This window comes from Bos javanicus, chromosome 22 (assembly GCF_032452875.1).
Source record: "Bos javanicus breed banteng chromosome 22, ARS-OSU_banteng_1.0, whole genome shotgun sequence".
NCBI classification, from domain to species: domain Eukaryota; kingdom Metazoa; phylum Chordata; class Mammalia; order Artiodactyla; family Bovidae; genus Bos; species Bos javanicus.
In genome coordinates, this window is record NC_083889.1 from 58,231,754 (window position 1) to 58,373,163 (window position 141,410).

Consider the following 141,410-nt stretch of genomic DNA (forward strand, 5'->3'; position numbering starts at 1 on the left):
CCTGGAGGCTGAGAGCTGTGGACAGAGAGCAGGACAATGAGGAATTTCAGCGCATCCCCTTTCCTATCGTAGAAACAAAAGTTCCCAACCAGGGGTCTACGCCAAGTTTCTTTCACTTGGGGGAAAATAATAAAGCCCAGAGTTGGGCAGCCTGAGCTGCAATGGCAGCTCGACCACGTCCCCGGATCCTTCTTGTTTTCCAGTCTGCCACCTTTCTCAAGATGGTGGCCAGAGGTCAGCAAAGAAGGGGGAACCCAAGGGACCAGGAGCCTGGAGACTTGCACCTGAGTCTCCCTGGCCAGAACAGAGTTCTGCGGACAATGCTGGGAAATGTAGCTTTTTAAGTCAAAAGACAGAAGCTTCATCTTCAATGGTAACTTGTGTTTCTTCATCACCTTTTAATCTATAGTCACAACAGCCTCATCATTTACTCACAGATGTTTGAAGTGCCAGCTGTGGGTCAGGCACAGACTTGTTGGATGTTTAGTGGTGACTGGATAAGGGTCCATCCTCACAGGGTCACTTGAGTGCTTCCTAAGTGCCAAGCAGCTGGTAGGAATCACTCCCTTTAACTCTCCTACCAGCACTGGGAAAGAAAGTGAAGTCGCTTAGTCCTGTCCGACTCTTTGCGACCGCATGAACTGTAGCCTACAATGCTCCTCCGTCCATGGAATTTTCCAGGCAAGAGCACTGGAGTGGGTTGCCATTTCCTTCTCCAGAGGATCTTCCCAACCCAGGGATCGAACCTGGGTCTCCCGCATTGTAGGCAGATGCTTTACCATCTGAGCCACCAGGGAAGTCCTTGATGACTTCACTGGGAAGTGAGTACTATTTTCCCATCTGATGGACAAGTCAACGGAGTTTCTAAGAGGCTAATGATCTATTCAAGGCACCGTCATTATATAACAGAGCCAGAATTCAAACCCATGTTGGTCTGCTTTAAAGCTTTGGCAATTCACCATTTTTTCCATCCTTCACTGTGTTCAGTGCCTGGGACCTACCCCTCAGAAATGCTGATTTACTGCTTGGAGGTAGAACCTGGGCATCAGTGTACCTGTATTACCTTCTTTAGTCTCACAGCAACTGGAGATGGTATTTTCTATTTAAAATTGGGGAAGCTAAGATCGGAGAGGTAGACTCGCTTGCCTAAAGTCACAGAGCAAGTTCTCCGTGGAGCTGGGAGGTGTGTGCCCATCTCCTGACCTTCTCCAAAGAGCTGTCCTTGGCTCCAGAAAAAGATCGCTTCCACAAACTTGGGGGGAAGCTTCCACACTGGCCAAGCCCTCTGCCCCAGCCAGGCCGGAAGCCGCCCTGGAGATGTGTGTGCCCGAGGGGTAGGGTACCACGTGGCAGCCGGGTGATAAAGGGCCAGGCTGGGCCAGGATGTGCGGCGGAAGCCCAGCCCACTGAAGGCAGAGGCGTGGCTGGACCAGGGTGGGGGCCAGACATAGGAATGCACTTTTTCCCCAGCACAACACGCTGCGGGTTTCCTCCACCCTGACTGAGCCCTGCCTAATATGTCAGGCCCAAAATGGGTCCCCAGCCAGGGACTGGAGGACTGGCTGGCGGGCAGGGGCCCATGGCCAGTCCCCGGAGGAAGTCACATGGTGTGTGGGGGGGTCACAGGCCTGACCCAGGAATGGTGGAGGGAGGGAGATATTTCAGGCCCAAGAGGAAGGACCCAGCCCATGAGATGAATCACCAGGGACAGATTATCCTGAGGAAGACCTTGGGGGCGGAATTGTGATAAGCACCTTGCTCCCAAGGTGACCAGAAGCCCACGTGAGCTGCCAGCAGTCCTTGAGGCCCGTGCGGCTGGAGCACTCAGATGTGTGTTTAAGAATAGCTTCAGGTGCTTTCCAAAAGGGGCTTCTCAGGGACCTTACGGCAGAAGGATGAGCGCCTGTGGCAGGAAGAGGAGAAAACAGAGTCTTGGGGATGAGTTGCTCGTTCAAGGTCACACGGGCAGAAATGGGCTCTGAAGGGGGACTTGGCCTCTTCATCTGTTGCCACCAGCTCCTCGTGTTCCTGGTACTCTGGCCTGGACATGAAGTCTCACAGATAAAACCACTGGCTGCAGACTCCTCATGGCAAACAGGTGTCCGGTCCTATACGTGCCTCTGGAAGATGCACTAGACTTGCCCAAGCTGCTCAGCGTACAGACGGGAAGGATGGAGTCCAGAAGTGACAAACAGGATTCCGGTACCACCAAGCTCCAAGCTCCCCATCCCCTCCCACACACTATAGTTAGTGTACAATGGCCTTGTAATGACTTTAACCCCAAGGTCAGTGGAAAATCCCATGTGAGGCTCCACCTATGGGCTCACAAACCATGACAGTCCTCGGAAACAATCATGGACAGTGCTTCTTGAGCTTGAGGAGGCTGTCTGTGTGTTCCTCCCCTCCACCAAATGTTCACTTGACCAATTTTTGTTACAGGCATGCCTCGCTGTAGTGGTTCAAAGATTTTTTTATTTTTATTTTTTACAAATTGAAGGTTTGTGGCAACCCTGTGTTCAGTAAATCTATCAACGCCCATTTTCCAATGGCATTTGCTCGCTTTGGGTCTCTGTGCTACATTCTGGTAATGCTCGAAATATTTCAACTTTTTCAACGTTATTCTATTTGTTAAGGTGATCTCTGATGGGTGGGCATTATGTTACTGTTGCAAAAAGGCCACAGCTCACTGAAGGGTCATATGATGGTTAGCGTTTTTTAGCAACAGAGTATTTTTAAAGTGTGTACTTTTTTTGGACATAATGCTATTGCACACGTAACGGACTATCGTATAGTAAAGTATAAACATAGCTTTATATGCACTGGGAAACCAAGAAATTCTTGTGACTTGCTTTATTGAGATATTTGCATTACTGTCTGGATCATTGGTGGTCTGGAACCAAACCCACGATAACTCAGAGGTCTGCCTGTATTACATTGTTTAGTATATACTATCATAAAACTAAGTATAGGCTCTTCTAAAGTCAGCAAGTTACAGATTAAATATAGTCAATGGCAGTCAACACAGAGATAAACTCAAGCAGGGCAGTCAGTGGAGGGTGGCCTTCAGTCAGAAAGCTGTCATCCCCAGTCGTCCAAGATCTGTGGATGTTCTATTCACGTTGCACTGAAATAAGACAATTTTAAAATTCTCACTCTTGGACCCTTGAGCTTGTCTCTGGAAAACTAAGTGTCTGCAGAAGTTCCTTTGGGGGAGATGCACATATAGGGCAGCCAGCCGTGTCTGAGCTGGAGACATCAAGGCCCAGAAACAGTGGAGACCTGCTCTTCCCCTACCTGAATCGAAGTGAGCTCCAAGCTCCCCATCCCCTCCCACACACTATAGTTAGTGTACAATGGCCTTGTAATGTAATTTGTGAGTGTGTAATGTAATTTGTTGGAGAAGGCAATGGCACCCCACTCCAGTACTCTTGCCTGGAAAATCCCATGGACGGAGGAGCCTGGTAGGCTGCAGTCCATGGGGTCGCTAAGAGTCAGACACAACTGAGCGACTTCACTTTCCCTTTTCACTTTCATGCATTGGAGAAGGAAATGGCAACCCACTCCAGTGTTCTTGCCTGGAGAATCCCAGGGATGGTGGAGCCTGGTGGCTGCCGTCTATGGGGTCGCACAGAGTCGGACACGACCGATGCGACTTAGCAGCAGCAGCAGTGGTGTAATTTGTCATTCGTGAGCGCTCTGGGCACAGTGGCCGCCACTCAGCCAAGACAGGTCCAAAGGGGGCTGGGGTCTGCGTGAGGCCTGGACTCCAGTGAAGCCAGACTTGGCCGGTACCTTGGGAGCTGGTTATAAGCAGAGAAGCGATGCCCACCTCCACCAGGAAATCCAGGAGAGGACCTGGGCACTTTTTTTTTTTTTTTTTTTTTTGTAACCAAGTCATTCTGTTGCACCTGGAAGTTTGAAAAACACTGATCTAGACGACCTTTAAGATTCCTGAAGGTCCTAAAGGGCTGGATCCCAATATACAATATTATCACGGAAATCATCTTCATCAGCATCAAATAGCTATCACATGCTGAGTGCATGGTATCTACCAGACGCTCTGCTAAATGCTCACATACATGACTGCATATAATTCGTGAGGTAGCGTTATCATCCTCACCCCAGTTTACAGAGGAGGAGACATGCAGTGACTTCCTCGGAGCCAGGCAGAGTAGCGACCAAGGAGAATGTCACTCTCCGGGCTCCCACGTGAGCTCCCTGCCCCATGCCCCACGGCTCTGTGTTGCTCGTGCTGGAAAGGCCCTGACTTTCACCACAGGCTGCCCCAGGCAGCAGGTCACCGGGAGCCTGGCTCTTGGGAATCTCCATGCCCTCCAAATACTTTAGTGATGAAAGCTTCACCTCTGGTTTGCGTTGCTGACATTTTTCTCGTAAGCACAAATGAAGGCAGAGACTGTCTTACACACAATGTCCTTTCCTGATCAGTGGTGTCGCCGAGTGACATCTGTGGCCACCCCCATTGATTTAACATCCCAAATGCGTGCACGGCCCTTTCTGTGCTCCAGGCCGCCTTCTGAGCCCTTTATGTGAGTGTCTCAAACCTCACGATGCTCAGAGGTAGAACCTGTTACCACCCCCAGTTTACAGGAGTGCCAAGGAGAGCTGTGAGGACCCGCCCCAAGGTCACAGAGACAAACGTGGAGCCAGGCTTTGACCTGTTCTAAGAGCCCACACTTAAGAGTTGGTCTGGCAACCACTCCACCAGGGGTGTTAGGACCCATTACTGCAACCCTTGGGAATCAAGCAGCCTCTCTCTGACTCCAGCAGGGGGCGCCAAAGCCCCCTGCCCCAGCCCTGCCCCAGGTGCGCTGCAGGTGGCTCAAGAGGGGTCTCTAAATGCCAAATGCCCTCGCCTCCCTGGCAGGGTCTGACCCTGCAGGCTCCTTGCTCCTTCCTGGCTCTCTCAGTGACTCCCAAGCCGCTCCTGCTGCTCCTGCCCCTAGCTGGTTCTCTCCATCATACTCAGCCTTTCTTCCATCATACTCAGCTTCCCCTGTGGCTCAGATGGTAAGGAATCTGCCTGCAACGCAGGAGACCCGAGTTCAATCGCTGGGTTGGGGACCCTGGAGCAGGGCATGGCAACCCACTCCAGTATTCTTGCCTGGAGAATCCCATGGACAGAGGAGCCTGTTCAGGCTACAGTCCACCAGATGGCAAAGGGTTGGACTAACACTTTCACACTTTCAGCCTCTCTGCCTCCCAAGGCAGTATCCCATCCCTGCCTTGGCTTAACCAACTGCTGGCTGCGGAGACCTCAGTCACCCTCAGAAGCCCACACCCTCTCTCCCGGCACACACATTCACCTGTCCAATCAGTGACCTACAGGCACATCAAACTCGGTACCTCCAAAACCAAGTTCATGGGCCTCAGACCAGCTTCTCCTGCCCGGCTCCGTGTTGTCCTCATCAACCACCCTGCCTCCTAGGGCAGAAGCCTGTTTTGGGGCCTCTTCACCCCATCTCCCTGCCTTCAGACTGTCTGCATCCACTGGTCTCCTTGCGTCTTCACCAACCTGAGCCCTCTCTCCCAACAACCTCCCACCTCATGTCCTGCCTCCCTCTACTGGTCCCATAATAGCCGCCATGTGCCTTCTGAAGCACAAACCAGAGCCTGTCACACCCCACTTGTCTTTCGGAGAAGGCCCATACTTATTCACTTTCCTTGTTGTGCAGTCGCTGAGCTGTTCTGACTCGTTCAAACCCCACTGAGGCACCCCAGGCTTCCCTGTCCCTCACCATCTCCCAGAGCTTGTACCCTGAATGTATCCCCAGGCCTCCTCTTGGGCCTCACCTCTGCAGCCCTCCCCACCCCATTCCCTCCAGCACTCCGTTCATATTAGCAAGAAGAGTAACACCGATCTCATCGTATCGTGAGAGGACTGAGTTAATCTGCTGATGTTCTTGATGACAGCGCCCGGCATGCAGCACGTTCTACCTATGTGACGGTTAAACTGGCCCTCAAACTACTTGCCTCTGGACGGCAGACACTGAATGATTTATTTGATCCACCTGCCCCAACGTCCTGGTCGTGAACCAGTCCCTGGTTCTGAATGTTCCCTAATATTTGTGACCTGAGTGTGTCATTGGTCTAAGACTGATGGTGCGTGTAGAGAAGAAAGAGCACATTTGAGGGGCCTTCTGGAGGCCGGCTGCTCAGGGCTGGGAGAAACAGGCGGAGGATAGCTGCTCGCCTGCCATGGGGCTCCACGGGGTCCGCATGCCATCTCCCCGCTCCGGCCTCACTGGCCTTCCGTCTCTCTGCAGCACAGCCCTCATCCCCTCCTGGGGCTCCTGCCCACCTGTGAGCCTCTGTCCTGCCTTCCTGCTCTGCTGGACCTTTCATCCCTGCCCTTCAAGTCTCATGTCTAAAATCAACCCTCCAGCCCCAGCGCTGTCTCTCCCCATCACTCTGTCTTATCATCTGCACCTGCCCCTCTGACGTCTCCAATTATGCACTTGTTTACTTCGGGTCTGCCTCCCCCATCAGCTCGGAGAGAAGGATGTTATACTTATTCCTTAAAATATCCACGGCGCCCATCCTGGGGCATGGCACAGACATTTGTGCAACGGGAATGGACGCTAGAATAGTGGTTTTCATTGACCTTGTGTGATTTAGCAAAGCCATTCAGAAGTGATAACCCTGGGGAGCTGGGAGCTGTTCACTAGAGTCACGCACGCCTTGTTTGCAATCTAGCTCGGCCACTCCTCCAGCTGGTGTCTTTGGGAAAACACCTTCGCTGCCCTGAGCCTCGATTTCTTTCGTTGCAATCTGAGTCCCAAAGCCCCTAGCTCACTGGACTGGGCTGTGTATCACGGGAAGGGGTCAGGACCTCTGGCCAGCTCGGACGCTGTCCCCGCGAGCGAGCCAGGCCTACCTGCACCGCCCGCCAGGTGTCGCCGCGAGCGCGCGCTGAGCCGCCGGCTGCGCCCGGAGCCCTCAGGCGGCTCGGCCGCCCCGCGTCTGGGCTGCGAGCGGGGAGTCCAGGCCTCCGCCCGACTCCGACTGTCCTCCAGGAGCGGGATTCCAGCGGAGGCTGTCTCACCTGGGCACCCACCTGCCGCCCCGCCTCGAATAGACGGGGGTGAGGAGGAATACGCTGAGCCAAGTCATCCTCCTCCGCCACTAGCCCTGCTAAAGGGGGCGCCCTCCCCCAAAGCTGGGGAGACGGGGGGTGAGCTCTCCACGACCCCTACCCCCGCCCCCAGCTCCGAGCACTCAGAGGGACCGGGAGGCAGGCCCGGGCGCGAGCGAGGGTTCTCGGCTTAGCTCCGATTCCCCCCCAACCGGAGGGCTGTCCCTGCGCGTCCGTTCGCCCCGCAGTTGGCGAGTTGGAGCCGGAGTGGCGGCTCGTGAGGACTCCCATTGCCCCCCACCCGGCTGGGCGCCCCGGAGCCGGGAGGGGGCGCCGCGGGAGCGCGTGGGGCAAGCGCGAGCGCGCTCGGAGCAGGAGGCCCTGTCCCGCGGGCGCGGGGGCGCGGGGCGGGCGCTCCGGGGAGGCGGGCGGGGAGGGGGCGGGGGACGGTGGGAGGGGCGGGGGCGGGCGGCTGCAGCGCCCCCGCACGCCCCGCGCCTCGCACACTCGCCCCGGCCGCTTGCGCGCAGCCCGGCGTCGCCCCGCGCCGCGCTCGCTCCTCCCTCCTCCCCGGGGCTCGGTGGCTCCCGCGCTCCCGGCGAGGCTCAGGCGCCGAGCGCGCGGACGGGCGCACGACAGACGGCCTCGGGAAGCCTCGGCCCGCGCCTCCAGGGCGGGCTATGTGGATTGCCCCGCCAAGGCCGGCCCGCGGGATCAGCCCGGCCCGGCCCGCGGCCCCGGCGGCCAGCGGGGACTATGAACCGGAAAGCGCGGCGCTGCCTGGGCCACCTCTTTCTCAGCCTGGGCATGGTCTACCTCCGGATCGGGTAAGGGCCGCTCGCACCCCCTGCACGCGCGTCCCGGCAAAGTTGGCGTGTCTCGGGGAGGGGTTGAGCTGCCCGCGAGCCGCCGCCGGCCGCCAACTTCCTTGGCTCCGCAGATAGGCTGAGGGGGTGAGGTGCGGGAGCTGTGGGCGCACAGAGGGCCCCCGCAGGCGCGAGCCCTAGGGGCGCGCACAGCTCCAGAGACACGGCCGTCCTGGGAATGCCCGAGGGAGGAAGCCCCCCCACCCCAAGCTAAGGACAACCCAGCTTGGACGCTCCAGTGCGGAGGACTCTGAACAGGGTCCCCCGCTGCAAAGGGTCAGCGCCTCCCAGGGACACTCGGACCGGGGCATGGGACCACCAGCCAGGACCACAGCAGCTCCCAGGGAGCTCAGCCCCCCAGAGCCCGAGAGAAAGTGTCCACAGAGGGGCGGGCACAGCCGCTCCTAGAGCAGGGCAGTCCCCGGGTGGCAGGCGGGGCGGGTCTGAGAGCAGGGAACAGGTACCCGCAGGGAGGGACGTTCGCTGGGCCAAAGCACAGAAGCCTGGGCACCACGCGTTTCTAGGGACCCTCAGACCCCCGGGCCGAGGGGACAGCGCCAGCCACCCGAGCAGACGCACACAAGGGTAGAGCTGGAGATGGCCCGAGACACCCAGGGACGCAAGCTCGCGAGCCAGCGCTGGCGAGAGGCGGGGCAGCCCGCCCCCTAAAGCTGGGCACCCGAGGCGGCCGGCGCGTCCGCCGAGCGGCCCTCCCCACCTCACCCTGGCGTTTCTAGTAGGTGGGCCGGGGGGGTCGGGGGGCCGCTCGGGCTGGAAGGTGGGAGGGGGCGGCCCGGGACGCGTCTTGGAGCTGCGTTTGCAGGGCCAGTCACCCTTTGTACTTCGGAGATAGTGCGCGTGAAGCGTGGGGGCAGGGGCTCCAGGGATGGATGGGGGGTTCCGACGCGCCGGGGCCACCTTGGCAGGTTTCACACGAGCGGCGCCCCCAGCTCCGCTTGGGGAGGGAGCGGACTGCAGGCTCTGCGGCGAGGTGTGTATGTGTGTGTGTGTGTGTGATGGACCCTTTGTGTTTTGTCACTCGCTTCCCCCGCCTCCCCGCCCCGCGGCTCCGGCGATCTCGCAAGTTGACCGGCCGCGGCGGCCAGCAGGTGCGCACGAAGCGGACCAGGCGGCTGCCAGCCGTGACCGCGGGCCGGGAGGCGGCTGCGGGGCTCGCGCGCTGCCTGCCTGCGGCTGTTTTAAGTGTTATTGATTCGCCCGCGTCTGGGTGGCTTTGCTTTTTTTTCTCCCCCCTGCTTTAATCTTCATCTTGGCCCGCGCCCCACCGCCCCGCGCGCATCCAGGAAGCCGGTGGGGCTGATTGGCGCTGGCCGCGTGCGGCTTTATCTCCTTTTTAATTAGAAACGGGGCGGAGGGACCCGGGAGCCGAGAGAGAGAGAGGGAAAACAACAGAAAATAACCTCCCCTGGCCGCCCCACCCGCCCGACCTCCCGCCGCCGGCGCCGAGACCTCACGGTCCCCGCAGGGATCCAGCCGCCCAGAGGGACGGAGGGAGGGAGCACTGGAGCGCCCCCCTTCCGTCCTGCGGCCGCCCTTTGGGGTGGGGAGAGAGGGCCAGGTCAGGCGGGGAGTGGCAGGGTGGTTTGCGGCCAGGCCCTGCTGCCTTCTGCACCTCGGCTTATCCATCTGTAAAATGGGCATGAAGGGTGAAGTTTCACAGCTCTCTCCCAAGAGGCCTTCTGGTTCCGATGGATGGCAAGGCACCTGTGTATTCTTATCTGGATAGTTCCGGTGACTCAGGCACCAGCCTTTTGGAACAATCAGACCCAATAACAGTAACTACTATAGCAGCTCATTTATTGAGTGCTCCCTGTGTGCCTGACACCTTGGGAGCACTTCCCACGTTTAATTTTTCAGCCGCCCTTTGAGAGGAGGCCTAGTTAATACCCTCATTTTAGCAATGGGGAGACCTAAGCACAGAGAGGAGATGTAACTTGCCCAAGGTCGCACAGCTTCTAGGTGAAGGAAGCTTTGGTGGCACCCTAGGCCTGAGCGCTTAGCTTTGAGACTATTTGTGCCTCTGAATTTTATTTTTCCCCCAAATGTATAATTTCACTCTCTGCCGGTGGAGGGGGTTTCCTGGTGGTCAGCTAGGTGTTCAGAGGCATCTCCCGTCTTGTGGCCAGAGCATCTCTGCTTGACTTATTCTTCTTATGCTGTCTCTTCCTCAAATAGTGCACACCCTTCTAGCTCCATGTTTTAGAGGCTGAGACGAATGACCGAGAGCACTTGTCAGTCTCCAGGTCTCACCCTCTGTGAGCCTCGGCTTTCAGCTGTGCAGAGGGGACACGTGAAATGGACGTGACGGTCCCTGCCCAGGAGGGCTGTTCAGAGAGGCCTCGTGGTCCAGTGTGTGTGGCGGCACGGCCATGCTGCCTTTGCGTATAGTAGGCACCCTGCAAAGCTCACGGATGCGTCCGAGTTGGGGGTGCCTCTGTGTGGCAGGCACGCAGCCTGAGTGACGTTTCTGAGGCTCGTGATTGGGATGGAAAGTTAGGAGGGATGGAGTGGGAAGACAGGTTCCCTTAGGCGGGATGGTCAGGGAGGGGACCCTCAAGGTCACATGGCTGATGGCAAGAGGCCAAGCACGTGAAGCTTGGGGGGCGAGAGCTTCCCGGGAGAGGGACCGGCGAGGATCAAGGACCCGAGGCAGGAGGAGGAGGGCTGGTGTGTGGCAGGTGTGGTGGGAAAGAGGGCAAGGGTGGTCTGTTACACACTTAGAGAGCAGCAGGGGCCCCTCCCCTTGGTGAATCCCAATCCCAGATCAACTTCCCACAGCCCAGGATGGGCAGGAAGGATGAGGCACTTGGTCGGTGGGGCCACTGACCTTGGCCGTGTCAACAGGAGCTCATTACTACAACCTGACTGAGGTCTTCTCGTTCAGAGGATGCTCAATGACTTTTCAAGGATTACACACAACGGGAGCTCCAGACACGTGGGCCATGTTTGTGTAAGGAGAGGGCTGGCTCCATGGTCAGCGCTGGCATCGGAGCCTCTCTGGGGTTACCTTGATGCTAGGAAGTGGCCCCACACTCAAGCCAGACACCTGCAACTCACACGGTCGCCTCTCTTTTCCTGTGTCCTTGCCCGAGCCCTCCACGACGCTGGGTCACTTCATCTGCAGCCACCCCGCACCACTTCCACCAAGGCCAAGCCACAGCCACCTCTGGCCTGCCCACGCTCCCTGCCTCGTCCTGTCCCGCAGTGCTCTCCCGCCCGGGGCTGGAGGTGGGGGGACCCTGCCAGTGACCGGCTTCCAGCCCTCCCGTGCCTCGCCACACATGGAGAAAGTTCCTGCCGCCAGCCATCACCTCTCTCTGGGCTCTGCCCTTCCCTGAGCCCTGGTTCCCAGCTGGCTTTTGTAGCTTCTTTCTGTTCCTTGGCAATCCCAAGCTTGTCCCCCTCCCAGGACTTTGCATCTTCTGTTCCCGCCACACCCCCTCCCCCGCCCCCCTGGAATACTCTACCTCAGTCCTTCCCACGGCTGGTTCCCAACCCTTCAAGGCTCCACCGCACTGTCACCTCCTCCGGGAGGCCCTCCTTGACCACTCCAGCTGAAGCGGCCCCTCCCCTCCCCTCCCCCCCCTCCCCTCCCCTCCCCTCCCCTCCCCGCTCTTCCCCTCCCCTCTCCTCTCCTCCCCTCCCCTCCCAAGCCCACCCCTACTTGCTATCACAGCATCTTCATTATTTTCTCAGTAGTGGGCATCGCTGAATGGCCTGTTGTGTTTATCTGGTGCATGCATTGTGGCCTTTGGTGACCCCTCGAGGGCAGGGCCTCGCCTGTCTGAGCCTGGTGCCCTGACAGGTGTCTGGTATGGACCCGTGCAGCGAGTGAGTGAGCAAGACAGGAACCTCACTGCCAAGGTCGTGAGCGTGCTCTAGGCCACTCATGTTTGGAGTGGGATCCACATACTCCATGCACCTGCAGGAAGGAAAGACTGCAACTTTTATTCACAATTGCTTTTTAATTTTGCTTTATTTTTTCTATTTTTTCACATTAAAAATTTTTTTCTGTTTTTTTCTTGTTTATTTTTCTGTCTTTTTTGTTTTCTCTTTAGAGTTGCTTTTTAAAGATGTGTTTATAATGAAATGCGTACATCCATGATACATCTATAACACGTCTAAGTGTTTTTTCTTTAATATCTGTGCACCTGCTGCCCTATTAGAGGCAACTGCTTCGTGAAACTGAGGGGTTACCTTTGCAGTTTCATCCAAGATGAAACAGAGATGATCCCTAAACAGTTATCAGTTCCATTTTGCATGATTCTAAACTTCGTCTCAATTGAATCCTCCCAAAGATGCAAAGGCAGCTGGCTGAGTTCGTGTGGCAGTATGTTTGTTGCCGGCGTCATCTTTCTTTGTGTCTAAAAAGGGAATTACGCCTAATATTGAATATACACAAGTGCTGGGAATGACAAACGTGTGAACGTGGGCTGGGCGTGCAGTGTCAGAAGCTGAGAGGCCTGTGATGGGAGCGGTCGGGGGAGGCAGAGCTGGACACCCAGGCAGGGTCTGCAGGCTGTGCCCCGCCCGTCCACCTTGCTGGCCTAATGCTCCGTCTCTCTGTGTCCCCTGCTCCAGTGGCTTCTCCTCGGTGGTAGCTCTGGGCGCAAGCATCATCTGTAACAAGATCCCAGGCCTGGCTCCCAGACAGCGGGCGATCTGCCAGAGCCGGCCCGACGCCATCATCGTCATAGGAGAAGGCTCGCAAATGGGCCTGGACGAGTGTCAGTTTCAATTCCGCAACGGCCGCTGGAACTGCTCGGCACTGGGGGAGCGCACTGTCTTCGGCAAGGAGCTCAAAGTGGGTATGTGCTACCTGGGCGCCCCGAGTGGGGTCTGACAGGCCATGGGGAGACCAGGAGGCCTCGGGACTGCTCCAGGATCTCCTTCCCCTGCCCCAGGGTGGAACACCCCAGCTGTGGGATCCCGCAGGTGCAGAATTCAGGTCCGGTGAGGGGGTCAGCTCTCTGGTTTGCATCCACGCCACCATCTGTTCACGGCGGAGCTGCAGACCAGGGGCCCAGAGGCGAACTGGCTGATACAGCACTGGTGCTAGTCTGCAAGCTGATGCTCAAATTTTCAAGTTATCCGTTTCACCAAAAACATGAACTTCCGGCTGCTTTTGCAAAACTCGGAAGAGCTACTGATAGCTTATACCTGTGTCCGCTGAGCTAATGATGGGCTGCAGCTGAGAACACCGCACCCTGTCAATGGAGCCTGGGCAGCCCAGTCACGCCACAGGGCCCGCCCCTACATGTCCACCCGCTGCCCTGATACGGGCCACCTGGCCTCTGTGGGCATTCGGGTCTCCGGCCCCTGTCTTACGGGAATGGTGCCTTGTGCGGTAAAACACGCACAGCCACACACACGGTGCCAGGCCGCACATCCGGTCTCCAAGGCGATCATGAGGGAAGCCTGGTGGAAAGGGCATCGGAGGGGTGTTGGTGGCCGGGAGGCCCGCGCTGGGTGGGGAAGGCCGCGTTGTGTGTTTTCTCGCTTGTGTGCGTCTGGACCTGGTGGGGCCGGGAACCCTGCAAGCCCACTGCTGAGCTGAGAAGTGGGGCGATTCTTTGGAAGTGAGGTCAGCTTGGGGTCCCTGAGCCGCTGTGGTTCACCCCAGCCCTCTTGACTGCTCCAGGGGCATCCCTGGGTTCTCCATCTCCCGTGGCCCTGACAGCAGCAAATTGAGTTCGTGTCGGAAAGATCCAACTGGATCTGCCCACTGCCCCGTGTCCTCACCCCAGCCTTCGGGAGCACCTCAGGGCTCCCCGGGCACCCCGAGCCCCCTACCTGTCCCTGGCCGCCCTGAAGACCTCATGTCCCTTGTAAATGGAAACTGGAATCTGTCGTCTCCCGATTAGCCTCCTTGGGAGGCTCTCCCAGCCTTGGGATGAAATCCCACCTGCTTATCCATCTACCGCACCCCCGGTCCTCATCTGTTCTCACCTTCTCATCCTCCCGCCCACCCAGCCTCACCTTGTTCCCCGAGCACGCGACACCGAGGTACCGTGCATCCCTTGCACCTCGTCTCCTCTCCCGCCGTCTTCTGAGCCCTCGCTCGTGGTCCCTCATGCTTTTCTCACCTTTTCCTGCCCACGCCCCTACCCCCTGTTTCTGGGACCCACGCCCGGGCTCTGGCATTTTAGCTGGATCTTTGTTAACAAGTGAGGTGTTACGTATGGGGAAACTGAAGCTCAGGGGGACTTGCCCAAGGTCCGCAACAGCGAGTGGCACAGCCTCCTGGGGCTGGGCTGACCCCAGTCTCACTGGCAGTCTTGGAATAGCTGCCTGTTGGTGGCGTGGTGATAGTGCCAGGCATGGTGGCATCCATGTAATAGTGGGCCTCCAGCGCAGGGAGTCCCGGGATGAAGCTCCTCAGCTGCCCAGAGCTGCAAAATTGAGGGGTCTGCTGCAGGCTGAGGTGGGGGGCGGGGCGGATACCACCAGTCTGCACTTCTCATTTATACTACCAGTATATTCCCAGCAGGAGCAGAGGCCTGGGGCAAGGAGCATTCTTGCAGAGGAGGCTCCAGTAGGAGAGGTGGCCTCGGGGGTTTTAAGCAAACAGAGGCTCCAGGAATACCCCTGGGATTGCAGTTTTAGAGTGACAGGCCTGCGAGGGACCTGGGACTCAATCTGATCGAATCTGGGGCCTGACTCGGGAGCGTCCATCCATCCCAAACCATCACAGGGACCGTGGACAACAGGGCTGATGTTGTACGGGCCTGGGAGCCGCACTCCGACCATTTTCCCGGGAGGGGGGCAGCTCGGGCGGCCATACAAGCCAAGGGCCGCAGGCTGGGCAGCTCCCATGCACAGTCCTGGGGATGGGGTCTGTGATCAGGGCCCAGGCAGGGTCAGCTTCTTCTGAGGCCCGCCCCGTGCTTGGTGTGTAGATGGTCTCCATCTTCCTGTGTGCTCACTTGGTCTGCAGGTGCCCTGATGTCTCTGCCCTAATCTCCTCTTCTAAGGACACCAGTCAGGTTGGAAGATGGCTTAGCCTAGTGGCCTCATTGTAACTTAACCCCCTCTTTACAGGCTGTGCCTCCAAATACAGACACGTTCTGAGGCCCTGGGGGTTAGGGCTGAATGTATGAAGTTTGGGGGACACAGCTGAGCCCTTAACAAGCAACCAGACAGCAGGATGGTCTGCACTTTAGGGAGAAGCATATGAGGAGAGCTGGGTGCTCAGAGGTGAGACGCCCAGGTGGAAAGAGCAGACTGGACAGTGGAGATGGCTTTGCTCTGGGTCCTGAAGGGTGGGAGGAATTTCACTGGCCAGTGAATGGGATCCCAGGCGGAGGGAACCGCAGGGAAAAGACATGGGCGTGTGATTGCTAAGGGGAGGGGCAGCGGGGGTCTGCGGCCTCAGGGATCAGGAGCCTCAGGTGAGACCATAGGCCAGCTATCAAGGGCCTTACACACCAGGCATTCTGTGACCCCTCATCAGGCTCATCAACAGTGTGGCCCTGGGGGATCCAGGAAAGCATTCGGCCCCCACTCCAGGCTTTTCCTCTGCTGAAATAGAACGATGAACTCCCCCTAGAATCCACCAAGATGACAAGGAGAACCCTTGTGAGCATTTCTCAGGCAACTTCTGTCTCCGCCTCCCAAGCCACACTTTGTCTCTCCTGAATCTTGATGTCTGATTTATCCTACTGATAGATCCCCCTGAAGCACATTGTTTTGAGTTGTGTTTAATTTTACAGAGGAAAGGCATCACATAACATGCGGTCTTTTGGAATTTACTTTTTTTCCCATCGCCGCTAACAGAGCTGGTATGTGTCGTTCCTTGTAGCTCTTTTTTTAAAAACATATTTTTTATTTGGCTGTGTCGGGTCTCAGGTGCAGCATCGGGATCTTTCGTTGCCATACGTGACCTTCTACTTGTGGTGCTCGGGCTGCAGAGTGCTAGGGCTCAGTAGCTGTGGTGCGCAGGCTTAGCTGCTCTATGGCATGTGGGATCTTAGTTCCCGCCACCAGGGTTCGAACCTGCGTCCCCTGCATTGCAAGGCGGATTCTTAACTGCTGGGCCACCGGGGAAGTCCCCCTTGTGGCCGTGGTTGAATCATATCAGCCATGGTGAGTAGATCCCATCTGTGTGCCCACACACTGGCTGAGGGCCATCTGGGTTGTTACTAACAGGGCCCCTGCAGGCCTCCCTGTGCGCATGTCCCTGGGCCCCCGTCTGTGTCTCTGGCGTCTGTAGTGAGCCGCAGAATTGCTGGTGGCGGCGGGTGAGGACAGAGCTGCTTGCCCCAGTGACTGCGCACTTTCCGCTGCCCCAGCCCGCATTGCTGACCTGCGCCTGCTCCAGCACTAGGGATCGCCCAGAGGTCTTCCTCGTGGCCTGCGGGGCAATGTGAAATGCTTTCTCACCCTGATTTGCATGTCCTTGAAGTCAAGGGGTTGCAATCTCTTCCTGAATTTGCTGGCCGAGCAGGTTTAGTCTTGGGTGAGTTGCCCATTCATTCTTGTTGCCCATTTTCCATCAGGTTGTACGTGGTCGCGTCGTGCCATGGGTAGAGGGTGAGAGCTGCATCCCAGTCCCTGGGCAGGGCCCCAAGGAGGGTGGGTCACATGGGGCTTCACCCCCATCTTTCATCTTCTTATTGAGCCTTGATTGGGGGTGGGGGGCCCTTCCTCACCCATCACCGCGTTGGTCTCTCGCACCTGCATCTCAGCTCAGCACCAGGTGGAGGCTGACCATGTCACACGGAGGTTTTGTGTTGAGATTGAGATGGGTGCCGAGTTTCCTGTGGCTGCAGAAGTTCTTGTTCGTGTGGTCCTAACAGACATACGACTCCCGAGGCCGCCATGTATCCAACAGGCTGGTGGTAGCAGTGGGCCGTGGGCCATCCAAGTGAGCGCCCGTGTCCACCTCCCGCGGCCCACCTTGCCAGGAGGCAGGCAGCAGCACCCCCAGGACGTAAGGCCCTGGCACCCAGACGATGTGGGCCATCGGGGGCATCCCTTCACCCTTCCAGGAGGCCCCCGTGCCTCTCTGCTATGAAGACAAACTCAAGGAACTGGAGGTGCTCTGGACTTTATTCCTGGTTTTTCCAGGACAAGTAGAAGTGGAATAGAAAGGGGAGAGGCTGTCGTTCCCGTTTCTAACCTGAGCTCCTCATTTTGATTCTACAAAGCACATCGCCCAGTCTGTCCACTTCTCCCCAGCTCCATCATCACCTCCTGGTTGGAATCTCCATCTTCAGAGAGCTGTCGCCCAACTCCATCAGTCCCTAATACACTGCCCCCCAACCCCGCCAACCACACGGCCCCCAGCAAAGCCTGTCCTCTTGGTTGCTTGGACCATGGCGTTTCCCTTTGTAAAACCCTCCCTGTTGCTCTGAGAACAAGATGCTAACCGTCCCCTGGTCCTTTGCTGACCTCTGTAACGTGCATCCCGACCCCATCTCCCCCCCCACCCTCACGCGTGACAAGTCCTTCCCACCTCGGAGCCTTTGCCCTGGCTGGTCCCCAACCTGGACGCCCTCTGCTCCTTCCACCCTCGGCTCCCGTGCCCGCCGCTCACCAGGGCCTTCTGCGCAGCGTAGACTGCCCGTCCCTCGTTGCCCCTCCCCTTCCGTGGTTTTCTTCACGTCACTTGCTGCTCCAGGGCACGTTCTCTATTTGCTTGCTCGTGCAGCCCCGAGGGATGGTGCAGACCCCCCACCCCAGTTCCTTCTGGAACAGGGGTCAGAGCAGAAGGGCCGCAGGGCCAAGCTGCTGAGCGATGGTGGGGACCTTGCATAGCCCAGCGTCGTGCAGGCCTCCCCCTGGATGCCACCTCCTCCAGGAGGCCTTCTTTGACCACCTGGCCGTGACAGCCGCCCCACAGGTCACTCCGTCCTGTTGTCTTTACAGCACTTACCGCTTTCAGAAGTGACTGCGTGCTTTGGGAAGGCTGTGTGTGTCTGACATCAGTCCGCGGCCGTGGGGAAGTCCATGGAGCATGGGCCTGTCAACCGTCTTCTCTGTGTGACCTCAGGGCCCGGCGCACAGTAGGTGCTCAGGAAACACATGGAGACAAGCTTGCTTCCCGGGCAGGCCCGCCCCACTCTGCCCTCCGCGCCCAGCCGCTCTGAACCCTCCAGGGTCTTGGTTGTCTTCCGGCCCAGGTCTGGGCGCACCGCACATGGGGGATGTGCTCCGTCTTCTTTGAGCGAATGCTTTCTGTTTCTGACCCAAAATGCAACCCTGATGGTTCAGTCCTGCCTGCGGTCATTCTGACCTGTCTTAGCCCAGCTTTCTGTTAGCTCTCTTCCCACGTTTGCATTGCTTCAGGTAGAATGAGTGTTGTCTAGGTCACTGCCTCGGGGAAACCGCTCCCGCACCAAGGCGCGACTCAAGAGGACCTGTTACTCTGTCTGTTCTGGGGAACACAGGTCTCTAGCCCTCCCCACCCCCACCTGCCGCTCTGGGGTGAAAAGGAGGGCTCCCTGGATGATCAGTTTGGGACCTCAGCATGCTGTACTCCCTGCATTAGAGGCTCTGAGAAGTCCTGCAGACAAGAGAGCACCTTGAATAGGCTTCCCTGGGGGTCCCGTCTCCCCAGACCTCGGGCTCATTGACAGTCTGCTGGAACTGCTCTTCCAAGGCACCCACCCCAGGAAACGGTGCTCTGGGGACCCTCACAGATGGGCCATGCCCGTCCCACGGCTTTCGGACGGCCCAGGAACCACTGAAAGTGTGTCACCCGCCCCCAAGTCCAGCGTCCTTCCCCGAGGGCACAGCAGGGCCACGTCCCAGTGTCTGATGTGGACGTGGACTGTGAGGTCCAACCAGCGTCACTCTCCAAAGCCTTAAATCAGCCACAACATTCGGAATCCCTGCTTCTCTATACACGTACAGGAAACCATTCCTGTGCGCCTGTAACATACGTACAGCAGATAGAGTGAAGATGCGCTGTGTGCAAAGGATTCACGCAGTATTTTTTTCATATTTTTTTAAGATTCCACATAAAGTGAGATCATATAGTATTTGTCTTTCTCACAGTCCATCCAGAATGTTGCAGATGGCAGGAGTTCTTTCTTTTTTTTTTGTGGCTGAGTAATATTCTGTTGTATGTATACGTGTGTGTGTGTGTATATTTATATATGTATATATATATGGGCTTCCCTGGTGGCTCAGATAGTAAAGAATCTGCCTGCAGTGCAGGAGACTCGGGTTTGATCCCTGGGTTGGAAGATCCCATAGAGAAGAGAATGGCAACCCACTCCAGTATTCTTTCCTGAATTCCATGGACAGAGGAGCCTGGTGGGCTAGGTCCATAGGGTCGAAAAAGAGTCGGACACGACTAAGTGACAAACACCTTCACTTCTTTTCGTGTACACGCACACGCCTCTATGTACGTATGTATCACTTCCCTATCCATTCGTCTGTCAGTAGATCCTCAGGATACTTGCGTGTCTTGGCTAGTGTAAATAATGCTGTGATGAGCTTGAGGGTGCAAATATTTTTGAGTTACCACTTTCATTTTCTTTGGCTACATACCCAGAAGTAGAATTGCTATATGCTAGTCCTATTTTTAATTTTTTAAAAACACGTTCGTCTGTGTATCTGGCTGTGCCGGGCCTCACTTGGGGCACGATGCAGGGTCTCTAGCTGTGGCGTGTGAACACTTAGTTGCACCCCTTGGATCTGGTTCCCCGACCAGGGATGGAACCCAGGCCCTCTGTCTTGGGAGCACTGGGTCTTAGCTGCTGGACCACCAGGAAGTCCCTGTTTTTAGTTTCCCAAGGACTCTCCACACTCTTACACCAGGTTACAGCCCCATCCGTGCAGTATGTAACCTTTACTTCTGCTTTAGGTGCCTTTGGTTGAATTCATGGGACTTAAGTGCCCGTGGGACTCCCCCGCCCCATGTGTCCACCCCTCATTCATTCATTGGCCCCACAGATATTTACTGGAGTCTTCCGTGTGATAAGCAGCTGATGAATCAGCCACCGGTTCTGCCCTTGGGGTGCCCACCATCTGCTGGGGACAGACAGCGAAGTCGGGGCTGAAGTGTGTCCTGGGAGTCTGCTAGAAGAGGGCTGGGCGCCAGGCGGATGGCACCGGGCTGGAGTGTGGAAGGCTGCCCGCAGGGTCACCTAGAGTGGGCCGCCGCCACCCAGGAGAGGAAGGGCGTGGTAGGGAGGGGCAGTCACAGGCGGCCTGCAGGTGTGGCCCCGGCAGAGTGACCTGGGCACTGGCGGGATGCTGGGGGCCGGTGGGGCCAGAAAGGGGCTGGAGACAGGGGTGGGGAGGGATCCTTCCCATAGGGTCTGCCAGGGGACGGGGGTGGGGAGAGCTCTCTGAAGACCCTCTCTCCCTTGTGTCTGGGGAAGAGGCAGGATATGGGAACGATCAGATTCTTAGCACATATAGAAATCTGCTAGGAGTCCAGCATTATCGTCAACAGAGAAACGGTGATTTCCTGACATGCGCTCCTGGGGACGGCTGCATTCTTTTTCAAATACTCACGACCTCCTGTTTGGTACGCCCCTGCGGAATTTTTCCAGGGAAGGGCACCGGTGACCTAGGACTCAGGCGCTGGGGGCCACCCTCCTCTGCCTACAAGCAAGGCTACATGGATGCGTTTCTGGGCTTCTGCTCCCACCCCATTTCACTGCTTCTCCTCTCAAGTGGTCTAGAGCAGCTCGCCCCTCTCCCCGCGGTGGCCGGTTTGGGAATCCGCATGCCTTGCACAATGGCTCCGTCTTTCCCCCATCTCGGGCTGGGCGGGTGGATGGAGCCCATGTCTGGTGAGCGGATGACAGCTTGGAGGGGTGATCTGAAGACCTTCCCAGAGAGATACACAGAAGCAAGGGGCGGGCCAGCTCCACTTTCTCTCTGCCATTTCTTAACAAAACGCCATCTTGCCAGAGCAAAAGACCTATTCTTTCCCTATTCTTGTTTAGAACGCCGCTAACAAAGGACTTTTTGTCTTGTGTGCATTTTTTTTTTTTTTTTTGCAAGCCTCAGTTCATCCTGGGTTTTAGCTCTCCTGACACTATTCTTTGAGATGACTCTTTTGTTAAAACGTTCTCTTGCCAGCTTTCCTCTGGTCGACAGACACACTCTCACACTCTCGCACGCCTTCACACGCACGTTCATTCATTCAACTGCCGAGGCGTCGCAGATGAGTAGCCTGGGTCCTCTGTGTTGAACTGGTCTTTGAATTCAACACCGAATAAGGATGGTGAAGGTGCTGAGCCACAAGCCACAGAGAGGATGTCAGGAAGGCCCCTCGGAGGGGACCCTGAGCTGCGCCTTGAGGGAGACGGTGACCACAAACCCTCCTAGGAAGAGCCGCTGCTTACCCACCCCTTCCAGGCCTGCTCTTGATTTGGTGGCTGGTGCCTTGGCTTGTTTCATCTTCCTAACATCCTTAGGAGGCAGGTGCTTTATTATTCCCATTTCACAGAGGAGGAAACTGAGGCCTTGAGAGGTCAGACAACTCACCCCAGGCCCCACCCCCAGGAAGTGGAGCTGGGATGTCAACCCAGCTGGATCGGCACTCCCCTGCCCCGGGCCCTGCTCTGAGACCACTGGGTCACATGGCCTGTCACCAGGTCAGTGGGAGAGGAAGGGTATTTGCAGACTGAAGGCAGAAAGGCTTAGAGGAAGGAAGGAATGCCTTGAGCCTTTCTTCTTTTTTTGTAAATGTATTTGTAATTAAACCACAGGAAGATACAGTATGCATGTGTGTGTTAACTGCTCTGTCATATCCAACTCTGTGCGACCCCATGGACTGTAGCCCGCCAGGCTCTCCTGTCCATGGGATTCTCCAGGCAAGAATACTGGAGTGGGTTACCAATTCCTTCTCCAGGGGATCTTCCCAACCCGGGAATTCCTGCATTGCAGACAGATTCTTTACCATCTGAGTGAGTGTCAGTCAATTGTATGGCTATTTTGAATTAGATTCTGATACACCTATGGGCCAATGTACTGCACTGTACGAGTATTTTAAAAGAACCTCAGGTGTTTGAACAATCTTCTGCAGGTTTGTTGTTGACCCTTGACGAGCGGCAGCAGTGCGCTCCAGCCTTGCTCACTGGGTGGAGATGCTTGGTTGCAGTGGAGGCAGGAGAGAAGGGCGGACGCTGGGGACTGGAGATCAGCTCTGTGGGCCTGTCCCATCAGCCAGGCTCAGCCAAGACGCGAGCCCCTGAAGCCCCCACTCTTCCGTTCATCCAGGGGTACCCCAGTTCCTCGGCTTGGAGACAGCCAGGTGTGGCATTCTGAGCCCAGAGAGGGCTGTGAGTGCCACGCCACGGGGCTGGCAGAGGCCACCTTTTTCCATCTGTATGTTTTCCAAATCATCATATATTTCGGCCGGTGTCACTGCAGATTGCTCACTCTCTGACCCATCAGCTTTAAATAGCAAAAGAGAAAAAAAAATACAGTGCACTTTGTGGTTTCCAGTAAGATACCGTAAATACACCCAGATAATATTCCGGTGCAAACCATTTGCAGCGGCTGCGCAGGGCGGTGGAATGGAATCTTTCGGGCAGGCTCGGACACCAGTTCATTTCCTCTGTCCCCGCCGGGATCATTACGGAGCTGGAATGCGGGGAGGGCGTCAGCCGGGCTCCCCGGGTTCATCTCCCTGATAACTCCAGTCTTTACGAAGAACCTCCCAGGGAACTGGGCTTCTCTGAACACAGAGGTTTCGTTTCATCTTCAGAGCAGCTGGGTCATGTCCTCCGGGCGGTTCCCACTTCCTAGGCAGGGAAGCTGAGGCTGGGGAGCCGGAGTCCTTGCTGAGGGTCACCCCGCTGAGTAGGGAGCAGGTAGGAGGGACGAAGAGGCTCCATCATAGACAAGTTCGGAGCTGAGGCCACCCGGGCTTCTGGCTGGAAAATTACCTGCAGGTGCAGGTGGCCTAGTGGAGGATCCAGAGGCAGCAGTGAGGGCAGGACTCCTGCTGGTAGCCAGGAGACCCTGCTCCGAACCCTCAGGTCTCGCTGACTCACTGGTGACCCTGGGCAAGTCTCCCAGCCTCTGTGAAGCTCTGGGTCCAGGAGGAACCTTGGGCTTTATGTCTGTGGTGCTGGGTACTTTTCTCTGGTTCTGAAGACAGAGGGCCCTCTGCCCAGGCCAGGCGGTGGGGCTGGCAGGATCTCCTCCCATGCCTGCTCCCACCGCTGCCCATGCCAGGGCAGGGCTGCCTGACCCTGGTGGCCGGGAGCCCTCTCTCCCTGTGCAGAAGCCCCACCCCAGAGCTCCCTGCCCCTGTCATCTCCCTGTCCTACACTCTGCAGGGCCCTGGGCTGCCTGAGTGATGCGATCTTGCTGTCTGTCCCCCCAGAAGGCAAGGCTTCGCCCAGATCCCTCCCTCAGGTTCCTCAGCCCCCAGCGTAGTAACCCCCACCCAGGAGGTGCTCAGGAAATAGCTGTGGAGTGAAGGAACAGGGCACTTGGCTTGGTCAGGGGCCAAGGAGAGGCAGGGCGGATGGAGGCTCTTCCTCTGCTCAGGGACCGGAGGGACGCGGGGTGGTCAAGGCGAGAGGGGGCCGAGTCCGCCCCTGGAGGGCATGGTCAGCGATGGCCAAGCCCACTGGCCCCATGAGGAAGAGTCCGGAAAGAGCCTGGCCAGGGACTGGAGTGGGTGTCCTGACATCAAGGCAGGAGAGAGGGTCAGACTCTGGGGCCAGGCTGGCCGGGTTTGGGTCCTTGTCAGAGCACACCACCTCTCTGGGCCTCAGTGTTCACGTCTGTAAAATGGAGATAATGACACCACACACCTCAGGGGATACCAGAATGAGGCGAGTCGATCTGCACTGAGCGTTTAGGAAAGAGCCTGGTGCACAGGAAGCGTTTCACGACTTTGCTTCTCCTCTGATGAAGCGGGTGCCAGTGGGTTACCACCTCGTCCCGTTCCTGCAGCAGTAAAGCAGGCCCCCGGGGACACGTGTGTACGTGTGTCCAGGGAGACTCACGTACACAGCTTCGGGAAACCGCCCCACCGGAGGGCCTTCCCCAGGCCGAGAGAGGGGGGTCCCGGGAGCAAGCACGCATGTGGTCGGGGTCGGGGGAGTCCTTCGAGGCGACCCGTGACCTCCGGGTTGGCATCCTGGCTGTGCTCCCGAGCTCCGCTCCCCAAGCCCCCGTTTACCACAGACCCAGTCAGGAACTGCTGTTCGCCTGGGCGGGCGGAGGGCGTGGGCGGGCGGCGTGTAAGGTGGCCTCTCGCAGAGAGTCTGAGGGTTTAAGATTTTGGGACCCTTGTCTACCTTCTTTCTGCCGTCAGCTCTGTTCTCAGCAGCCCGTCCCATCTGAATGGGTCTTATAAGTGATTTATTGATGTTTTAACCGATAACCATTGAATGGCAGAAATAAAGGCATGTTGATTGGGGTCGATGCCTTATGCCAAAGGAACCTCTCTCAAGTGTGGGCTTTCCCACGCAGTGAGGAGCCAGGAAGGGAGGAGGGAGCCGGGACTGAGGAAGGACCCTGCCGACTGACCAGGGCCCGGAATCCCAGTCCAGGCTGGTTTGCTTCTCAGAGCCTCAGTCTCCTCCTCCTTGGTAACGTTGTGGAGAATGGTGGCCACCCGCAGGGCCGTTGGGAAACAGCCTCAAGTGTGGGTCTGGAACAGAGCAGTTGCTTCACCAAGGTCCCTTCTCTTCTAGCCTCTCCCTGCATCCCCAAAAGCCCCCAAACCCCAGGCCTCGGGCTGACTCTGTGCCGATGCCCTGAGTGGGGCGACGGCGAGGTCGTGCCAAACAGGCGCAGCCCATCCCTGCCCTGCACCTGCCAGGTCAGAGCCTCTCTGGACCCTGATCAGCTGGGTTCCTCGCCCACAGCTGAGCAGAGCTCTTCCCCAAAGCGCCGAGCCAGTAATAAGTGCTCAACAAAGCGCCCTCGGCTTTTGGCTCCTGTTGGGAGCCTGCCTTCATTCATTCACTAAACAGATGACGTACTGAGCACCCGCTCTGCAGCAGGCCCTCAGGACACGACACGGCACTGCCTTGCAAGGGGTGAGGCTCAGAGCCAGCGGGAGTGGTCGGTGCGGCATGAGCAACAGCCAGCAGACCAGTCTGACACGGCAGGAGGGCGATGGAGAACGCAGAGGCATGGAAGTTTCTCTCCGTTCTTCCCAGGAGGCCTGGGATTCCATCTGTTACAATTATCATAATTCTCGCCCCCGCTTATTCATGCGCCGGCCACGGGCCAGGTGGGTGAGACTCACAGATACAGAAATGGAGGTTCAGAGAGGCTCAGTGATGTGCCCAGGGTCACCCAGCTTCTGGCAGGGTGGAGTTGCTCATTCATTCAGCCCTCCCTCACGCGCTGTCATGGGGGCTGTCAACAGTTGGAGCCAAACAGGCCAGGAACCCCGAGTCTGGCCGGGCAGCCGGATGCTGGGTCATTCCCACACACCGGCCTCTGCATGAGGCAGCCGTGTCCTTCAGTCCTGGTGGACCAGTGGCTAAGACCCTGCCCTCCCAATGCAGGAGGCCCGGGTTCGATTCCTGGTCAGAGAACTAAGAGCCCACCGCAACTAAGAGTTTGCATGCCACAGCTAAAGTTTCCGCATGCTTCAGCTGAAAGCCAGCACAGCCAAATACGTATATTCTCTTAAGAAAGATCTTTAATAACAGTCACAGCAGCGGTATCAACTGTTTACGGGACAGTCACTCCGTGCCGGGCGCAGTGAGTCGGCCTCCTGCCGGCCCATGACTCACAGATGCTCTTACACCCATTTCACAGAGGGAGCAATAGAGGCCTCGACAGGTGAACAGGCTTGACAAGAGTTGCACAGCCAGCCCCCTGCCCAGGGGAGCTTCCCTGGTGGTCAGTGAGGAAGGGGAAGTAGTGGGGCTGGGCAGTCCTAGTCTCACACTAGGTCAAGGTCAATAGCAGGTCTAGGTCAAGGTCAATAGCAGGAGTCAGCAGCGGCCCTTCCGCATCTGGACCTGAGCAGCCGGTCCCTGGGTCCTGGGAGCTCGGAAGCTAAGAGTAATGGTCCCTTTGTTTCCCAGGGGCCGTGGGTGCAGACGTGAGGGCCAGCTTGGGGGCGGGGGGGAGAGGGGAGGCCATGACCCATGATAGACTTCACCCTGGTCAGGGAGTGACCTTGAACTCAGGGGAGCTGTGTGTGTGCAGGGGTAGCTGCCCTTCTCCCACCCATTTGGGATAGGCTGGGGGGATCCTGGTGGGAACAGAAGCCATCAGCATCGCTGTTGGGTTTGGGTAGGTGTCCTCCCTGAACGTCTGGGTGGCCACGTGTTACACAGGGGCCTCAGAGGCCCGGCACCCTGGGTGGGAGAGCCCCGCCCCTGTCCCAGCCCCGCCCACTGAGTGGGAGAGCCCCGCCCCTGTCCCCAGCCCTACCGTGCCCCAGGGATGAGCCTGGGGAGCAGGGCAGGTCTCAAGTGGCAGGCCAGGGCCCCACCCCTCCTCAAGTTGCTGCTCTGCTCTGGGGCGAATAAAGGAGACACAGTGTCCGCTCACCTGCCGAGGCCACCAGCCGGGCCTCCGAACTCTGCGGTCATCTGATCACCAGGGACAGTACCTGGTCTGCACAGCTCAGCACTGCCGCCCTACCAGTTGGGTGGCCTGAACGAGCCAGACTTTTCTCTCAGCCCCGGTTTCTTCAACAAATGAAGACTCCTTCTTACCTCACAGCCTTCTCCTAAGGGACTGTTAACTACCATCATCAGTAGGAATAGTAATCAATTTGATACCCGGGGTCAGTTTCTCACGCAGGGCTTCCCTGGTGGCGCAGATGGTAAAGGGTCTTACCTGCAATGCAGGAGAGCTGGGTTTGAACCCTGGGTTGGGAAGACCCCCTGGAGAAGGAAATGGGAACGCACTGCAGTATTCTTGCAGAGGAACCTGGTGGGCTGCAGTCCATGGGTCTCAAAGAGTCAAACGCAACTCACACACGCTTTCTTTCTCATGCCAGGCTCTTTGCTAAATTCTCTGTTAACTCTGCCAAGTCCTCTCAACCTCCCTAACAGAGTGGGTGGTCGTTCTCCTACTTTGTAGCGCAGGCACTGGAGCGCAGAGCAGTTCGGTGACCTGGCTGAGGCCACACAGCCAGAAAGTGGCGGAACGGGGCTCTCCTCCCCATCTCACTCTCTGTGTTCCCTCCACCTGGCGATTCTCTGCTGTCTGTGCGGCTCTGACTTTGCTGTCGTCTGTCTGCTCCCGTGGGTCGTTTCCTTGTGGGTCTGGTGTTCGGTGGTGTGAGCTAGAGCTTGAGCCTCAGGACGAGGAGGAACTTGTCTGCGTTGCAGTCACTGCACGGCCGAGCTGGGGTTTGGACTTGGGTGTTCGCGCTCTGGAGCCCCTGGGTGAGCAGAGCTGTCGTAGAATGCCAGGGTCTGGCCGTAGCACAGTGAAGCAGTGGGTCCGGCAGGTGGACAGGCCTACGTGTCTGCAGGGTTGGTGGAGCAGGGGCCGGCGGGGGAAGGTGGCTGGGGGGCAGGGTGCTCATGTCCTGGCAGCCTGGGTGGGGGGCTGTGCAGTGAAGGGCGGGGGGTGTGAGAAAAGGCCTGCCTGAGTCAGGTGACAGTGACCCGGGGCTTGAAGCATCTTGGGGGTCGCTGCCTCCTCTGCCTCCCCGGCCCCCGCTTCAGCCACCGTCACCCCCCTCCCAGACCCTGAAATGCTTCTCTGCCCGCAGAGCCTCTTCCTCCAGGGGCTTCCCTGACCCCCACCCATCCTGGCTCTGAGTGCCCACACCACACGCGGGGCCTGGGATCCTGTCCTTCCTGGTCAGACGGTGCTGCTCTCAGACCCAGAGGGGCCGGGAGGCTGTGTCACCAGCCCAAGTGACTCCCCGCTGGGTTCTGTCTCCTGCCCCCCAGCTATGCAGGACCCTTGCGCCCCGCTGACCACCCCAGCACCCTCCTGCTGGGCCCATGTACCTCCTTCCACGGGGCCTGCAGCCGCCCTCCCGGCCAGGCCCCGTCTCCACGTAGCTGGGAAAGCGTATGGGGAAGCGACCCCTCAGCGCTGGGTCTCGGCCTTCCCACTGTAAGGAGGGGACCCCACCACAGCGCCTTTCTCATGGGGACCCCAGGGAGCAAGAGGTCAGAGTTTAGAACAGTGTCTGAAGGTGGAGCCCACATGCTGCGCAATTGATTCAAGCCTGTGAGAGTGAACGGAGAGTGAGGACTCGATGCCACTTTGAGCGGGGTCCCCAGGACCCCGCTTCCCGATGCCGGTCTGTCCTCCCGTCCCTGCGGGCGGTCCCTCTCCCCTCCCCCAGCTCTGATATCTGTGTCAGACGGAGGCTGAGGATGCAGGTCCCAGCCTTGTCTGCACGTGCTCACAGTCTCGTGGGCTGGACCTCTGGACCGCAGGTGACCTGGGTGCAGCAGGAGCAAGAGCCCGAGCACAGGAGCTGCTGTTCAGGCAGGCGCCACGGGCCAGGTGGGCGCCCAGAGCTGCGGACAGACTCTCATCTCTCTCTCTTTTTAATCCTTACTTATCTTTTGACTGAAAATTTTGCTTTTATTATATTGGGAAGAGTTATTAAGTAGTTCTATTTAAACATTATTGTTCAAAAAATAACAATAAAATATATATTGAAGCGTAAGGATACATTTGCACACCGCATTTTGCAAAAGGTCCTTTCATTAGTTACCTGAAGGCTCAAAGTGGCAAAGAGCCGTCACTCTCCGTTCCCGTTCGTAGGCTTGACCCAGTTTCATAGCAGGTGTTCGCCACCATCAGACACCGGTGAAAAACTCTGATCTCCTATTCCCTGGGGTCCCCACTTTATGGGGGAGGCCGAGACCCAGGGGAGGGTGGCAGCGGCTGAAAGTACCAGAGGAGAGGCTGATGTTCTGTGGTTTCGGCCCAGGCCTGTGGCTCCAGAGCCTTTGCACGCTGCGGGTGTTCGGCGTGCTGCTTGACGGTCGCCAGGGCCTCGTGTGTGTGTGTGCGCGCCGTGAGCGCAGCCACGTCAGTGTGGAGCGTGGGTGGTAATCGGTATGCTGGGGGGCCCCTCCTCTGACGTCACAGGGGCCAGGCAACCAGGTGCCCCTCTCCTGCGCTGCCCCCGTCCACTCCCCAGGGCGTTCAGTGACTGGGGATTGAACTGGGGTGCACGTGATGGGGGGGCTCTGGGGGCCAGGGACGGGCACTGGGCTGGTCTTGGTGGACCCCAGCGGAGCTCAGCCTGCCTCCTCACCCCAGATGCCCGGACCTGAGCCCAGTGTTTCCGCTCTTGTCCCCGCAGGGAGCCGGGAGGCCGCCTTCACCTACGCCATCATCGCCGCGGGCGTGGCCCACGCCATCACGGCGGCCTGCACCCAGGGCAACCTGAGCGACTGCGGCTGCGACAAGGAGAAGCAGGGCCAGTACCACCGGGACGAGGGCTGGAAGTGGGGTGGCTGCTCTGCCGACATCCGCTACGGCATCGGCTTCGCCAAGGTCTTTGTGGATGCCCGGGAGATCAAACAGAACGCCCGGACTCTCATGAACTTACACAATAATGAGGCAGGCCGGAAGGTAGGTGGCCGGGGGGTGCCTGGCGCAGGTGCCGCGAGACGGCTTCTTCGTTAACGGCTGGGGTTGGGGGTCTGGCAATGGGGCACGGGGCTCTGCCCTTGCCTGGTTCGCCTGGAGTCCGTGGTCCATTCGCTGCTGGTCGGGTGTCCTGTGTGGTATGACGCTGGTCAGTTACCCACAAGGCTGAGTAATTGTGTCCCTGTTAGAACATTGTAACCCAGCAAGATGGGATGAGGTGTGGATATGAACTCTAGTCCTGGGATCCACAAAATCAGCTGTAAAAACTCAGACTGTGGGCCGGGGGGGCCTCGGGAGTTGAGATGAGTTCAGTAAAAGTCATCCCCCTGGGGTGCATGCCAGGGCTGCTAACACGTCCTTGGTCAGATTAACCAAGATCTGGAGCTGAAAAGGATGGAGGGGACCACCTCCTCTTCACTATCTCCTCACGCCCTCCAAGAGTCTGGGCTCAGCTTGGAAGACGGTCCGGGGTGTCCCAGAGTGGCTGCCGCCTCTGGCTTTAGACCCAGATTTTCATGCACAAGCACTTCATTTTTTCGCTGTTTGTTTTTAAAACTGGTCGTCACCAGTGACTCTTGAAAAATGTGCAAGAGGGAAAAGAGAAAGAAGGTTACTCCAGGGGCTCAAACACGTGTCCTGGCAACAGGGCCTGGCGCTGCCTGTTTGGCTGCCAGGGCTCCTTGCTTTGCTCGAGCGTGTCTGGGGGCCAGTGGTCTTCTCCCTTCGTCCTCATGGCATCCTTGTGAACGGGAGCACTGTTACCCCATTTTGCAGATTGAGAAATTGAGACACAGAGGGGTTGACTGACGTGCTATTCAGGGTTAAAGCCAGAATGTGAAGCCTGGAGTCTGGCTGGCGGGCTGGCCCTCTGCACAGCGTGGGCTGGAAGCGGGCCCCCTGGGTTCTGATCATGGCTCTTGCCGCTCTCCTCCTGGGAAGTAAGCAGGGCTGGCGGGAGTGTCCTCGGTCCAGGGCAAGGAGAGACGGGGAGGGGGCAGGGGAGCCCTTCCCAGGGCCTGGCACACGGCTGGCCCTCAGCACAGGGTGGGTGTGACCGCAGACGGTGCGTACGTGTGGCGTAGGAGGGAGCTGTCTGGTACCGATGTTGGGGGTGGCCTGCCCGTCTCAGAGGGGAGCCGGGCTCCCTGCAGGCGGACAAGGAAGAGGCACCAGCGGCCGTCTGTCCCTCCCGCTGTGTCAGAGCCTCCCGGCTGGCCATGGTGAATCACCGGGCAGGTGATGATGGTGGGACGGGGGGTTGGACTAAAGGCCCTGCCGGTCCAGCCCTGTGCCGGGAGTGCCTGCCCAGGGAAGTCTGTCCCACCCGCTTGCTATGGTCGGAGCACTCCTTAGGGCTGAGGTCACGGGCTCCCTCCTAACCTGGAAGCTCCCGTCCCTGGGAGTGGACAGCTCCACTCTGGTTTGAGAGGACACTTGAGGGTGGCCTCCTGGATGGCCATTCAGCCAGACTCTGTATTTTCCAGAGCAAAGAGGCTGAATCTGGGGCTCCCCAGTGCACACTGATCCACCCCCAGCGCAGCTGCTCTGTGGTTTGGGGGTGCAAGCAGAGGCCCGGAGCGGGTCCTGACTAGCCTTCAGCTACCCGGGGCAGTGGCCACACCACTCGGTCGGAGCACAGCAGGAAGGGGGTCTCCCTGCCTGGCTCCTCACCCACAGAACCGAGGCACCCCAAGTGACTGGACCCAGATCCCAGCGGCCAGGAGCAGGGCCTAGCCCCAGGCAGCCGAGGCTCAGCCTGGGCCCACCCCTTTGGGGGCCTCAGTGTCCTCATCTGTCACACGGGTGATGAGCCTCCGTTTGCTCCGGGGCTTGGCGGGGGCGCAGTTGGGGGATGCCCAGGACCCTGCAGCCTGTAGGCATGGGACCCCGCACCAGAAACTCTGCCCACCCCAGGCTTCTGTGGGCCCCAGGTGCAGTGGGGCTGGAGGTCTTGGTGAGCTGGAAGTCCTGCTGAGCGTCTTGGAAGGAGGCGCAGATGTGTTTATCGCCGGCTCCCTCCCCCTGCTGAGAGGAGACAAGACTCAACCTGACCACAGGACTCTGGGCTTGCTGGCAGCCGTACAAGAGAAAGGGGGGCGGGGGGCGGGGTGTGCGTCCCGGGGGCCGGGGTGGTGGCAGACCCCACGAGGGGTGGCCCTGGGGCTGCAGGGGCGCCCCCGACCCAGCTGACTGATGACGAATAACGCGCAGGGACCACCCTGTCTCCAGTTTGCTCCGGGGGGGCGCCGAGCCAGGCTTTCACCTGCAGATGTGTCCGAGGGGCTGCGCTGGGGGGGCAGTGGGCACCCCTGCAGCCATGACCTGCTGTCCCGAGCAATCGTGTGGTCAGCAGTGTTGAATCAGAGGGGTCAGGCGAGAAGACAGAGCCAGCAGATCCTTTGGAGATGTGATGTTCCAGTCAGAGTCGCTGTTGGAATTTTGTTGTTCAGTCGCCAAGTTGTGCCCAATACTCTGTGACCCCATGGACTGCAGCACGCCAGGCTTCCCTGTCCTTCACCATCTCCTGGAGCTTACTCAAACCCATGTCCATTGAGTTGGTGATGCCATCCAACCATCTCATCTTCTGTCGTCCCTTCTCTTGCCTTCAAGTTTTCCCAGCACCAGGACACATATTTTGGAATTTTAGGGTCACCGTATTTTGGGGTTGACATCGCAGACTGTTGAGGTTGGGGCTGTAGAATGTTAATGTTTACACTCTCACACTTTAGGTTTGAAATCAAGGTCTTTGGGAGGGAGCGAGGCGTCCAAAGCGGTGGGTTGGAATCCCTGGACGGTGTTGGGATCTTTGCGGCTTTGTGTCATCTCTTTCCCACCTTTGGGGCTGTGTGAGGGGATGAGCTCACCACTCCTTTTGCCCTCAAGGTGCTCAGTCTAGTGAGAGAGGTGGGTAGAGGAGCAAAAATGATAATTCGGGACTGAGCGTACAGGAGACACGCAGCTGTTCAGGAGGCTCATAGGGGCTCAGAGGTGGGAGCAGTTTCTTCTTGGACAAGTCCAGACACCTCTAGGGCAAAAAGGAGGGACCCTTGAGCAGGGCTTTGAAGGATACCTAGGAGTCCTCCACGTGGAAAAGGCAGGCGCGCGGGAGGGAGTTCGGGGAGAAGTCACGGCCGCTGTAAAAGCATCGTGTTGGTCGCTCAGTCGTGTCCAGCTCTTTGTGACCTCATGGACTGTAGCCCCCCAGGCTCTTCTGTCCGTGGAATTCTCCAGGCAAGAATACTGGAGTGGGTTGCCATGCCCTCCTCCAGGGGATCTTCCCAACCCAGGTATTGAACCTGGGTCTCCTGAGTTACAGGCAGATTCTTTACCATCCGAGCCGCCAGGAAAGCTCTACAGGGGCATGAAGTCCTACAAAAGCATGGGCCCTTGGGGCAGACTGCATATACGTGGGAGAGGGGCCCGCCGGTGACGGGGCCGCAGAGAGGCTGGGGTCAAGTGTAGGCCCAGGAGAAAGCATCCCCCTTGGGCTGGCGGTTCTTGCAGAGGCTTTGCAGGAGGGGTGCCGGGGGCAGGTCTCTGGGACCAGGTGGGAAGCAGAGTGCAGGGGGTGGGATGGCAGCGGGTGCCCCAGCCCTGCAAAGCCCACGGGTGGGCAGGGGGCACTGCCATTTAGGGGCCAGAATGGGCGGGAACCCAGCTCGGGTTGCATCTGGGGTGGATGGGTGGGAGCCCACCTCCCTGCAGTCAGGCCCTGGGGCGGGTGGAGACTGGACATGAGGGGTGATGGTTATAAGGGTGCACTTGGACTTGGGAGTGGGGGGCCCCACGAGCAGCAGGTGGGGAAGCCCAGGGACCACGCGTGCCTGGAGGGAGGTTCTGGTTGGAGCCACTTCTGGAAGCCACCAATGGGAGGTGAGAGCCGACGCCCTGGGGTATTAGCAGGACAGGCTAGCCTGAAGATTGTACTGGGAAGGCCCAGAGCCGGGCTCAGCCCTGGGGAAACAGGCACTGGGGCAGGAACGTATGGGCCGCAGAAGACAGGGAGGTGGGCCTTGTGGATGGTCCCTGATCGCTGCGCTTGGAGCCGGCTTTCTGCTGGGGGAATGGGGGTCAGTCTCTGTGCCTCCATGACGCTCCTGCACCGGGCTGGGCTTGCCTCCGAGCCCTCGCTGGACATTAAGCGCCATGCGTGCAGAGGAGCTCTGGAGGCCCTTCCTGGGCGCACGGTGCCTGAGCCCCGTGGAGGCAGCCCTGGGGATGGGGGCCCAGCTGGGATGGGGCTGGCCCCGCTGGAATGTGCCGCTTGCTCCAAGGAAGGTGAGCTCAGGGAGATGGAATTCCACCCGAATGGGAGTCACCTCCCAGTCCCTGCCCAGCCCCTGCCCGCCGAGGGTGCCGGTCTTGTCCCTTCCTGCCCTGCCCCGTCTGGTCTGGGTGCTCCCAGGAGCGGGCTTCCCACCCTGCCCTAAGGCCCGGGAGCCAGGGGATGGCAGGGCGCTGGCCTTGGGTGGCTGGGGCGGGGCCCAGATAAGGCTGCTTAGCTATGCTCCCCTCTGCTGTCCTGAGGGCCACTTGCATATTTGATCGGATGGAGTGGTCAGGTGGCACGCTGAGGGCCTGAGCCCAGCCAGGTCCCGCCTGCCCCGGAGCCGGCCGGCCGCCCAGGCTGAGCTCTGGGGAGGCCTCCGAGGGCCTCTGTGTCCTTCCCGGCTCCAGGTCTGGTGCCCCTGTGGGTTCTTCCCTTTCCAGATGTGACGGCTTCCAGCTGCAGCTTGAGGGAGGTGGACCAAGGGTTGCTGTAGGCAAACCCCGACCCTCCAGGGCTTCCATGTCCTCCACGGCGGGACCCTGAGTGTCAGAGGGTCTTCTAGTTCTGACGTGAGGGGATGGGAGGAGTGCAAGGTGCTTAGGACCGACTGGACACCGGCCGTGTCCCTGGCCGTATGCTCTGGGAGGCCACCGAGCTTGTGTTCCTGCCTCAGGGCCTTGGCACGTGCTGTTTCCCTGGTCTGGAATGCCCTTCCCTCAAACGTCTGCGTAGCTAATTCCTGCTGGTCTCTGCTCAGAGGTCCCCTTCCCTGGGAGTCTCTCCCTGACTTTCCACCCGTCTGTCCACCTCAGCTCTGTTCACTGTCCTGCTTTGTCACATTTACCGCCATGTGAAGTCATCTTATTCACACATCTCTTTATGTCTCTGCTCGCGGCTTCCCTGAATGGCTCAGCGGGTGAAGAATCTGCCTGCAATGCAGGAGACACAGGAGACGTGGGTTTGATCCCCTGGGTCAGGAAGATCCCCTGGAGGAGGAAATGGCAACCCACGCCAGTATTCTTGCCTGAAAAATCCTCTGGACAGAGGAGCCTGGCGGGCTGTGGTCCAGAGGTGTGCAAAGAGTCAGACACGACTGAGTGATGAAGCACACACTTAATGCGTCTGTCCCCCGTCTCCTCCCACTACAACATCAGCACCGCAAGGGCTGGGCGGCCTGAGTTTGCAGCTGTCTCCTCCGTGCCTAGAACGGGGCCTGGCACACAGTAAGTGCTCAGGCAGCGTGTGTGAACTGACAAGTGACGTGCCAGGCATCGCCTCTCACCTGGGGGGATTTCCCAGGCCTAGGGCTGCCAGATAAAGAACAGGCCTCCCAGTCCAGTTCGAGATACTGAAGGGTTTTTTAGTACGAATGTGTCTCCAGTGTTGTGTGGGGCATATTTAGAGCAAACATGTATTCATTGCGTATCTCACAGTAAAACTTCAATGGATTTCTTGCATTTTTACATTAAAATGTTTACGTTGAGATGTCAACCCACGTGCGGTTATAAGAATTCAGAAGGCTCCTGCATGCCCGTTGCTTGGTGTTCCCCGGCAGCTTGTAAAATTAACACGGCATCCCAGCCGGGTGTGGCTCGGCACGGTCAGGACACAGAACGTTCCGTGGTGAGGATTCCTGTGCTTCCCTTTGGCAGCCGGAGCTGCTTCCCTCCTTCCTTGTATCCTCCTCAGCCCTTGTTGTTCAGTCATGCCTCTGTCTTTACCTAAGTGGACTGCAGCACACCAGCCTCCCTGTCCTCCGCTGTCTTCCAGAGTTTGCTCAAGCTCATGTCCGTGGAGTCGATGATGCCATCCAGCCATCTCATCCTCTGTCTCCCTCTTCTCCTCCCACCTTCAATCTTTCTCAGCATCAGGGTCTTTTACAGTGAGTCAGCTCTTCGCATCAGGTGACCAGAGGATTAGAGCTTCAGCATCAGTCCTTCCAATGAACACCCAGGACTGATCTCCTTCAGAATGGACTGGTTGGATCTCCTTGCAGTCCAAGGGACTCTCAAGAGTCTTCTCCAACACCACAGTTCAAAAGCATCAATTCTTCGGCGCTCAGACTTCTTTATGGCCTTCCTAGCCTTTGGCAGCCACTAATCTCTTGTCCATTTCCACATTTTATCATTTCAAGGTTGTTATATAAGTGGAATCACACAGTAGGTAACCAGTTGGCATCGGCTTTTTTCGCTCAGCATAATCGCCTCATGATTCATTCAACTCGTTGCGTCGATGGAGAGTTTGTTCCTTTCTATGACGGAGTGTGGTTTCATGGTATGGAGCCCTTCCCCCATTCAGGGCTGTCTGGGTAGTTTCCGGGCAGGGGCTGTGGCATACGAGGCGGCTGTGAACGCTGGTGGACAGGTTTCGGTGTGAACACACGGTTCCAGGTCTCTGGGGTCGGTGCCGTGGCTGTGTGTTGAGCCTTGTGAGGAAGGCTGCGTGGTCTTAGGTGGCCGCCGGCGTGAGCGTGTTTGACTGCATCCTCTCCAGCACTGGGAGTTGTCACTGGCTTTCAGTTTTGCCGTTTGAGAGGTGGGTGCAGGTCCTCACTGTGGTTTCAACGACTGTTTCCCTCGTCGCTAGTGACGCGGACCGTCTTTCCACGTGTGTATTTGCCAGATGAGCATGCTCTCCCTGGGAATGTCTCTTCGTGCCTCATGCCCATTTCTGATTCGACTGTGTTTCTTGCTGCTGAGTTTTGAGAATTGCTTGTACGTGTTCTGGATGCTAGTCTGTCAGACGCACGGTTTGCGGTGCCCCCTGCTCTGGTTTATGCTTCTCCTTTCCTCCTTTTCGTAGATTCTTTTGCAGAGCAGATGTTTTTAATTTTAATAAGGTCTAATTTATCAGTTCTCCCTTCTACGAATAGTGCTTTTGTGCGGAGAACTCTCTGCTGAGCTCTCGGTCCCGAAAATTTTACCGTTTTTTTCCTCTAAAAGCTTTGTAGTTTTACATTTGAATCTGCCTTTTGTCGGGGGGGCCTTCCTTGGTGGGCTCAGATGGTGAAGAATCTGCCTTGCAGGAGACCCAGGTTCGATCCCTGGGTTGGGAAGACCACCTGGAGAAGGGAATGACTACCCTCTCCAGGTTTCTTGCCTGGGAAATCCCATGGACAGAGGAGCCTGGCGGGTTACAGTCCATGGGGTCGCAGAGAGTCAGACACGACTGAGCGACTTAACATACACACATAGCTTTAAATATTTTTATAACGTATCTGTTCCGAAGTAAAACTCAAAAACCGAAGCCCCTCCTCTGGTCCCCAGCCTCTACTGTCCTGGTCTCCAGACGGCGCTGAGAACTGTGCCATTTAATAAATGAGAGACCCATCACAGAGACCGTGCCGAGGCCACAGGCAGCGGGCGTGGGGGCAGGACGTGCACCCCGGCCCAGCTCAGCACCCGCTTGCTGTGTCGACCCCTCCCCACCCCGTGACCGGCCGAAGCAGGGGGTGGGCTGGACGGGGTGCTGCCGTGGGGCTGGGAGGTCCCCGGGGACAGCCCGCAGGCATGGCCAGGCCGGGACGTGCAGGCCCAGAGGAAGGAGTCAGGCAGGTCCAGAGCGGAAACCGCGAGGAGGGGCTGGAACGGAGCCCGCAGGGGCCTGGGGGGAGGATGCCCGGGAGGCCTGAGGGCTTTTTTCCAGTTCTCCGTGGTGACACAGCAAGGGCAGGGCACAGCCAGGTCCGGTGGGTGATGTTGCCGTGGCGATAGCAGTGGGAGGGGCAGGGAGGTGATGGGGGGCGGGGGCAGCCCCAGCCCTTCCCCGGAGAAGGGAGATGTCTCCGGGACCCCAGCTCCACGGGGCCTGGTCTTCAGCACCCCGCTTAGCCCTGGGTTGCTGAGACACCCCCTCCCAGCCCAGTCCGGGTAGGTAGAGGCAGGCCCAGAGGTCTTGGGAGGAGCTTAGGACCTCAGCCTGAGGCGGGTGACCTTGGGGAGGCTGTCACTGTCCCCCGGTTAGCGAGGGGCCCGGGGTGGGGGCGTGGGGAGGCAGGCGGCAGGACCAGGCAGAGGAGGCTGGGAGGCTGCCGGTTGCAGCTCTGATGATGGGATGAGCCAGAAGGCAGGTGCCTGGTTGCTGGGAGAAGGTGGGGGCCGGGTTCTGAATTCTCGCCAACTTCATCCCCACGGTCCTGTGAGGCTGCCATTCTCCGTTGTCGTCTCCATCTTACAAATGGGGAAACGGGGGCCCAGAGAGGTCAAGACACAACCCAGGCCACATAGCAGGCAGGCACTGCCTTGGCTCTGGATCCGGCTTTTAACCTCTCACGGCTTCTCCTGCCCCAGGACCTCTTGGACCTAGACACGTTTCTCCCCATTTCTTCCATCCCGTGGTTCCAAGACGTTATCCTGAGATTCTCCAGCACCCTGTTTGGGGCACCTCAGATGCTCTGGGGCCCCCACCCCACCAGAAGGCCCCAGTGTTTGAGGTTTGGGGCTCGTAGGTTATTTGGGCACCTCCTGTCCTCTCCTGTCCTGGCCGCTGCAGTGCTGGGGCAGCCTTGCCTTCGTCCTGGGAGAGGACTCTCCTGGGCCATGTGGAGAGGAAGTTGTGCCCATTGTCCGTCGCCAGCAGGAAAGGGGCCTGGGCCATCCTGGGGGTGCAGGACGAGGAGGTGCCAGGGGTACCCAGGCCCGTGCTGGGACTCGGCACACCTCCTGCCATCGTGGGACCTCTGGGATGGCTCAGCCTAGGGAAGCTGGCCAGGGACCCCCATCCTGTCCCCCTGCCAACTCCTCTCGTCTCTCTGGGCAGGCATGAGAACCACCTCAGCACCTCCCAGAGCCCATCCTGGAGGCCAGCGCCCAGTGGGTGCACTCTGCAAGGTGGGGCGACCTCAGTGTGATGCCCGCTGTCCAGAAGGGGTCCTGGAGGGCTCGGGGGTTGCAAGGGCCTGTCCCCTGCCTTCCTGCGCACAGCTGTGGAGCTGAGGGGCTGGGCTGAGGCTGGCTTGGCCTGCTGTGGGGACTGGGCTCTGGAGATGGTGCCCAGCTTTCCTGTTTCTCGGCTGTGTGACCTTGGGCGTCTTAATACGCCTCTCTGTGCCACAGCGTCTCCCTCTGCAAAACGGTGACGATCGCTTCGTATTATGAGGGTTGGAAGAGCAAAGGCATTGAAAGTGCTCCCAGCCCTGCTGTCCTGCATGGCTGCCACGGGCTCCGCGTGGCTGCTGAAGTTTGAATTCATTGCCAATGAGTAAGACAAAGCATGGCCCTCAGTCTGCGTTTCCAGGGCTAGGCAGCCACATGGCTTGTGACTCGGGCAGGAAGGCCCAATGGACAGGCTGGCTTGGGGTGGTGGGCACTGGGCTCATACCTCTGTGTCACTTCTCGGGGGACACAGAAAGGTCTGGCAGCGAGGGGCGCAATCGTGCTGCCTCTCTGGGCCCCAGCCAGCCCAGGACAGGGCCTTGCAGAGGGGCTGTGGGTGGCGGTTCCCTTGGAAGGCGTCCCCAGAGCGGCTGCGGGCCCTCCGGGGGCGGGGTGGGGGGGACACGCATTTGAAACTGGCCAAGGTGGGAGGGGGCGGCCTGGCGAGGCCCCATGAGGCCCCCCAGGCGGGGCGCAGCAGACGGGGCTCAGTTTCAGCGCGGCGAGACCAAGTCAGAAGGCGCCCACCAGGGCCAATTGCCACCTTTGTGCTCTGCAGGGGGAGTGGGACTCAGGGTGTTATCAAATCTGCCCAGGCCGGGGAGGGGGAGCCGAGTGGGGGCGCGGTGGAGGGCTTGGCACCCACGCAGCAGTGTCGCTTGCCCTGATTCTGACACTTGTGTGTCCCTTGAGGAGCAATCAAGGTGCTGTCGTGTCCCCCAAAAGGACCCCTGGGCTGACAAAGGGCTTCTTCAAGCACCCGCCCTGCAGCGCACCTTCGCAACGCGGGTCCTGTGCTCTGTCTACATGAGGACGTCCATTTCACCGGCCTGACCACCTTGGGCGGAGGTGGGGCGGTCCTCATGAGCTCCATTTCGCAGACAGGCAGCCGAAGCCCCGGCTCGAGGGCTGCTGCAGGTCGGGGGCTCACCTGACCTCAGGGCCACCCCGGGACATTGCGGGGAGGGGGCGGGCCAGGCAGCGCCCGCTGGGGGTGGACAGGGCCCACCCAGCCTCCCCTGCTCAGCGCGCCCCTCGCAGGGTCTGTCTCACCCTGTGTGTTGGCCTAGTACCACTGGTCTCCATAAATGAGCCCCTGGCCCCCCAGGGGAGGTGCTGTTGCTCCCATTTTACAGATGGGGAGAGTTGGAGGCACAGGTGGTTAAGGGGTGGACTGAGGTTGCCCAGGCAGAAGACGTGGAAGCAAGCTTCCCTCTCAGCCACCTGCCTGTGCAGCCCACACTCTGCCCGGCCTCTCTGGGTCTCTTCTTAGTGTGTTTGTGTGTGTGTATCTGTGTGAGTCTGTGTGAGTCTGTGTGTGTGTGTCTGTGTGTGTATTTTAGACCTGGAAGGATTGGTAGTAGTTTGAAATAATAATGATTCTAACAACGTTTGTAAAACACTTTATAATTTGCAAAGCCGCCTGGTGGCTCAGGCAGTAAAGAATCCCCCTGCAGTGCAGGAGACCCTGGTTGGATCCCTGGGTCGGGTAGATCCCCTGGAGAAGGAAATGGCAACCCACTCCAGTGTTCTTGTCTGGAGAATCCCAGGGACGGAGGAGCCTGGTGGGGCTGCCGTCTCTGGGGTCGCAGAGTCGGACACGACTGAAGCGACTTAGCAGCAGCAGCAGCAGCAGCTCTGAAGCTCCGTGTGTCCCATGGACCATTTGTGTGGCCCGCTGAGGACTTGGGGAGGAGGTGTGCGGGAACTCGTGGAGATTGGTCACTTCACTGGACAGAGGAGAGGGGGTCGCTAGGGGCAGAGCCCGCTGTGTGGGCCCTCCCTGCTCTGCGACAGGTGAGGTCCCCCTGGGCCTCTTGGGGGTGTCAGAGCAGCTCCCCCAGGAGAGAGCTCTGCCCCGGCCCTTCCCAGCCCGCCCAGAGGTACCCAGGCTCCGCCACAATCCTGGAGCTGCAGAGCTGTCTGTGGAGTCCACTCTCCTGTCCAGACGTCTGTCCAGACTCGAGCCTCAGCTGCCCCTACCCCGCTCCAGGGGGTCTGCTGGCCCGGAGCCCACCCAGCCCAGCCCTCACTGTGGCTGCTTCTCCCACAGACACGCCCCTGCCTCCACCCGCCCACCCACTCGGGGGGAGCAGCCCTGTCCTCCCCACCATCCGGGCCCCAGACCTGGGCTTGGTCCCGACCCCTGCCACTCCCTACATCCAGCACGTCGGGTTCTGCCTTCGTGCGTGGCGTTCGCTGTCCACACCCCATCCCCTCCTCCCTGGCGTAGTGCAGCAGCCACCTCCTAACGCGTCTCCCTGCTGCCAGTGTGCCCGGCAGCCTCTTCAAATGGAAGGTGTTTTTTTAAAATATTTATTGATTTATTTGGGGCTGTGCTGGGTCTCCATTGCTGCGTGTGGCCTTCCTCTAGTTGCAGAGAGCGGGGGCCACTCTCCAGTTGGGGTACGCAGGCTTCTCACTGCCGTGGCGTCTCTTGCTGCAGAGCGTGGGCTCCCGGCGCACGCGGGCCCCCGTCCTTGGGGCTCACGGGCTCTGGAGGGAGCGCTGAGCAGCTGTGGTGCACGGGTTTGGTTGCTCCGTGGCACGTGCAGTCTTCTTGAACCAGGGATTGAACCAAGGTCCCTGGCGTTGCAAGGTGCACTCTTAAACGACTGGACCACCAGGGGAGCCCTTCAAATGTAAGTTACCTTATCCACTCTCCACTCCCAGCCTTACATCAGCCCCCAACTCGCTCAGAGCAGAAGCTGAAGTCTTCACAAACACCAGTGAGGCTGTTCACGACCCGGACCCCGGGGACCCTCTGACCTCATCTCCTCCTTCCCTTTGCTCGCTCTGTTCTGCCTGTGTGAGTGCTTGTGTCTCCTAAGTCACTTCAGTCGTGTCCGCCTCTTGGAGACCCTATGGACTGTAGCCCGCCAGGTTCCTCTGTCCATGGGAGTCTCCGGGCAAGAATCCTGGAGCGGATTGCCATGCCCTCCTCCAGGGGATCTTCCCAGCCCAGGGATCAAACCCTCGTCTCCTGTATCTCTGCATTGGCAGGTGGGTTCTTTACCACTAGCGCCACCTGGGAAGCCCACCCTTATCTACTCCAGGCTCTGCTCTAAGTACCTGATGTATATTAAGTCATAAAAATCTCATAAGAGCCTAGTGAAGCACTATTTTTAAAAACACTGTAGTTGATTTACAATGCTGTGTTAATTTCAGCTGCATAGCAGAGTCATTAGCTTGCATATACACATAGTCTTTTTCGTATTCTTTTCCACTGTGGTTTGAGACATTGACATAGTTCCCCGGGTTACACAGTAGGGCCTTTTTTGTCTCTCCATCCTGTATATAACAGCCTGTGTCTGTTAATCCCAAACTCCCAACCCTTCCCTCCTCCGACCCTTAGCAGCCGCGGCCGTCCTCCGTCTACGAGTCCGTCTCCGCTTCGTGGACCGGTTCACGCGTGCCCTGTTTTAGATCGGACATATAGGTGATGTCATGCGGTGTTTGTCTCTCTCCTTCTGACTGAGGAAGGAAGTACTGTGATCTCCCTTTTACAAATGAGGACACCGAGACACAGAGAGGTTCATTAACTCACCCAAGGTCGTACGCTAAAAAAAAAAAATAGAGAGCCAGGATCTGCCTCGAGGCAGTATGGCTCCAGAATCTACTCTTGCCACAGCTCTTCTCTCCTGCACATTCACTGACTCATTCACTCAGCACAGGTAACACACCTGTTTGCGTCAGATGCGAGATTTTAGCAGCAGATGACTAGAAAATGGCCTTGGCCATCAGGGAGCTCACAGTCGAGTATGAAGTGCAAAACAAATAAATACAGGGAAAAGAAAAATCTGCTTATTCAGCGAACGTTCACTGGCATCTCCTACATGCCAGCCCTCTGTCAGGCGCTGGAGAGCAGAGGGAAGGCACAGCCTGTGCTTCCGAGGTGCTGATGTTCTAACAGCAGAGGGAACGAGTGATTGCCACGTGGAATCATGGCAGCATGAGCTGAACTCATTGAAGGAGGGTGGAGACTGTGGGTCCTGGCAGTAGGAGGTCCCAGCGTCTGGGAGCTGGTTTGTGTGGGCGGGAGACTGAGCAGTTGGGCAGGTCGATTATGTGGATCAGTTCAGGTCAGTCGCTCAGTTGTGTCTGGCCCTTTGCGAGCAACCCCATGGACTGCAGCACGCCACGCCTCCCTGTCCATCACCAACTCCCAGAGGTCAAACTCAAACTTACCAACTCAAACTCATGTCCATTGAGTCGGTGATGCCATCCAACCATCTCGTCCTCTGTCGTCCCCTTCTCCTCCTGCCCTCAATCTTTCCCAGCATCAGGGTCTTTTCCAGTGAGTCAGTTCTTCACATCAGGTGGCCAAGTATTGGAGTTTCAGCTTCAACATCAATGATTCCAATGAATACTCAGGACTGCTCTCCTTTAGGATGGACTGGTTGGATCTCGTTGCAGTCCAAGGGAGTCTCAAGAGTCTTCTCCAACACAGCAGTTCAAAAGCATCAATTCCATATGTGGATAGTTGGATGGATAAGTAGATGATAGGTTGTAGTTGGAAGGATGGTCAGATGAATGGTTAGATGGGTGGACGGATGTGTGATTAGATGGACAGATGTTAAAAGATGGTTAGGTGGATGGTTGAATGGTTGGTTGGATGGATGAATAATATAGACATGGCATGGATATAGACATGGATGAAAAATAACCATGGCACCCTGGCGTGGTTCACTTGCTCCCCAGTTCTATGTTTATGATTAGATGGGTAGATATGAGGAAATGGTTAGATGAATGGATACGTGGATGGATGGATAGATGTTTGGAAGGGTAGGTGGTGCTTGTGGTTTAGTCACTCAGTCGTGTCTGACTCTGCCACCCCGTGTAGCCCACCAGGCCCCTCTGTCCATGGGACTCTCCAGGCAAGAATGCTGGAGTGGGTTGCCATTTCCTTCTCCAGGGGATCTTCCTGCCCAGGGATTGAACCGGGGTCTCCTGCACTGCAGGCGGGCTCTTTACCACTGAGCCACCAGGGGAGGAAAGATAGATAGGAAGTGTTTGGAAGGGTGTTTGGATGAAGAGTTATATGGATATACAGTTGGATGGATGGATGGATGGATGGATATTCGGAAGGAGGCTGTGTTGAAAGGGCGCATGAAAAGCTGAGCTCACCGCTGGCAAGTTGGACATTATCTCAGTGAGATCACAAGACCAGCTGAAAGAAAGAGATGGAAATCCATGCATTCACTCTTTCAACAAATGTTTATCAAGCACGTATTTCTGTGTCTGGTACTGTGTTAAGCTCTGGGATTAAACGGTACTTGCCTTTATGGAGCTGACATTCCAGAGGGAAAGCAGGGGATAAACAAATAATCACATATATATAGACTCTACTGTCAATGTAATGAGTGCTGTGATGAGAAGGGAGAGCAGGGTGAGAGGGCAGAGATGACCGGAGGTGGGGGGGCATTTTCTATTAGGGAGTCAGGGGAGGCCTCTGCTGAACGGGAGGTCAGGAAGCGAGCCGCGCGGGGAACAGCATCCCAGACAGAAGGAACGGCAAGTGTAAGAGCTTGAGGCCAAGAGGCCAGTGTTGCTCACTGACTGAGAGAGACAGGAGGTGAGCTCCCAGGAGGTGTGTTTGGGGTCTGGGGTGGGGGCGATGGGCAGATCACCTCCTGGACTCTGGAAGGAGTGTGTGTGGCACAGCTTCTGTCTCGGAAAACCAAGGGCAAGACTCTGAACCTGGGCTGCTTTGTGCGTAGAGAGGCCCTGCCCTGCCCGCTCCCCTGACAGGTCCCAGCCCTGCTCCTCCTCCAGCCTGGAGGCCCGTCAGCATTTTGATTCCAGCGCCCAGCTCTCCATGGTTTACAGCTCCACCGTGAAACAGCCCTGCGCCCCGGCACCTCGAGTGATTCACTTGCTCACCAGTTCTATATTTAGTGCTGTTGAACACCTCAGGGCCAAGTTTTCAGAGAGAAAAAGGAGAAGGAATTTAGGGAGAGTTGGTTACGTGTTTTATTTATTTATTTTTTTAAACACGCAGATCCATTTTTCAGTTGTTTTCTGAGATTATTTCCCAGCCTTTACCAAGTTACATGGCTTTCCTGATAGCTCAGCTGGTAAAGAATCCACCTGCAATGCAGGAGACCCTGGTTTGATTCCTGGGTTGGGAAGATTCCTGGAGAAGGAATAGGCTACCCACTCCAGTATTCTTGGGCTTCTCTTGTGATTCAGCTGGTAAAGAATCCACCTGCAATGCAGGAGACCTGAGTTCGATCCCCAGGTTGGGAAGATCCCCTGGAGAAGGGAAAGGCTACCCACTCCAGTATCCTGACCTGGAGAATTGCATGGACTGTATACTCCATGGGGTCACAAAGAGTCGGACATGATTGAGTGACTTTTTCAGCAAGTTACAGGATGCCAGCGCATGGTGGATTTGGGAGAGCGCATGGCTCGTTTCAAGGAGAGCCCAGTCCCCGCTTAACTACCCCTTTCTCTTGAAAGTTTGTGTTTGTTCTTGGTGAGAGCCAGCTGGCAGAAAGGACACTACAGACCAAGCGTGTGACTCAGGGGCCGAGAGATTGATTATTTAGTATCCCACGGAACACGGCTGGACTTCAGGCTGTTCGTTCTCAGTCCCCCAAAGCCAAGTCCCCCAGACCCTGGGTCAAGGAGCCCGCAGGGCGTCTCAGATTTTCATTCGCACACACGTCACCTGAGGGGTGTGTGAAGGTACAGCTCAGGAATTCTGACCAGTGCTGTCCAAGAGAAACTAATATGAACCACATACGTAATTTCAATTTTCTAGTAGCCCCGTCAAAAAGGTAAGAGAAGATGACATTAAACTTAATAATATTATTAACATAATATTAACATAAACTTAATAATAATATTTTTAATATGCCCCAAATATTGTCATTTATTTAATACGCAACCAATATGAAAGTGGGCTGCCCAGGTGGCGTTAGGAGTAAAGAACTCGCCTGCCAATGAATGCAGGAGACATAAGAGACGACGCGGGATCAATCGCTGGGTCGGGAAGATGTCCTGGAGGAGGAAGTGGAAACCCACTCCAGTAAGCTTGCCTGGAGAATGCCATGGACAGAGGAGCCTGGCAGGCTACAGTCCAGAGGGTCGCACAGAGTCAGACACGACTGAAGTGACTGAGCACGTGTGCAATATGAAAACACGGGGAGGGTTGACTCACCTTTTCTTCCTGCCCCCTTCCGATAGTGAGTCTTTGAAATCTGGCCCTCACTTTACACTTAGAGCACACCTCTGTTCAGACTAGCCCCAGTTCAGATGCTTGTGTGGCAGGGGGCTCCTCTCTTGGACGGCACAGTCTGTCTTGAGTCCTCTCAGTCCGACTTGAATACCTCTGGTGACAGGGCGCTCACTCCCTCTTGGACATTCACTCCATCCCCACAGACTCTTAGTTGGGAGTTGCCCTCAGGCCAACTGGGAAGAACCCAGCATCACTGCCTGCATTCCCGGACTGGATGGCATCCTCTGCAGGGAATAAACAGTCCTGCCCACGTGCAGAGGTCCCCTCCTCCAGCTCCCCGCTGTGAGCAGGCCCCTCGGGGCCCTACCCCAGCTGTGGTCTCTGCTGTTGTTCCTTCTTGTTGAACCAAGCTCAGGGACTTTAAATGTTGTCCCCCGATCACTCGGCCAGGATGTGGCAGAGCTGGAGCTCCAAGTCAGGACACTGATGCCTCTCCTCTCTGCTGTAAAAGCACCAGGGGCTTGGTGTGACACGGTTTCAATGGACCTCCTGGTCCTCCCTAGCTCCTGCAGGCACACAGGGCCGCCCACTTGCGCTGACAGCCCTCCTGGACCCCAGCACAAAGGGAGCTTCTGCTCTGGGGCGGGGGCGTTCGGGGGCTTCAGTCGTGCCTGGTCACCCGGCGCTGCAGAGCAGTAAGGAGCTGGCTCTCCCCGCACCACGCCCGGCCCCTGGCAGGGGGAGAGCCCCCCCCCGCCACTGCTGCTGGAAACTGCCCTGGGACAGAGATAACCCGGGGTGTTTTTCCCTCTTGTCAGCCTGGAAAAAACCTGCCTCCTGCGGGGACAGGAAAGAGGCGATCTCAGGGGAGGTATCCCCGCGCCGTGGCCCCTGGCCTGGCTGCCGGCAGCAGGGGCTGCAGGCCGGGCCCGCCCGCCTGCCTGGACACCAACACAGAGGGCGCTTCCACTGTGGGACGGGGGCGCTCACAGGGCTTCAGCCGTGCCTGGCCACCCGGGCAGGACCTCGCAGGGGTCCAGGCCCTTCATCTGGGGGTGGCCAAAGGCACAGAGGGTGCCAGGCAACAGGGCCTGGGCCCTGTCCCAGTACTCTGGGGAGTCCGCTCCTCTGTCCTCGGTCCCAAAGCTGCTCCCTGGGCCTTCAGCGTGGTCTTCTGCGGACTAAGTCAGGGGCCTGTCTATTAGACCCCACCATGAAGGAAAAGGCCATCCGGGCTCCTGAGCCAGGCCGCCTTTGTTCATTCACTCACTCATTCATTCACTCATTCATTCCTCACTCGTTTCTTCATTCACTCACTCATTCACTCACTCATTTCTTCACTCATTCATTTCTTCATTCACTCACTCATTTCTTCATTCACTCATTCATTCAGTCATGCATTCACTCACTCATTCATTCACTCATGCATTCATTCACTCACTCACTCATTCATTCACTCTGCAAATGCTTGCTGAGCACCTCGGCCCCCTCTGGATGCCTCCTGAACAGGACAGACGAGGAACCGAGGAGGGGTGCTGCAGGCAGAGGGGAGCGCAGGTGCCGAAGTCCCGAGGGTTGGAGTGGTTCAGAGCGGCCTGGCACGAAATGCACAGAGGGCTTCCCGGAGCCACACAGCCGTCATCACAGTCCATTCTAGAACTCTTTACTGCCTCGAAAGGAACCCCCACGCCTGTCCGTGGTAGCTCCCCGCTCCCCGTCCCCCAGCCCCAGGCAGCCAGCAGTCTGCTTCCGGTCTCTATGGATTCTCCTGCTGCTAAGTTGCTTCAGTCGTGTCTGACTCTGTGCAACCCTATAGACGGTAGCCCACCAGGCTCCCCTGTCCCTGGGACTCTCCAGGCAAGAACACTGGAGTGGGTTGCCATTTCCTTTTCCAATGCATGAAAGTGAAAAGTGAAAGTGAAGTTGCTCAGTCGTGTCCGACTCTTCGCGACCCCATGGACTGCAGCCTACCAGCCTCCTCCGTCCATGGGATTCTCCAGGCGAGAGTGCTGGAGTGGGGTGCCATTGTCTTCTCCTACGGATTCCCCTATCTAGGCCCTTTTGTGCAGATGGAGTCATTACAGTGTATGACCTTAGGGGTCTGGCTTCTGTCACCGAGCATCATGTTGTCAAGGTCCATCCCTGATGTGGCCGGTGTTGGCACTTTGCCCCTTTAGAAAACCGTTCTTAAATTCCTTGGCCGCGCCAGATTTTAGGGGTGGCGCGTGGCTCTTCGATCTTCACTGTGGCGTGCGGGGCCTTTTAGTTGCGGCATGTGGAGTCTAGTGCCCTGCCCAGGGATCGAACCCAGGCCCCCTGCACTGGGAGCTCAGAGTCTTGGCCTCCGGACCACCAGGGAGGTCTCCACCCCGTCCCTTTTTAGGGCTGCGTGACACTCCCCCTGTGGTCCAGGCCACGTCTTGTTTATCTGTCCGTCCGGTGCTGCCGTTTGGGTTGTGTTACCCTCTGGCTGCTGGAGCAGTGCTGTCGTGAACACGCGTGGGCAGGTTTTGCGAGGACGCTCGTCTCTGGTCTGAGTGCTGCACCATCCTTGTGTCCAGGTACCACACGTCCTTGAAGTCCATCCTCTTCGGAGCCATCCCTGAAAGAGCCCAGGTCTCTGGGTCAAGACCAGAAGGAGGGTCTGGATGGACGCAGGCAGGACCTGTGCCCTGGGTGCTCTGGCCCTGCCTCTTTGCGGGGCTGGCTGGGGACAGCAGCCCAGCACGTGCCGTGGACACAGGCTCGGTCTGTGGGGGCTGCCCCTGGAGGGAGGCGAGCGGTTCTCCAGCATCTCTGCTTCCTGGCTTCCCTCTACAGTTGCCCCTGGCTGAGCCACGTCCTCCTCCTCCCCACATCTGATCAGGTCTGTCCTTCGCTTGGTGGCCGCAGGGAGCCGCTGCAATGCCAAGTCCCTGTCCCACAGGAGGCGGGCGGCCGTACAGCTAGACCACTGGCTCCCTCCCCACTTTGGGGCTCCCTGGCTCCCTTCCATGCAGGCCTTCGCCCGTGCTGTTCTCTCCACCTGGCCTACCCTTTCCTCCTCTGCGCCCAGCCTGGCCCTCCTCGTCCCGTGTCAGCTCAGGGGTCATTTCTTCACCCACCCCCACTCCAGCCGGGCCTGCTCTCAGCCATACCCTCAGTTACTGAGCACCGGGCCTGCTCTGGATGCCAGTCTGGGTGCCGGGGCCATGGCAGGAGCGGGCAGACTGAGTCCCTGCCCTTGGGCAGGTGGCGTTCCTGTGGTAAACAAGAGAAGCCGAGGACAGCAATGTGTGCTATGTCAGATACTAATGTCCGCGGGGCTCAAGACGAACCAGGGCAGGGGTCAGGGAGAGTCCTGGCAAAGGTGAGATCTGAGCCTAAGGCCCCCAAGAAGCGGGGGCGGGAGCCGTGGAGAGAGCGGGCCGTGCAAAGGCCCTGAGGCAGGAGCATGCCAGGGGTGTGGGAGGAGCCACAAGGAACCTAGGGCAATCAGGGTGAAGAGAGGAGGTGTGGATGAGGCAAAAGAGGCGGCAGCGACCGCGGGGGTGGAAGAGGGGGACGGGGAACCCACGGAGCCAGCGCTTGGCCAGTAGCCGTTGTCATTGTTCCAGGGTCCTCCCCAACCCCCCCAAACCTAGAGCAGCCAGAACAGCCCCTCCATACTGCACGACAGCCCACCTGACTCAGCTGCTCCCGTTGTCTTGCAAGCACTTTCCAGTCGGGCTGTGGGGGGGCCGGGGCCGCTGCTGGGGGTCCGTGAGCACAGCAGGCACTCCTCTTCAGAGCTGACAGCAGGGGAGGGCAGCGTCAGCCTCGTGCCCGTGTGACAGTCGGGGGCACGGCCGCCTCCCCACCCAGGACGTCAGCTTCTGGTGAGCGAGGCCTGGCCTCTTTCTGCCGCCCGGTCACCGACCTCAGGCCTGCCTGGGGCAGAAATTCAAGAACACGTGCTAGAAAGTTGAAATTAGCGAGTGAGTGAGCGAATGGATGGGCCTCCCTGGTGGCTCAGCGGTAAAGAATCTGCCTGCAATGCAGGAGACACGGGTTCCATCCCTGGGTCAGGAAGATCCCCTGAAGGAGAGCATGGCAACGCATTCCAGCCTTCTTGCCTGGAAAATCCCACGGACAGAGGAGCCTGGCAGGGTGCCATCCATGGGTTTGCAGAGTTGGACAACAACTCAGCGACTGAATGATGGGTGAATGAATGAATGAATGCCAAGGCCAATCCAGTGATGTCAGAAGTCGGGAGGAACATGTTTCTGTGGCTCCGCTCACTCCCATCAGCCTCCTTGCCCCGCACCCTATAGTGGGGGGTACCTGACTGCCTTACTTGGGGCCACAGTCCACGCCCCAGGGCACCGAGCTTGCACAGGAGGTGGTGACACGCGTGCTCTGAATGTGTGAGAGACAAGTCAAGAAAGAGACGAGTCTGCAGTGAGGGCCGTCTGTCCCCGAGAAGCAGCTCCTCCCAGACCCCTCCGTGGGCAGAGGCTGGCAGGCCCCAGGCCCCAGGCTTCAGCTCCAGGACGACAGGGAGCCAGGGGTGGCGTCTGAGCGGCTGTCACCCGGCCAACATCACTTCGGCAGGTCCCAGTCCAGACCTGGGAGCGTCTCCCTCGGGGACAGGACTGACGCTGCTCGTTCTGAGGCCCTGGCCAGAGTCCGCGCCCCTCCCCAGGCCGACCCAGCCGCATTCCAGCAGCTCTGCTTTGTGGAACTCGGCCTCCCCAGCCATCCCCACCGGAGGCAGGCAGGAATCCTTGCTTGGAGTCAGCGCATCCAGAGTGACTCAAAGAATGTGACCAAGGAGAAAATACTCCACGTGTTTACCAAAAAAAAAAAAAGCTGTCTTTCCCCACCTTTCATCTGAGTCGCCCAGAGGAACACAGCTGCAGCTGAGTGAAGTGAAGCTTTTCTGTTCATGATGGATCGACGTGTGGGGAGGAGGGGCAGTGGAGAAAGGAGTGGGAGTTGGGGGGCGGGGGGCAGGGGATGGGGGTGCTGGCAGCCCCCTCCCAGGGCGGCGCTCATACCTGTGGCACCTCCTGTGTCTGGGGGGTGGCGTCCTGCCCACGGGTTCCACGGTACCCTAGATCAGGGTCCTCGGAAAGGGTCCCCGACGTGGACACTCACCCGCCGTGCATTTCCCGGGAAGCGGGAGAGAAGCCAGGCGAGGATGCCATGTCTACAGAGACTCCAGTGGGTCCTGGGAGTGGCTCTGGGCTCCAAACGTCCCTTTAGCATCGTCCCCAGAGGGAGGCAAGGGACCCAGCATCAACCAGGCACTGGCCACGGCCGCCCTGACGAGGGCCCGCGAGCTCGGTGCGGGGGCTCCTTCGTGTGCTGAGTCCCATCAGTCGTCTTGGACTCTTCGCAACCACATGGACCACAGCCCCCAGGCTCATCTGTCCAGGGGATTCTCCAGGCACGAATACTGGAGTGGGTGGCCATGCTCTCCTCCAGGGGGTCTTCCCAGAGGATGATTCCAGGAGGCTGTGGGCCTCACAGGCTGACACCCTGCGCAGCTGGTTGGTGAGTGCTCAGTCCTGGAGGAGGGCCTGGGTGGGTGCCGTGGCATCACTGCACTGTCCAGCCCTGTGACTATGGCCCAGGGGGACAAGGCCGACCCGGCACGCATGTCTTCCTTCCTTCTGTTCAGCTGTATCCTACAGCCCGACAGTCCGGGTTCACACCAGCCCAGCGCTGCCCACCTATGATGGCCCTGGCGCCTCTGCTTCCTCCCCTGGAGAGTGGGGGTGATGAGGATGAATGTGCCTGGTGGGGTCACTGGGCAGCTTCAGCAAGTCGCTGTCTGTTGCGCGCTCAGGACACCAGCCGATGCTGTCAGCGGCTTGGACTGGAGTCGGGCACCGTGGTGCCTGCCCTCCAGGGAGGTGCTCACAGTCCGGCGGGAGGAAGGGGTGCGCAGACGGGAAGTTGTGACCCCGGGCAGCTTGTCATGGAGTGGGCATGGGGCCCGGATGTGGGCAGTCGTCCCTACGCTCACCCTCGGGCGACGCAGGGACTTCGTGCCTAAGCGCCTGGCAACACGGCTGCCCTTCTGAGGGCTCCTTGGACCCGGCACCTCGCTGTGGGTCACTGGTCCTGATGCAGCCACCATGGGCCGTGTCCCCTCGAACACAGAGACAGAACCGAAGCCTGTTCTGTCTTTGGGGTGGGGCCTGGTGGACGGCACAGTTGGGGAAACACAGGGGAATTGAATGAAGGGGCTACTTACAGGCGCGGGCGGCATCAAGGCGCCTCAGCACCCGGGCCGGTGACCGGGGCTCCCCCGACTGGGCCTGGCTGGAGGCTGGGCACAGGGCGTCTGTGGGTGCAGCCTACACAGGTTGCCCTTGGGGGATGGAGAAGGGGGCACAGAGGTGCCCGGCACACCCAGGCCCTCTGCCTTGACTCCAGCGGGGGCCCCACCTTGTCGGGCTCCCTAGGAAGTAGGCACGGGGTGCCCGGCACAGGGCGTGGCCCTAACACACACAGCGAGGGACACCTTGGATCACGCGCAGAGGCGGAGGGGCCCGTGCTGGCCTCCCTGCAGCAGGCCGTGTGGGTCACACGCTGCCTGGAGACGGGCAGCTGGGGCCCGGGGACCATCCCCGTGCCCACGTCCCCTCCCTTGGTCCAGCCCGGCCCTGGGAGAGGAGGCCTCCGCACCCAGCAGCTCTGCCCCCTGCTCTCTGCTCCCCTCAACTGGTGCGGCCTCTCCCAGGTGGTCGGCTGCCTTGGGGGAGCTTGGAGAAGGTTCCGAAGCCAGGTCTCCTGCTGGAAGGGAGTGGCTGGGGTCTGAGCACGGGAGGAGGCACAGTGTCCACACGGATGATGGGCAAGGATGCGGCAGGGGCCAGAGCAGACGGCGTGCGGGGAGGAGGCGGCGATCGTGGGGGTGCACCCGGGCAGGCGGCAGCAGCTGGGCGTGGGGTTCCGACAGGAGAGGTGCCTGGGTGTGGGAGGAGGCGGGAGGGAGGGGCCGGGCCGCGGTGGGCACTCACAGTGCCCCCCACCCCGGGGGGGATGGTCACCCCCTCACTTCTGTCTCTGCTCCTGCACCAGCCAGAGCTTGCCTCCTGCCCCAGCGACACCTGGGAGAATGTGCCCGTCTCGTCCCTGTGTCCCTGTCTTCTCTCTTGGGAAGTCCCCTCTGGGGCCTTCGTCCTAGAGGCAGAGGAGACCGGGGCCCAGAATAGGAAAGGGACTTGCCAGCAGCCACACAGCAACGTAGGGGCAGAACCAAGACTTGGGCCTGCCTGCTCCCTCCACCCCACGACCCTGCCCCCCACCCTGTGCCAGCTCAACCCAGCATTCATTGTGCAGAACAAAGAAAACTCGAAAAGGTTTTTTTAAAAAATATTTATTTGGCTGCACTCGGGATCTCTGATCTTCCCTGTGGAGTGAGGGATCTTTAGCTGTGGCGTGTGAACACTTGGTTGCCACCTGTGGGATCTACTTCCCCCACAAGGGATCGAACCCAGGGCCCCCTGCATTGGGAGCTCAGCATCTTAGCCAACAGGCCACCAGGGAAGCCCTGCCCTTCTCTCCTCAATCTCTACCTTTTCCTCTGAGGAAAGACTTGCTCCTGCTTGACGAGAAGGAGCAGATCTCTGAAGGTGCAAGGTGCCAAGTGCCAGCATACCTTATTAGGTATGGCTTCGATGACAGGAGTTGGCTTTTTCCTGCAAAATGAAAGTCTGGATACAGTTTCTTTCAGAGGCTCTGCAGACTCTGAGAGGCCCAAGCTGTTTCCATCCTTCCGTCTGCCCTTGTCACCTTGTTGGCCTCTGGTTCTGTTGCCTTTGGGTCACAAGGTGGCTGCCTAAGCTCCTGCAATCATGCTTTCACACCACAGCATCCAAAGGAAAAAAATGGAAGTTGTGTTCTCGGGTCTCTCTTTATCAGCTGGGGTCCAGTGTTTTCCCCTCTGTGGTCAGAGGCGGCCAGCTGTGGTCAGGGGGCTGGACAGGCAGGCAGTGTGCCCTGTGTCCTGTGGCCATTTCTGTCACCACCATCGTGTGGTGGCCGGAGGTGGGATTTGAAGCAGGTTCTTGGGCTGCCTTGCTCTGGTGCCTGCTGCCCTGCTTCAGGCTGCTCTCGTCACACCGTACTGCTGTGCTAAGACTGAGTCTGACTGCCTGGGTCACTGCTCACCAGCTGGGGTACAGACAGTCCAGAACTGAGCTCTCCCTGCAGAGCCACCAGGTGGGCCAACAGGGGAGGCGGGGCTCAGATGGACTGAAGCTGGAGATGTTCAAGGCTCTCAGCTCTGCTTCCTGCTGTGACTTCAAACCCACCAACTAGGGACTGGCTGTGGGGTTTACGTGAAGCATTGCTCTGTACAGGCAAAAGGACCTCTCGGCCAGGCTCAGCATTTCAGGCCACAAGGACAGAAGCCCAAGTCAAGCCAGCTGAAAAACAAAAGGGAAGTCACTAGTTCATGGAAGCAACTGGTCCCGGGGTAGCGGGTTCAGGACCAGCGTGATCCAGGGCACAAATGATACTCCCAGGAAGCACGTCCACACACCCCTCCTCCTCTCTCCGCTTCTCAGCTCTGCCTTCCTGGTTAGACCACGTGGCTGTGAGATGCCCGTCTGTGGCTCTGCCCTCTGTAGCCCCTCCTGCTCCTCTGGTGGGAAATTACGGTTCTTGTTCTGAAAGTCACACGGCCAGGCCGTCTCCTCCTGTATTACGAATGTTACACGACTGTTAATACGGCTTCAGATAGTTGCCTTTCAGCAGCCTCTTAGTTCATAGTGAGCTGGTGGTCGTCTAAAGCGGTCGATATTTCTCGGTCTGTCGCCGAACCCCGAGGACTCCCTCTGATTGGTCCCGGCCTGCCTGAGTCACCAGCCCGGACTTGGCGGTGACCAGTGGGAACTGGAGAGTTGACTGGTGGCAAGTGGCAGTGAGGGCTGGCTGGGGCCCCTTTAGTTTCCATGGCTGGAGAAAGCCTCACCGCGGAATCCACGTTTGCAGAGCTTGGAGGCCACGCGGGTTGGCGGTAAACAGGGGCACAAAGAGAAGGGTGTCAGGCGTGGGAGAGGTCCGTGCTGGAGGAGTCCTCCTGGGCTGGGTGGGGCAGGGGCAGGGCGCTCCGAGGAGGAGGAGAAGGAGGTAGCATTTGCAGAGGCCCCAGGAGGGCTGGGCTGGGCAGGGCCGTGCGGGGATGAATGGAGGTGCATTCCTGGAGGAGGGCCGGTCACCGCAAGGTGGGGAAATCGTCCTGGGCTGCGTATTTCGCTGGGCGAGGGCTGCAATTTGGAGGGAGGGCAGTGGAGCTCAACACTGGCCAAGAGCTTTTGGTCTCAGCACTCAGCTGCCTCTCACAGTGCTGTGGGGGGTGACAGAGGCCCTCGGTCACTGCCTGCCCTCCCTCCCCAGAGGACCACTTCCTCCTCCAGGAAGTCCACCCCCAGATCATCCAGGCAGCCCCAAAGTCTGGGGTGGCCCAGGAGGCCAGCCCCGATAGTATCTGTTGGGTGTCATGAATCAGGAATTTTTTCTGGAGCGAGTTTCTCCTGAGGCCCCTCCCAGGCCTGGGAGCCCTGCCCTGGTAATTCCGGGCTCTGGGCAGCACCTGGTACATTGTTGGCACTTCCTGGGGGACCTGTCAGGGAGAGATTGATTTTTCTCCCTCCAGCGGTGCAGAAAATCCTTCCTACTACTCCAGACAGGTTTGGTTGCCGGGCTGGGGGACAGAGGAGCAGGTTAAAAGCGGCCCCGCCCCACCTGGTTCAGGAATGCCCCCTGCAGACCCCAGCTGCCGCCCCCCACACCTCCCAGGACAAGAAGTCCCCAGGTCTCGCGGCCCCTCCAGTGCTGGCCAGCGTGCTGGGGTCGCCTGGCTTTGCACGGAGCTGGGATCTGCTGCCCGTGACTCCCCTGCAGCTGGGGTACTGGTTCTGATCCCTGGACACACAGCCCCTCCCATTCACCCCACCCCAGGACAGGCCAGCAGAGTGTAGGGGGTGGTGCCCAGGACCCCAGAATCTGCCTTCTCTTGGCGGGGGGCGGGGGGAGCAGTTCCAGCTCTGTCAGCCTGGGCTCTGCAGCGCCCTCGTGTACGCGTGCTCTCTGGGTCTGTCCATCGGTGGCGGCATAGCCCAGTTCTGAAAGTCACATGGCCAGACTGTCTCCTCCTATGTTATGAACGTTTGACCTCTGTTAATATGGCTTCGGATGGTTGCCTTTTTAGCAGCCTCTTACTTCATAGTTAGCTGGTGGTCATCTTTCTCAGTCTCTCGTTTCCTGTGCTTTTATAATCTTTTTTTTTAATACCAAAAATGAGAGAGGTGGGTGTCCTACTTCTAGCTGTTTTCATCCACGTTTTGAGTCTTTGGAAGTGACTGGATCCTGACCGGGATCGTCTGCTGTGGTTGCTCAAGCTGACCGGGGCCAGATTTCAGATTTCTGCTCCTGGAGAGGCCCCCCCTTCCTGACCACTCACTGAGCCTGAAATGTCCCCATCATGCCCTCGACATGTGCCCTTCCCTGAGGCTGGCTCCTGGCCTGGCCCCTGGTCTCTGCACGGCCTCCATGTCCATCAGAGGCCCGTGAGTCACCCCGGGGCCCCACACCCTTCCCCACTGGGTGTCACCTCCCTTTCCCCCCACTGCCACTGCCTCCATCGGGGCCTCCAGCGTCTCCGGCCTGGGTGATGGGGACGGCCTCCCCGCCCTCCACTCTGCCTCTCTGACCTCATTTCCACCCTCTCTGGAGTCGTCTCTCAGGGGGTCAGCCAGACCTCATCCGTCACTGCAAGAAGGCCCCTTCCCAGAACCCCTGGGCCCTCAGGTCATCAGGAGTGCCCCTGCCCTGCGCGTGCAGCCCTGTCTCCTCCCACTCCTCCTGGGGGGTTATCCGCATGCCGCCCACCTCCGGGCCTTGGCATGTGCTGTTCCCTGGCTTTAACTGCCATTCCTCCATCTCCCCTAAGTTCGACTTTTTTAAACTTTTTATCGAAATATTGTTGCTTCACAGTGTTGGGTTAGTTTCAGGTATATAGCAGAATGACTCACCTAAACATACACGTTTCTATGTTTCAAATTCTTTTCCCACTTATTACAGAATCATGAGCAGAGTTCCCTGCTCTGTACAGGGCGGTCCTTGATAGTTTTATTTTTTTAATGTCAGGGCTTCTCGTGTGGCTCCGGTGGTAAAGAAAGAATCCACCTGCAGTGGGGGGCGTCCTGGGTTCCATCCCTGGGTCGGGAAGATCTTCTGGAGGAGAGCATGGCAACCCACTCCAGTATTCTTGCCTGGAGAATCCCGCAGACAGAGGAGCCTGGCGGGCTACCGTCCACGGGGTCGCAGAGACTCGGTATGTCTGAGCGACTAACACACGTATTTAGAGAAGATTTTAGTTTCTTTTCCTTTACATTTTTTTACATTCTCTCAGGTGCCACAGAAACTTTTTAATATTGTTCCAAGCTTGAATTTTCTTTTAAAATTTATTTTGTATTGGAGTACAGCCGGTTAACAATGTTGTTGTTAGTTTCAGGTGTACTGAAGAGCGACTCAGTTATACATACATTCATTCTTTTTTCAGACTCTTTCCCCATTTGGGTTATTACAGAATATCGAGCAGAGTTCCCCGAGCTATACAGTAGGGCCTTGCTGGTTAATCTGTTTTAAATACAGCAGCGTGTCCGTGTCCGCCCCGGGCGCCCAGCCCGCCCCTCCCCGCCCCTTCCTCGTCGGTATCCGTCCGTCCTTTCTGTTTCTGTTTTGTGAATAAGCTCGTTTGTGTCACTTTGTAGATTCCACATATAAGCAGCGTCGTATGTGCCTGTCTTTCTCGGTCGGTCTTCACTTAGTATGATAATCTCCAGGTGCATCCACGTTGCTGCAAATAGCGTGATTTCATTTTTTATGGCCGAGTAGTATTCCTAAAGGGAATCAGTCCTGGATATTCACTGGAAGGACTGATGTTGAAGGTGAAACTCCAATCCTTTGGCCACCTGATGGAGAAAGCTGACTCATTTGAAAAGAATTTGTTGCTGGGAAAGATTGAGGGTGGGAGGAGAAGGGGACGACAGAGGAGGAGACGGCTGGATGGCATCACCGACTCGATGGACATGAGTCTGAGTGAACTCCGGGAGTTGGTGATGGACAGGGAGGCCTGGCGTGCTGCGATTCATGGGATCGCAAAGAGTCGGACACGACTGAGCGACTGAAGTATTCCATTGTGTATATGTACCCCATGTTTTTTATCCATTCAACTGTTGGTGGACGTCTCGGCTGGTTCCGTGTCCTGGCTGCGTTTAGTGCTGCCATGGACACTGGGGTGCGTGTCTTCTGGAATTACGGTTTTCTCCAGATATACTCCCAGTAGTGGGACGCTGCATCATAGGGTAGTTCTATTTTGAGTAGCTCAAGGAACCCCCATATTTTTTCCATAGTGGATGTACCAATTTACATTCCCACCAGCAGTGTGGGAGGGTTCCCTTCTGTCCACACCCTCTCCAGCATTTATTGTCTGTAGACTTTTTGATGATGGTCATTCTGACTGGTGTGAGGTGATATCACACTGTAGTTTTGATTGGCATTTCTCTTAATAATCATCCGTGCTGCGCATCTTTTCATGTGCCTCTTGGCCATCTGTGTGTTTTCCTTGGAGAAAGGTCTATTTAGGTTCCTCTGCCCAGTTTTGGATGGGACCGGTGGTTGTTTTATTTAATATTGAAGCCCCTGAGCTGTTAGTAAATTCTGGAAATGGATCCCTTGTCAGTTGCATTGTTTGCAAGTATTTTGTCCCATTCTGTGGGTTGTCCTTTTGTTTTGTTTTGTTTTTTAATTTCATTGGCTATGGTTGCTTTCCAGTGTTGTGTTAATTTCTACTGCACACCAAGGGGAATCCGTTCCACGCATACACACATCCTTCCTGCTCTGGACCTCCTTCCCGTTTAGGTCACCACAGGGCACGGAGTAGACGCCCCTGTGCTGCACAGCAGGTCGAGTCAGTCATCTGCGTTACCCACAGTGGTGCGTATTCGTCAGCTCCAATCTCCCAGTTCACCCCTCCCCATCTTATCCGCTTGGTATCCATTCATTTGTTCTACATCTGTGTCTTTATCTCTGCTTTGCAAATAAGTTCATGCGAACCACCTTTCTACCTTCTGCCTATAGATGACAGTATACGAGTTTTTCTTCACTCTGTACGACAGTCCTAGGTCCATCCATGTCTTTGCAAACAGCACGATTTTGTCCCTTTTTATGGCTGAGTAATATTCCATTGTGCATACGTGCCACATCTTCTTTATCCATTCCTTTGTTGATGGATACTTAGGTTGCCTCCATGCCCTGCCCATGGTAAGTAGAGCTGCAGTGAAGACTGGGATGCCTGGTCTCTTGGGTTTATGGTTTTCTCCGGCCATACGCCCAGGAGCAGGACTGCTGGGTCATATGGCAAATTCTATTTTTAGTTTGTCAAGGAGCCTCCACACTGTTCTCCACAGTGGACGCACTCCCGTTCCTACCCACAGTGTGGGAGGGTTCTCTCTTCTCCACACCCTCTCCAGGAATTCCTGTAGGTTTCTTGGATGATGGCCATTCTGACCCATGTGAGGTAATAAGACCTCCTTGTAGTTTTAATTTGCATTTCCCTGTGTCTTTTCATTTTGTTCATGATTTCCTTTGCTGTGCAAGAGCTTTTGAGTCTAACTTGGTCTCATTGGTTTTCTTTCCGTTACTCTAGGAGATGGGTCCAGAAAGATATGGCTGCAATTTATGTCAAAGAGTGTTCTACTTCTGTTTTCCTCTAAGGCTTTTATAGTATCCAGTCTGTCATTTAGATCTTTAATCCATTTTAGGCTTACTTTTGTGCGTGGTGTTAGAGAGTGTTCTGTGTTCATTTTTTCCATGTTGCTGTCCTCCCGGAACCGTTCACTGAGGGGACTGTCTCTCCTCCTCTTTTTATTTTTTATCTTCTCCTCTGTGTCGTCTTGAGTTGGGCGGGTTCTCGCGTGTCCTGCCTGGTTTCTGGTCCTTGCTGCGCAGGGCAGCTCCTCCCGGGTCAAGTTTCGTTTGCTGTCTGTCTCCCTCCTTCACAGCACTCTCCGACTTCGATCTGGGGGCGGTATTAATTCCAGGGCTGCTCCGTCTGGGTCCTCAGGCTCAGAGAAGGCAGGACGGCCCGTGTCTGTCTCACGGAACCCCCGGGGCCTCCGCAGCAGAGGTGAGCAGGTGCTCGGTGCACGACGAGTGAGGACTGAGGAATGCACACGGGAGCAGATGCACAGCGAATCCTCCTCTTCCTCCGCGGCTGGTCGACACCTACTCCGTGCTAGGTTCTCTGCCCGAGGCTGGGGGTGGAGGGCCGTGTCCTGGCCCCAGCCCCCCCAGGAGTGTCACAGCCTAGTGGGGGGGTCTCCTCATTCTCGTAGCCCCAGGAGCAGAGGCTGAGATGGAGTTCGGTCCAAGCTGTTCATGAGGAATCAGTGAAGGGGGGTCCCAGGTGGCTCAGTAGTAAAGAATCTGCCTGCCAATGCAGGAGACGCGGGTTTGATCCCTGGGTTGGGAAGATCCCTTGGAGGAGGAAATGGCAACCCATTCCAGTATCCTTGCCTGGAGAATCCCACAGACAGAGGGGCCTGGCGGGCTCCAGTCCATGGGGTCATGAAAAGTCAGACATAAGTGAGTGCGCACACACAGGGAGGGTGGGGAGGAACAGGGTGGGGCACGAGTGTGCCTGCAGCGCCTCGGTGGGAGTGCCAGAGCAGGTACCGCCCGTCAGAGCGGCCAGACCGTGGGACCCCCAGCTTTCTCTGTCCCCGGCTGTGGGGAAGGCGGCAGGTATGTGGGGCTGGGACGGATGCTGCAGTGTCTCACAGCTGGAGGCTGCCTGGTCCTGTGGTGTGCTGCAGCTGGCTCCTGGCACTCACAAGACCCCGTATTAAATACTGGAGATATGCAAGCTGATTGCTAAACCACTGGGAGCTTCAAATTGGCCATGGTGGGAGCAATTATCCCACACTGGGCTTTTTCTTCTCTTGGGAGCCGGTTTACCAGCACACCGCTACAGGCAGGGGGTCTGGGTGGCATGGCTCCATGTCCACCGCAGGGAGCTGCTGGCCTGACGCCAGAGGCTATTAATAACTGGCACACAGTCAGCAGGGGGACAAAGTGAAAATTACCCAACAGCCCAGGACAGGGGTGGAAACCATGGGGGAGTCCGTGACTGCCCTGGCAATCAGGGAAGGCTCTGTGGAGGAGGTTATGCTTTTCCGAACTGGTAGAATATTCAGATGGCGCCAAGAACAATCCTATGGCAAGGAAGGTACCAGGTATCCTCTCCGGAGGCAGCCCCTCCTCCCAGCGTCTCCTGCTGCTCGGGGCGCGCACTCTGTGCTCTCAAGCCCACACACACACAGTCTATCTCGTGCAAACAACGCGTGCTCCGCATGCTTTGCACACCCCTGCTCTCTCCGCTGGTGCATCTCACTGGGAAGCACAGGGCAGCCTCGTCCTCTGGCAGTTCAGGACATTCCAGTTTATCGATGCCCCGTGATTCGCAGAACCGGTCCCATTGGTGGATCCCGAGAGCGCTTCAGCCTTTTGATATCTCAGATAACGCCTCTCTGAGGCTGTCATTTTACACATGCATGCGCCTACCCCGGAGGGTACATATTCTGTGGTGGAATTGTTGGGTCGAGCCTCTGTAAAGGCAGTAAAGATTGGCCTTCCAGATAAGGGCCGGCAGGTGCAGAGCCCAGAGGTGGAGGGAGGGGAGAGCGCGTGGGCTGGGAGTTGAGGGGCAGCTCATGCCCGGGCCTGCTGCGAGGAACCAGGGTGTAGCACTGGGTCAGGGCCGGGTGGCCGACACGCTCTGACTCAGAAACCCAGGACGGTTTTAACCAGAGAGCCTGAGGCCAACGGCTGGTGGCTGGGCGGATGGAGTGCCACACGGCCCCACAGGGAGTATTATTCAGCCGTGAAAAGGAATGGGGTGCTGACCGCTGTGGCAATGGGGTGAACTCTGAAAGCTTTGTGCTGAGTGCAGGGAACCGGACACACAAAAGGCCACACACTGTATGAGCCCGTTTATGCAAAATGTCCGGAACAGGCAAAAAAAAAAATCTATAAAGAGAGAAAGCAGATGAGCAGTTGCCAGGGCCCGAGAGGGGGAGAAATTGGACTGACTGCTGCTGCGCAGCATGGGCTTTCTCTCGGGTGATGAAGCGCTCTGCACTTAGCGGTGACGGCTGCACACGACATGTACTAAAGCTGCTGACGCGCACACGTTCAGGAGGGTGGACTCTGTGGCTTGTGCATTACACTGCAGGAAAGAGAGGCGAACAGAATAGAGGACAGAGGCAAGGGAGCCCGAGGGAGGGTGCAGCTCCCTGGGGCTGGCAGCAGGGGGGCCGTTACTCCTCAGGCCGGATGGGCCAGGGGGTCGGGCTGCTGGAGCCCAGTGGGCGCGCAGAGCACATGGGAGCTGTGACCTGTGACCTTGGTGAGGGGGATGCGGCCACCCCGTGGAGCCGGTGGGGAGGAGCGGGAGGAATGAGAATCAGGACTTGGCTCTGCCCCCGGGGCTCCCTCCGGGGCCTCCACTGGCCAGAGCCTCTGCATTCATCCCGAGGCAGCTGTGCTCGGAGCCAGACCACTCGCCCCTAGGAGTGAGAGCCAGCTCAGGGGTGCAGCCTTCTGGGCCAGTTTCCTGGGGGTGGGGTGGGGGAGGCGGAGGGTGGGGAGTGCTCCGGACAGATGTATGGAGGAGATGCAGCCTGCACTGTGGTCTTGAGTCCCTTTCCTTCTCTGAGCCTGTTTCCTCACCTGTGAAATGGGATGGACGTGCCCATCTCTCAGTGGGTGTCAGACCCCTGAAAACGCTTTGGGTTGAAGAGCAGTACTGGTACGAGGTCGGGATTCTTAGAGTCAGAAGCAGCCTTGGGAATCATTTACTTCAAACCCTTGACTTTGAAATGGGGAAACCCAGGTCCAGGGAGGCCCCGTCAGCAGCAGAATCAACCACGTCTGGACTCCAGCGACTCTCCCTGAGTACAGCCTCTTGCCTGGGGGTTTTTAAAGACCATGTTTCAGACAAGTTTTAGGTCCACAGTGCAATTGAGCAGAAGGTGCAGAGTTTTCCCAGATGCCCCTGGAGTCTCACACACACTGTCTCCCGGGACTGGAGTGAGTGGTGCCTTTGTTACAGCCAATGAGCGGACTTTAAACAATCATAAATCCTGCTCCTGGCCGCCACTGGCTGTCCTGTCCTCACACAATAAGACCCCGTCTCGCAGCCCAGGGAGACAGGCAGACTGAAGGTCATGGGGTGGCCTGGATGGACTCCTGGAACAGGAAGGGGACAGAAGGTCCCAACCCAGGGGATCCGAATGAAGTACGGACTTCACTGAGTAAGCGGATATTAGAAGAAGAGAGTGGCTCAGTCGTGTCTGACTCTTTGTGACCCCCAAGACATACAGTCCATGGAATTCTCCAGGCCAGAACACTGGAGTGGGTAGCCGTTCCCTTCTCCAGGGGATCTTCCCAACCCAGGGATCGAACCCAGGTCTCCCGCAGTGCAGGCGGATTCTTTACCAGCTGAGCCGCCAGGGACGCCCTTAGCTCGTTCATTAATTTACCGTGCTGATAAGTGTACGTTATGCTGAGCAGAGGTGTTAGGCGCAGGCAAAACGGGCGAAGGATGCACTGGGGCCTCTGTGCTTTCTCCACACTTGCCCAGCGAATGTGGAGCTTCTTGGCGCTTCTCCCCTCCCTCCCATCCACCCCGCATGCAGCCCTCTGGGTCACCGCAGGGCACCGAGCTGAGCTCTCCGTGCTGCACGGCACCTGCTTTGCACACGGCCGTGTGTACACGTCAGTGCTGCTCTCGCAGCTCGTCCCACCCCGCCCCTGCCCCACTGTGTGCACGAGTCCGTCCTTTCCAGCTGCATGTCTGTTCCTGCCCTGCCGTAGGGCTTCATCGCCGTTTTTCTAGATTCTACATATGTGTGTAAACGTGTGTTTTTCTGACTGACTTCACTCTGCGACAGGCTCCAGGTTCACCCACATCACCTGGTATACATATGGCTGATGGACGATGCTGTACACCAGGAATACACATCATATGCCACTAAAAACAGAAAAACCAAGCCACTGCTCCTGAGCATGGTCAGCAGAGCCTGTGGGAGGCCCCCTCCTGGGCTCCGCGCAGCCCTGGCCCTGTTCAGCGGAAGCCTCGGGCCCTCTGCCCTCCGGCCGCTGGCCCCAGTGTCCGTCCCATAAGGGGCCTGTGCTGCCCCACCCCGGCCTGCCCTGGGCCTCTGCTTCTGCTGGAGCATCCCCTCCTTCAGAGAGGATGTCCCGCCCGGCGGTGTCACGCGGCTGCCTGCCTCCCACCCCCACACTCCGCACCCTTGACCCAGCTCCACCATCTTCGTCTGGCTTATTCTCTTATTTGAGGCAGGTGCCTGCGCCCTGCTTCCCCACGGGCTCTTTGCAAGGGCGCAGGTTCTGTGGCTCAACGTTACTCACCAGGTGAGTCCCCGGTCCTCACCTGGAGCCACTTCCATGAAGGCCAGTCCCTGCCCTGCCTGACCGGCGGTGACAGGTGGGGTGAGGGGCAGGAGCAGAACTCAGAGGGCCTTGCAATCTGCTTTCTCAGTGGCCTTTCCTTCCATCTCGAGAGGTCTCTGCATCAAGAATGCCAATGTGGCATCGCCCGGGCAGTCTCATGGGCCCGGTCGTTAAGCCAGGAAGGACCCAGAAGTGCAGCCATGGGCAGAAATACTGACAGTGGTCCACTCAGGCGGCTCCAGGCCCCCACTGCCCCTCCCCGGGGCCCCTGACCTTCCCTCCATCGGCGATGCAGGGCCCCTAGGACCCTGGAAGCTCGGGATGGGTGCTTGAGCCTGGGGTACCAGCTGTGCCAGGGTGTGAAGGCACTTGTTGCTGATTTCTCTCTGGACATCTCCTGAGTGCACCGGCCACGGGCCAGGCCCTGGGGAAGGTGCACGGACCCGTGACTGCCTGACCCAGAACTGCAGCCCAGGCCCCAAGTGGGAGGGCCCCGGAAGGCCCCCCGCCCCAGGCAGCTCGGATGCTGGCAGCCAAGCCTGGCTTTGTCCCACATGCATTTCCTCTGCTCGCGCCCCCTTGCCTGGGGGAGAGGGCTCGGTGCCCGTCCGAGTGACCAGTCCTGGCCAGCGCGGCTGTGATTCCGCCCAGCTTAATGCGGACTTAATGTGATCACCGAGCTCTCAAAATGCAGAGTCTGCAGGGTTAATTAGCGGGCTGGGTGTCATGCGATCAGGGGCCCATGCAAGTGCTGCCAGGGCCGCAGGTCATGGTGGTCCCGGAGGAGGAGGGAGGCGGTGAGCTGGAGGCGGCCGCCGGGGCGTCTGGCCCTGGCGCTGGGGCTCGCCGCCTGGGGGGCCGCCACCAGGGACACACTCGGTGTCACCCAGTGCTTCCTCACAACCGGCCAAGAACTTGTTTCTTTTTAAAGCCAACTTAGTTACAGTCTACTGCACACACCGTGCGTGGCCCTCACCCAAAGGGCGCAGTTCAGCACTGTTTGATATCGTCACACGTGTGCACAGCCACCCACAGTCAGCTTACCTGCAGAAGAGCCCTGCACCCTCCAGCACTCGCCCCCCACTTCTCGGGCCTGCCTCCTGTCTGCACAGCGCTGCCTCTCCCGGACGTCGCCGGTAAACGCGATGAGACCAGACCTGGTCCTGTGGGTCTGGCTTCGGTCACAGCGCCGCGTAATCAGGGTGCTCTGTGGCAGGGTTGGCACCCCATCCCTTTTCATGGGTGATACTCTGCGTGCGGGCGGCCCACGTTTTCTCTCTCCACCCGTCGGTGCTCGTCTGGGTCGTTTCCACTTTGGGGCTGTTGTAAAGGGTGTTGCTGTAAACGTTGTTTAATCCATTTTTTACATGGATGTGTGTGTGCAGGCTTCCCTTCTGTTCAGTATATTGACTCGCCGGGTTACCTCCTCCTGAAGGCTGAGCATCTGGGGTCAACAGGACCCTGGACACGGGCCCATCCCTGGAGATGGGGATCTGATCTGGTCACCTCTCTGGCCCCAGCACCCACAAAGGCCCAGCCCAGAGAGAGAACTAATGGCGACTTTTGGAACATCTGATTCTCTTCCAGCCACACCCCCCTGCAACTTTTGCCACAAAAGATCGAATTGTCTTCACTCCATGTTTACTGAAGGCAGCTGAGGCTCAGAGTGGGAGTGACAATCCCAAGGTCACACAGCAAATAAGCAGCCACCAACCACTTGACTCACACTCCTCGGCAATAAGACCCTGGCCTCCGAACACCGCACAGACCAGCTCTAGGAGGTAGCTGACCCTTAGCTTTTGCCTTGTTAAGTGGAATCATGAAGTAAGACACCACCTATAAAAGCATGGACCCAGGTGTGCACAGGTGATGAACAGATTTCTCGTTATCCTTGCTCTAACATCTTACAGAAAAACTGAAATGACCTCTGTGGCCAACCCAACACCTAAGGAGAATTGCTGGTGTCTCGGGGTGCCCGAGCAGCTCCAGAAGAGCGCCCCAGACTGGGCGGCACGGGAGCAAAACAACAGAAACGTGCTTCTCCCAGTTCTGGGAGCAGGGGGCCCAAGGTGCGGCTTGTGCCCTGGTGAGGACCCGCTTCCTGGCTCTCAGCCGGGACCTTCTCTCGGTCCTCCTGGGCTGGAAGGGGCTCTCTGGAGCTTCCTTCACGAGGCACCAAGAGCATTCATGAGGGCTTCATTTGTGACTGACGACCCTCCCAAAGGATCCCCACTACCCTCCCTTTGGGGGCTAGGATTTCAGCCTGTGAGATGAGGGGTGGGGAGCACGGTCCCGGGTCATTCGGTAGCCGTGTGTTTAACACAGAGGAGCTGCCAGCCTGTCTCTGGGGGCTCACCTGCTCACATCCCCCCAGCAGCACACGAGGCCACACTTCTCCACATCCTGCTGCAACGGCGGCCCTCTCTTTCCTCTCGCGCACCCCGGTGGGTGGTGCGTGCTGTCTCACCGCGGTGCTGATCCGTGTTTTCCCGGAGCTACTGACGTGCATTCTCTCTCCCTGTGCTTGTGGGCTCCTGCGCCCGTTGCATTTTTATAAATTGCAAGCGCAGCTCATGTACAAAAAGAGCTCTCAGATCGTCCACAAGGATTTAAAGGAATAAAGAGAAAGCGCCCATATCAAGGAACAGAACGCTGCCAGGACCCCAGGAGCCCCTGGGTGACCCTAGCCAGCTGTGCCGCGCCTCCCACCCCAGGGATACCCTGTCTCGGTATACCTGTGACTCTCCTTTCTCTCCAGTCCATTCTGCCGCCTTTGGACGTGATACGCACGCAGTCATTCCGCGCAGCGCTCCCATGGCTGCCCCCTTCCCTCCCCATTGTGTTCCGAGGTTGACCTCTGCTGCTCTGGCTGTTCAAGGTCCCTGTCCTCGAGGGCCCCGTTGAGCCCACTCACCTCCGTTTATCCGTCTTACCATGGACGGACATCAGATCGTGCCCACAAAGCCGTCACAAACACTGCTGGCAGGAACATCCCTGAACCTGTTTCCGGGCATGTGATTTCCAGGGCAAGCGCCTCGGAGGGAACCACTTCCAAGCCAGGTGCTCCGCGTCCTCACCCCTGCTCAGTGTCAGAACCTGTTCTGAATGCCCCTCACCCCAGGCATCCGTGTGGGAGGCTCTGATGCTCTAAGATCCACCAGCCAGGGCATCAGGCCCCAGAAACGCGTGCTGAACTCTGCCCCCAACACACACGACACCTGCTTTTTAGGCCAACACGGAAAGGTGACACCTGGGGACTGTCTGCTCACTGATGACCACAAGGGACATCTGCGTGACTTGGGGGGCTGCTCCCCCCACCAGCTGCACCATGTGGGGATCACACAACAGGTGTCCTGGAAGCAGGCGTTCAGCTGAGTCCCAGGACACTCTGGTGCCCTGGCCTCGCTGGCGTGTTTAAGTACAGACACTGTGGGTTTCCTTCCTGTTGAGTATCGTGACCAATCACCTCTTGGACTCGGAGCGTCTGGGGCCAAGAGGACCCTGCACACAGGCCTGTCCTTGGAGACAGGGATCTGACCTGGTCACCTCTGTGTCCCCAGCACCCACACAGGCCCAGCCCAGAGGCAGAACTAATGGCTACTTTTGGAACATCAGGTTCTATCCCGGCCCCCTTAACTTTTGTCAGAGAAGATGCTCCCGTCACTCCATGTTCACTGAAGGCAGCTGAGGCTCAGAGAGGGGGATTGACAACCCCAAGATCACACAGCAAGTATTCAGCCACCAAGCACTTGACTCGCACCCCTCGACAACAAGACTCTGGCCTCCGAACACCTCACAGACCCGCTCTGGGAGTCAGCCGAGCCTTGGTTTTTGCCTCGTTAAATGGAATCCTACTAACCCCAGAGTTAAATAAGACGCCAGTGCACGGGCTCTCCTGGTGGCTTGGTGGTAAGGAGTCCACCTGCCAGTGCAGGAGACGCAGTTTGACCCCTGGGTCGGGAAGATGCCCTGGAGAAGGGAATGGCGACCCACTCCAGTCTTCTTGCCTGGAGAATCGCATGGACAGAGGAGCCTGGCGGGCTGCGGTCTATGGGGTTGCAAAGCGTCGGATACAACTTAGCAGCGAAACAAGAACATAAACGCATGGACCCAGAGTGTGCCCAGGCCACTCCCTCCCTCCCGCACTCAGCCTGTCGCTGTCACAGGCAAAGGCAGCCGGGCAGTGTGGATGAAGGACCGCTCACACGCTCACACGCAGTGACCCAGAAACGGCGCCCACCAGCACGTGCCCATCCCGTGCCTGGCGCACAGCAGCGAGGGCCTGTTAGGATGACATCAGGCTGAAGATGGCCTGGAAGGAGGAGACACTGTGACCCCAAAGATGCCTCTTCATGCACAGAGTTTAAATCAATTTACAACAGAAAGAAAGGAGGGAGGGAAGGAGACAAAAACTGGAAAAAAAAAAACTCAACCTAGATAGCAATATAAATATCCTGTCCTGTGGGGGGTTTGGTAAACGTTGTCTTCTTTAATTGTTGGGCTATTCCAAGAGCTGCCTCATTGGAAGAGGCCCTGATGCTGGGAAAGATTGAGGTCAGGAGGGGAAGGAGGTGACGGAGGATGAGACTGTGGGATGGCATCACCGACTCGACGGACGTGAGTTTGAACAAACTCCGGGAGATGGGGAAGGACAGGGAGGCCTGCTGCGCTGCAGTCCATGGAGTCGCAGAGAGTCGCTCAGACGTGTCCACAGCGGGGCCAGCAAAATCCAGGCCATGGGCCATCTCGGCCCATTTCTGAAAATAAAGATGGCACGGAGCCCAGTCGTTAGCTTTCCTTTCCTGGGACTTTCTGTCACTGCCGTCACGTAGTAGGTCCTCTTTTGTGCCCGGCTTCTTCCGTGCCACGTTGTGTCTTAGATAGCTGAGCTTCCTGTGTGTCTCAGAAGTCCGCCCTCTCTCCTTTCTGACCAGCATCTCACTGGAGGGTTATAATGAAGTACAGCCGTCGCCCTGGTTCTGCACATGGGGAAACAAGCAAGCTGCCTGAGGGCGCTCAGCAGGCTCATGTTAGATCTGGGACTTAAACCAGTCCTTACGGCTCCAGGGAACAGTAAGGACGGGGGCAAGCCGAGGGCTGCCAGCCCGGGAGGGAGGCGGAGGCTGGCACAGCTCCGTGTATCACTGCCCGGGTGGCCGAGCTGGTCGAGGTGAGCCAGACGCCGCTGGACCGCCGTGCTGGCCTCTGTGGCCAGCTCCCACGCCAGCAGGTCAGCGCCCAGCTGCTCTGGTTATGAATAATTTCGAGCATCACTCCGGAGTTGCCGGGTACCTGTTCTGTTGGCCTGGCAGAACACCTCGCAGCCTGCCTTTGAAAGTCTCCTCCTGGCTTTCAAACGTTGGTTCTGAACGTTGGTTGTGGTTAAGACGGGCCTGCGTGGATCTAAGCAGCGGCATGAGGCCCCCTCGGGGTTGGGAGCAGGGAGAGCAGGTGAGTCCTGGGGAGGCTTTGCATCCAGGTTTGAGCTTCCGGCACCAGAAAGATAGTAAGCGAAAGTGGAAGTGGCTCAGTCGCGTTCGCCTCTTTGCGACTGCATGGACTATACAGTCCATGGGATTTTCCAGGCCAGAATACTGGAGTGCATAGCCTTGCCTTCTCCAGGGGATCTTCCCAACCCCAGGATCGAACCCAGGTCTCCCACATTGCAGGCAGATTCTTTACCAGCTGAGCCAGCAGGGTAGCCTCCCGGAAAGAAAAGCACAGGCCAAACCCGCCAGGCGGGGCGGCAGGGCGGGTGGGGGGTGGCCCCGGGGCGCCCCGCGGCCCTGCCGTGACAAGCTGTGCTCTCCCCACCGCCCCCACAGATCCTGGAGGAAAACATGAAGCTGGAGTGCAAGTGCCACGGCGTGTCGGGCTCCTGCACGACGAAGACCTGCTGGACCACGCTGCCGCAGTTCCGCGAGCTGGGCTACGTGCTCAAGGACAAGTACAACGAGGCGGTCCACGTGGAGCCCGTGCGCGCCAGCCGCAACAAGCGGCCCGCCTTCCTCAAGATCAAGAAGCCGCTGTCCTACCGCAAGCCCATGGACACTGAGCTGGTGTACATCGAGAAGTCGCCCAGCTACTGCGAGGAGGACCCGGCGACGGGCAGCGTGGGCACGCAGGGCCGCGCCTGCAACAAGACGGCGCCCCAGGCCAGCGGCTGCGACCTCATGTGCTGCGGCCGCGGCTACAACACCCACCAGTACGCCCGCGTGTGGCAGTGCAACTGCAAGTTCCACTGGTGCTGCTACGTCAAGTGTAACACGTGCAGCGAGCGCACCGAGGTCTACACGTGCAAATGAGCGGCGGGCCCGGCCACGCGCGGCGGGCGGCGGAGGGCCTGCGCGTGAGCGGCGGGCGGCGGAGGGCCTGCGCGCTCCCGCGGCCCGGCCGCAACCTCCACAGCTTCCCGCCCCAACCTCCACAGCGCTGCTGAGCTTGTCTTGTCTGCTGGCATGCGGGGCGGGGCGGGGGGGGCACCCTGACGGTGGGGAGGGGGGCGGGGGACCCCTCCCGGGCCCCAAGACGTCATCCACGCCCCACCCAGACGCCGCCTTCTGCCGGAGCGGAGCCTGAAACACCAGACCCCGGGGGCCTCAACAGTAATAGCAATATTTAACAATTTATTCTGATATTAAATAATATTAATTTATTTAATTAAACAAGAACCCTTCCACCTCCTCGGGATCCGTTTTCTGCAATCATCGTGGACCGCTGGCTTTCCCTGTGGGATGTTCTGCTGCTAGGACGAGGAGTGGAGTAGAACTGTGCGTAGTGATTCTTCAGGCAGATCTTTTTCCTAGCTGATTTCGCGAAGACCCCCTTGCAGCACTAGATGTTCAAGCGCAAGGGCAGACATCCTTTCTACGTATATAGATACACACACACACACACACATTTTTTTTTGCTGTTTGCTGCTAATTCTCCAGAGATTTAAGCTGGTCTGGAATTGGGAGACGTTTTCTAGAATACAGTTCCCAGCCTGTAGTCCTCCCCAGCTCAAATCTCCCCATTAGAAACGTCCAGTTTGGAACAGAGAGAGAGGTGGGGGGGAAGGTAATGCTAAACCCCCCAGCAGTTCTCACCTTCTAGAAAGTGAGCCACTGGATAAGAGAGAATATTTTGTAAGAGACTATTTTTATATGAATATTTTATTTATATTGAGTCCGCCTGTATCATTCCACAGCCTGTGCTGCTTCTTAATCCTGGTACTCCCTTTGGGGTAAGGAGGGGCCAGGCCTCACGGACACCCTGACTTACACGGCTGGCTCTCCAGCCCTGTTGGCCAAGTGGGTAGGAGCAGCCCCAGACGCCTGGGCCGTGGTGTCGTCAGCTTCCCCGAGAAGGAGGCAGGGCCCTGACCCCGGCCTTTGGAGCAGGGCCCCCCGAGTGGCGACCTTGAGCGGAGCCGTGTGGAGCACAGGCTCGTGTCCCGGGCCCCACGTGACTGTCACAGGGACACGTCATAACCGCTTGGCAGAAGTCACCAAGGGAGCCCGCTCCTCCTCAGGATGCCCTGCCGCTGCTGGGCACTCTCAGTTACGGGGCAGCAGAGCTGGGCGAGGGGCTCCCTCGAGCAGCAGGGCTTCCTGGATGGCACAGTCCCAGGGCACAGAAAGGTGTGGATGAAGCCTCTGCACTGGGTCCACCGGTGTCCAGCGCCTCTCAACCTGGAAGTCTCTCCTCCAGGAGGGTGTGGGTGTTCTAATGCGTGTGTTTGCATTTCCCTGTGTGTGTGTGTATGTGTGTGAGACACACATACACACACACTTTAGGGATGCTTAGCACTGTCGTGTGACGCCCCCTCAAGCACCTTCCGGGTGCCAACGTGTACGTCTTGTGTGCTCCTGCATGTACATGGCTATCTGTGTATCTCTCTCCACGTGCCTGGGAGATTCAGGGTGCTGTGTGCCTGTTGCTCTTCTGGTCCTGGGGGTGTCTGCTTGCGGGTGAGGGCTTGTGGTGTGATGCAGGTTGCTGGGATCTTTGGCGATTGTGTTGAGCCACCAAGAAGAGATGGCACCTCTGAACTCTGTGCCCACAGACACTGATGAGACTGATACCTCTGAGACAACAGCCCCCTGGCCCCACACACTGGGAGCCCCTCGGTGCCTCTAGGCTGTGTCAGGCTCCCCGATGCTAGCAGTGGGCCTGGGTCACAGCATGGACAAATAAAATGACTGGACAGTTGCTTGACTTCTTCCCTTGGACCTTTTTTGTCTTCTTTACATGGGTGTCTGGATGTGCAGGCACGCAAAGGGATGAGTGGATGGACAGATGAATGAGTGGATGGGTGGATAGAAAGATGGATGGGTGAGTGGGTGGATGAATAAGTAGATGGTAATGGATGGGTGGGTAAGTGGGTAGGGGGTGGATGAGTGAGTGGATAGTTGGATGTATAGATGGGTGAGTAATGGATAGGGGGGTGAGTGGGTCACTAGATGGATAGGTGAATGGATGGGTGGATAGAAAGATGGACGGATAATGGATGAGTGGATAAGTAGATGGGTAGATGGATAGCTAGGTGGATGGATAGGTGGGAGGTCAGTGGGTAGGTGGATGGATCAGTGAATGAAGAGATGGATGGATGAATAGATGGGTGGACAGATGGGTAAGTGGAAGGATAAATGGATAATAGATGGGTGGGTAGGTGGGTGGGTCAGTGAATGGGTAGATGGATGGGTGAGTGGGTGGATGAATAAGTGGATGGTAATGGATGGGTGGGTAAGTGGGTAGGGGTGGATGAGTGAGTGGATAGGTGGATGTATAGATGGGTGAATAATGGGTAGGTGGGTGAGTCGGTCACTAGATGGATAGGTGAATAGATGAATGAGTGAGTGGATGGGTGGATAGAAAGATGGATGGATAATGGGTGGATAGGTAAGTGGGTAGGTAGATGGATGGATGGATGAGTGAGTAGATGGGTGGATGGATAGATGGATAAAAGGTGGGTGGGTAGGTGGATGGGTACATGGATGAGTGAGTGGACAGGTAGGTGGATGCATGGATAATGGATAGGTGGGTACATGGGTGGGTCACTCAATGGGAGAGGGATGGGTGGATGGATAGGTAGATGAATGGATAGGTAGATGGACGGATGAGTGAGTGGATGGAAGATGGGTAAGTGGATAGATAATGGATGGATAGGTAAGTGAGTGGGTAGATAGATGGATGTATTATTGGCTAGTAGGATGGATAAGTGGATGAGTGGACGGATAATGGGTGGGTAAGTGAGTGGGTTGGTGGATGGGTAAATGGATGAATGGATGGATGAGTGAGTAGATGGATGAATGGATAGATGGATAAATAATAGATAAGTGGGTAAGTGGGTGGGTGGATAAGTGGATGGATGGATAAAGGATGGTGGGTAGGTGGATGGGTAGACGGATAGCTGGATGGATGGATGAGTGAGTTGATGGATGGATGGATGATGGGTGGGTAGGTGGGTGAGTCAGTGGATGGCTAGATGGATGGATGAGTGGGTAGATGAATAGGTAGATGGATAATGGGTAGGTGGGTAAGTGGGTGGGGGGTGCATGGGAAGACAGATGGGTGGATGGATGAGTGAGTAGATGGTAGATGGATAAGTGGATGGATAGTGGATGATTAGGTAAGTGGCTGGATAGATGAATGAATGGATTAGTAGGTGGATGGATAAGTGACTGGGTGGGTGGGTGGGTAGAAAGATGAATGGATGGATGAGTGAGTAGATGGGTATATGGATAGATGGATAGGCCTATCAGGTTCCTCTGTGCATGGAATTTTCCAGCCAAGAATCCTGGAGTGGGTTGCCATTTCCTTCTTCAGGGAATCTCCTGGACCCAGGGATTGAACCCATGCCTCCTGCTTGGCAGGTGGATTCTTTACCACTAAGCCACCTGGGAAGCCCAATTGGATGGACAGACGGATGTTAATGGATGGGTGGGTAAGTGGGTGGGTAAGTGGATAGATAGATGGTTGGATATGGATGAAGGGGTAAGAGGGTGGGTTGGTAGATGGATGTGTAGATGGACGGGTGGATGGGTAGATGGTTGGGTGAATGAGTGTGGGTGGATGAATGAGCTGATGGGTGGGAGGGTAAGTGGACAGATGAGTGAATGGGTGGATAGGTGGGTGGACAGATGGGATTAGGGAGAGGAAACATATGGACGTTTCTTGCACCCCACCCCAGGTCACAGTTTTATCCCCACCTTGGAAAACCTCCAGCATCTACCATGAGTAGAGGCTCCCCAGTCCTGCGGTCCTGCTCCTGTCTCACAGCACCTGACAAAGGGGAGGCTCTGACCACACTCCCCAGACCACTTAATGTTAATCACATAACATGATATCAGAAGTCACCCCATGACTTCCATCTCTCCAGGTAAGGAACGGGCCTGGCATGAGGGCAACCAGGCCTTTAAGAAGAATGCCAGCCTTCATGTGGCACCTTCAGTTCACTTTAGTTCAGTCGTGTCCCACTTTTTGAGACCCCATGGACTGCAGCACGCCAGGCCTCCATGTCCATCACCAACTCCTGGAGTTTACTCAAACTCATGGCCATTGAGTTGGTGATGCCATCCAACTGTCTCATCCTCTGTCTTCCCCTTCTTCTCCTGCCTTCAGTCTTTCCCAGCATCAGGGTCTTTTCAAATGAGTCAGCTCTTCACATCAGGTGGCCAAAGTATTGGAGTTTCAGCTTCAGCATCAGTCCTTCCAGTGAACAGTCAGGACTGATCTCCATTAGGATGGACTGGTTGGATCTCCTTGCAGTCCAAGGGACTCTCAAGAATCTTCTCCAACACCACAGTTCTGGCACCGTAGAATAATGTTAATTCCCAAGCCTGTGGCCTGCCTTCTCTCCAAGATGCCCAGCTCAGCTGTGCTCTGAGCCCCAGCTTCTTCACCTGAAAAGTGGGGAATAATCCCTACTTCACAGGGCTGTTGTGAAGGTCCTCCCTCCCAGTAACAACTGCATGGCCCTTTCAGCGGCAGAGCAATGGGTCAATGCTAAATATTAGTATTATTAATTATTGCTGCTACTATTATTCTCGCCATAAGGGTGAGATTCTTCAAATACAGTGTAGAGCAATAAATATTTGGCTCTGTGTTGGGCAAAGGTATTTTTTCCCTCTTGAGCTTATTTCTAAAGTGGCTTTTCAATAAAACAGACTCTAAAAAGGCCAAAATCGTAAGAAGCTGAATCAAAACTTAGAAAATCCAGGACTATGGTGTTGAATGCTCAGATGCCGGGGCCCTGGTGTAACAAAACTGAGGGAAATGAGTCACTCAGCACGGGCCCACTGCAGTCGCCCAAGTCTGGGAGGCATAGAGAGTCCCACACAGGACAAACCCAGGGAGAAACTCGCCAAGTCACATATTAATCAAACTAGCAAAAAGTAAATTCAAAGCAAAAAGTATTAAAAGCAGCAAGGGAAAAGCAACAGATAGTATACAAGGGAATCCCCAAAAGTTTATCAGCTGATTTCTTCACCAGAAACTCTGCAGGCCAGAAGGGAGTGGCTAGGTATATTTAAATTGATGAAAGGGAGAGACCTACAAACCAAGATTACTCTACCCAGCAAGGATATCATTCAGATCTGATGGAGAAATCAAAAGCTTTACAGACAAGCAAAAGCTAAAAAAAATTCAGCACCACCAAACTAGCTTTACAACAAATGCTAAAGGAACTTCTCCAAGTGGGAAACACAAGTGAAGGAAAAGACCTACGAAAGCAAACCCAAAACAATTAAGAAAATAGTAATAGGAACATACATACCAATAATTACCTTAAATGAAAATGGATTAAATGCTCCAACCAAAATACATGGACTGGCTGAATGGATACAAAAATAAGACCCATACAAGATGCCCACTTTAGACCTAGGGACACGCAGAGACTGAAAGTGAGGGACTGAAAAAAGATATTCCATACAAAAGGAAATTAAAGGAAACCTGGAGGAGCAATACTCAGTTGAGTTCAGTTCAGTCGCTCAGTTGTGTCCGACTCTTTGCAACCCCTTGAACTGCAGCACCCCAGGCCTCCCTGTCCATTACCAACTCCCAGAGCCTACCCAAACTCATCTCCATCGAGTCGGTGATGCCATCCAACCATCTCATCCTCTGTCATCCCCTTCTCCTCTTGCCCTCAATCTTTCCCGGCATCAGAGTCTTTTCAAATGAGTCAGCTCTTCGCATCAGGTGGCCAAAGTATTGGAGTTTCAGCTTCAACATCAGTCCTTCCAATGAACACCCAGGACTGATCTCCTTTAGGGTGGACTGGTTGGATCTCCTTGCAGTCCAAGGGACTCTCAAGAGTGCTCCAACACCACAGCTCAAAAGCATCAATTCTTTGGTGCTCAGCTTTCTTCACAGTCCAACTCTCACATCCATACATGACCACAGGAAAAACCATAGCCTTGACTAGACAGAGCTTTGTTGGCAAAGTAATGTTTCTGCTTTTTAATATGCTATCTAGGATGGTCATAACTTTCCTTCCAAGGAGTAAGCGTCTTTTAATTTCATGGCTGCAATCACCATCTGCAGTGATTTTGGAGCCCCAAAAATAAAGTCTGACCCTGTTTCCACTGTTTCCCCATCTATTTCCCATGAAGTGATGGGACCGGATGCCATGATCTTCGTTTTCTGAATGTTGAGCTTTAAGCCAACTTTTTCACTCTCCTCTTTCACTTTCATCAAGAGGCTTTTTAGTTCCTCTTCACTTTCTGCCATAAGGGTGGTGTCATCTGCATATCTGAGGTTACTGATATTTCTCCCGGCAATCTTGATTCCAGCTTGTGCTTCATCCAGCCCAGCGTTTCTCATGATGTACTCTGCATATAAGTTAAATAAGCAGGGTGACAATATACAGCCTTGACGAACTCCTTTTCCTATTTGGAACCAGTCTGTTGTTCCATGTCCAGTTCTAACTGTTGCTTTCTGACCTGCATACAGATTTCTCAAGAGGCAGGTCAGGTGGTCTGGTATTCCTCTCTCTTTCAGAATTTTCCACAGTTTATTGTGATCCACACAGTCAAAGGCTTTGGCATAGTCAATAAAGCAGAAATAGATGTTTTTCTGGAACTCTCTTGCTTTTTCCATGATCCATCAGATGTTCGCATTTGATCTCTGGTTCCTCTGCCTTTTCTAAAACCAGCTTGAACATCTGGAAGTTCACAGTTCACATATTGCTGAAGCCTGGCTTGGAGAATTTTGAGCATTACTTTACTAGCATGTGAGATGAATGCAATTGTGCAGTAGTTTGAGCATTCTTTGGCATTGCTGTTCTTTGGGATTGGAATGAAAACTGACCTTTTCCAGTCCTGTGGCCATGGCTGAGTTTTCCACATTTGCTGGCATATTGAGTGCAGCGCTTTCACAGCGTCATCTTTCAGAATTTGGAATAGCTCAACTGGAATTCGATCACCTCCACTAGCTTTGTTCGTAGTGATGCTTCCTAAGGCCCACTTGATTTCACATTCCAGGATGTCTGGCTCTAGGTGAGTGATTACACCATCATGATTATCTGAGTCATGAAGATATTTTTTGTACAGCTCTTCTGTGTATTTTCTCTTCTTAATATCTTCTGCTTCTGTTAGGTCCATACCATTTCTGTCCTTTATTGAACCCATCTTTGCATGAAATGTTCCCTTGGTAGCTCTAATTTTCTTGAAGAGATCTCTAGTCTTTCCCATTCTATTGATTTTTCCTCTATTTCTTTGCACTGATCACTGAGGAAAGCTTTCTTATCTCTTCTTGTTAATCTTTGGAACTCTGCATTCAGATGGGTATATCTTTCCTTTTCTTTTTTGCTTTCACTTCTCCTCTTTTCACATCTATTTTTAAGGCCTCCTCAGATAGCCATTTTGCTTTTTTTGCATTTCTTTTTCTTGGGGATGGTCTTGATCCCTGTTTCCTGTACCTCAACATAATAAAGGCCAAATACAACAAACTCACAGCAAACATCATTCTCAATGGTGAAAAACTGAAAGCATTTCCTCTAAGATCAGGAACAAGACAAGGATGTCCACTCTCACCGCTATTATTCACTATCACTTTGGAAGTCCAGCCATGGCAATCAGAGAAGAAAAAGAAATAAAGGAAATCCAAATTGGAAAAGAAGACTCACTGTTTGCAGACGACATAATACTTTACATAGAAAACTCTAAAAATGCCACCAGAAAACTACCGATGTAATCAATGAATCTGGTAAAGTCGCAGGATACAGAATTAATGCACAGAAATCTCTTGCTTTCCTATATACTAACAATGAAAGATCAGAAAGAGGAATTAAGGAAACAATTCCATTTACTATTGCAAAAAAAAAAAAAAATACCTAGGAACAAACCTACCTAAGGAGGCAAAAGACCTATACTCGGAAAACTATAAGATACTGATGAAGATGCAAACAGATGGCAAGAAATACCATGTTGCTGGATTGGAAGAATCAATATTGTGAAAATGACCATACTACCCAAAGCAATCTATAGATTCAATGTAATCCCTATCAAATTACTAATGGCATTTTTCACAGAATTAGATTAAAAAAACTTAAACTTTGTATGGAAACACAAAAGATGCCAAATAGTCAAAGTGATCTTGAGAGAGAAAAACAGAGCTGGAGGAGTCAGGCTCCCTGACTTCAGACAATACTACAAAGCTACAGTCATCAAAAGTGTCTGGTACTGACATAGAAACTCACACACAGGTCAATCCAACAGGACAGAAAGCCCAGAGATAAACCCACATACGTCTAATCACCTCATCTGACAAAGGAGGCTGGAATATACAATGGACAAAAGACAGTCTCTTCAGTAAGTGGTGCTGGGAAAACTGGACAGCTACATGTCAAAGACTGAAATAAGAACCTACTAACACCATACACGAAAATGGATTAAAGACCTAAATGTAAGACTGTTCACTATAAGACTTAGAGGAAAACGTAGGCAGAACACTTTTTGACATAAATCACAGGAAAGCCTTCCTGACCCACCTCCTACAGTAATGAAAATAAAAACAAAATAAACAAATGGGACTTAAAAGCTATTTCACAGCAGAGAAAGCTATAAAGATGGAAGATCATATTCTCCTCTGAATAGGAGAAAATATTGCAAATGAAGCAATAGACAGGAATTAATCTCCAAAATATACAAACAGTTCATGCAGCTCAATATCAAAAACAAAACCAACAACCCAATCGAAAATGGGCAGAAGGCCTAAACTTCTTCTCTAAAGAAGACTGCAGATGGCTGTATGAAAAGACGCTCAACACCCCTAATTATCAGAGAAACACAAATCAAAACCACAGTGAGGCATATTACCTCACACTGGTCAGAAGGGCCATCATCTGAAAATCTACAAACAGTACAAGCTGGAGAGGATTTACTGGAGAAAAAGAGCACCGTCTTTCACTGCTGGTGGAAATGTAAAGTGATACAAGCAGTGCGGAGAACAGTAGGGAGGTTCCTGAGAAAACTAAAAATAAAACCGCCACATGAGCCAGCAATCCCACTCCTAGGCACATACCCTGAGGAAGACACGTGTAGCCCAAGGCTCCCTGCAGCGCCAGTTACAGCAGCCAGGACACGGAAGCAGCCTGGATGTCCATCAACAGATGAACGGGCAAAGAAGAGGTGGTGCACACACAGTGGAGCATATACGCAGCCAGAGGAAGGCACAAACTGGGTCATTCGTGGTCATCGTGGAGCGCTGGGATGAACGCCCTGTGCGTGCAACAGCGTCTCACTAGCCGCCTGTCTCACACACGTCAGTGCGTGCGTGCCAGTGCCAGTCTCTCGATTCATGCCACCCTCTCCTTCCCCGCTTGTCCTCAAGTCCATCGTCCACATCTGTGTCTGTTCCTGCCCTGCAAATAGGTTCAGCAGCACCGTCTTTCTAGGCCCACACACTAACACGTGTACAATAGATAGCTGGTGGGGAACCAGCTGGTGGGAAAGCACTTGGTGTTCTAGACCACACTGCAGTGTGCCTGTGCGTGAATGCACTATGAGGGATTGCCGTTTCCTCTTCCAGGGATCAAACCCAGGCCTCTTGCATTGCCAGCAGACTAGGAAAGAAGTACGTCAAGGCTGTATACTGTCACCCTGCTTATTAAACTTACATGCAGAGTACATCATGAGAAATGCCAGGGGGGATAAAGTACAAGCTGGAATCAAGATTGCTGAGAGAAATATCAATAACCTCAGATATGCAATGACACCACCCTTACGGCAGAAAGTGAAGAAGAACTAAAGAGCCTCTTGATGAAACTGAAAGAGGAGAGTGAAAAAGCTGGCTTTTTGAGTTCACACTCTGAACTCAACATTCAGAAAACTAAGATCATGGCATCCAGTCCCATCACTTCATGGCAAACAGAAGGGGGAGAAGTGGAAGCAGTGACAGATTTTATTTCCTTGGGCTCCAAAATCACTGCAGATGGTGACGGCAGCCATGAAATTAAAAGACGCTTGTTCCTTGGAAGAAAAGCTACGACCAACCTAGACAGCATATTAAAAAGCAGAGACATTACTTTGCCAACAAAGGTCCATCTAGTCAAAGCTATGGTTTTTTCAGTGGTCATGTATGAATGTGAGACTTTGCACTATAAAGAAAGCTGAGCACTGAAGAATAGATGCTTTTGAACTGTGGTGTTGGAGAAGACTCTTGAGAGTCCCTTGGACTGCAAGGAGATCCAACCAGTCCATCCTAATGGAAATCAGTCCTGGGTGTTCATTGGAAGGACTGACACTAAAGCTGAAACTCCAATACTTTGGCCACCTGATGTGAAGAGCTGACTCATTGGAAAAGACCCTGATGCTGGGAAAAACTGAAGACGGGAGGAGAAGAGGACGACAGAGGATGAGACAGTTGGATGGCATCACCGACTCAATGGACATGAGTTTGAGTAAGCTCCGGGAGAGTTGGTGATGGACAGGGAAGCCTGGCGTGCTGCGGTCCATGGGATCACAGAGTTGGACACAACTGAACTGAGTGGGAAACTACTGTGTGACACAGGGAGTTCATCTCAGCGCTCTATGATGACCTAGAGGGGTGAGATGAGGGGGTGGGAGGGAGGCTCACAAGGGAGGGGACACACGTACTCATATAGCTGATTCATGACTTTGTACAGCAGAAATGAACACAACGCTGTAAAAGACAATGGGGCTTCCCTGGTGGTCCAGTGGTTTAAGAGTCTGCCTTGCAACGCAGGGGACGCCAGTTCGCTCCCTGGTCTGGGAAGATCCCACATGGCACAGAGCAACTACGCCCACGTGCCACGACGACTGAGCCCGCGGCTCTAGAGCCTGCGAGCCGCAGCTAGAAGCCTGTGCGCCCTAGAGCCGTGCTCCACAGGACCCCACAGCCGTGCTCCACAGAGCCACCGCAACGAGAAGTCCACGCATCACCACTAGAGCCCAGCTCCTGCTCGCTGCAGCTAGAAAAGGCCCATGTGCAGTGATGAAGACCCAGCACAGCCAAAAGTAACTAAATAAAATTATTTTTTAAAAGACGATAGTCAATATATTTTATATTAAAAAAGCGATGAAAAGACAACCATCAGAATGGGAGGAAATATTTTCAAATGAAGCAACTGACAGAGATTAATCTCTGGGAGTTGGTGACAGATAGAGAGACCTGGCGTGCTGCGGTTCATAGGGTTGCGGAGATTCGGACATGGCTGAGCGACTGAACTGAACTGAATCTCCAAAATGTACAAACAGCTCATGCAGCTCAATATCAAAGAAACAAAAAACACAATCAAAAATTGGGCAGAAGACCTAAACAGACATTTCTCTGAAGAAAACACAGAGATGGCCAACAAATACATGAAAAGATGCTCAACAATGCTCATTATTAGAGACGTGCAAATCAAACTACAATGAGGTATCACCTCACGCCATCATCCAAACATTTATGACCAATAAATGCTGGAGAGGATTTACTGGAGAAAAAGGGAACCCTCTTTCACTGCTGGTGGAAATGTAAACTGATATAGCCACTATAGGCAACAGTGTGGAGGTTCCAGAAAAAAATAAAAATAAAGCTACCATTGATTTAGAAATCCCACTGCTGCTAAGTCGCTTCAGTCGTGTCCGACTCTGTGCGACCCCATAGACGGCAGCCCACCAGGCTCCGCCGTCCCTGGGATTCTCCAGGCAAGAACAGTGGAGTGGGTTGCCATTTCCTTCTCCAATGCTTGAAAGTGAAAAGTGAAAGTGAAGTCGCTCAGTTGTGTCTGACTCTTCGAGACCCCAGGGACTGCAGCCCACCAGGCTCCTCCGTCCATGGGATTTTCCAGGCAAGAGTCCTGGAGTGGGGTGCCAGTGCCTTCTCCGATGGTTACACCCTGAGAAAACCGTAATTCAAAAAGACACACGTAGCCCAATGTTCATGCAGCACTCTTTACAATAGCCGGGACATGGAAGAAACCTAAATGTCCATCAGCAGATGAATGGATAAAGAAGATGTGGCACCTAACACAATGGGATATTACTCAGCCATAAAAAGGAATGAAACTGGTTAACTTTCAGAGACATACATCGACTTAGAGACTGTCATACACAGTGAAGTAAGTCAGAAAGAAAAAGAAATACCGTATATTAACACACACACGTATATATGTATGACATCTCCGAAAGTGGTACAGATGAACATACACGCAAAGCAGAAATAGAGACACGGAGCTAGAGAGCAAACACGGACACCAAGGGAGGAAGGGGCGGTGGGGGGGGGCGGTGGAGGCCGGGATTAGCGCATGCGCACTGCTACTTATAAAACAGGTCACTAGGAGAAGTACCGTGTGGCACAGAGAACTCTACTCAGCGCCTCGTGGGGGCCGAAATGGGAAGGAAATCCAAAACGGGGTACACACACACGTATGGCTGATACACTTTGCTGAACAGCAGAAACCAACACGACCTTGCCAAGCAGCTATACTCCGGTGAAAATTGAAAAAACCCACTACTTCTACTATTACTGCCATTCCCCCCACAAGGATGAGGCTCCTCAAACACGGCATACGATAATAAGCATTTGGCTCTGTGTTGGGCAAAGGTATTTTTTTCCCTCTTTGGTTTATTTCTAAAGTGGCTTTTCAACAAAACAGACTAAATAGGTGAAAATCCTAAGAGGCCAAGTCAAGAATTAGGAAGTCCAGGACTTTGGTGTTGAAGGTCTACGTTTAACAAAACTGCGGGAGGTGAGCGGCTCAGCTCGGGCCCACGGCGGCCGCGTGGGGATGTGGGCCGCCCTGTGGCCAGACCGTGTGGTTTTTCAAGAAGGGCTGAGTATTCAGGTTTTCAGGGTAAAGCCTCCTCCTCTTTCTGTATGTTGACAAGCACCGCGAGGAGGGCACAAAGCCTGACCGCACGCTGAGCGTGGCGTTTGTGCACGCAGCACCCGGCCTCCTGTTTTCAAGACAGAGAAACTGAGGTCCAGGGAGGTGCGGGCCTCTACCCCAGACCACACGCACAGCAGAGGGACCATCAAGGCCACGACTCGTGCCTCCTGGGGGAGCCCTTTCCCGACACAGGGCACCCCAGAGGCGGCAGAGTCATCCGCATGCGGGTGGGGAGGATCAAGTTTGCATGTCGTCCAGATGTACATACGTGAGCACACATCTGTGTGCACACACTCACGTGTCTTCTGCAATTATGTTTAAAACCAGCTCAAAGTTCCCCGGGCTGGGAACTGGGCCTTCCCGAGGCCTCACAGGGATGTGCTGTGCCCAGCAGAAGGCCCAGGGACCCCAATCCTTGCAGACTCCCTGCCCCCAAACTCAAGGGACTCGCTCAGCGAGACCCGGGTCAGGGGAGTCCTTTTCTCCACCTGAGTTGCAGCCGAGCCCTGCAGCTTCAGAAGAGACTGCAACATGTTCCCTGAGCCCCTAGGAGGTCGCCCATCCCCAGGTTCAAGGGAGGACAGTCTCAGGGGAATGAGAAGTGACAGCTTCAAAGCCCCCCACCAGGAGGAGGGACAAGGGCTCTGGCCGAGGCTGTCCCACTCCAGCCACACACGGGGTCCCGAGCCTCCACTGGCTCCACAGAGGCTCAAGGAAGACAGTGGATTCAGGTCGGGACGCCCATGCCAGGCACAGAGTGCCATGAACTTCCTCTAGCCACCTCTGACAGGTCACCATGCTCTGGCCCTGCTTCCCTGGGCCCCCCCTCTGTCTGCCCGCCCTCTTCACTGACCTGCCATCGTCTCTCCCCCGAGGAAGTCACAGCCTCCTCCCAGGCCTCTCTGCCTCCACCCAGGCTCCGTCAAGCCAGCCTCCCAGCTGCAGCCAGGTGAATCCACTCCCAGCGTGCCGTGCTCTGCTCTGCCTCTGGGCCTTTGCACATGCTCGTCCCTCTGGCTTCTGCGGGGCTGGCTCTTTCGGGTTCATAAGACTCAGTTCAAATGCCAACACTTCAAGGACACAGCACCAACCACCCTGGCTTCAGCACCCCTCCTCCTCCGTTTCTGTCTCCTTATGGCGTGTACCGCTATCTGAAACGTTACTTCTCACTTCCTAGAGGCTGTGCAGGATAGTGGTGGTTAAAAGCAGGGACGCTGGAGCAGACACCCTGAGTTCAAGCCTGCCTCTGCCATTTACTGCTGTGCGGTTTAGGGCAAGCGACATCACTTCTCTGTGCCTGCCTGTCTCTATTTATAAAATGGGAGCGGTGACAGAATTATCGCAGTGATTGAATGAACTAATGCATGTAAATTGCGACACACAGGGCCTAGTGCATCATACGGACTGAGGAAGCACGAGGTTTAATTAACATGCTGTTAAATTTCCCGAGGGTAGGGCTTTGTCTGTCTTTATGGCCACTGGGTCTCCAGTGCCCAGCACACAGCTGAGGGTTAATATCTGTTAACCAAGAAAGAATGATGATAAAATGGACAACCTAGGAGAAGTGGACAAATTCCTAAAAGTGTACAATTTCCCAAGACTGAGTCAGGAAGAAATAGAACATATAAACATACAAATTACCAGTAATGAAATTGAATCGGTAATTTTAAAACTCCCAAAAAAACCAAAGTCCAGGACTAGATGGCTGCAGAGGTGAATTCTGCCAAACACTTAGAGAAGAGTGAACACCTATCCTTCTCAAACTATTAAAAAAAAAAAAAATCACAGAGGTAGGAACACTTCCAAACTTATTCTAGGAAGCCAGCAGTACCCTGACACCCAAACCAGACAAAGATCTCACAAAAAGAAAATTACAGGCCAACGTCACTGATGAACATAGACGCAAAAACCCTCAACAAAAGAGTGGCAGACTGAAGCCAACAACAAAGGGCCAGACACCATGATCAAGCAGGATTTATCCCAGGGATGCAAGGCTTTTTCAGGATCCATAAATCAATCAGTGTGACACATCGCACTGACAAATTGAAGAACTGAAATCACGTGATCATCTGACTAGATGCAGAAAAAGCTTGTGACAAAGTTCAACATCCGTTCATGATTTAAAAAAACCCTTCAGAAAGTGGGTATAGAGGGAACATACCTCAACATGATAAGCACCATATATGACAAATCCACAGCAAACAGCATTCTCGGTGTTGAAAACCCAAAGGCGTCTCCTCTGAGATCAGGACAAGACAAGCATGCCCATCCACTCTCACCATTTTTATTCAGCATAGTTCTAGAGGTCCTAGCCATGGCATTCAGAGAAGAAAAATGAAAGAATTTCAAGCTGGAAAAGGAGTAAAATGTTCACTGTTTGCAGATAACATGATACTATACATAGAAAAATCCTAAAGACGCCACCAGAAAGCTACTAGAGCTAATCAATGAATTCAGTAAAGCTGCAGGATACAAAATTAATACACAGGAATCTGTTGTATTTCTATACACTAACAACAAACTGTAGGAAGAATTTAAGGAAACAATCCCATTTACCACTGCATCAAAAAGGTTAAAGCACCTGGTGATCGGCCTTCCGACGGAGGCAAAAGGCCGGTGCTCAGAAGACTGTGAGAGTCTGACGAAGAAACTGGAGACGCAGACGAAAAGACAGCGCACGTTGGGCTGGAGGAATTAATGTTGTTAAAGCATCACACGATATCACTCATATGTGGAATGTAATTTTTAAAAATGAGATACCAATGAACTTGTTTATAAAACAGAGACAGACTGAAAGACAGAAGACAGACTTACGGTTCCCCAAGGGGAAGCGCGTGGTGAGGGATAAACCGGTGCTTGGCATTTACATGCACACACCCCACACACAAGAGAGAAACCAGCCAGGAACGCGCCTCAGCATTCTGTGATAGCCGAGACGTGAAAAGAGCCGTAAAAATAGTGAAGACATGTATTTGGAGGTGTTGCTCAGTTGAGTCCGACTCTGCGACTCCACGGACTGTAGCCCACCAGGCGCTGTGGGGTTCTCCAGGCCAAGACTACTGGAGTGGGTTGCCATTCTCTTCTCCAGGGGATCTTTCCCACCCAGGGATCAAGCCTGCCTCTCCTGCAAGTCTCCTGAATTGCAGGCAGGTTCTTTTTACTGCTCGGCCACCGAGGAAGCCCAGATAGACATATATGTGTAACAGAATCAATTCGCTGTGCACTTGACATTAACACAACATTGTAAGTCGACTCTCCTCCAATAAAAGTAAAGGATTTAACATATTCAGAGACTGTTACAGTGACCACACTGCTCAAAGCAATCTACAGATCCAACGCAATCCCTATCAAAACACCAAGGGCACGTTTCACAGAATTAGGACAAGTAATTTTAATATTTGTATAGAAACGCAGAAGACCCCAAGTGGCCAAAACAATCTGAGAAAGAAGAACAGAGCAGGAGGAATCACGCTTCTTGACTTCTGACTATACTGCAAAGCTACAGTAATCAACGCTGTCCGGGACTGGCAGAGAAACAGATGCACAGATCAACACGACAGAACACACAGCCCGGAAATAAACCCACACACTTACGGCCAATTATCCCACAACAAAGGGGGCAAGAATACACAAGAGAGGAAACACAGTCTCTTCAATAAGCGGTGCTGGGAAAACCGGACAGCTACCTGTAAAAGAAGGAAATGAGCACATTTTTTCATACCATATACAAAAATAAACTCAAAATGGATTAAAAGGCTTAAATATAAGACCAAAACACATAAAACTCCTAGAAGAAAACATAGGCAGAACACTGTTTGATATAAATGGTAGCAACACTTTTTTTTGGATCTGTCTCCAAAGCAAAAAACAAACAAGGAATCAAATGGGACCTAATTAAATGTAAAAACTTTTGTATGGCAAAGAAAACCATCAGCAACATGAAAATACAATCTACTGAATGGGAGAAAATATTTGCAAATATGACTGATAAGGGGTTAATATCCAAAGTATATAAACAGCTTATACTGGAAACAGACAAAAAAACTGATCTAATTAAAAAAAAAAAAAACAGGCAGAAGACCTGAATAGACATTTTTCCAAAGAAAATATACAGATGGCCATCAGGCACACGAAAAGATGCTCAACATCATTAATCACCAGAGAAATGCAAATTCAAACCATAATGAGCCATCACCTCATATCTGTCAGAACGGCTATCATCCAAAAGACTGCAAATCGCAAATGTTGGTGAGGATGCAGGAAAATGGAGTCCTTGTATACTCTCGGCGAGAATGTAAATTGGTGCAGACACTGCAAAATAATACGGTGGTTTCTCAAAAAACTAAAAACAGAACTACCATATGACCTAGCAACTCCACTTCTGGGTGTACATCTAACAAAAATGAAAACAGTAATTGAAAAAAGATACATGCACCCCAATGTTCATAGCAACACTATTTACAGTTGCCAAGATACGGAGCAACCTAAGCGTCCATGAACAGATGAACGGATAAAGAAGATATGGTACATATGTGTGCACATGCGCACACACACACACACACACACACAGAGGAATACTGCTCAACCATGAAAAGGAATGAAAGTTTGTCATTTGGAGCCACATGGACGGACTTGGAGGGCATCACCCTAAGTGAAATGAGTCAGAGACAAATAGTGTGTGATATCAGTTATACCTGGAATCTAAAAAGGACAGCTAGCGAGTATAACAAAAGGAAACAGACTCGCCCGCACAGAGCACAAGCCACCGGCTACTCTCGGGGAGAGGGGAGTGGGGAGGGCAGGACAGGGGCTGCGTGTAAAATAAAGGAACCACAGAGGCACCGTGCACAGCGCAGGGAGTGCCGCCCGTATTCTATAAAAACTGTGCACCGTGAGCCATGATGTTGTACACGTGAAACTTACATAATACTGTCTACCAACTCTGTCTCAAGAAAAAAAACATTTTTAATAAAAATAAAAACAACAATAACAAAGAGTGAGTGAAGATGCACATCCACTCCCAGACGTGCCAGGCCCCTACCTGGGCCGAGGCTGGGGGGCAGTGGGCTCAGGTGGGCTTCTGGGGCCCAGGCCTGGGGGACAGAGGTGGCCTCCCCTGGGGGCTGCTCAGGGGGGTGGCAGGGACAGCTGGAGCCCCCGGACGTGGTCACAGGCCCATCTGCTCCATTGACAAGGTGGCCGCTGGTCGCCACGACGACGCTCCTGGCCCCAGAAGAACGTGCTGGAGACAAGGGGAGAGCCTGCAGTCACCCCCGGCTCCGCCCCCAGGATGGCCGCCTCTGACGCAAAGGAAGTGTCACACACGTGCTCGTGGGCAGGCACGCACAGACCCGCGGCCACACGGGGGAGGAGCCAGACACCCAGGGGGACTGCACACACCGGAGGGGCTCACACCAAGGGGCAGACCAGACACCCACACGGCGAGGGCACACGCGCACCCGCCCAGGCCAGACCCAGACAGACCCCACGGGAGGCCCCCCACCCCCAGGGCCCCCCACGAGACGCACACCCACCCAGAGGCCAGACACGGACCAGGCAGCCAGCATCCCCTGGGAGGCCACATCAGATCTCACCGTTCACCCGCGGTCCCGGAACCCGCCCTGTGCAGGCCCCCAGCGAGTGTGTGCACGGTGTGTGCGTGTGTCTCTATGTGTGTAAAGAGAGACCACCTCCGAGGCCCGAGCCCTGTTCTCACAGGGCAGTGAACCCGCCTCCCCCCCACCAAGCCCCGGCTCTCAGCCCAGGACGCAGGCCTCCAACCACAGCTCGCCCCTCTTACCTGGAGAGATGGGGGGATGGATGCAGATACCAGCGGGACACCCCGTTGCCTTCAGCGCCGACAGCAGCTGGGAAGGCCCGCCGCGGAGTGGGCAGCGCCCGGACCACCACCTCGACGCCCAGGCCTGGGGCAGCCCCACCGCCATCGCGGCCAGGTGAGGCTCAGGGGTCGGCGGGGCAGGGGGCATCTTCCCAAAAGGAGTCCTAGACAGGGATTCTCAAAGCGAGGTCCCAGAACCTCTCAGGGGATCCAGAGAACAAACGATCAAAACTACTTTCTTGATGATAGTAAGAGATTTGCATTTTTCACTCTCACTTTCTCGCAGGCGGGCGTTCCACGGAGTTTTCCAGAGGCTACGTGACGCGTGATCTCGCGAGAGCTTCAAAGCCCTGGCAGGTGTGAGAACCCAGCTGGCCTTGTGTTAACCTCACTCAAGAGAGCTGCAAAGTGAAACACAAGGCCACTCTTTGGGCTGCTTTGCTGGTTTTAAGACAGAGCTATTTTTCATTTAAAAAAAAGTGCATTATTCCTGTGAGTACAGTGAGTTCGTTGTCATGAAGCAACGAATGCATAAAGACCTCTGTTTTTTCTCAGCTTTAATTTCCATCGCTGCAAATGTCGATACACACATACACAACAGCTCTGGGCCTGCAATGACTTTTTAAACGCTAAGGGGCCCTGAGACCCCCAGTGTCTGAGACCTGCTGCCTGAGACACGTGGCTAATGATTGATTACAGCTCCTCTGTGCACCCAGACTCAGTGGAGGACACACACAGGGAGCGCGTATTGAGTCCTTTCTGCGCCCAGCCCCCAGCTGAAGGCTTTACAAGGTCATCTCAGGGAATCCTCACACCAGCCTTATGTGGGCGGTAATGTCAAGGCCGAGGAGGAAACCCAGGCTGAGCTGTGAGTAACCCAACGGGGTTGTGGGACCAGTGAGTGGTAGTCAGGACTGAAACACAGAGTTTCTGGCCTGAGAGACCCCAAGTCGAAACCCCACCATCTCCCACCCCTCCCTGTCCCAAATAAGATACGAAGTGCCCAGGTAACTCTCAATTTCAGATAAGCAAAACATTTAGTACAAGCGTGTACCCAGCATTACACGGGACATACTTATACTAATTCATCGTTTGTCTGAAATTCAGATTTAACTGGTGTCCTACATGCTTATTTGCTAAATCTGGTGACTCTAGCTGTGCCAGGCCTGCTCTGGGTGCTCAGGGTCCCCGCCGGACAGCGTGGCCTGGCCGCTTTCTGGCTGTGCACCCTGAGGCCAACCCCTTCCCCTCTCTGATGTGCTTTATGGTCCCTCTCCCCAGGGCCAAGATGGAGGGGTGTTGGGAGCAGAGTTGTAGTGATCGCGGGTGCTTTTCATTCTAGTAAACTTTCCCCTAAAATTCAGTCCATAGCATCCACTTACCCACCCCACACACCAGCCCTGGCTCCGCCCCCGCCCCCCGCAAAGCTGGTCAGGGCTACTTGGCAGGATCGCCCCAGAGCTGTTGCAAAATGCACCCCCTACCCCCACCCTGGGTGCTCCGGAAGGACTGTGTGTTCTGCAGCCTTGCCCTGGTCCTCTCTGACCTTCCATGGGGCGTGGCTGGGGAGGGGCCAGCCGGCAACAGGTTCTTGAAAGGCCACAGGTCCTGGAGCTTCCTCTTCAGAGAGATACCCATTTTACAGACAAGGAAACTGAGGCTTAGCTCTCAGGGCCTGTGATTTAGTACTTGATTAGGTGCCAGGCCGCTGCATCCTGAAACGCCAGGCCCTCTCCCCAGGGGAAGGTCTTCTGCCTGGACCGGCCTTCAGTCCACCTGCCTCTGGCCCCTACCCGCCAGCACACCTGGATGGCGGCAGAGAGGCGACCGCTGGTGGGCATGCTGACACATTGCCTGCCAGTGGAAGGCAGCCAGGGCTGCACATCCCTCAGGGACTCGGCGATGCTGAATCACTAAACACACCGGTGGACTTTTCCACTTAATACATAATTACTTCCTTGAGTAAGAGCCTACCTCCGCCAGCCTGGCCCCCTTCTCTGCTGTTCCGTTTTTTTCCCTTGACCTCTGAAAGGATGATCAATTGGCGTGGTTGAGCCCCAGCTACGGGCAAAGAAGGCCCAGGCTGGCAGGAACCCAGCAAAGCGCCCTCGGAAGGGGACTTCACACTGGAGCTCAGCAGGGTCACCAGGAGATCAGGCACCCTGGAGCTGTGTGACCCAGGGCAAGTTGCTTAGCCTCCCCGGGCCTCAGCTGCCTCATCGATGATGGAGTGAGGCCCTTTTCTAAGCACTGTGCACACCTCTAATGTACTTCTCTCCATATGAGACAGGACTCTTATCAGCCTCGGTATGAGTACCATAGGCTCGGTGGCTTAAATAACAGAGATTTATCACCTCTCAGTTCTGGAGGCTGGAAATCCCAAATCAGGGCATCAGCAGGCAGGTTCCTTCTGTGGCCGTGGCAGACTGTCTGCTCAGGCCTCTCTCCTCAGCTTGTATATGACCCTCTCCACACTGTCTGCCCTCAACGCATGTCTGTGTCCATATTTCCTCTTTTTATAAAGACTCCAGTCATACAGCCAACAGTCCCTTGGCAACAAAGGTCCGTCTAGTCAAAGCCATGGTTTTTCCAGTAGTCATGTACAGATGTGAGAGTTGGACTATAAAGAAGGCTGAGCACTGAAGAACGGATGCTTTTGAACTGTGGTGTTGGAGAAGACTCTCGAGAGTCCCTTGGACTGCAAGGAGATCCAATCAGTCCATCCTAAAGGAAATCAGTCCTGAATATTCATTGGAAGGACTGATGATGAAGCTGAAGCTCCAATACTTTGGCCACCTGATGCAAAGAACTGACTCACTGGAAAAGACCCTGGTGCTGGGAAAGATTGAGGGCAGGAGGAGAAGGGGACGACAGAGGATGAGATGGTTGGATGGCATCACTGATTCAATGGACATGAGTTTGAGCAAACTCCAGGAGATAGTGGAGGACAGAGGAGCCTGGTGTGCTGCAGTCCATGGGGTTGCAAAGAGTTGGACACAACTGAGCCACTGAACAATAATAAAGGAGGTCGGGTGGGCAGGCAGGTGGTCAGTGGCACTGCTCACACATAAGCTGTTTCTCCACCCCTCAGGTGCGTCCAGGGCCATGCTCCTGCCTTGCGGCTGGCCATGTGACCCACACTGGCCAGTTTGCAGGGGAAGTCATGCGTCTCGTGTCCAGGCGGACACCCTGGGAGCTGGCAGCAGCCCCTGCTTCCTTCTCTCTGCCACAGCAACTGGCAGCGTTCCCGATGCTGGCTGCCCCGTCAGCCTGACTCGACGGCACACAGCAAAGCCACAGCTAGCCCATTTGGGGCATGTTGAATGGGTGAAAAGGAAACTTTTGTTGCACTAAAGCCACTGGGGATTTGGGGCTTTTGTTACTGCAGCAAAACTTGGGCTCTCCTGACTTGACGGTCCTGACGAATGGGATTCCACGGCCCTCATGCTCCCCAGAGGATCTGCAGGAATAACAATGCCAGGGGCTTATCCGCGTTGTGTGTCTAATGCCCCGACTGGCTCACTGCACGGTCGCAGCAATCTGGTGACCAGGCACCGCTGCTGCCCTGCTGGCGGCACAGATGGGTGGGACACTTGCCCGGGGAGCCCCGGGTGGTAGGCAGGCTGTGAGCTGGGCCCCACTGGTTCCTGGTCCCTGCCTCTGAGAGTTGGAAGGTTCCAGCCACCCCAGCCCAGCGGCCAGCTTGACCCCCAGGAAGGCTGGCGGCTCAGTGCCTGGCCTCTCTGCTCGGTTTGGGCCCAGGCTGAGCTAGGGTGCCAAGTTCAAGGGTCTTTGCCCAGGCAGTCAGGTGGGTGCGGCTCTGGTGCTCAGAAAAGGGCTGGGCTCCTGGTTGCTATGAACCCCTCGACATGCCCCCAGGCCCGGGTGCAGGCTTGTCCACACCCCCCTGGGGAGTCTGCCTTTCCCCTACCTTGGCTCTTCCATCCAGAGCACCCAGGGCCCCTGGCCCCCGATAGGCAGCACTGCTCAGGTAGAGTCCAGCAGCCCTGCTGGGCTATCTGCCTAACGGAGGGATGGCGGCTGGGGTGAAGGCCTGGATTCAGCTTCTGCAAACCAGTTTCCATGAGTCCCGCCCCTCTGAGAAGCCTTCCTTACTGAATTTTCAGTGGTGATGGGAGAGTTCTCCCATGTGCCTGGGGAGTGGGGAGGAGGAGAAAAAGAGTTGTGTCAGGGGTTGGCCCAGGAAACCTCACTAAGGCCTCTGAGGTGGGTGCCCTGTGCCCATCTCATAGATGGGAAGCTGGAGGATGCTGAGCAAAGGGGCGGCCGGTCTGAAGTCGTACAGCTGCTGAGTGGCAGAGCCCGGACTCATGCCAGGATCCTGTTCCCTCGTTCAGTCATGGCCGACTCTTTGTGACCCCATGGACTGCAACACGCCAGGCTTCCCTGTCCACCACCAACTCCCGGAGCTTGCTCAAACTCACGTCCATTGTGTCAGTGATGCCACCCAACCATCTCATCCTCTGCCGCCCCCTTCTCCTGATGACGGACAGAGTGCAGCCTGAACGCCCACCTCCTGCCGGTTTCTCAGCCACCATCCAAGCAGAAGCCACCCCTGTGATGGGAACTGGGTCAGGAACTGAAGACACACAACAGCTGCCTCAGGGTCAGACCTTAGCTCCGGACACTCAGTGCCTTGGGCACCAGGGATCCGACCTGCTGAGCCTCAGTCTTCTCGGCAGTACAATGGGCATAACAAGAGAGATTCTTTCTGCAGTGCAATCATGAGGTCAAGTGCACGCATCTGTGAGCTCACTGCCCCAGAGAGCACTGTAGGACGGGGGCTTCACAGGGACCTGTGAGCAAGTCTGGGGACCAGTTCCAGGAGCAGAATTGCTGAGCCCCGGAGGCGGCCCCACCAGCTACTGTTCCCACGCAGGGCACCAGGGGGCCCTCACGCCCACATCCTCACCTGGCACTGCCCAGCCCCACCGGCCCCAGTCTACTAGATGCAGGCAAGACCTGGGCTTCCCTGGTCACCAGTGAGTTTGCCCATCTGGGCCTTTTCCGTCTCTGCTGTGAATGGTTTGCTTACACCCATGGCTCTATTTCTACTGTGGCTACCACCTGAGAAAACCCTCCCGAGACCCCGGCCTGACCAACCTCCCTGCTCCAAGGCATCGTCTCCTTAGGAAGCAGGCAGGGGCCCCACGTTCGCGGGGTGCCTGGACTCGGGTGGTTGGCTGCACTTGGCTCTCCCTGCTGGGGCGGGCCGCACTGCGTTCTCACCCCTGCCTGCTCCTCTGGCTCCTTCCTTCAGCCACTGTGATGGTTTATTATCAAACTGGAATAAATTCAAACTCCTTACCGTGGCCAGAGGGGCCCCAGGACCGGGCTTCTGCTGCAGCCCACCTCTCCTGACTGGCCTGCAGCCTGCCCAAGCTGGGGCTTCCAGGCTGGTTTCACCTGCCACGCTCACCCCCACCCTGAGGACTTGGCCTGTCGCTCCCTCTGGGCCAGTTCCTGCCCACAGAGGCTGCCCCTGCCTGCCCCACCATGAGGCTTCTGCAGACTCAGGAAAAGCAAGGAGTTGGCCTCGGTTGCAAGAAGCAGGGGGCAGCCTCTGTGAAAAGAAGTGATCTCCTTACAGTCCAAGGGACTCTCTAGAGTCTTCTCCAGCACCAGAGTTCCAAAGCATACGTTCTTTGGTGCTCAGCCTTCTTTATGGTCCAACTCTCACATTCCGGCACGTGACTACTGGAAAAAACACAGCTTTGACCAGATGGACTTTTGCCGGCAAAGTGATATCTCTGCATTTCTAACACACTGTCTAGGTTGGTCATAGCTTTCCTGCCCCCTAAAAGTGGGGGTTCTGGGTCAAACAGTAGTGGGTTTTACATTCTGATGGGACCACTGAAGCGGGGTGGTCTTCCCCCAGGATGACTCTGGCTCAGCCCTGGAGAGCCCCTGAGGAAGTGAGTTTCCCTTTGTTGGAGGAAGTCAAGGGACTTTTAAGCCACTCCCCCCCAAGATGAGACCTGCGTGAGGTCCCTTCACAGCCATGGTGGGAAGGTGGGGAGGGGGCTGTCTGCTGGGGAACTAGAGCGGCTGCCTGGGGTTGATGCTCCTCTGCCCCCCGCCCTGGGATGGCCGTGAAATCAACAGGAAAACCGCAGGCCTTGCAGAATCACGGCACTGGTTGTCACCAGATGCTCTGAGGCGGGGGTGCTAATTTATGCAGACAAGTGGGAAGGGGGCTTCGCGGAGGATGTGCAGGCTAGGGGAGCGAGAGAGCCCCATGCTGGGCCCGGGCAAGGAGGTGCACCCGTGTCTGTTGCTGTTCAGTGGCTCAGTCATGTCTGACTCTGGGACCCCATGGACTGCAGCACGCCGGGCTTCCCTGTCCACCACCAACTCCCGGAGCTTGCTCAAACTCACGTCCATTGCATTAGTGATGCCACCCAACTGTCTCAGGCTCTGCCACCCCCTTCTCTGTTTGCCTTCAGTCTTTCCCAGCCTCCTAGGAAGGACTGAACAGGTGGGGGACCCCGGGACATTCAGGGGCTCTTGGCAGTGAGACATAAGGAGCCTGACAGTAAAGGATCTCTGATTTCCCTCCAAGATCTCATAGTGCCATTGAGAATTTCTGTCTTCGGTTTCCTATATCCAACTCTGCTTTAAAATGCTCCATCACGTGATTCTGAGCGCCTGATTCTACGTGACAGCTTCAGAGGGGACCACACAGAGCAGCCGAGGTTCCTGGAGATCAGACCTAACCCCCAGGAGTGGTGAGAACTTGGGGCTCTACCTGGCGGCTCCGTGCCTTGGTTTCCTGGCTGGTCGATGGGGAAAGAAGGTACCAGCTCAAAGTGTCCCCGGGAAGGTTTGAGGAACCAACCTCCGTGGGCCGTGGCGAAGGGGGCCAGGCTCACAGGGGGTGCTCAGCAATGCTGGCTTGGGCCGCTCCTCAATGACTCTTGACAGCCAGGGGGACAAGAGGTGAGTCTGGGAGCTAAGGTCGAGGACTGAGCTCCGGGGCCCGGGTCCACCGGGTGGCCAGCCCTGCACAGCCGACAGCTGCCGGGAAGCTCAGCAAACACGCAGAGGGAAGGGGGCTCCGGGGGCTGTGAGAGAGCAAACAAGGGCACGCTGCGGGCGCCAGCCTTTTTCAGGGCTGCTGCTTGGGGGTCCTCTTGGGGCACCCGGCCTGTGTTTGGACAGCTTGAGGGGCGTGGGTGCAGAGCAATCGGAGATGCAGAGAGCCAGGCCCAACCAGCCAGCGCGGCCCTGACCTGCCTGCCCCCCAGGCTGGGCACCGCGGGCAGTCTTCCTGGCTACATGCTCAGCCAGGCCTTTGGGGCTCCCAGGATGGGGCACTGGGGCCGGGTATCCAATGACATCAATAATAATAATTATTATTTCCTTTTCCAGGGGATCTTCTGACCCAGGAATCGAACCTGAGTCTCCTGCATTGCAGGCAGATTCTTTACCAACTGAGCTATAAGGGAAACCCATAGTAATAATTAGCATTGGTTAAATGCTTACCACTGAACACCTGCCGACCTGGGCTGGGGTGGGGGTGGGGGCTTCATCTTCCAGTGTCATATCTGTTTGCCTTTTCCTACGGTTCATGGGCTTCTCCAGTCAAGGATACTGGAGTGGGTGGTCACTCTCCTGCAGTAGACCACGTTGTGTCAGAACTCCTCACTATGACCCATCCGTCTTGGGTGGCCCTGCATGGCATGGCTCCTAGCTTCATTGAGTTACACGGCCCCTTCACCACGACAAGGCTGTGATCCATGAAGGGGATCATTTCACCGACTCAATGGACATCAATTTGAGAGAACTCTGGGAGACGGTGGAAGACAGAGGAGTCTGGCGTGCTGCAGCCCATGGGGTTGCAAAGAGTCGGACATGGCTTGGAGACTGAACGACAAAATGCTTACCAGAGGCCGGGCACTATGCTAGTGAGATATGCAGAGCATTTCGTTTAATCTTCACAGTATCCCGTCACTACTGCAATTCTACGGATAAACTCATTGAGGCAAGACAAAGTACTTCTACAGCCCAGAGGGTCCTGTTCTGGATACCACACCGTCACAAACCACACGCTGCCTTTCAAGAGATTCTGACGATGATGCCAAGAGGGAGCATTTTCTGAATAACCTGCTTGCACTGAACCCTATTAGGTGGGCATCATTATGAGACCCATTTTCCAGCTAAGGTAAACTGAGGCACAGAGAAATGGAGCCGTTTGCCCGAGATTGCGCACTTAGAAATGGTAGCAGCTGGGACTCACAGCTGTTTCCGTCAGGCGCTGAAACCCGTGACGCTGACCAAGTGCTGAAACCTGTGACGCTGACCAAGCGCTGAAACCCGTGACGCTGACCAAGCGCTGACACCCGTGACGCTGACCAAGCGCTGACACCCGTGACACTGACCACTATGCAGTGTATTAGACTCCTCTTGCTGCTGTAACAAATGACCACAAACTGAGTGCAGACTTACCCACTTCCAGGTCTGGAGGTCAGAAGTCTGCAGTCACTTTCCCTGGGCAGGTGCTGGCTGGGTTGGTCCCTTCTGGGGCCTCTGAGAGGAAGACCCACACCTTCACCTTTCTCAGCTTCTGGCGGCTGCCTGCAGTCCTTGGCTCCTGGCCCCTTCCTCCGTCTTCAGAGTCCCTCACCCCCTGCCTTCCTCATGAAGCCACGATGATCACATCAGGGCCATCTGTGCAACTGAGGCTCATCCCCCATCTCAAGACCCTAGATTTATCCACATATTCAAAGCCCTTCTGCCACTCGAGGTTAACACACTCAGGCTCCAGGTACCAGGACACAGGTGATTTGGGGGGCCATTATCCCGCCTGCCACAGCCATGAACAGGCTGGGCTGCGTCTTGCTAAAGAGGAGGTAGTGGCCGCCCCGTCCCTGGATGCATGGAGCACATCTCGGGTCCACAGAACACTGGTGGTGGGAGTTGTGGGTGCTCACCTCAGACCGGAAACCCGGGCACTCACTCTCAGCCCAGCCTGCACATTTCGGGGTGGAGAAACAGAAGCATCCCTTGCCCCAGTTCAGGGCTGGGGGCTCCTCCACACCAGCTCCCAGCACCCGGCCTGCACCTCCCTTGGGGACCATCACCCTCAGGGCTGTGTTACCCCACGTGCCTCTGCCGTGTGCTGTGAGCTTGGCCAGGACCCTGTTCTCTCTGGCGCCAGCAGTGTGCACGCCGCACACACGCACGTGGGGAGAGTGAGCAGCGAGGCTCAGAGGGCGCCTCCGACCCACCGGTTTGCAGACAGTCAGGGTGGGGCCTGGCACACGGCAGGTGCCCAGCAAGTGTGTGTTAGTCCACTGTGCTCGGGCTCGACGGCCGCGCCGCCCAGAGACAATTCCACGTGGAGCAGTGTGGCAGCCACGGCCACGCCTGGCCAGGAGCGCGTGAGACGCGGCCAGTGCGATGGAGGAGACACTATTTCATCTTTCTCAAATGTGAGTCGCCACACAGGGCAAGCGGCTACTTCATGGACGGTCCGGCTCGCCCAGCACCTGGCCCACCCAGACCCACAGCCTGTTTTTTTGGGGGGGACAGGCCACTGCGTGGGCTGAATTCCCTCAAGAGCCCCAAGTCCCAGACTTCCCTAGTGGCTCAGTGGCCAAGATTCCATGCTCCCCACGTGGTGGGGGGGCCTGGTTCAATCCCCACTCAGGGAACTAGATTCCGCATGCCGCCACTAAGAGTTCATGTGCCGCAACGTAGAAGATAACGCAGCCAAGACCCAAGACCCCACGTGCCACAATGAAGACCTGTGCAGACAAACAAATATTGAAAAAAAAAACCCCGAGTCTCAGCCTGCAACCGGGCGTCTTCAGGGTTAGCCCCTGAAAGGTGTGGCTAGGAAGGTCTCAGGGGAGCCTGGCCTCTGCATGTCCCCGTGGGGACCCCTCACACCTGGCTACAGTTCTGCCCGGCCTGAGGTCACCACCGCCAGCTTGTGCTGCGTAGAACCACAGCCTGCAGCAACCGGGCCAGCGGCCGCCATCAGCTTGGACCCACAGGTGAAGAGTCGAGAGGGCTCCACGAGGGTCAGAAAGGCTCCTGGGTTCCCCAGGAAGGCCTGGGCCTGCCCCGCTGGACCACGAGTCCCGGCCTCCTGTGCGCTGCTGCAGAGAAACTTCTAGAGCAAAGGAGTCCGGCGTCCAGTGGGGCAGGAAAGAGACAAAATTAAGGCCACCTGAGGCGACAGCAGCCTCGCCCCCCTCGCCCAGCAGTACCCCCACCCCCGACCCTGCCTGCCTCCTGGACATGCTGCCTCAGCCCGCCGGGGTCTGAGGGCCCTCGGGGGGCAGCGGGCTCTGTGGGTGGAGGCGGGGCAGCCCCTCGCCCAGCAGGGCCCAGTTTCGTCCAGGCCCGGGAACAAAGCGCTTTCATGGGGTGAAACCCAGGCCCAGGTGTAGGGGGGCAGGTTCACACGGAGGGGAAGAGGCAGCCGCGCGGCCTGGCTGGCACGGGGGGCCGGTTCCGGCCGCTCCCCGGGCGCTGGCAGCCGCTGAAGGCCCTGTTTGTGCACCCTGTCGGCAGGGGAGGGCAGCCTCTCTGAGGGGCGAGATCGTGTGGCCCGATAGCTCACCGGGGCCTCTCCCTAGGCGGGGAGCCGGGCCCCCCGTGGGGACTGTCGGCCATTGTTAGCTGTCCTCGTGTGAAGGGAAACGGGACCCAGGCGGTGAGCTGATACCTGTGTGATCCGGCCCGGGCCAGGCTCCCCGCGCTGCGGCTCTGGTTACACGGCCGGGGTTGGGTGGGGTGGGGGGTGCCTGCCCTGAGAGGGGCCGTGATGCTGCTGGCCTGGTGGAAGGCCCTGTGTGTCCCCAAGGGCAGATGGAGTGACCCCCCACACACCCCAGAAGGAAGGGCGCATACCCTGAGGCCACAGAGCCCCCGGACCTGACACCCCTCCGTCCGAGAAGAGAGGACCCACATGCAGCCTCCGGGAGCGCTTGGCCATGTCCACCCGCCAGCCACATGGCAGAGGAAGTTGAGGTGGGTGACCGGAGAGGCAGACGAGGCCCTGTGTGCTGGGGTCTCAGCTTCCACTCTGCAAATGCTGGGGGTGGGGGGTGCCTGCTGCTCCCTGCAGACCACGGGCGCTCAGCTTCTCCCCCGCACACGGGGGCATCCGTGGCCACTTGGGAAGGGCAGGGACAGCCCAGCTGGTGAGCGTGCAGAGTCCTCATGTGTGAGGTGCTCTAGTAACTACCACTCCCGATTTACAGGCGAGGCTCAGAGAGGCTGAGCCACTGGCCCAAGGTCACACAGCTGCCACACGGCCAAGATGTGATCGCAGTCCAGACCGTCCAGCTCCAGAGTCAAAGCTGTTGACCGTGGCGGAGCCCTCTCCGCCTGCCCCCTGCAGCCCAGTTAAACAAGAGCCGTCTGCCAGGAGCGGGCGATGGGCTGGCTATGCCACTGGGATTCTCTGCCTTAACCTGTTCAGCAGGGTGTGGTGCCTGTGAGCACGCCCATTTCACAGAAACCGAGACTCAGCTATGCAGGAGGACTTGCCTGGTGTGTCGGACGGGGTCCTGGCGGGGAACGGGCAGCCTGTGGGTGGGTGATTCACACCGTTTCAGAGGCGCCGGCCAGAGAAGCCAGGAAGATATGGGGGTGCAGGCGGGGAGACGTTCCCTCTGAGGCCTGAGGCTCGGAAAAGCTGGAACCAGTGCCCGGGGGAGCAGCGGGTGGCCAGGCAGGAGCCACAGGCCCTGGTGGACTCAGTGCCCCCCTGCCCTGCTGCCAGCCTGTGGGAGGGGCAGGGAGCCCCACTCACCCTCCGCCCAGCAGCTGGGAGGCTGTGGGAGCCGCCCCAGGGTCAGCCCCCTGGGCCTGGAGCAGGGCCGCCAGGCGGTCTGCAGGGGCCAATGTAGAAGGGCCAGCCCAGCTGTCTGCACAGAGCGAGCGACGGCCAAGCCGGGGGTCCAAGGGGCGCACGACCTGCCCGCACACACGTGCCTGCCCACGAGCACGCTGCCAGGAGCCGGGCCCGGCGCTCAGGCCAGGCGCTGGCCACAGAGATGATGCAGAGTCCTGGGTGCAGGGCCCCTGTCTCGCAAGCACGTTCATCCATTTACGGAACGTGTCGTCCTGCCCCGGGGGCTGCGGGCACCGTGCTAGACGCCTGCTGGGCACACAGTGATCCACGTATGCCCTGGAGGCTACAGAAAGTGCTCCCCGCTCCCCGGTTGGAAGCCGCCTCACCCTGGCATCCAACTGGCATTTTCTAACAGTTTTTACAAAGTGAAGATGCCTGACCACACCAGTTCACATACATAGATGCGTACGTGTGTATACGTCTCTATGTGCCACTGTGTGAAGCACACAGATGTGTGTACACGTGCAGGCACTGTGTGCTCACATGTACACGCGTGTGCATGTGTGCACACACTGGATACAGTACGTGCGTGTGTACTATGGCTTCCCAGGTGGCTCAGGGGTAAAGAATCTGCCTGCCAATGCAGAAGCTACAGGATACGCGGGTTCGATCCCTGGGTCAGGAAGAGTCACTGCAGGAGGAAACGGCAACCCACTCCCATGTTCTGGCCTGGACAATTCCACTGAGCTACATGGGAAGCCATACACACACAGACACACACACACATCCATGGACAGAGGCGCCTGCCGGGCTCCCGTCCACGGGTGCATGTGTGCTAGACACACACGCCTGAATATACCAAGCTCACAGATGAGGGAGTCACAGAAGCCGCTATGAGGCCGCACACGTGTGGGCTCAGGACATGGCAGCAGGTGGGACCCGGCTATTAGGCCCACTCGGACAAGGTGATGATGCCAGAGGTTGGGGCGATGAGGCGGGCGAGGGGCTCCAGGCTCCGGGAGGACCGTCTCAGCACTTCCCACGCCCGGACGCCCCGGACGCGGTCACTGACCTTGCTACCGACCTGAACACCCTGCAGCACCCGCTCAGCCCCATCGGCTCTGAAGCCACCCGCTCTCTGCCTTAAAGCCCCGCATCTGTGGGCTTTGTTTTAAGGACACACACCCCGCCCCACACCCACCAAGATGGGGTCCTAGCACAGCCTCCCAGCAGGGGGCCGTCGGCCAGCAACTTCCTCCTCCGCGCCTCCTTCTCCCTGGTGATCAGACCGACAGTATGGACACGGCGTCACGGGGTTCCGTCCGCATGAAACGAGCCCCACCCCCGTCCACAGCAGCCGCCACCATTGCCATTGCTCCGTGGTTACCCCTGTTAACGCCATTTGCAGCAGAAACACAATGCAAACCACTCAGCTGGCTTAAAATTTTCTAAAAGTGAAAAGAAGGCAATGCGAGCCACTCTAATAATATATGTTGTTTAACCCAATATATCCCCAACATTGTCTTAAAACACAGTACCGGCCACATGTGAAGGACTCAGTAGCCACACGTGGGCCCGTGGGTACCGCACAAAACGGCACAGGTTAAAGAACCCACGTGTGAACATGAATGAGTCAAGGAGGGTTTTGGTGCAGCCTGGAGCCCTCCAGAGAGTTCCTGCAGGAGGGGGCACTGGCCCGGGAATTGCAGGGTGAGTGGATGTGACCCTGTGAAGATGGGGTGGGCATGACCCAGGCACGCACCCTTCCCATTCTACAGATGCAGAAACTGAGGCCCAGAGGATCTGGGAGCAAGAAGCCCTGAACCGCAGGGAGGAGGCTCAGCGTGTGAAGGTGAGAGGGGAGCAGGGTCGAGGCTCAGCGTGTGAAGGTGAGTGGGTAGCAGGTACGACCCCTTGTGTGAGTGCAGCGTTGGTGGGAGGGAAAGAGAGGGGGAAGGAAAGAGGAAGGAAGGGATGGAACAGTGTTAAGGAGAACTGGAGCTGGAAGGGGAAGGGAGGGTGGGGGGTGGAGCAAGGATGTGTGGAGCCTGAAGGGGAACCATCTACGGCTTTAAAAGATCCGGCTGCATCCCACTGCTGCTTAAGATGCTCAGCCTGCTGTCGCCCTGGTAACGGGAGAAAAATCACAGAGCAATTTGTAATCAGCGGTGGTTCCCACTGCTCCCTGGGAACATTGTTCCCTGCTGGAGGCCTGCGTCTCTGGGCAGGAGGGGCCCTGTGGACCCCGGAGTCCCGCCCCCCACTTAACACCAGAGCCCACTTTTGCATCTATCAGCCTCCACGTGAGGCTCCTTGAATGTGGCGCTTCCCCCTCTACGTGTCAGCCCGCCCCATTCTGCCGAGCCTGCCTGGGAGGACATGCTCCCCCAAGCCAAGTGGGAGCCCGACTCTGTGTTCTGGCCACCGGAGCCCCGCCTGGCCCTCTGGGCGCACAGCCCCACCTCCTCCCCTACCGGGGGCAGCCGGCAGAGACTCAGACGGAGCTGGGCATCTCCCCAGCCTCACTCACTGAGTGGTGTGTGCAGTCACCTCCCAAACCTGGTTGGCTCCTCTCACCCAGCTCCAGGCACAGGAGCCAGGAGGGGCTGGGCAGCCTAAGCACAACTTCACCTCCCTTCTTCTAGGTATAGACCTTGATTAATGGGACCCGAGTTCAAGTCGGTCCAGCTTTGAGCCCATCCTCCCTGCTCTCTCCACGTCTGTGTCCAGGTGATCTCACCCATGCCTGCGTGTCCTGTCCTTGAAGGTCTCCCTGGACGAGGCTAGTGTGGAACCCCTCACTGTTCCCCAGTTCTTCCCGCTCAGGCCAGGACCTAGGATGCCCAGGGTCGAGGGTCAGACAAGTGTGTCCTGAGGGCTGAGGCTATAATGGTCTTTCTCACGTGGCCCCCAACTGCTCCGTGCTGGTTTAGCTGCTAAGTCGTGTCCAACTCTTGCAACTCCATGGACTGTAGCCCGCCAGGCTCCTCTGTCCGTTGGATTTCCCAGGCAAGAACACTGGAGTGGGGGTTGCCATTTCCTTCTCCAGAAACCAGCTGTGAAATTCACTCTCCACGTTACAGATGAGGAAACAGACTCAGCGGGAAGCGACTGGGTTAGTATCACAGAGAACGTAAAGGTGAAGCAATGTGCCCCGCAGCCTCCGGCAGGCAGAGCAGATCCAAGGCCAGGGAGAGGGCAGATTTGAGAGCTTTGAGGCTGACCCTCCCTAGTGCTGGAGCATGTGGGCGACAGCGTGTGACTCAGGCTGCTAGGAGGGTCCCCAGATACCTCTGGACCAGGAGAAAGGGTCCCAGACTCTAGAGGTCACTTATTCTGTGACCCTGGACAAGCCCCTTCCCTCCTCCGGGCCTCAGTCTCCAGTTCCGCCTAATGGAGCTGCTTGGCCCATCTAAGTGGTGGCGGATGGGAGCTGGCGGGAGGCTCGGGGGCTGGGGGAGGCTCAGATGCTGGGGCGTCGGGGAGAAGAGGGGCAGGGAGGCAGAGGGTGGGGGCATCCCACACCTGTGTGTCCCAGCCCCCATCACCTCCTCCAGGCTCGCCCCCTCCGCCCCGTGTCTGGTGGCTGCATAACTCAGTCTGCGGTCGGTACCAGCTGTGCCCGCTCCGGCCTGGAAGGTGTCCAGTCGCAAATGCACTGGCTGAGCAGGCGAGCCTGTGGTTCTGAGGATGGGAGCCTCCTGTGATCAATGGGGTCTGGTGAGGGGGAAGGAGAGGGGCGCTGTGTCCACACCCCCCCCCCCTCTGCCCTCCCACCCTTGGCCTGGGAACCGCCCTTCAAAGCTTGCAAGTGTCCGCCTTCCTGCTGTGGGTGCAGAGACCCTGGACGTGCCCGCCAGACGCTGTATGAGGAGGGCAGTGACTTCCCTACAGCTGCTCAGCACACATGTACCAGAGGCCGCCCCACCCAGCTGCCCCTCATCCCAGCTTCCCCCACTCCGGGGGCAGTAACAGCATTTTCACTTTGTAAGTGAAGGAGCTTCGCAGATCTTTGAACAGACTGGAGTGGGGAGGACTCTCCTAGCTAGATGTCGACGAGGGGCAGGTCAGAGAGTGGCTCAGCTGCGCCCTCCCTCTGCGTCTCTGTGTGAATGGGCCTCTGTTTCCACATCTGTGAAATGGGTGCAGTGAAAGTAGATCCAGCAAAGGGACTGCTGCCGGGCTTGGGAGATACCCCATCTAGCCCACCCCAACCTGCACTACCCCGGCGCCCCCACCCAGCCCCCCAGAGGGGCGGGACAGGAGCTGCGGCTGCCCGGGGTCACCAGGGAGGGTGGGCGTGCCCGCTGGCACCCTGCGGAGCTGAGCCACCCAACACAACAGCCACATGTGGACTCTCGGCAGATACAAGAGGACTGAGACGTGCGGTGCAGGGGTCTGACACTCACCAGATTTCAAAGGCCCAGTGTGTTTCATAAACACAATGTCTCGTTAATAGTATTTCCAATAGAGGTTATGTGCTGAGGTGAGATTTCGGGCAAGTCCCATGAACTGTACTCCTGAAATTCATTTCACCTGTTTCCCTTTCCTTTCTTTTACTGTGACTGCGTGGAAGTCACACGCATCATGAGACGCCTGGCCTGCACCTCGTTTCTGCCGGACAGCGCTGCCCTCCGTGCCCCCTGCAGTCCCCCACCACGCCTCCTGGGCCCCCCGAGGCCTGGTGACTTGGTCTGCAGTGTGACCGTCGCAAGCTGGAGGGAGTGCCGGGTCCGGCCCAGGTCACCAGACCTGGAGTCACCGTGGGGCTCAGGGCAGGGCCCGCCTGGCAGGTGCTCCCAGCGAGCACTCGGAAACGCTCCTCTTGGGGGCGAGTGCTGCTGCCGAGCCCCAGAGAGGGGTGCCCGCCCTGGCTCCCAGCAGCCGCAGTGGCCGCTCCGAGGGCAGCAGTCTGGGAGCCCCTCTACCCACACCCGCACGTCCGGGCCTCGTGTCAGGAGGAGGGCGGAAGGGGGCAGCAGCTGGGGGGCCGTCTGAATTGTTCAGGTCCGAGCTCCGGACACAATGGAAGCACTGACCGGGCCAGGCCGGGTGGCCCCTGTCTGCTTAGCATACCCGGCGGAGGCCCCCGGCCCGCCCCCGGAGGCTCTGGGAGCAGCCGTAACGTCCCGGCGGTCGGACAATGCCATGATGGAGGGCCCTGTCACACTTCTGCCCCGGTTACTGGGGTCCCCATTCACGGCCACTGTCACCGGGCTCAGAACAAGCCAGGCCTGGCAGCCTCCTTTGCATTAAAATGGGACGAGAACTAAGCCTTCTCCGCTGTTCAGCTGGGCAGAAAACGGGATTAGGCTGAGGGACGGGGCTCCAGGCCCCCGATGGGGGGCCCCCCACCCTGGGGAAAGGGAGTGTCAACTGCTGCCCCCAAACATCCCGCTCCCCACACCCTGCTCCAGGCAGGGCCTTGCCCTCCAAGCCCCTCTGCCTGGACCTCAGGGTCCCTGGATCTAGAACATGGAGAGAGAAGGGCCTTTAGACATGGTTCCGCAGCTGAGAAACTCCACATCTGCAGGAAAAGAAACCCATCTAAAACTAGACAGGGCGGTGTTGCCCCAGCTGGCTGGCGCTGATCGGGGTGGAAGTTTCAGGGACAAGCCCATCTGTCCCTCTTCTCACCCTCGACGGCGTTTCCTATCAGAGCCCTGAAGCGGGGCGGGAGCCATGGGATAGGTAAGGCTTATAGACTCTCTAAAGCAGAGCAGAACAACCGAGCAAAGAGCCACGGAAAGAGCCAAGGACTGCAAGCAAGGGAAAGGCCCAGCAGTGCGGGGCAGGCCCGGCCGGTCGAGGGACCTCACCGCTGCAGCAGACACACAGGCTGGGGGTCGTACAGACTTGCTCCTGCAGCCTGGCCCAGGGGCGGGAAAACCAGAAACTGCCCATTGTCTGCACACGGCGGGGGGTGGGGGGAGGGTGGGGGAAGGCTTAATAGAGCACAAGGTACCCGGACCTCGGAACACCACGTTCCACGAAAACCAGTGGGGTGGTCTGTGAACTCCGCAGCGGCAGGATTTTCACTAGCAGATTAAAAGAGGAGGTGCAGAAAAGTGTGTCTCGAGGGTCCATGTGTAGAGAGAAATACATATTGTGTGCAGAAGCACAGAAAACGTGTGCAGTGGAGAACCAGAGACTCAACAGTGGCTGCCTCTAGAGGAATCAAGAGGTTGACAAGGAAAATGTTACTTTTACTCGATGTAATTATTTACTGCTTTATATATATATACACACACATATATATTTCCCCTTACGAATGTTTCGTTTTTTAAACAAAACATCCAAAAACATCTACCTTGGCATAGGGTTCCCTGAGTCCCCCCCTCTCCTTGCTCGCTAATTCAATCAGATCAGTTCAACCAACATTTAGGAAGTTCTTCTGAGCGGCCGTGCCCACTGCGGTTACGATGCCAGCCACCAATGTGCCCCCAAACACTCCCACTCGGAGACAGAAACAAGCCAATGGCCTCGCAAACGTGATGCCACCGGAACAGGCGGCACCTGATGGATGATGCCTCTGAGAAGGAGGAGAGCAGCCAGCACTGGACTGAAGAGGGGAAACCAGCTGGGTTTCGAAGGATGAATAAGAGTTCGCCAGGCAGATCAGCAAGGGAAAGTTATCCAGGAGAGAGATTTGTGCACCTGTGCAGGAACACGGGCTAGCCTGTCCCCTGCTTTACCCACAGCTCACTCCCAGCACGCAGCGCAGACTCACAGCTGACATTTCTTTTTATCGAAGCCCTTCCTATTCATGAATTCATTCCACAGACTCTCTGAGCTAGGCAGCAGTCCTTACAACCATCCCCACTTTTACAGACAGAGAAACAAGGGTTGTCCAAGGGGAGGCAAGTTTACGAAGCTCACGGGTGCCAGGGCTGGGATGGGAAGCCAGGTGGCTGGCTGCAGAGCCCACACTCTTACCGCAACGCTAGGCCATCCTTGCAGCTGGAGAACATGTTGCCTGAGCCTGCAAGCTGAGCGTTTTACGCACGCACATAACCGCTTGCCCAAGGCCGCTCAGCCGGCAAGGGGCAGCGGGCAGAGTTCAGTCCTTGGGTGTCCAGCCCCGAAGCCCACCTCCCTCTCAGCAGGGGCACTGCCTCTGGACACGTGCAGGCAAGTCAGTACCGCCGAGATCGACGGTAATGGTGCACGTGAGCGTGAGAGGCAGGGCACTGCAGGGCGACCACAGGAGCCGAGGGGGGATGCGCTTACGAGAGCGTGGGTGCCCGGTCCAGGACGCGCAGCTCTGCCCCTTCAGAGCGCTGTGCATGCAAAGTCATCTCAGTCATCTGACTCTTTGCGACCCCGTGGACTGTACCCCGCCAGGCTCCTCTGTCCATGGGATTCTCCAGGCAAGAATACTGGAGAGGGTTGCCATGCCCTCCTCCAGGGGATCTTCCCCACCCAGGTATTGAACCCGCGTCTCTTACATCTGCCTGCATTGGCAGGCGGGTTCTTTACCACTAATGCCACCTGGGAAGCAGCCCAAATAAAAACACACCCGCAGGCACTCCAGCCTCTAACTGGTCTATCCTGCAGGTACGAAGGCGGCCGGCACAGCCAAGCCCTTGTCTCGGGGCTCCCACCTGCCGAGACCAGCCAGCAGGTCGACCTTCCTGCTCACCCTCCGATCTCTTCCGGCTCAGTCTGGGTTTGACCTCAGCCTCTCCTGTTGCAGTTTAAATTGGAGCCTGTGTGCAAGTCCCCCTTCATGGCCGGGGGCTGGGGGTGCAGGGTAGTTGGCCTTCACAGCCCAGCTCCACGCTATTTGCTCCCCTGGCGGGGACATCACAAGCCAGACGGAGGACGTCCCCAGCACCGTGCCCTGGTCTGCGCCCCGCAGACCCTGGCCGGGGCACTCCCCATTAGATTAAACGGCATTTACGGCAGCTGTAAGCACGTTTTGAGTTGATTACCCTATAATTTGTATGCAGTTGCAGGTCATTACCAAAATTACAATTAAACGCAGCACCCTGTAATTAGATGTTTTCATGAATTAGGTCCTGCGGTATTAATGTCAGATTTCCACACTGTGCTCCTCCCCCGACTCCACTGCCCTGGCCCCTGCCAGCCAGCAGACCAAGTGACCTCTGGGCTCTTCTGAACCCTGGGCTGGCTTCGGTCAGAGGCTCTGCCACGTCCCAGATGGCCGTCACCGATGCCTGTGTCTCCTGTCTCCCCGGGGACAGACACGGCTTCCCACAGGCTTACTCGAAGCGGACGGCACGAGTTCATTCCATCCGTCTTTGCTGAGCACCTTCTAGGCGCATGAGCGGTGGAAGTGATGGCAGTGAATGTATTAGATAAACAAACAGATACCCCAAACCCTGTCTGGCTGGAGCGGATAGTTGAACAGCAACCGCAGAACTGATAATGTGTCTGGGGTGCCTGGTATGTTGGAGCCACAGTGAAGCTGGAGAGGAAGATGAACGCGAGCTTCAGACGTGGTACCCAGAGGCGGGCTCCCTGATGCCTGACCTGCAGCCTCTGCATGTGGGCATCTTGCAGGAGCATCACTCACCTGGGAGGTCAGGGCACACAGGCCTGAAGCTGTCTCCTGGGAACTGGCTTCCCTTCACCTCCGAGGCACTCCCCCGAGTCCCCATCGCCCTGCCAGGCAGGGAAAGGGCGCCTCAGTCTCCCCCACCACCTCCACAGCTGTGCCCATTCTCCACGGCACACCCTTCCACATCCCCGAGAGATGGAGCGTCTCTGGCAGCCCCGCCAGGCTACCGTCCCCTCACTCCAGGCCCAGAACTGGCCTGGCTTCCTGGACGGCAGCTGGCAGGGGCTCAGGGGCAGGGGGATGAAAGAGACCCGAGTGAGTCCTCGGAGACCCCAGCCTGCCTCCCCAGGCCCTGAGGCAGCTGTGCTCAAACCTGGCACAGCTGGGGTCTATGGGGCTGCTGTCTGATACACCCTCCTGCCCCGGGAAACGCCCGTCTTCTCCCACCGGACCCTTCATGGTCTGACAGGTCCCTGTCACTGGACTGCATGGGAAAGCAGCCTGGAATCCCTAAAACAGAGGTTTCCGGGGTGCAGACAGCAGAACCACAGGGAGGCACCTGATGCAGGGCCATCTTTGGGCACATCCGTGCACCGCGGCTGACAGGGAAGCACAGCAGCCCAGTGGGGGCTTCCCCGGTGGCTCAGCGGTAAAGAAGCCAACACAGGAGACCCAGCTTCGATCCCCGGGTCGGGAAGATTCCCCTGGAGGAGGAAAGGGCAACCCCCTCCAGTGTTCCTGCCTGGGAGACCCCACGGACAGGGGAGATGGGCGGGCTACAGTCCATGGGGTCGCAGAGAGTCGGACACAACTGAGCAACATCAGAGCAGAGGTGGATGGTGACCCGGCCCCCGGAACACGCCGGATAAAACGCCCTGAGAAGCACCGTCTGGGACATCCTGGCCCATAACGCCGCACCTTCTTCAAGAGATTCATGCTGGAGGTCAGTCAGCAAAGAAATTGACGGGCATGCTCTTAAAACATAAACCCAATGACAAAAGCCCCAAGACGAGCCCCAGGTTGGTAGAGACAAAGGCTGCTCTAAGACATCTGAACACACCAGGGCTGGAACGGTTCTTCAAAAACCAAGACACTCGGAAGTTGCAACTCAGCTCAGCGTTCTCCCCTCCTGCTAAGATCCCCCTAAAATATCTGAGGAGAAGAGAGGAGAGGAGATGGTTTTCCCAGCTTCGGGCCACCCTGGAGGGGTATGAGTCAGCTGTGACGGGACAAAGCTTTTGTCCGGTACCGAGATGAACCGCTGGCTGGCTGACTTCCGGGCTCCCTCTCAGCGGGGATGCCATGCCCTCTGGTCGGGCTCCAAGCAGAGCCGGTGCAGCAGCCTCCACAGCCACAGAGCCCTGGAACAGGCTGGGTGTCCTCGAGGGCCCCCGGGCCCCTGACAACCAGGCTCCCTCCACGCCTTCGCTCAGCTGCGTTCAGGCCCCAGTCAGCCTCCTGGCCAGGAGGAAACATCACTTCCCCCAGGAACCCTCTGCTTGAGCCAGGCCGAGGCCGTGCTCACCTCTGGAACCCCACGGCTCCTCTCTGCCCACCCTTGGCCCCTGCCTCACTTCACTGGAATTCTCGAGACTCCTCTCAAGGGTGGGGACAAGGCCACGTCCACCCGTGTGTCCCCCTGGCCCCTGCCTCCAGCCCAAGTCACTGGCTTTTCCGGAGGAAGACGGAGTGAGCCAAGCGGGCAATAGAGCAGGAGCCTCCCAGGCAGGAGAAGGGGACGACAGAAGATGAGGCAGTTGGATGGCATCACCGACTCGATGGACGTGAGTGTGAGCAAGCTCTGGGAGTTGGTAATGGACAGGGAGGCCTGGCGTGCTGCAGTCCATGGGGTCACAAAGAATCAGACACGACTGAGTGACTGAATATCAATCCCAGGCAGCGGGGTCAGCAAGTGCAAAGGCCCTGAGGCAGCACGTGTTTGCAGCTACAGAGAGTGAGCGGGAGGCTGGAGTGACCCCTCTGAGGGCCTTTGTGGTGCCTCTGAGCCACGCAGGGAGCTGAACAGACAGCAGGCCTGCCCACAGGGGTTCCCGCAGAGCACTCCCCATCAGCGTGTGAGCATGGGTGTGAGTCCTGGCCCTGCTGGGCCCCAGCGGTGTGACTGTGGGGTCACGGCAGCACCCGGCAGGCAGTGGGCATCCCCTACAAGCCAGCGTCCCCCACTACTCTGTGGGTCAGAGTCTTCTCCAGATGCTGAGGCTCTGGGTCCTCAGCTTCCCCGGGGAAAGGCGGGACACCCCCACCCCGTACCCCCTCCCCCAGCCCCCTCCCTTCTCCTCTGGCTGCGCATTCTTGGAATTGCTGCTGGTGAGGAATGGCTCTGAAGCCAGGCTGCCCGGCAGTCCTTCTGACTTGGTAGCTTTCATTTCCTCCACGGTGCTGGCTGGGGGGCCACCAGGGAGCCATTTCTCTGGGCCCTAGGCTCTCCTGGCTCCGACCTGGAGGGACAGCCCAGCCTCCGAGGCTCCAGCCTGGACGGTGGGCGAGGCCCCGCCCTCCCTGGTCTGCTCCATCCTCCTGCCTCTGCACACGGCGCTTCTTCCCTCTTTCTTTCGCCAGCAGGAACGCCCGCTCTGAGCAACGGTGCTGCAGCCCATGGGGTGCGAGCAGAGGCGCTGGCCTCCGAGGAGCCAGGCCTCTGGGCTGCCGGGGTTACTTAGTGACCCACAAACCTCACTTTTTGCACAACTGATGTGCCAGTACAGAATCGCCTGCCAATGCAGGAGATGCAAGAGACGCAGGTTTAATCCCTGGGTTGGGAAGATCCCTGGAGAAGGAAATGGCAACCAACTCCAGTGTTCTTGCCTGGAGAATCCCATGGACAGAAGAACCTGACGGGCTACAGTCCAAGGGATTGCAAAGAGTCAGACGTGACTGAGCGCTATCCACACACACACACACACACCCCTCACTTTATGGGGTGACCACAGCCCCTGACCCTTCTGACCAGAATCCAGTGAAGACCCTCTTTCTCGCCCACCTCTGCAACCCAAGACGGCAGCTTCTTGGGGGTCCACTGCTTTGGAGGACAGGACCTATCGTGAACCCCATGACAGTGGCTTAGGCTTAATGGGGGACTTACTGACCCTCTGGGGTAGATCTGAAATAAATGAAAAGGTGGGGCTACCCACTTTCTGTGGAAGTTGAAGGAAATGCTCTGAAACCACGCAGAGCCTGTGTATAATAACAGCACCTACCTCCCGGGGAGGGAGCCGGCTAAGACCTTTCGCTGCCTCTGCTTTCCCATTCTCTAGGCTTTCTACGACCCTTCAGCATCTACTGGACGGTCACACTGTTAAACCCAGCAGGTGTCAGCCTCCCGCAGCGCTGTGTCTCACTGGCAGGACCGGAAACTCCCCAGCTGAGCGGGGGTGGTGGTATTGGTGACTCGGGAGTCAAGGTGGCCTTGAGCTGGGCATGGGGAAAAGGGGAGAGGGGCTGGGCACAGTGCCAGGGAGCAAGGGGGTCGGGAGGGTCAGGCTGGACCAGGCGGGGTGGGCAGGTGAATGGAGCGGAGGGTGAGGCACACATAGGGTCCCGCAGGCCCCGGGCAACCATGGATGGCGTGTGAGCAGAAGGCTGAGTCTGGGAAGGGCAGCGGGCATCTCCCAGGTTCCTTTCTCCCGCTTTGCAATGTTGATCCCACGCTTCTGTGCGGTGTGAAGATCCCAAGCGTGCCTGCTCTGGACGGCAGCGTGACCCTGGGCTTAGAAGTGGTGGCTGCGGAGCTTGGCCGGCTCAGACCCTCGGGCTGTGCTCTGTGGCTGCGTGCGATGTCCACAGGCCGTGACCCCACCTCCCTGGGCTTCAGGTCCTCACCCCTGGGTTGAGAACGGCCATAAAACACCAGCCTCCTGGACGGGGCGGGCAGGCCTTCGATGAGTCAGGACACGTAAAGCATTTGAGACGGGGGGCCGGCACACAGCGAGCCCTCGAGATACCTGGTCCCTGCCATCACCCCATTGCCAGTGTCCTCCCGGACTTCAGTCTCCCTCGACGCTCGCTTTCGAGGGTTCCTCGGGGGGCAAGCATGGGCTCAGGGTCTGTCGGCCGGCAGACACCAGCAAGGCCTGCCTGCCACCCACCTTCAGGACACGGTGTCCCCAGGCTCCCTCTCTCCATCCTCAGCATCTGCGCAAGCTGGGCCAGTGCCAGGAAGCCCCGGGTTCAGCCTTGCCTCACCTCGTTTATTCTCCTCTGAGACCCTCTCGGGGTGCTGGGGTGGGGGGCCGTTCGTTCTCGCCCCATTTTATAGACGGGGACACTGAGGTTCAGAGAGGCGAGGGAGCACACCCACCAACAGCTCCCTCCTATCGGGGCCCTGCAGTGCCTGCATGCCCAGCTGGGACGCCCTTTCCAAGGCTGGCAGGACGCAGCAGGCGGGACAGAGACTGAAAGGGAAGCACTTCGGTTTCCCAGAAGGCTCTGGGTTCCCGGGCTCCAGGTGGGGAGCTGGGGAGACAGGGGGCACCTCTGGCCTTTCATCTGGAGCCGGAGGTCCCTCCCTGCAGGCCTCAGTGGGGGGTCCCCACATCACCCACCTGGAGCCATCAATGAGCTGCTTCTGAGGCCCACCTGTTGCCCGGCAGGTACGCCAGGACCCAAGACAGGGAGGGGTCCTTCCCCCACCCCAAGAAGGAAGCGTTGCCCACCTTGAGCTGCACCATGCCAAACTTCTGAAGCCCCATAAAAGCTCAGAGAGCTTCCCTCTGCCAAGCCTCACCTGCCTGCCCGGCGGCCAGCCCCTCCCCTCGCCCAGCTGGGGGTCCGTTAACCAGGGGCTGGACCCCTCCGAGCCTCTGCTCCCAGCTCAGGACAGGGGAACGTGCCAGGCATCTCAGGGGGTCAACTCCGGCCGCCCAAGGGTCCACCGCGCTGCCTGCCTGTGGCCCTGCACGGCCTTTCCAACCGAAGCCGGCATCCTGGCAGCCGCCAGCTGGCTCTGCGGCTCTGAGCTGGAGCCCCATAGCGGGCCAGCGGGCTGGGTGGTCCCTGGGGAAGCAAGCCCAGATCCCTACCCAGCCTCTCCCTGGGGGTGGTGGGGACCCCATGTGCCCAGTCCTGACAGTCAGCAGAGGCAGGCGCTCTGAGCTCTTAGGACCTGTCATGCCCCAGTTCTGAGGGACCCAGAAGCGCCTCCCATGCTGTGCTGAGAGGCAGAGGCCCGGCCGGGTCACTGGCCTGGAAGCCCTACCTCCTCTCTGAAGCCCAGCATCCCTGGGGCAACTGGGAACCGGTTCTCAGTGGCCGGGGCCCCGCCCAGAGGGAACCCGAACTCACCTCCCTCGCTCTGCACACCTAAGCGCCTGGCTTTCAGAGGTTGGATTTTCTAGAAAAACAGGTATGCAGTGGAATGGGGACACAGCCTGCCCCAGCACAGGGGAGAGGCAAGCCTCCAGGTAATAACTGTTCCGATAAGCGACTACCGCGGGCATTATTTTTTTTTTTTTTCCCTTCAAAGTGGTTCGCGGAATCCAGCCTAATTAATTTTCCCCAAAGTGGGGAGGACCATCACTGGTCCCCCGCTCTGATGTCCGAGCACACGCGAAGGACGGGGTGTGGGGTGGGTGTTCCCAGAATCCCAGAGACGGCAGAGAGGCCTAAGGGAGGGCGAGGGAGGAACCGGCCCCTGGGAGGCTGCCCGGTGAGACGCAGAGAAGAGCAGAGATTAGAGGGAGGCGGGCGGGCTGGGAGCGGGCAGGCCTCTACCTGCCCCGAGAGCCGCAGGCCGTCCCGGCCGCCTTCGCGCAGAGTCACCTCGCAACAGCCCAGGTGCTGCTACCCTCTGCCCTCGCTCTGCCAGCTGAGAACACTCTCTCGCCAACAAAAACCATTAGCTTCTCGGTGGAGGCCTCCAGTCCTTGAATTAGGAACCAGGACCATATGTATAAAGGAAACGGAGTCCGTGGACTTAGGCCCAGTCCACGGCAGGAGAGACCACCCAGCAAGGGGAGGGGCTGACGGGGCGGAGGGAGCACAGAAGGGACACTGAAGCGCAGCTTGGAGACGTTTCACACCACAGGCGACGTTTCATCTCAAACTGGGTTTCGAAGGGTGAGTAGGAGTCTGCCAGAAAGGGCATTCAGGCAGAGAGAACAGCAAGTACAGAAGCATGGAGCTAGACAGGGCCTGGGTGTGTGGGGAACTGTGAGTAATTCCAAACGACTGGAACAGAGGGTGATTCCTGAGATGGGCTTGGTTGTCAACAGTTGGACTGGACTCATCGGACCTCAAGAAAGGCTTCCCAGCCTTTGCCCCATCCCTCCGGGGTGTGCAGAGGTGTGTTCAGCTGCTGGGGAACAGACAGCGCTGCTGAAGTCAGAAGCTGCCAGCCTAGGGCTCCAGCCACTCAGCCTGTTCCACCTGCCTGAGGCCCTAGGGAAGTCGTAACTCAAGACTCTACAACCAGTAACACAGAGATAAAAAAGTGTTGCCTGAGACATCACGTTTGACCACACAAGAAATCCCAAAGTAAGGATCCTGCTCTTGTCCAGGGGCTCAGTGATGCCACTGAAGTAACCAGGTTTTCTATGTTGCCACTCTGTGATTCTTTGCATGCTGTGCCACCTCCCCTCATGGCCACAAGACGGCTGCCACAGCCCTCGTGTCACATCCCCTCATGATAGCAGCTCACTCAAAAATGACAGGAGGCTATGGCTAAAAGGCTTGCTCTGTGCACATCTCTCTCTAGGAAAATTGTTCCCAGAAGTCCCTGACAGAATTTCCTGTAAAAACTATCAGCCAAAATAAACTCGTGCCCATCCCCAAACAAACCCCTGGCCAAAGGAAGTGGGGCAGTGAAGATCAACCAAGTCCGATCAGAATTCATCCTCAGCTGCTGCTGCTAAGTCACTTCAGCCGTGTCCGACTCACAGCGATCCCAGGGACTGCAGCCCACCAGGCTCCTCCTTCCATGGGATTTTCCAGGCAAGAATCCTGGAGTGGGTTGCCGTGGATCTTCTACTCCAGGGGATCTTCCCAACCCAGAGATCGAGCCTGCGTCTCCTGCCTCTCCCGCATTGGCAGGCGGATTCTTTACCACTGAGCCACCTGGCAAGCCCGACCTGCTGTTAACTCTGTCATCTTAACATTTTTGTCTTTTCTTTATTGTCTGTTTCCTCATCAAATTGTCAACCCCATGAGGCCAGGAACCTCTCTGGTTTTACTAATTGCCTGGCCTCTAGGGCAGGACTGGGCTTCCCTGGTGGCTCAGATGGTAAAGAATGTGCCTGAAATGCAGGAGACGCAAGAGACATGGGTTTCATCCCTGAGTTGGGATGGTCCCCTGGAGTAGGAAATGGTAACCCACTCCAGTATCCTTGCCTGGGAAATCCCACGGACATAGCAGCCTAGTGGGCTACAGTCCACGGGATCACAAAGAATCGGACACGACTGAGCACTCTCAGAGCACGATCTGGTACACAGCACACGCTCAGTATGTACTGAGTGAAGAAATTAATAAGCCAGACGGTGTGAGCAAGCATAGAGGTCAGTCCAACTCGTCAAGACCTGAATGTCCTGCGGGAGCTGGAAGCCATGGAGGGTCTGAGCAGGGCTGGACAAGGTTAACAGTAAATCTGGAGAAGATTTCTCTCAGCAAAAGGATCGGAGGAGCATGCTGGAGGCCGGGAGACCTAAGAGCGGAGATGCTGTGTGCAAGGCAGTGCACAGAGGACCTGAACTCGGCCCCGACAAACAGAGTGACTATCTGACCACCTCCCACATCCCAGCCCCTAGACGCTGACCCCAACCCACTCTACTCACCATGCTCTTGTCCTCAGAGCTCCATGTCCAAAGTCTCCCCACCTGCTGAGCTTTGCCCAGATACCCCCTCCTCCAGGAAGCCCTCTCTGCTGCACCTTAGATCCGCGACCCAGTCTGTGCTCCTTTCACACCCTCCCCGGGTGTTCCCAGGCCCACAGCAAGCCTAGCAACAAGTGTGTGAAGGAATCAGAGGCCTAGAGAGGGTCAGGCTTCTGGAGGGCAGAGGCTTTAGGAATGTGAGTGATCACAGATGCAACGCAAGGCCAGCCCACGGAAGCTTCTGGAAGCACACAGGGCTAGGAGGGCTGGCAGCCCAGCTTCTTCGAATGGGAGGAAGAGTAAGGGCTTTGAGGTCTGGCTGAAGACAGCAGGGGAGGAAGGGAGAGCAGCCTGCCACGCATGAATGCACCACCTTGCCTCACAGCAAAAAGCCCCATTTAATAGAGGAGAAAACTGAGGTTCAGGGAACCGTTTATCCAAGGCTGCAGAGACAAGCCTGGCCCCTGCAGCTGCCAGACTCCTTTCTAAACTTGGATTTCTCAAAGGGAGTTTTATCCCCCAGGGGCATGTGGACTTTTACGGGTGTTTATGTTCGTTCTGGTAGCTGGGAGGGCGGGGCTACTCCCACCCAGCAGACAGGATCCCAGAAGCTGGACATCTCAACACGCAGGGCCGTCCCGCCAGGCAGGCCTGTCGGCACCCCGTTTGTGATCTCTAGAGTCTAGAATCCCACTCTATTTTGCATTTAAACACACGGCGGGTTTATTATATTTTGCAAGGTTATTTTATACTTTTTTAAATACACATGAACTTGCCAGGGGTGGAAACACTGTGTAAACCAAGGAAGGCAATGCTTTCTGTCTGCCCGGACTTTGCCAAGAGTTGTTCACCGTTTCATAACACCACCTGCAGCCCCGGTTACCGTAAACCGCACCTGGCTGAGTCTGTACCCGCAGCTGCTGTATACACAGTACACTCTGCCCGTGTGCAGAAATGTATGTTTTAGCCCTGACGTTTTTCAGTTATAAAGAGTCTTATTTCTCTCAGACCCAAACGCATTCATTGTAACATCAAGGACTTCCATGGCGTCCCAGTGGTTAAGAGCCTGTGCTTCCACTGCAGGGGGCACAGGTTCAATCCCCGGTCCGGGAACTAAGATCCCACATGCCATAAATTTAAAAAAAAAATTTTTTTTTAAACAAGGGGACTTCCCTAGTGGCCCGGTGGTGAAGAATCTGCTTGCCAGTGCAGGGGACACATGTTCGATCCCTGGCCTGGGCACTAAGATGCCACATGCCGCGAGGCAACTAAGCCCGTGCACCACCGGTACTGAGCCTGCCCCCTACGGCCTGTGCTCCACAACAAGGGAAGCCACAGCGATGAGAAGCCTGCACGCTGCGAGCAAGAGGAGCCCTGGCTGGGCACAACCAGAGAACACCTGCGTGCAGCAACGAAGCCCTGACGCATCCAAATAATAATAATAATAATAAGTAGGCACAATCCCTTGAGAGCTTGACCCTCTCTCCTGGTATATACAGTCCTGCCTGAGCATTCAGGTCATGGCACACGCGTCATTCTGTGACAAGTAATTCTCCTTTCATATTACAACTGGGGCATTGTATTGAGTTGCTTAGATTATGGGTTGCACGTAGGTAATGCTACCTATGAATCTGATTTCAGAAGAGAAGAGGAGCCACTGCAGCCATTCGTGAGTGGGGTGGGGAAGGCCGTGGGTCTCAGCTCTAAGCCACGGGGCCTTGGCCCAGAGGGAGGCTCAGTACAGACCTCAGGCAGAGCCTTGCAGGGTGTTCCCTCGACAGACCCTGCTGGGGTCTCCTCTGTGTCAGACCTTCTGAGAGCGAGGGCAGGAGGACACAGGCGCTTCCTGTGTAGGGAACAGGTGTGGGAGGGGCTTGGGGCTTGCGGGGTGGGGGGGGGGGGTGAGCTCCTAAAACAAACCACAGCACTGCCAGTACCACTAGCATTTTCAAGGCCCCTTGATCCTTCAGGAGGGGAGCAGACCGTGTCTGCGGTGAGAAGTACATAACGGGATAGAGAAACGGAAGGAAAGGTCACAGGTTTCCAGAGCGTGATTTCCAGAAGTGACTGGACAAGGAGAAGCACAGGAAGGGGCTGCTTGAATTGAGCCAAGTTGACTGGAGAAGGCAGTGGCACCCACTCCAGGACTCCCGCCTGGAAAACCCCATGGATGGAGGAGCCTGGTAGGCTGCAGTCCATGGGGTCGCGAAGAGTCGGACACGACTGAGCGCCTTCACTTTCACTTTTCACTTTCATGCATTGGAGAAGGAAATGGCAACCCACTCCAGTGTTCTTGCCCAGGGACGGGGAAGCCTGGTGAGCTGCCGTCTATGGGGTCGCACAGAGTCGGACACGACTGAAGCGACTTAGCAGCAGTAGCAGCAGATCTTTAATAAAAGCAGATACAAGGGGGAGGGGTGGCGGAACTCCTCGCAGCAAAAGGGTGAAGGAAGACACCGGCTGTGACACTGCTCGGCCACAGGGTGGCAGTGTTGGCATGAGACAGCTTGGTTGCGGCTCAGGGTGTGTGGAGGGTGTTTAAGCAGCAGGCAGCCCAGAGGTTTTCAGAAGCGAGGTGTGGAGAAAGGCGTTCACAAGCCCATCGGAGGCCAAGTTATCTTGTGATTTCAGCACTGGCTGCACCGTATTTCATATCTGCAGAGTCTATTCTTTTTAAACGCAGAAGTAGAAATACGTGTGAATTTGCGTGTCACACAGGCTTGGCGTGACGATGGTTTAGGATCCTTTCAGGCACCGATCCCAGGCTGTCTTAAGCACAAATAGGGCTTTTTTCCTCACTAACTGAAAAGGCAAAGAGTAGATCGGCTTCCAGGTGAAGCTTACTACAGGGGTCAAGTGCCCGTTTCTCTCACCTCCTCCGTGGGGTCACCCATGCACAGGCTGTTTGCCCAGGCAGGTCGCCTGTTGGGGTGAAGAGAGGGGTGCAGAGGCGTCAACACCCCTCTTCCAGCTTTAGGTCCTTGAGGGCAAGAGAAGGCAAAGACGAGCCTGGTCATTTCTGATTGGCCAGGACTCAGTCATGTGATAACCCAGGATCCAATCGCTGTGGCTGGGGCAGTGACGTACAGACTGACACCTGCCAAGGTTGGGGCCAGGGTGGACGGCACCAGGGCGGGGCAGACCGCCAGAGAGGCACGAACTCACAGGGGAAGACGGACTCGGCAGAGAAGGGGTAAGCGGTGCTGCGGAGAGGTTTGTTCAACATCCAGACACAAGTGCACTGAACCCACTCCAAAGAAGAGGTACAGAGGGTCACCCCACGTGAGAGGGTGTCCAACATCCTTAGTCACGAGGCAAAGTCAACCAAAGCCACAAGAAGATTCCACTTCACACGCACTGGGCCAGTTCTCATAAGGAAAGGACAGACACTCAGGAGTGCTGGCGAGGATGAGAAACTGAAGGCCTGAGGCACTGCCAGTGGGAAGGTACAGGGTGTCACTGCTGTGGTGGGCAGTTTGGAGGGGCCTCACAAAATTAAACAGAAGTCATCATATGTCCCAGCAACTTCCCTCCTGCGTATATATGGAAAACATATGAGGCAGACAAAAGCTTGCACGTGGATGTATATAACAGCACTCTTCACGGCAGTCAGATGGTGGGGACAGCCCAAACACCCATACTGATTAATGGATACACAAGACGCTGTCTACCCATACAACGGAACATTATTCAGCCATAAACAGGGAACAAAGTCTTGGTATCACAGGAATGAACCTGGAAAACTTCAGGCTCAGTGAAAGAGGTCAGACATGAAGGCCACATACCATGCGATTCCTTTTGGATCAACGATCCGGGACAGGCAAATCCATAGGGTCAGAAAGTGGATTTGTGGCTTCCTGCGGGGAGGGGCAATGAGAAGCGACCGCTAAAGGGCTCAGGGTTTACCTGGAGGTTGAGTACATTCTGGAAGTAGATAGAGGTGATGAGAGAATAACCCTGTGAATAGACTAAAAACAAACAAAAAAGCCCCTGAATTGATCACTTTAGGATGATGAGTTTATTGTATGTGAACTATTTATCGATTTAAATAAGGAACAAACAGCACACACACCCATTACGTGGAACCCAAGAAGGGCCAGGACACGCCTGAAGAAGAGGGTTGAGGACCTGCCTTATCAGATACCCAGATGTGTTAAGAACCGCAGCGATCAAGAGCGGGATGCCTGGGGTTTCACTGAAATCTGGTGCCGGCGATACCACATTAGTGATGAGCCTCCATGAAAACACCGCCGGTGACATTCCACAGACGTCTGTGCGCCTCTCATTCCAGTGACCCACAAGGTGATGAATCATGCTGTCAGTGGCACGCCCAGCAGCAAAGGGAAACCAGACCGGAGCTGTGAAGAGCTGCTTCTCGAAGTGGGGTCTGTGGCCTCCCGCGCCCAGTGTCTCCGGGGGTGTGAAGTGTCAGGACCATGCTGTGCAGGTGATGACGATGGATGCTCCCCCAGTCAAGTTCATCCTTCTCAGTCCAGGCTTCCAGCTCCTCCGAAGATCATCCAGGAAGAGAAGAACCTTCCTATACTTCCTCAAGATGCAAAGAATTAGGACGCGTATTTTCTCCAGTGTGTTGAAGGACTAAAGGTTTTAGAACCCTTTTTAAAAAACTGAAATGACATAATGATCCACGGATGTTGACAGCCGACAGACGTTTTGCTAAAGGGATGGACAAGGCTTGGTGAAGTTGTGGCCGCCGAAAGAACACTAGTGTTGCCCTTCTAAGACACGAGCTTCCCTGGTGGCTCAGATGGTAAAGAATTCGACTGCAATGAAGGAGACCCAAGTTCAATCCCTGGGTTGGGAAGATCCCATGGTTCTCCATGGAATGGCAACCCACGCCAGTATTCTTGCCTGGAGAATCCCATGGACAGAGGAGCCTGGCGGGCTACAGTCCATGGGATCGCAAAGATGTGGAAATCAGCTTTTAAAATCTGTGTTTCCCACATCCCAAATTCCCTTGGTCAAATTTTGATAAGCTTGATGATGTCACAGGAATTTGGTGGGGTTTTTTTATAAGTCTTTAAGGCCAGAATTTATTTCTATTTTTAAATGTTCAAGACACTTTAAAAGGGCCCAAAGATGTTCGGGTTTAATAAAAGGTCATAACTGAGGTGGTATCTGTTGGTTCCTCCATTGCTAAAGCTCAATTTAATCCTGGTTAATCACACACCCTGATAATTCTTCCAGTCGGTGGTGGAGATCTGTTCTGACTCCCAGTATCTTTCATAAATGGCCACCAGTCCACAAGCAACAAAAAATGCAGTAGCAGAAATAATCATGAAATGATTCTCCCTGGACATCCTTCCCGTGTTGTTCTTTGAAATTAGGCCCTCTGATGATCAGCTGGGGTAGCTGAGATCACACTGAATCTTATCTGGTATTAAATGTAGCTCTTTCTCTATAGAAACCAGCAAACACCCTTCAAGATAAAGTGCCCACAGAAATGTCTTGCATCATCTAATTCCATGCATTCACCAGGGGAAAAGCTCAGACGCCAAATCCCTGGTCTCAGGTTAGGTTTTCAAGGCATTTTTTTCACTGAGTGCTTGATTTTGTAAATGCAGTCATCAGAACAAGAATTCAAGGGTCAAGTATTCGATTTACAATTGTATTCCAATTGTATTAGGTTTTGAAAGCACAAGAAAATTTTCAAATGAACTCTCGGGATAATTACAAAGGTAATGACTGCTTTGCATGAAACATTTAAAAATTCACATGGAGAAACTTCACAACCACCCTGGAGTCTGCTTAGCATGTTCTAATGACACTGACGTAGATGTGCCAGTTTTTAAGTGTGCTCCTATTTGAACATGAACAATTGCCATCACGGTGCCCACAGTAAGATGCCCTTTTATCTAACAAAACATTATTTATAACATGCCAGGGAGGACTATAAAAAGCTTCACAAGACCAGATTCCTCAGCTGAGAGACTCTAGCCAATCAAAACCTAAACATCTAAGAGTTCGTCCTATCCGTGTCAACTGATGACTCTGCGGATGTCAAAAGATGCCTCAGTGCTTTGGGCATTTGAAGTATGACTGAAGCTGAGTATCTCGAATACATCTTCTAATACACACAAGATGTAGTAAAAAGAGAAAGGCCGGATAAAAAGCAGTTTTAAACGTCCACACTCTCGTTTGATATTTTCTCTACCTAGCCTCCAAATATTATTGTTAATGCAAAAGGCGTCATTGCTACCCTTCCTTCAGTCAATCTGTTTTCATTAAATGCTCAGCAGAGGGCTTTTAAACTGCTTTTTAACAATACCGTGTGAGCCACAGAGCGTTGCTGGACGTGCAGCATATCAGATCTCAGCTCCCCAGCCGAGGATGCAGCCCTCACCCGGCACGGGAATCATGGCGCTTTCATCCTGGGACCACAGGGAAGCCCTAGCACCGCTGTCTTTTAAACTAACTAAAGAAAAACATTTTAATGTGAATATGTTTAAATGCTGTTTGCGTTGAAAAAGTGTCTGTGTTTTAAGAATCTGCTGTAAAAGAGACACAGATGTAAAGAACAGACTTTTTGGACTCTGTGGGAGAAGGCGAGGGTGGGATGATTTGAAACATGTATATTACATACGTGAAATAGATGCCCAGCGCAAATTGATGCATGAAGCAGGGCACTCAAAGCTGGTGCTCTGGGACAACCCAGGGGGATGGGATGGGGAGGGTGGTGGGAGGGGGGTTCAGGAGTGGGGGACACATGTGCGCCCATGGCTGATTCATGTCGATGTGTGGCAAAACCCACCACAATATTGTAAAGAAATTAGCCTCCAATTAAAATAAATTAATTAAAAAACAACAAGAAAAAGAATCTGCTCTATTATTTTTTCAGCTTCAGCTGTTAGGGACACAGCCATATCCTTAATGAAAAAGAAGATGAAATGGTTAGTGGGGAACGGCACCCACACACAGCATGTTACACTCTTAGAGGGGACTGAAGACAGAGGAGGGGGCAATTCTGCTGCCTTAAGAACAGCAATTAATGTATCATAGCAGTTATACATAACTATTTTGGTGGCACTAGCGGTCAAGAACCCACTTGCCAATTCAGGAGACTCAAGGACACGTCTGTCCACACATGGGCTGAAGCCAGGAACCGAGGCTGCCGGTTTGGACAGAGGGTAAATGAGTTATGACCCTGACAGCAACATCCTTGGCCAAAGACCACTCCCCGAGCCCAGTGCATCTCCCTCCAGCCCAGTACATTCTCCCCACTGAGTGCCTCAGCCGTGGCACCCTGCTATCCACCCCACTGTGCCAATGGGAACCGGATCCAGCCACACACGAGTTACAAATGGGGTTGGGTCTCCCCTAGTCTGCACCCTCTCCCCTCCCACGCTGGCTGCAAAGAGGGCTTTCAACTCCAGCTCATGTCAGTGTAGACCGAGAGCAGAGGTGACGTGATGACAAGCTTTCTCTCCAGGGCCCTCAGTCTTTGACTTCCTCGCCCTGACCGCCTTTTCAATCTTATTTACAGGAAGAGTTATTTTCCCAAGAGTAACAGTGAGCCAGGCCCTGTTCTAAGCACTTTATACAGACGGGTCTCACTTAGTCCTCACCACAGCCCCGCAAAGCCAAGACTACTTCCGTCTCCATTTTATAGATTAGACAACTACGGCTCAGACAGGTTAAGCAACTTGCCCAAGGACACACAGCTAGTAAGTGGAGAAGGCAACCAATCTGACCCCAGAGCCTCGACTCTTGAAGGCTGTGGTTCGTGGGCATTCACTCATTCCCCTGTACGTGGCATCACACATTCATGGCACATTCTGTTCCAAAGTGGGATGTACAGACCCCAGCGGCTGTGTGAGATCCACTGTGGAAAGGAGCTTCACGTGAGGCAGAGGACACGCAAGCCCAGTCAGCTGTGAGCCACTTACTGGGCAGCTGCCGTCTCACAGACATTGTTTCAGCCGCTTGGACCACAGCAGTGAGCCAGCCAGACAAAACCCCTGGCTGCCCGGAGCTGAGAGGCTCGTGAGGGAAACGGAGAGTGAGGAGAGATGGAGACGGTGAAAGAATACCAATCAGGAGCTGCTGGAGGCCCGGGAGCAGATGCTCCTGAGACAGGAGCATCCAAGCCAGGACCCGCAGGAGGCCAGGGAGGGAGCCTCTGGAGGCAAGCATTGTGGGCAGAGGGAATGGCAGGTGCAAAGACCCTGAGGCAAGATCACGTGTGCACGAGCCCAGGGGGCAGCCCAGCCGGCCTGGGCAGAGACAGCTGGGGACGGGGAGGACTGGGCCGGATGAAGCCAGCCTGCAGACCACCCAGGGCTCTGCAGCTGCCTCCAGGGAGGACGGGAGCCAGGGACAGCGAGAGCACAGCAGGGCTGTGACGCCCAGTGGCAGCGGCCTGCTGGCTGCTGGTGGAGGCTGGGTTGGGGGAGGGTGGGCACGGGGAGGCTGGGGCTAGGACGCAGGTGGCGGCTTCGGGCTCCTCGCTTCAGCTCTCAGGCTCCTCGCTTCAGCTCTCAGGCTCCTCGCTTCAGCTCTCGGGCTGGCTCCTCTGGACTTGCCCCCTCCCCGCCACCTTCCTGCACCCCAGCCCAGGCAAGTGCTCACTCAGAAAGCCCTGCCAGCGCCCCCCCGGGAAAGGCCCGGCCTAGCGGAAAGAGACATTCAGAAACCGCCAACCCTACAATTACCGATAAGATGGATTCTTCTCCCTGACAGGGTGCAGGAGATACGGAACCTGTTATTACCAGGCCTAATTACAGCGTCTCAGGCTGCTGCACTCGCTGCGAGAGAAATACCAGCGGCCTGCAAAGCTCAGCGCTCCCTCCTCCCTGCTGTCAGAAGTATTCAATCTGCCCGAAATAATTACATATCTTCTCCCCCAAGAGGCTGGAGACAGGCCTGCTCCTTCTCCAGGGGCTGGAAACTCAGAACCTGCCTCTGCAATCGCTGGCAGGCACCTAGGATGCTCACATCGAGGCCGCGAGTGGCTCAGGTCTCCCCAGGCCTGGGCCTCTCCAGGTCCGAGGGCTGCTCTGTGCTGGGCGGGAGTCTCCGCTTCCTTGTCTGTTAAATGGTTTTGTGATAACTGTTGTGTGCAGAGTGGGTGATGGATGCCCCAAGGTGAGGGCTGGTTCAGTTCAGTCGCTCAGTCGTGTCCGACTCTTTGAGACCCCATGGACTGCAGCACGCCAGGCCTCCCTGTTCATCGTCACCTCCTGGAGTTTACCCAAACTCATGTCCATCAAGTCAGTGATGCCATCCAACCATCTCATCCTCTGTCGTCCCCTTCTCCTCCTGCCCTCAATCTTTCCCAGAGTCAGGGTCTTTTCAAATGAGTCAGATCTTCGCATCAGGTGGCCAAAGAATTGGAGTTTCAGCTTCAGCATCAGTCCTTCCAATGAATATTCAGGACTGATCTCCTTTAGGATGGACTGACTGGATCTCCTATTGTGTCACGGGGTCACTTTTGAAGAGGTGAAGGGGTTCTGTGTATGGAATGCCTACTGGGTGCTGGGCGTACGATGCTGACTTCGATTCTGCTGAATGAGTGGCTTCCTCTTAATGACATCTCACACCCAACCTGAAAAAGGGAGGGCTCCTGTTCCTACCGGACGGAAGAGGAAATCGAGGCCCTGCAAGAGCGGGCCGTCTTCCAGAAGTCATGGTCACACAGCAGTCCCAGCCGCCTGGCGGGTCGCAGGGAAGCAGAGGGACCTTCCTGGACACGGGGCTGGCTGCAGCCTTGGGTGGGCTCCTCGCTGACCTTGGAGCTTCCCAAGCAGACGGTGACAGTGGGCGGGACCCGGCTCTTAGGAGTCCCCCGAGGGCTCCTTGGGGAGCCGCACCCTCCACGGCCACAAGCCGAGAGAGGAGGCTTCAGGCCGGGCGTCCTGAGAACGACCTGCTTGCTCACAGACCACCGACGCGTAGGACTCACTCAGCTTATGTCTACCATGACTTTTCACTTTTAGTACAGGAGTCCAGGGTGGTTTGTGTGGGTTTTTAAGATAGTCTAATCAAGTTTCCTCTTGTTTAAGTGTGTTAAAAAAAAAAAAAGTGAGTGTGCTCAAAGAAAGGTCAGTGCAAGGACAAGTGCTCCAGAATATGGCAAAAATGGGGAGGGGCCGGGCAGTTCAGGACCACTCAGGAGAGTCTGGGAAAACTGGGCGCTGGAAACCGTCCCACCCGGACACCGGGTCACACAGAGAGTCGTCAGTCCTGGTGCCTGGAGCTGAACCCTGGCCCCACGAGCCTCGCAGTGTCTTCTGCTGGGTTCTCAGCCTCAGCTTCCCCCTGGGGAGAGGACTGGCCCTCGGAGCCCTACCTTCCCAGCCTCTCTGACACCCGGGCCTGGGTCCCAGGCTGGACTCCGGTTCCCCGCCCCCACCCAGGTCCACGGCTAAGTGAGATGTCAGCACGCCGCGGCTCCGCTCTGGCTGATGGGCTAATGAGCAGGCACCTGACGGCCCCGGAGACCTGACATGTCTATTTTCAGGAAACGGAACATCTGGTTCCAGGCCCGGTCCCTCTCCCCGCACCACCTGCCCGGCCGCCGCGCTCCCGGCCGTCTGTGCCTGACGGATCGCCCTCCTGATATCTTTATTATCGCTTTGAAAAGACGCCGTGGGGGCTCCTGAGCCGCCCTCCTTTCCTGGAGAAATGCTCCCTCCAGGGCGTTCCGATGTCAGCGGGTTAAGGGTGTGACACCACGGGCAGTCCCTGGCCAGAAGCTCCCCCTGTCACTCAGATGGCTCCATAAATAACGCCCAGCCCCTGGGAGCACCTCCACCCCTCCCAGGGAGCTGCAGAGGCTCCGGGAGGCGCTGCCGTTTCCACCTTTCCTGCCAGAGGTCGGCCGGCCGCTGCTTAGACAAGTTTCAGGAAACAAGGATTTCCGGAGAAAACAATCAATAAGTAAATTCAAGGCCCACGGGGGTGTAGACAGCCTCCAAAGACTCAGTTTGAATTCAGTTCTTTCCCACTGGTTTTGCAAAAGCGCCTTGGAGGACGTGAGCGATCGTTCACTAACTCACTCATTTGTTCATTCCAAAACAGTACTGGTCTGCCGGGCAGACGACCTGGTTTGTTTCAGAAACAAAAGGCACAGAAATAAAAACGGGGGATACGTTACAAATTCAAAGACCCGACTTATAAGTCAGATGGAATATGCGAGTCTGGCACAGATCCTGGTTTGATTAAGTGAGGTGTGGGGAGAGGAAGGCACCTATCCTGAGCAGGAAAAAGTGAATGCACTCTGAGTTGGAAAATATTAAGGAATTACTGTCACTCGTCAGACACAATAATGGTTTTGTGGTTACTTTTTAAAATTCGTATCTGTAAAGTCTGGGATTTTCTTTCCTGGAAATTATTCCAGGTAACCCCCCGACTCCTAACCCCCCACAACACACACACACAGATTTGACTTGAGGATGAAATAAGATCAGCAAGTTTGATGATGTTTGACTCTGGTGAGGTGTGAGAGGGGACATGAGTGCGTCACGATTATGCCATCTCTCCAATTCTGACCACTCTTTAAACACAATGTCCGATACTGTTACATGAGGAAGTTACATATGTGCAATCACCATATCACTTGCCATATGACACAATTTTACATTATGACTACACATACGGTATCCTATGCTAGAGGCGACGCTGTACCATGTAGAAACATGACATAACGCATGTTACAACATTAGACAGAACAGACACGGAACACAGTGCGCTGTATATTTATTACGGTATTGGAACGAAATAACCTCAGGGAGGTGTTAACTGATGCCTTTCTTTTCTTTTTTTTTTGCCTCACCATGTAGCTTGTGGGATCTTAGTTCCCCAACCAGGTACTGAACCCGGGCCCTTGGCAGTGAGAGCAGAGTATCAACCACTGGAGCGCCAGGGAGTTCCTGACTTAGGGCTTTTGGTTGGGATCCAGCGGGCATAAACCCTGTGTAAGTCTGAGATGTACCAGTGTTGATCCGGGTGCATCCCCATTCTGCAGCAGGAGTGGTCTTTGCCAACACCTCTATCACAACTCACTGGAGGAGGGCATGGCCATCCCCCACAGTGCTCCTGCCTGGAGAATACCATGGACAGAGGAGCCTGGCGGGCTAGGGTCCGTGGGCTCACAGGAGACGGACACGACTGAAGAGGCTTAGCACACACAGTGCTGACTAAAACCATCAGTCTGCTGTGCCTCGGGCTTCACTGGTGGCTCAGACCGTGTAGAATCTGCCTGCATTCGATCCCGGGGTCGGGAGATCCCCTGTGTATCAGCTCTCAGGTCTTATTCATCCACTGGTTGGTTCCAAGTACTTTAAACAACATCTACCCATTTCCCCCACCTCCAGCCCCTGGCAGCCACCCTTCTACTCTCTGTTTTTATGAGTTAGGCTATTTGAGATTCCACATACAAATGACATCACAGTGTCTGTCCTTCTCTGTCTGGCTTGTCTCACTTAGCATAAAGCCCTCCAGGCCCATCCGCGCTGTCACAATGGCAGGGTTCCCTGTTTCTCGTGGCTCAAGAGTATTTCACTATACATACATTGCCTTAAATTTCAGCTGGTCCCCCCAACACTTTTTCCACTCCCTGTTTTATTTCTAACTGTTGTTATCAAGGAGATCAAACCAGTCCATCCTAAAGGAGATCAGTCCTGAATACTCATTGGAAGGACTGATGCTGAAGCTGAAGCTCCAATCCTTTGGCCAGCTGACGCAAAGAGCCGACTCACTGGAAAAGACCCTGATGCCGAGAAAGATTGAGGGCAGGAGGAGAAGTGGGCAGCAGAGAATGAGAGGATTAGATAGCATCACTGATTGAACGCACATGAATTTGAGCAAACTCCAGGAGACGGTGGAGGACAGAGGAGCCTGGTGTGCTATAGTCCAAGGGGGTGCAAAGACTTGGACTAAACAGCAACACTAGTTATCATTCAGTTCAGTTCGGTATCAGATATTAAATTATATTACATAACAGAGCTATTTGTCCTGCGTGTACAGAGTGGCAGCAGAAGTCATCGGTGTCGTTCACTCCTGGCGTATCACAGGCCTCCAGTGAGCAGAGCTCCACTGCGTAATTAACACAGCCCGGGTTTACACAGCCCCACCACCGTCCTCCTCTCACATCAGCTGACTCCTCACAGAGGAGTTTCACAGGGCAGTGCCCGGGGATAACGGCCTTCAGCAGCTCACTCCCCACTGAGCCCGCACCCCGCCCACTCCACATCCACGGGCGTGACTTGTCTCCTTGCCAGCCCCAGCGCCAGCAACTTGGGTGTGAGGTCCGTGGGCTGAGGGACATTCCTTCCATGAAGAGAGAAGCAAACCAGAAACAAACACATAAATAATTTCAGTAACTGCAGGTGGGGATGACGGACTTAGAAAGAAGAGAAACCAGATTTGGGACAGAGGACAGTGGGGCACACTTTACGCCAGGCAGTCAGGACGGTGTCTTGAGCACAGGACCTTGGAAGGGAGGTTGGCAGAGGACCAGAAGGAGTACCTAGGCTGATAAAGGCAGGTGCAGAGGCCCTGGCACTGGACAAGCCCAGCACGTGTGGGGTCAGACAGAGAACTGACCCTGAGGAGTGGAGGAGCAGCGTCACCCACGCTGAAGGGGGATGCCAGGTGCCAGGGAGGAGGGGTGCCTGCTCTTCTCATGGACCAGAGACGCCAAGGGTCACAGTTGCCATGGAGCATCCTAGCTCTGGGTCCTGCTCAGAACCCCCTTCTCCAGCCTGGGCCTCGGTTTCCTGGCTGTGGTCTCAGCCCCGCGGGCACACCACTGGCATCCATGGTCCTAAGGGGCAGCCAGGGGCTCTCTAGCCAAGTCACCTGGAAGTCTCCTCTCCAGGAAGGCCAGATCGTGTGGGTCTGTAAGGGCACCTACTTCCCTGCCTCTCCTACCCACATTCACTGCCCTGAAGGCAGGAAGCTCTTCTGTTTGAAATGCTGTGAGGTTCAGGTAAGGACAGTAGAAGGCTGAGTTGCCTTTGGGTTTGGGCCGTTTCCTGTGTCCTCAAATCAGGTGGCCGGGAGTGCGTGACTAGCTTGGACCTTGTCCATTCTGTGCTTTACACGTGCGGTCCCAGACAGGGATATGTCGACCCCAACAACAACCACAACTCAGGACGACAGAGTCGTTGGCCCTCCTGCTGTTTCAGTTCTGAGAACATCACTTCTACCGCCCATGTCCACTGGCTTGGGCATCGCCCACATCTCCAGGCTGACAGAGCCCCCCTCACCCTGGCTCACCTGCAGGACACTCTGTGCCAAGTGACTTTGTATTTAGCAGGAAAATCCTTGAAAGAAACTACTACAAACAGGTTCAGATAACTAAAGAAACCAAATTTAAAGAACCAAAGGAAAGCATGATGACAATGAATCAGCACAAAGCTTACTGACTGGGAGATATAGGTTATAGGAAAAAAAACCAAATCAAACTGTGGAGATGGAGAGAATAATATTTCAAATGAAAAAGAACATCCCCGGGAAGACTTCAATAGCAGGATCGAGATGGCAGAAAAATCCCATGAACTTGAGGATACCTCCACAGACATTATCCAGTCTGACGTACTGAGAGCAAACAAGACCAAAAGAAAACAAAGTCCGTCTCAGAGACCCCGAGGCAGCATGAAGCACACCAATGCACATGGAATGGGAGACCCAAGGGGAGCGAAGAAGGACGCAGGGACGTGTTTTGGAAACAACAATGGCCAAAACGTCCCGAATTTAATGGAAAACGTTGAACCACACACCCAGGAAGCGTAACAAACTCCGAGGTGGAAACACACAAAAATATTCACACATGGACACGTCACAGTGAAGCTGCCGAAAGAAGAGGAGGAAGCAAAATCTCGAAAAACAGTAAGAGAAGAATGACTCTTTACGTACAGAGGTGTAGCAATATGAATGGGTGACTTCCCACCAGAAATGACGGAACGCGTGAGGCAGTGAGGGGAGCACTATGTCCCGAGTGACGAGGCAAAAACGCCGCCAGCCAAAATCTGCTGTCACCAGCAAAACTGTCCTCCAACAACTAAGGCAAAATTAAGACGTTCCCAGATACGCAAACACTGACAGAGCTCATTGCTGACTGGCTTATCCTAAAATAAATCCTGAAGGACGTCTTCCAGGCTGAAACTAAATGACTCCATAGAGTGACTCAAATTCACAGGAAGAAAGGAAATAGCAAATATATCATTTAATAAAGGACTCTATCAACCTATAAAGCTTATGTCATATTTTACTGCCTTTGAAATATATACTAATGTTGTATTCTTGGGTTTACAACATATCTAGACGTAATATCTACGGGGGAAGAGAACAGAGTTATACTGGAGCAAATCTTCTGTATTTTACTAGTATTAAGTCTGTATGCAGATAGTGACTGCAGCCATGAAATTAAAAGACGCTTACTCCTTGGAAGGAAAGTTATGACCAACCTAGATAGTATATTGAAAAGCAGAGACATTACTTTGCCAACAAAGGTCCGTCTAGTCAAGGCTATGGTTTTTCCAGTCGTCATGTATGGATGTGAGAGTTGGACTGTGAAGAAGGCTGAGCGCCAAAGAATTGCTCCTTTTGAACTGTGGTGTTGGAGAAGACTCTTGAGAGTCCCTTGGACTGCAAGGAGATCCAACCAGTCCATTCTGAAGGAGATCAGCCCTGGGATTTCTTTGGAAGGAATGATGCTCAAGCTGAAACTCCAGTACTTTGGCCACCTCATGTGAAGAGTTGACTCATTGGAAAAGACTCTGATGCTGGGAGCGATTGGGGGCAGGAGGAGAAGGGGACGACAGAGGATGAGATGGCTGGATGGTATCACCAACTCGATGGATGTGAGTCTGAGTGAACTCTGGGAGTTGGTGATGGACAGGGAGGCCTGGCGTGCTGCGATTCATGGGGTCGCAAAGAGTCGGACACAACTGAGCAACTGAAATGAACTGAACTGAACTGAAGTCTGTATTAATTTGAAAGAGATTGTTTTAAGTTAAGATGCATATTAAAATCCCTAGAGCAAGCATTAAAAAAACTCAAAAATGTAGAGGAAAAATATACAGAAAAATTAAAAATGTACACTAGGAAATACTTACTTAACACAAACAACAGCAGTCAAGGAAAACAGAGAAATGAGAAAGATAAGTGACATGGAAAACAAACAGAAAAATGGCAAATGGAAATCTAACTATACTGATAATCATATTAAATGCGAATGGTTTAAACATCCCAACCTAAGGACGGAGATTGTCAGACTGGATAAAAAGGTGAGATCCAATTGTTAACTGTTGACAAGAGACAAATGTAAGATGCAAAGAGAGAAAAAAGTTGAAAGAAAAAGAATGGACATATATATACCATACAGACAGCAGACCAGAAAGCTAGAGTGGCTATATGAAAATGAGAATAAATAGACTTAAAGTCAAGAAAGCAAATTCATAGCTGTAAATATCTAGATTTAGAAAGAGGAAAGGTCTCAAATCAATAATCTAACTGAACTTAACAGAGAAGGATCCAGCCACTAGAATCAGAAATGACAGCGGGCGCTTCCCTGCTGACTGAGTGAAGAATCTGCCCGCTGATGCAGCAGACACAGGGTGGGTCCCCGGTCCGGGAGGACCCCACGTGCCACGGAGCAGCTAAGCCCGCGGGCCCCCCCCACTGGACCTGTGCTCTGGAGCAGAGCTTGGGGGCCACGACGACTAAAGCCCGCGCGCCCCAGAGCCCACGTTCTGCAGCGAGAGGCGCCATGGCAACAGGAGCCTGCACATCCCTAGAGTGTAGCTCCGCTCTCCACACCTAGAGACAGACTCCGTGCGGCAAAGAAAACCCAGCACGGCCAGGAGTAAATAAATAAATAGTTTAGAAGTTAAGAACTCCTGTTTTTCTTTAGAAAAAGAAAGAAATGAAAGAGGGGACATTCCTACCAACTGCACAGAAATAAAATGGAATAGTATGAATCCCTGTATACCAGCAAATGAGATGACTTCAACAGCAGAGGTTGGCTAGATGATGCTGTGAGGTGGGCGGGGGGTGGGGGCTGGGGGGGCAGGGAACGGGCACAGGTTTCCCAAGAAAACCCCATTCACCCCATCCCAGGGAGTGTGGGTGGGGCCCTGGAGACCTCGGGTCTCTCTCAGGCTTTGCCACAAACGAGTTCGGTCATGTTAAGTCCTCCCCACCTGCTGAGCCTCAGTTTACCCCTGTTTCAGATGACCATTGCTGGACCAGATGAAATTTTCCCAAAGTGTGAGCTTATACCACAGATGGGATAACAACGCTGCATTAGAGACCCCCAACTTCCAAGGTGGAAATCCAAATCTTCTTAGTTCTTTTGATGATCTCACACACATAAAAAAAAGTGTCAGCCTGCTGCTAGATGTCTCAGCTTCCCTCTAACATCTGCTGGTCTGTCTGGAACAGAAGGCAGGTAGGTCTCGAGGGCAGCGTCCCCACCAACAGGACCGTGCCAGGATTTAGGAGCCTTGCTCTATTCCACGTAGCATGGCTACCTTCCGCTGATACAAAGTGGTGGGATGTATTTTTCATTTAACTTCACTTACGTAGAAAAGTTGATTTTAAAAATAATCCGAGAGAAAAAAAAATCACACTGTACGATGGTGTACATCGCACGCTTTGGGATTGTCTTTAAAATAGGGCAAGTACATCAAATACATACTTTGTATTGTATTTCCTGACATAGAGTAATAGCCTTGGCCCATGGGGCAGGGCTGGGTGGTGGGAGACGGAGGCCGGAGGCAGACTCGCCCCAAAGTGTTCATGAAACTTTTTGATTTTTGAACCATGTGAGTGTAACTCAGGTCCCCCTCCAAAAATTAAATGAAAAAATAAATTTAAAATTAAGACAAGCGTGAAATAAATTATAGTGATGCTCACTCATAGGGCAAAAATCTCCAAGGTGGCGCCCACACGGCTGAGGCTGGCTGGGGGTGGCAGTTCCCTCCAGCTCTGGCCACGGCGGTGGGGTCAGAATACCGGGCACACGGCCCGCGCCCCCTCCTCCACCGGCACTGGGTCCTGCAGGGAGGGCTGGGCGAGGCTCCTCAGCCAGCGGGGCTCCCATCGCCGCACAATGTCCTGTCTGTCCGGAGCTGGGTCAGCTTGCACCTGTCCCGGCCAGGCACTCCCTGCCGTCCATACGCCCAGACCCCCAGGCCCCCAAACCCTGGGCAGCGATTCGTCACCATTCGACATGAGATCCCATCCACGGCAGCCTGCCGCCTCCCTCAGAGTCTCTGTTCTCAAGCTCACCCCAGAAGGTAGTAACAACAAACTCAGCCCTGCCCCTCCCCTGTGCCAGGCACCGCAGCACAGTCAGCGCGACGCCATCAGCCTCATCACCAGCATCACCACCGTCATCAGCCCGTTTTCCAGGTGAGCACACAGATGGAGGTTACATAACCAACACATCTGGAAAGGCAGAGCCTGCACTGAACCACCGAACCCTGAACCCAGAGACCCTAACCACTACAGAGCCAGCTGCAGAGTCCGAGGCTCTCACAGGGCCTTGACTCTCAGTCCCCAGAGTACAGATGGGACAAGGAGGCCCAGAGAGGGAGAGGCCCAGCCCAAGGTCACACAGAGAGTCAGCGAGGGCTGGGACACACAGGAGGTCAGGACACAGCCCTAGGCGATGGGATCCTGCAGAGAAGATGGGCCCGTTCACGCGGGTACTGTCTGCGCGCCTGCGTCCTTTCAAGGGGCGGGGGGAGTGTGCGTGCGTGTGTGCGCACACGCAGCCCCAAGCCTGAGCCCAGATTTCCAGCTCAGCGGTTCTGCTGCCGAGTGTCCACTGCCCGCTCCACCCCGAGCCCCGGCCCACACGGCTAGGCCCCTCCACCCCATTGTTCCCGTCTCACCTAAAAGAACATACGCATTTTTCTGCTGGCGCCACGCCTCGCCCCCTGCTACAACCCATGGCATGGGGGGGCGGTGCAGGGAGGGGCTGGGGGATGGAAAAGAAAGGGCCGAGGCAGGCAGGAGATCTGGGCTCCAAGGCCGCAGCAAGGGAGCCCGGCCTGGCGCTGAGAGGGGCTGGACCGGGAGTCTCCTGGACTCGGCTCAGGCCTCGGAGCCTCAGTCTCCGCCTCTGTAAATGGGCTTCCCAAACATCCTGGACCTGCCTGTCGTCAGGGTGACACAGATTTCTGAGACACGGCCTAGCGCAGCGCCTCAGACAGACTGGGTGCTAACGTAGATGAGTCTGTTTCCCGTACCCCAGTTTCCTCATCTGGAAAATGAAGTGGGGCAGGGGGTAGCAGCAACCCCCTTTATGACGTTTGTCAGGAGAAGCAAACGTGTTAACGGTGGTGACGCGCAGGGCAGGTGACGTCTGTGCTGTGGGATTATGCGTCCTGACGGACCACCTTCGACCTGGGGCGAGTCACAGGGTCCCACTTGGGCTCAAACTGCCCCAGTTTAGAGGGAAAACCTCACATGCCCTCTAATAATGTGAGTACACTCAGACGCTCAGTTGTGTCTGATCCCTTGGACCCCATGGACTGTAGCCCACCAGACTCTGTCCATGGGATTCTCTGGGCAAGAATACTGGAGTGGGTTGCCATTTCCTTCTCCAGGGGATCTGCCCAACCCAGGGTTCGAACCCGGGTCTCCTGCACTGCAGGTGAATTCTTTACCAACTGAGCCACAGGAGAAGCCCAATCAAAACGTTAAAGACAGACACAGTGGCTCTAACAGAGCCACGCTCTCCCAAAGTCGCGTCCCCTGTCTGCTCTTCTCCTCCAGCCTCCGTGTCTCTCCTGGGCGGGCTGCCCCTCACGGACGACCGGGATCCTGGGGGGGCCGGGAGGGGTATGTCTGATCCCTGCCGCCCTGCACCCCTGCCACCATGACGTCCCTCTTAGCCCAGGGTTCATCTTCAGGAACGGTTCCTCAGCCCACTGAGCGGCCCTCCATTTCTGTCTCTCAGGCTGTGATTCCCTCCCTCTCGTGGTTCTCGTGCTGGCGGAAAAGGCAGACTTCTGGGAACAATCCAGAACAATGGCCCTGCTCAGGCCAACTCCAGCTTCTTCGTGTTGCGTCAGCTTGCACACATTTCCCACCGCTTCTCAGCCTGGTGGACTCCTACACATCCTTCAAAGGCCAGCTCAAATGGCCCCTCCTAAGAAAAACCTTCTCCTGCCTCCTGAAGGATATCATCAAGCCCTTCTCTGGGCTCCCTCACTGCCCTGAGATCCAGCACTGACCGCCTTTCTGAGCCAAGGAAAGTTTCCTGGCCTCTCTGTGCCTCAGATTCCTCACCTGCAAAATGGGAATGAGAAAAACAAGACTCTCCAGAGCTGTTGTGAGAGTTACACGATACCCTACGTGTAGAAACACCCTGGGATATGGTGAACACGCGCCTTCTCGGTATTGTATTCTATTAATTGTGGTCCTGGCACTCATCACAGCCCTCACCGCCGCACACCGTCCGTGAGGGCTTTTCTATCTCCCTAACAAGATGGGGAACACTTCTGGTTAGAGGCTAGGGGCCTGGCCCTAGATCCTCAGCTGAGAGCACTGGATGGGCAGAAAATAGGTCCACATGAATGAAGAACTAAACAATCCAATTTGTTGGGCTGGGGCAGAACTGTTCAGGGCTGCAAACCGGCACAAACCCATCAAGAACCTTGTGCAGATAGGAGGACCAAGGCCAGGGAGGGCGGGCCCCGGGAGGGTGGACCCCAGGGAGGGTGGACTCCAGGGAGGGTGGACCCCGGGAGGGGGGCCCCGGGAGGGCAGGACCCTGGGAGGGCAGGCCCCAGGGAGGATGGACCCCAGGAGGGCGGGCCCCAGGGAGGATGGACCCCAGGAGGGCGGGCCCCAGGAGGGTGGGCCCCAGGGAGGATGGACCCCCAGGAGGGCGGGCCCCAGGGAGGGTGGGCCCCAGGGAGGATGGACCCCAGGAGGGCGGGCCCCAGGAGGGTGGGCCCCAGGGAGGATGGACCCCCAGGAGGGTGGGCCCCAGGGAGGGTGGACCCCGGGAAGGTGGGCCCCGGCAGGGTGGGCCCCAGGGAGGATGGACCCCCAGGAGGGTGGGCCGCAGAGAGGGTGGACCCCAGGAGGGTGGGCCCCAGGAGGGTGGAGCCCAGGAGGTCAGGCCCCAGGAGGGTGGGCCCCAGGAGGGCGGGCCCCAGGGAGGATGGACCCCAGGGAGGATGGACCCCGGGAGGGCAGGCCCCAGGGAGGATGGACCCCAGGAGGGCGGGCCCCAGGCGAGTGTGCGGGGTCTGAGTCTGTGAGGGGTGGGTGATGCTGCCCGGCGCTTCAGATGCCTGGGCAGCGGGCCGCCTGGTCCCCACTGTTTGGACAGATGGCCATCTCCCTCGCCAAGGTTAACGCGATTCCCATTGTCTGGGAGCTAGACCCGCCCGACAGTAACAGGATCCTCAGTGTTTTCCCCAGGTTGGGGAGGGAGAGGCGGGCAGGCTGCTGGGTAATGCTCAGAGCCCTTTACAGAGGCCGGGGCATCATTATGCCTTTTTCTGGATGGGACAACTGAGTCTGAGATACACTGGCAAAAAGTGACAGCTTCCCAGGATCCCACTAAGAAAAATGGGGCCCCCCAAATGGACAGATCAAGCTGCCTGCTGTAGGAATGCCATTAAGAAATAGCCCTAAAACGTAAGCCCTTCTCCAGTGAAAACCTCGGTGTTAGCAGTGACTCCATGTTTCAATGGACTGTCCCATTTCTCAGATAGGGAAACTGAGGAGCCAAGAGGTTTCCTGACTTGTCAGCTGGCAGAAAAGAGAGGAACCTGGGAGACTCTGACTCCAAAGCTCCATCCCACCCCACCTTTCCACCCACCTCATGGCGAGAGGCCACCTATCCCCATGTGTCCAGGAATCTCTAGCTTCCTCTGTGGCCTACAGCCTAGTCCTGGGGAGACCTCATCTCCTCCCTCTGCAGGCAGGGCTGGGACGAGGGTATCTGCGCTCAGAGAGGTCCAGGGTCCAGCCCGGCCCCCCTACAGCCAAGGCTGGGGGCAGCTACTTGCTCCTGCCTGAGTGGCCAACCCCCCAGGTGGACACCTGGGTCAGGGCCAAGTCCAGCCGCCGCCCCACCTACACGCCTCTCCCACTGGGGAGCTCAGTATCAGCCCCAGCCCTGCCCTCGGCCTGCTCCACCCGCTCCAGAACAGCCCTGTGGAAGCTGGCTCGCAGGACCGGATCCCTGCGGGCTCTGAGTGCCAGGAGAAATCTGAGCTTCGGCTCCAGCACAGAGGCGAGGCATGCAAAGCAGGAGCCCGGCCGCGGAGCGGGTTTTTAGGAAGGACATCCCAGCAGCTGAGCTGAGGATGGGGGCGCCTCCAGGAGCAGAGGGGCCAGACCGAGGCTGGGCCAGGGTCCCACACACTGGAGGGGTGACCGGGCTAGAGCAAGCCGCATGAGGCAGAAGAATGCTGCAGACAAGGGGAGGGGGTCCGGGTGGAAAATGGGTCTCAGGGGAGCGGGGAGGAGGGTCTCCAGCTTTCCTGAGGCCCTGCCCTTTCCACACCGGCCAGGCCTCCTGAAGGCATCTTCCTCTCCTCCATTCAGATGGAGCTGCAGCGAGGTGAACCTTAACAGGGCTGAGAACCGTGACCCACTCAGTCAGCCCCAGGAATAACCGTCGCTGCTGTTGCTGTTGTCTCTCGGGCTTTGTTCCCTGTTTCTGGGCTGAATAAGCGGCTCGGCACCCAGGCAATGAGGGGCATGGCGTGGTGGGGGGAATGGGGGTGGGCAGGCCCCTCCGAGGCAGCTGGGGGCCCCAGTCTCCGGCTCAGGCAGGAATTACCATCACAAGCCAGTGATGAGCTCACCCAGTCACCCTGCTCACAATACACAATCAGCCCATAAATCCCGGGATGCTGGGAGCCAGGCGGGCATTTGAATATGAAAGGGTGGGAAAGAAAGCAGGTCCTGGGGGCTGGGGGGGAGGGCGGCGGGGGCTGGGCACAGCCAGGCTGGGTGCAGGCCACACACTCACCACTCACCGGGCAGGCGCACACGCGGGGGTGCACACACACACACACACAACCCCGTTTTGCCTCTGCACCTGAGAGAAACAGCGATGAGACAATACTCTCTGACGTAACTGAATGCGGAGCCTGGATACCGTTTATTCCACAACCTCAAGGTTCAAGGCGCTTTTGAAAAGACTTTCCCATATCTCCGATTCATTTCTGAGGTCTCCTCTGACAGAAGTTGAGCTACAGTCAGCGTGGGGATGTCCCCCCTAGCCCCCGGAGCCCAGAGATGGGCACGCTTCAATCGGGCGCTGTCCTGAGAGGATGCCCGGCCCACCTCCAGGCCCCGCCGGCCAGCAGCTCTCCTGCACGGCTGTGTGCCTGCCCCCTGCCAGGCCAGCCCTCTGCCTGCACCAGAGACCCTGCCAGCCACCTCTCCTGTGGGGCGGCAGGCCAGGCGCCGTCTGCTAGAGGGCCCATCAGCCCCCCTAGAGCTGGGGGCCCGGTCTCCCTGAGTGGGAAATCCCACTGAGGGTTAGAGCGGCTGCTGGCAGCTCCGGCTCCCCAAGCGTGTGCATCGCTGCTTCCACGG

At 56.1% G+C, this 141,410-nt stretch overlaps 1 protein-coding gene and 1 non-coding gene across 2 annotated transcripts; one reads left to right on the forward strand and one right to left on the reverse strand.

The window, feature by feature from the left end:
* Positions 1–725: 725 nt before the first annotated feature.
* On the reverse strand, positions 726–797 carry TRNAC-ACA (transfer RNA cysteine (anticodon ACA)). Its single transcript has one exon. It is a non-coding gene; the product is annotated as a tRNA-Cys (tRNA).
* Positions 798–7,562: 6,765 nt separating this feature from the next.
* WNT7A (Wnt family member 7A) lies at positions 7,563–70,833 on the forward strand. The gene is made up of 4 exons (XM_061397238.1): positions 7,563–7,920; positions 12,562–12,788; positions 29,171–29,442; positions 70,351–70,833. Exons 1-4 carry the CDS (start codon positions 7,850–7,852, stop codon positions 70,828–70,830), a joined length of 1,050 nt encoding a protein of 349 aa, XP_061253222.1. The 5' UTR covers positions 7,563–7,849; the 3' UTR covers positions 70,831–70,833.
* Positions 70,834–141,410: the final 70,577 nt, after the last annotated feature.

What these genes read in the sequence shown, in the direction of transcription:
- WNT7A (XM_061397238.1), top strand. Translation starts at nt 7,850, where the DNA reads ATGAACCGGAAAGCGCGGCGCTGCCTGGGCCACCTCTTTCTCAGCCTG. An exon ending in CGGCAAGGAGCTCAAAGTGG is followed by an intron (nt 12,789 to 29,170) that starts GTATGTGCTACC and finishes TTGTCCCCGCAG; the next exon opens with GGAGCCGGGAGGCCGCCTTC. An exon ending in ATAATGAGGCAGGCCGGAAG is followed by an intron (nt 29,443 to 70,350) that starts GTAGGTGGCCGG and finishes CCGCCCCCACAG; the next exon opens with ATCCTGGAGGAAAACATGAA.